This window comes from Corvus moneduloides, chromosome 23 (assembly GCF_009650955.1).
Source record: "Corvus moneduloides isolate bCorMon1 chromosome 23, bCorMon1.pri, whole genome shotgun sequence".
NCBI lineage: Eukaryota > Metazoa > Chordata > Aves > Passeriformes > Corvidae > Corvus > Corvus moneduloides.
In genome coordinates this window covers 3919603-4047218 of record NC_045498.1, presented here as the reverse complement: position 1 = coordinate 4047218, position 127616 = coordinate 3919603, and the positions used below count along the sequence as shown (strand labels likewise).

The 127616-nt window shown below is 56.1% G+C and overlaps 11 protein-coding genes across 22 annotated transcripts; 4 read left to right on the top strand and 7 right to left on the bottom strand.

The window, feature by feature from the left end:
* Positions 1-5946: 5946 nt before the first annotated feature.
* TRAPPC3 (trafficking protein particle complex 3) lies at positions 5947-11522 on the bottom strand. 2 transcript variants are annotated; one of them, XM_032132474.1, is made up of 6 exons: positions 11402-11503; positions 9834-9881; positions 8779-8876; positions 8458-8557; positions 8019-8201; positions 5947-7552 (listed from the first exon to the last, which is right to left on the bottom strand). In XM_032132474.1, exons 1-6 carry the CDS (start codon positions 11441-11443, stop codon positions 7433-7435), a joined length of 591 nt encoding a protein of 196 aa, XP_031988365.1. In that variant the 5' UTR covers positions 11444-11503; the 3' UTR covers positions 5947-7432. The 2 variants fall into 2 exon arrangements, with proteins under 2 accessions (XP_031988365.1, XP_031988366.1); XM_032132475.1 differs by lacking the exon at positions 9834-9881 and having other exon boundaries at positions 11402-11522.
* A 2047-nt stretch (positions 11523-13569) lies between these two features.
* On the top strand, positions 13570-17787 carry LOC116455126 (probable beta-D-xylosidase 2). 2 transcript variants are annotated; one of them, XM_032132595.1, is made up of 14 exons: positions 13570-14118; positions 14187-14347; positions 14452-14494; positions 14744-14914; positions 14995-15086; positions 15178-15335; positions 15420-15523; positions 15616-15840; positions 15949-16034; positions 16223-16359; positions 16519-16608; positions 16722-16930; positions 17064-17270; positions 17388-17787. In XM_032132595.1, the coding sequence occupies exons 1-14, from the start codon at positions 13585-13587 to the stop codon at positions 17673-17675; spliced, it is 2505 nt and encodes an 834-aa protein (XP_031988486.1). In that variant the 5' UTR covers positions 13570-13584; the 3' UTR covers positions 17676-17787. The 2 variants fall into 2 exon arrangements, with proteins under 2 accessions (XP_031988486.1, XP_031988485.1); XM_032132594.1 differs by having other exon boundaries at positions 14452-14611.
* A 3240-nt stretch (positions 17788-21027) lies between these two features.
* On the top strand, positions 21028-35715 carry MAP7D1 (MAP7 domain containing 1). Its single transcript, XM_032132528.1, has 18 exons — positions 21028-21143; positions 27004-27663; positions 27769-27837; positions 28492-28655; positions 29012-29126; positions 30830-30940; positions 32382-32504; positions 32634-32776; positions 32896-33029; positions 33122-33471; positions 33548-33722; positions 33788-33947; positions 34216-34320; positions 34444-34497; positions 34573-34657; positions 34742-34859; positions 34932-35122; positions 35196-35715. Exons 1-18 carry the CDS (start codon positions 21086-21088, stop codon positions 35204-35206), a joined length of 2826 nt encoding a protein of 941 aa, XP_031988419.1. The 5' UTR covers positions 21028-21085; the 3' UTR covers positions 35207-35715.
* A 594-nt stretch (positions 35716-36309) lies between these two features.
* THRAP3 (thyroid hormone receptor associated protein 3) lies at positions 36310-62679 on the top strand. Of its 5 annotated transcripts, none has more exons than XM_032132527.1 (13): positions 36310-36404; positions 41463-41521; positions 45558-45640; positions 49179-49339; positions 52258-53163; positions 54535-55275; positions 55828-56000; positions 56444-56555; positions 56801-56885; positions 59198-59382; positions 59984-60176; positions 60783-60929; positions 61191-62679. In XM_032132527.1, exons 4-13 carry the CDS (start codon positions 49203-49205, stop codon positions 61410-61412), a joined length of 2901 nt encoding a protein of 966 aa, XP_031988418.1. In that variant the 5' UTR covers positions 36310-36404; positions 41463-41521; positions 45558-45640; positions 49179-49202; the 3' UTR covers positions 61413-62679. The 5 variants fall into 5 exon arrangements, with proteins under 5 accessions (XP_031988418.1, XP_031988414.1, XP_031988415.1 ...); XM_032132523.1 differs by having other exon boundaries at positions 60780-60929; XM_032132524.1 differs by lacking the exon at positions 45558-45640 and having other exon boundaries at positions 60780-60929.
* Positions 62680-65040: 2361 nt separating this feature from the next.
* LOC116455094 (SH3 domain-containing kinase-binding protein 1-like) lies at positions 65041-66285 on the top strand. Of its 2 annotated transcripts, XM_032132530.1 has the most exons (5): positions 65041-65211; positions 65336-65397; positions 65484-65811; positions 65906-65969; positions 66043-66285. In XM_032132530.1, exons 1-5 carry the CDS (start codon positions 65060-65062, stop codon positions 66079-66081), a joined length of 645 nt encoding a protein of 214 aa, XP_031988421.1. In that variant the 5' UTR covers positions 65041-65059; the 3' UTR covers positions 66082-66285. The 2 variants fall into 2 exon arrangements, with proteins under 2 accessions (XP_031988421.1, XP_031988420.1); XM_032132529.1 differs by having other exon boundaries at positions 65906-66285.
* A 613-nt stretch (positions 66286-66898) lies between these two features.
* Positions 66899-69733, bottom strand: EVA1B (eva-1 homolog B). The gene is made up of 3 exons (XM_032132532.1): positions 69229-69733; positions 67816-67932; positions 66899-67723 (listed from the first exon to the last, which is right to left on the bottom strand). The coding sequence occupies exons 1-3, from the start codon at positions 69305-69307 to the stop codon at positions 67311-67313; spliced, it is 609 nt and encodes a 202-aa protein (XP_031988423.1). The 5' UTR covers positions 69308-69733; the 3' UTR covers positions 66899-67310.
* Positions 69734-71571: 1838 nt separating this feature from the next.
* STK40 (serine/threonine kinase 40) lies at positions 71572-91744 on the bottom strand. Of its 4 annotated transcripts, none has more exons than XM_032132421.1 (12): positions 91670-91744; positions 85406-85530; positions 83342-83461; positions 82274-82359; positions 81657-81800; positions 80260-80487; positions 79396-79448; positions 76376-76491; positions 73687-73831; positions 73281-73400; positions 72926-73010; positions 71572-72268 (listed from the first exon to the last, which is right to left on the bottom strand). In XM_032132421.1, exons 3-12 carry the CDS (start codon positions 83451-83453, stop codon positions 72050-72052), a joined length of 1308 nt encoding a protein of 435 aa, XP_031988312.1. In that variant the 5' UTR covers positions 83454-83461; positions 85406-85530; positions 91670-91744; the 3' UTR covers positions 71572-72049. The 4 variants fall into 4 exon arrangements, with proteins under 4 accessions (XP_031988312.1, XP_031988309.1, XP_031988311.1 ...); XM_032132418.1 differs by having other exon boundaries at positions 85418-85530; XM_032132420.1 differs by lacking the exon at positions 91670-91744 and adding an exon at positions 90887-90966 and having other exon boundaries at positions 85418-85530.
* A 1185-nt stretch (positions 91745-92929) lies between these two features.
* LSM10 (LSM10, U7 small nuclear RNA associated) lies at positions 92930-93515 on the bottom strand. Its single transcript, XM_032132610.1, is given in 3 exon segments — positions 92930-93236; positions 93239-93493; positions 93495-93515. Coding segments are annotated over 3 exon segments (372 nt in total). The 3' UTR covers positions 92930-93140.
* Positions 93516-94877: 1362 nt separating this feature from the next.
* On the bottom strand, positions 94878-105558 carry OSCP1 (organic solute carrier partner 1). The gene is given in 12 exon segments (XM_032132632.1): positions 94878-95076; positions 95390-95416; positions 95418-95455; positions 96014-96173; positions 96630-96699; positions 97233-97361; positions 97704-97807; positions 98374-98454; positions 98846-99013; positions 100166-100320; positions 103771-103800; positions 105365-105558. Coding segments are annotated over 12 exon segments (1191 nt in total). The 5' UTR covers positions 105477-105558; the 3' UTR covers positions 94878-94959.
* Positions 105559-107196: 1638 nt separating this feature from the next.
* Positions 107197-113613, bottom strand: MRPS15 (mitochondrial ribosomal protein S15). The gene is given in 9 exon segments (XM_032132637.1): positions 107197-107395; positions 108143-108208; positions 108210-108335; positions 109497-109555; positions 110487-110571; positions 111116-111164; positions 111890-111965; positions 112576-112638; positions 113507-113613. Coding segments are annotated over 9 exon segments (741 nt in total). The 5' UTR covers positions 113583-113613; the 3' UTR covers positions 107197-107254.
* A 455-nt stretch (positions 113614-114068) lies between these two features.
* On the bottom strand, positions 114069-120541 carry CSF3R (colony stimulating factor 3 receptor). Of its 2 annotated transcripts, XM_032132692.1 has the most exons (16): positions 120397-120541; positions 119464-119559; positions 118868-119167; positions 118660-118783; positions 118397-118566; positions 117531-117685; positions 117205-117364; positions 116995-117077; positions 116681-116894; positions 116315-116503; positions 115976-116077; positions 115562-115708; positions 115220-115360; positions 114993-115083; positions 114753-114834; positions 114069-114627 (listed from the first exon to the last, which is right to left on the bottom strand). In XM_032132692.1, exons 2-16 carry the CDS (start codon positions 119531-119533, stop codon positions 114244-114246), a joined length of 2412 nt encoding a protein of 803 aa, XP_031988583.1. In that variant the 5' UTR covers positions 119534-119559; positions 120397-120541; the 3' UTR covers positions 114069-114243. The 2 variants fall into 2 exon arrangements, with proteins under 2 accessions (XP_031988583.1, XP_031988584.1); XM_032132693.1 differs by lacking the exon at positions 114069-114627 and having other exon boundaries at positions 114782-114871.
* Between the last annotated feature and the right edge of the window lie 7075 nt (positions 120542-127616).

Sequence of the window (127616 nt, the reverse complement as noted above, 5' to 3'; positions counted from 1 at the left end):
TAAAATTGCTGTTGTTTCTTCCATTACTCAGCTTTCCTGAATTATGGGGTGTAATACTCAGGGAGTGGGAATAATTAGGGGAGAACAATGGCAGGCTTGAAGGCTTAACTACGCCTGTGTGGTACTGCCGGCCAGGCCAGCCTGCTGTCACATTTCTCTAGGCCTCCATTTTCCACAGCCTGTGCCAAGCCCTTTCCACTACGGTACCCGCTCCGGCTTCCTCATTCCTTGGGCTCCGCTCCCCGGCCCGGCTGTCCCGGTTAACGCTCCGCTCTCCGGCTCCCGGCCAGCCGGCACCCTCGGCATGGTGCTCCGTGCCCTGCCCGGCCGGGATGCGGGAGCCTGGGGGCTGCAGGAGTGTGGGACAGAGGGACGCTGAACCCTGGGGTAACGGGATGCGGGAGCTCAGGGGATGTGGGAGTGGGGGAGGCTGGAGTGATGCAGGAGCCCAGGACAGCCCCATTGCCTCTCTGTTCCCTCCAGGCTCCTCAGCGCTAGGCAAGCAGAGGTCCCACCGGGTCGTTTCAGTGTTCCATGCTCGAGGAAGCCGCTGGATTTCTCCCCTTGGCAGGGAACACCCTCCAGCTCCTCTGTGGCATCTTGCTCAAGCGCCTTCCCAGCAATGGCTCGGTGCTGAGGGGCCTGGGGAGCAGTGACAGCCCTGGCCAAGAGCTTGGGCAAGAGGCCACAATGCTGGTCCCAGCCCCGGGCAGTCGCTGGCTCCAGCCGGGGCACGCGGGCAGCTGTGGGGGGCTCTGTGCCTGCCATGGGACGGGGACAAGGAGCCACAGCCCAGGGCAGAGCCAGCCCAGTGCCTGGCAACTTCTCCCTGAGCTCTTGGATGTCAGCACTAGCACTAATTAAAATAAAATCAGTATTTTTTTGCTGTAAAAAGAGACATTGTTCTGGCGAGCACTTTCCCCGAGTCAGCTCCTGTGTCTGTGTGACAGGCAGGGAGAAGCCAACGGGATCCTGGGGCTTGCAAGGAACGTCTGGGGCTTCACTTCATTCAGGGAGGGGATTGGTTTTAAATTTTCAAATTGTTTTCTTGTCTCTCTATTAACTGAACTGTTTGGAAGTCTTGACTGCAGCCGTCCCTGGTCATCCAGGCGTCTGGTTCAGTCCTGCTTGTGGTGAGCCACTCGCCATGGCAGGGATGGGATCGGGGTTGGGGGACAGGATGGGATCGGGGACAGGATGAGATCAGGGACATCCTGGCTCATTAGGTCTCCACTTTAAGTAATGTTTTCTGGGCAGGTGGCTCCCCTTGAGCTTATCAGAAATCCACTCTGCTCCCACAATTCCTAGTCTCTCAGGAGCTTCTGTTTCCTCTTACAAACAGCCTCAAGGCTTTATTTTTCTGCCTGAAAAACATCCTGAGTGGAATCATATTTTAGTTACTGAGCACTTCGAGGAAAATTCCCATAGCTACCAACTGGGATTGTGGCTAAGATAGGAATTCACTGATGACTGAAGTCAATCGTCTCACAACCCTGTAACCAGTGGTCCTGAGTGACACCCTTTGAGCTCTCCTGGGCTGCAGCGGCTGCGCCAGGATCTCCCTCAGAGCAGAATTCCTCTTGGAGCTCATCCTGTTTGTGATACCCAGAGGACCAACGATGATGATGGAGCCTGGGCTGATATCCCCCACCCTGTGGGGTTCAACCCTTCACCATTGAGAAGATGCATCAATGTGAGTATTTTGCTGGACTCAAAGATAATTTCTCACAGGTCTATTTCTTTGTGCAGGCTCTTTATGTCTGTGCTTGTGCACGTTATGGATGTTGCTACTTTAGATGTATAATTCACTTAGAATTATGGTTATAGAAAATCCCATTTGAATAATTTTGTGTGAATTAAATTATTCAGTTGATCAAGTGCTGCTATTGCTGTGTTAATGAGGTATTGTTATGATTAAGTGTTGGTAAATCCTTTCGACTTAATCCACTGATCCAGTCTGAGGCTGAATTTAGTTAGGGGATCCTCTCTGCACCTGGTGACTCAGCTTGGGGAGTGTCCCTTACCTCCTTGCATACCTGACTTCTTCCTCCCTTCCTTTTTCTGTCCCCATTTCCACCTAAATCACTGGAGATTGTTTTTAATCCGATTTTCCTTGGTGTGATTTATCTACATCATAAGAAATAGAGTGACAAAATTATAGCAAACCTGCTTTTGCCAGCGATTCATGCCCAAACCTCTCATTCACGACAGGCTCAGGGATACAGCAACCACTCCAGAGGCTCCTTACTCAGAAGCCACAATTAAAATTATTTTAAAAGAAAACAAACATTTCTCATCAGAATTCCTGCCTGTTTCTGGCTCTCATTGTGGGCCAAGGCCGCTGAGCACCAGCAGCTTCCCAAGCTGCCTCTGGGCAAACCCACCATGCTGGGCTCTTGGAGTCCTGGCTGCAGCTGGGAAAATGGAATTTTCCTGTGGAAATTCGAGTAGGCTGGAGTGGCACTGCCCTGCTGCCCTGGGCTTCCTGGGGTCCAGTGAGCTCATGGATTCGGTGTTTGTGGTGCAAAGCTGGGGCCTGAGCTGTACCCATCCCACGGGCACTCCAGCACAGTTTTGGGTGGATCCCGGCTCCACAGGACGCTGTGTCCCTGTGCCACATCCTGCACCACCAGCAGCTGAGGGCGGCTTCCAGAGGGGAATGGAGGTGCTGCTGGTGGGACAGCGGTGCTGTGGTTTGAATTCCTGGGCTTTGGGTGTGTGGGGTAGAATGAGGGTCCAGGGCCTGGACTGTCCCACCACCGTCCTCACTGGGTGACGCCATGGGGTTGGGAATGGTGGCATGGCCCATGTCACCCTCCTTCCCTGCGACTGGATCATCTGTTCCCATTGCAGCTGGCACGAGCTGCCGCTGCCTGAATGGCCGCATAGAAGAACAAAGCACCACGGAGACCTGGGAGCACCGGCCTGACCAGGGACAGGGGAACACTGAGATGAGTCCCTGCTGCAGCCACTCGTCAGCTCTACACGTGCTTCTGGTGGCCTGTCTGTGCTGGAAGCAGGGACGATTCTCCCTGCATTTCCCTTTGCCTAGCGCTCAGCGGCCGCCTCCAGCGCAGCATTGGCTTTCACAGGGCTGGATCCGCTCCGCAGCCGGGCAGAGCGTGGGAGGAGGGTGCCGATCCCGCTTAGGAAACACAAAACAATAAAAGAGGAACAATGGAGCTTCCTTCCCATCACCCCCAATACCAAACGCCACCAGAATGTGGCTCAGCTCCGAGCAGCGCCGCCGGGGCTGCTCCTGTGTCCCCTGACCCGAGGGAGGAACTGCAGACACCTCCTCCTCTTCCTCGCCCTGGCAAGGGATGCTGCGGGAGGGCGTGTGCCAAGGAGCATCGCCAAAGGGCTGCCCTGACCCGGCGCTGCTGCCAGAGGCATTCCCAGCTTTGGAAACTGCGTTTGGGCCAGGGCAGGCGGGGGTGCAGCATGGCCGTGCCTGGGGAGAGGATTTTGTCAGCTGCCTGGGCTTCCGAGATAGCCAAACACATGTTGCAGCCGGCCCAGGGGCCCAGGAAGGATTATAAAAACATCCAGACACCCAAACTTCCCAGATCATTATCAGGCAGAGAACACATTCTCATGGATTTGGTGCCTGTGTGGTGCCAAGCATGGGGAGATGCTCAGCCAGGTTGGCCACAAATGGGCATCTGGGGCAAGTTGGATCCGCACCTGAGTGGTACCCACGCCCTGAGTATCCCGTACCTGCATGTGGTGGGTGCTTAGGGACACGGGGCCAGAGCCCCCCGAGGGGCTGGTATCCACCCGCCCCAGCTGGCACCACCCGCACCTTGGCTGCTTGGGGCAACCAGCACCGTTCCAGCCCTGCCAACAAACCCTGTCCCCAGTGCACGAGCCCTCATGGGTGAAACATCTTTTGCATGGCCCCAGGGAGTGCCCGGCACCCTGGCCAAGCACATCTGGCTGAAAGCTGTGGGAGCTACCCCAGCAATGAGGACACCAGCCCGGAAACGCTTCTTTCCCAGAGAGATTCTCTTGTCCCATCCAGGATCCCGGCACTATCCCTCTGCCCCTTCAGCAAGTGCTGGACTATGGGGCCTGGACAGTGCCCAGGGCTGTCACCCACCCCGGTTTGGGTGACAGGAGTAGGGATGGGAGCTCTGCTTCCTGTGGGAGAGTAGAGGAGGGACCACCTGGCTCTGGGCAAGCGGAAAAGTGGGGAGTGTGGCTGGGGCTTGCCACAGCCAAGAGCAGCAGCCAGGTTGTCCAGGTTTTCCAACACTGGCCAGGTTGTCCCCATGCTGGGGACATGAACTGGTTTAAACCCTCACCCTAGACCCTGTGAGTCCCGCACAGAACTACAACTCCTGCCAGTGTGCTCCATCAGGACACCAGCCAATGTCCCACTTTCCTGCAGGAGGGAACCATGCTGGAGGAGAACAAGGGCTGGAAAGCTCCTTCCGCCTCTGCAGGCGCTGCCGCAACCAAAGCTCCTGCATCCTGTTGCTGCGGGAGCCTAGGATGTGGTTGGGACACGGTGCTGTGGCCGATGCCATCACAGGGCACACGGGGCTGGATGAGGGGCTGGCCCCAGGCACCGGGGTCCCACAGCATCACTCTCCGGCACCGCTCCCGCCCCATGTTCTGCGTCGCCCCCTTGACCTGTTGCTATTGTCATCTCCAATATCACACAGGGATGTGAGAGGCTGGAAGTCGCCTCTTTTCCTGCCAGGTTAAATTGCTCACTAGGAATGTCTATTATTCCCACAAGTCAACTTTCCCCTCCGCGGTATGTGTCAGGGGTCAGGGCTGGCACCACATGAAAGCAACGGGTATTCAATAACCGAGAGCCGTGGAAAGGCTTCAGTCCAAGCCCAGCCACGTTGGGGTTTATTGATGCAGATGCCTTTCCCCATTTGTTTCCTATAAACAGCACATGGTAATATTTAGTAGGTTTCAAACAGAGCTTTTTGCATATTCTCCCTTGTCTGCAGTGAGCTGCTCAGTAGTAGACAGTTTTAATTTACTTAATGCAATTTCTGCTTTTTGTTCTTCCAGAAGGTCTGGGCTGGTTTTGACCCTGTCGTCCCAGCAAATTACTGTAATTCCCAAGGGAGCAGGAGTCTGGGATCCACTCTCTGCAGGGGTGAGGTCACGGGATCTCACTCCCCCCACATCCTCTGGGACACAGCCTCAGGAGCTGGGTGCGTGTTGGGGCTGTTTGGGGCTGCCCTGGCTGGTAAGGCCTGGCTCCTGCTCCTGGCCAGACAAAAAAAGCCACTTTATTGCAAAAGCTGCCACTTCCCCGTCCTCAGGGCTGGGAGAGGTCAGGGCAAAGCTCCGGGCGCTCAATGCCCAGGATGGCTCATGACCACAGGGTGACCCCTGGAGCAGGGAATGCCCATGAGCACGGAGCAGAGATCCCACCAGAGCAGGGCTCCTGGGGAGCACTTACACAAGAAAGGGAAGCAGGAACCCCTGCTCCTGGAGAGCAGCCTCTGCTGTTCCTTGTCTCCACACCCCTGGCAGCAGCACTACATAGCTGATACCAGCCATGGAGCAGCACCGAGCTGGCAGAGAGAGGAGGCACAGATGGCCCTCCAGGTGATTTTTTGCCACTGTAAATGCCCACGGAGTCCTCCCTCTGCAGCAGCTACTTGGGCTGGTGGCAACAAGTCCCAGACACTGAGTACACAGCAGCATTCACAGACCCCAAACCACCCACACTGAGTGTCTGCCCCCAGTGCCACCGCAGTCCCTCCGTGTGTGGAATACTGGGCAGGTTTGTCCAGGCAGCAGCTTCCAGGCGTGCTGGCAGCCAGGAATTCTTGGTGCAGTGCTGCCGTCACCCTGCCAGCCCTGGGCACCCTGTTACGACTATCACCTTGCCAGCCTCAGGCAGCGGGTGAGCCCCTGCTGCTGCTCTCCAGCAGCACCTGCCAACAGAACACAGGCACGAGGAGACCAAAGAATTGACACCGCGACTCTTTTAATGCAATTGCTTCTAAAATGCAGCTTTAAAGTGACTTGGAATGGTCAACAATGAGAAATAAGGGATGGTTTTGAGCTCTGCAACGTGACCATGTGGCACCTCTGCCCTCAACACCCACTGCCACTGCCAGGCCACCGCCAGGCCTCCGACTGCTCTTGCAGCCACCCACTGTCCCTTCATAGGGCACATGTCACACAGGGCATCCAAAGGGACTCTCTGGGGCCAATAAAGGGACAGTGTGAACCATCCAGTGCCAAATGACCCAACATGCCTCCAAAAAAGCCAAAAAAGAGCAGCACAAGTAGCGGGTTGCTCCCTCTCACCTCACACTCGGGCATCAACCGACACAGATTCTGGAGCTCCCAAAGACCTCATGGGGCTGTGCCTTCATGCTATGTAAAGTGATTTGGGAACCCAATGCCTGACTGCGTTCTCTGGCTCTGGGTGGCAGAGGAAGCTGATGTTCCAATCTCTTGCTTTTTGTTATCTATTGCTTATGTATTTATTTTTCAGAGCAGCAAGTGCCACAGGTCAAGTAACTGGGAAATTCTGCTGCAGCCTGAACACCAGTGAGAATGAACCCCGGCACCGCACTGGTCACACCACGCAGCCTTTACACCCCCCAACAGCAGAACAGTGCCTGGAATGCCTTTAACACTTCCCAGGCCTCAGCCTGAGTTTGGTTCTCACTCCCGTGACTCCCCATGCAGCCCTGGGCAGTGCCCACTGTGGAGCACTGATGCCATTCTATCCACTCTTTCTCCATGTAAAATAGTTCCTACTGCTCCACTGGAGTTTGACTCCCAAGAGGGGAGTGGTGAGGCTTCTGGGGGAGGGACACTGGAAAGGCATGGGACTCTCAGATTTCTGTGGTGCCATGGCCCCCTGAGCAGAGCGGCCCCCACCCTGGTGCCAGCACTCCAACAGCTCTCCCCAGTCACCCCTTTGGATCAAGCCTGCATTTGCCAGTGACTTCAGAATCAAGTGCAGGAAGCCAGTTTGCTCTACAGAAACACTACACACTTATCTCCAAACAGATTTTAAACACCTCATTTAAGGAAGGACAGGGTTTAGCAGGGAATTAGTGGGCTCTTGTAGCTTGGTCTCCAATTCTGGCCATCCGACACCGATCCAGATGTGAAGAGACGGGAGCTCTCCTGGAGTGTGAGCAGCTGTTCTCACACAACTCAGGTCACAATTGGAAACTGAGCGTAGGAAGCCCCCGGAGGGAAAGTAAAGGACATCACCTGATGAAAAAGCTTCAGAATGAACCTGGGAAATAAACACCGACCAGACAATCGTCTTCTACAGAGGATGGAAGTGAGAGTAGAAGAAAATAACACTTGAAACAGTCAGTGAGTCAGTCTGAGTGTGCAGGGGCAGGAGATCCCTATGGATCTGTGAGGAAAACTAATGGCCAAACCCAGCTGGTCCCTCCAGTCCCCAGGGAGATGGGGCCGTGGTTCACTCCTCCCCAGCTGGAAGGTTGTCTTCAATCCTCCTGATGAACTTCATCCGTATTTCTGTGACGCTGTCGCCCTTCAGGGTATCCTGGACAAACTTCACGTCGACAGCCATCTGCACCTAAGTGAGGGAAGAGGAGAGAGGAGCTGCTAACTCCCTCCTCACAGCAGCTTCTCCAGGGACTGGACGATCCTGGAGCACCAGCTTAAGGGCTCTGAGGGCATGATATGACATACAGGATTCTACATAGTCCTAAATTCGAGACACAGCTGTTCTCTTGTCCTGGCCAATTCCCAGCTTGGGCTCACAGCAGCTGCAGAGTGAGGATTTTGAAGCTTCATACAAACTCAGGGAGATACAAGTGCTTGAACTTGGGTCATGAACTGAAGAGGTTCAGGCACCACCTCTGGGCCTCAGCTGCCACACATGACTGCAGCCAAGTGCTCCTGCAGCCCAGCCCTTCTCCTGGGAATGCATCTCAAGTCCAAAGCAAACCCAGAAGTCACGAACATGGACCAGAATTGAAGTATCTGCTGACACCTGGCTATCCATACACCCATCCCAAGGGAAGAGAGAGGTGGCTCACCATTTCCAGGGCACCTCGCAGCACCCCACAGAGCAGGTTGGAGTAGATGAGGGTTGAGTGGTTGTCAGGGAGCTCCACAAAGTCCACCAAGGGGTTGTTTTCCAAAATCAGGGAGAACTCGTCGCCCCCAGGACTCCAGTTGGTGATGCTCGGAGTGATGCCCAGGTACATCTTAAATGCAATCTGTTGTGTCAAACAGGAAGAACAAGAACAGGTGAGGCAGCAGCACATCTTTGGTCTTTGTAAAATTACTCAAGGAGTTTGCAAACACCTCTCCTTTCTTCCAGTTCCCACCAGCAAGCAGTACTTCGGCTAAAGCTTTTTTTTAACTCCCCAAAATCTCCATCAGACTCTCAGAACAGTCCTGTGAATAGCAAATATTCCATCCTCACATGCAAAACCCCGAAAAAACCTGACAAAGCTGTGCTTGGACACTTACCTTTGCAATAACATCCGCAGTTTCACGGAAATCGTGGCATCTCCCAACATTGGAACGGGCCAGGAAGTCCTCGATGAGCCGGACACCGATGTTGTAACCCCTGTGAAGGGACCAGAGCAGCAGCTTTAGAAAGACAACAAATATTTATAAAATAAGACAGCAGAGAAGCAAAGCCTAATCTGAGAAACGTCAACGTTAAATAACTTCAGCCTGCCAGGACTTGGCTCCCGGAGCAGCACGTATGGATGTGGCTGTGATCCCTGCCGTGATCCCACACGGCTCCAGCACAGCACATCCCCTCCCATTTGTGCATCCACTCACATTTTGTCCAGCTGCTTGTTGACGTCGTCGTCGTTCTCGTAGTCCTTGCAGAGCTGGGTGACCAGGGCACCGTAGGTGAGCGTGAACAGCTCCGAGTTCTGCGCACAGGGAAAGAGATTCACACAACAGAACGCGCCCCAGCTCCGCTGCCTCCGTGTCCAGCGCCGCCACCCTCGGCACGCAGAGGGGAACAGGGACCTGCTGTCTCAAAGGAATCTGGTGCTTAATAAGGAGAGATCCCAGCTCCAATTCTGGCAACAACTTCATTCTCCTTGGAACAGGGCTTGGAGGAACCTGGTCTACTGGAAGGTTGTCCCTGCCCTTAGCAAGGGTGGAACTGGATGAGTTTTAAGATCCCTTCCAACCCAAACCATTCTGGGATTTTGGGAAAGAGACCAACACCTCCTGGATAGCTGGAGGTGCCATGCCAGGGCCCTGAATTTACCTCAACTACTGGCCTAGAGCTGAGATCTTACTCAAACTCTTCCCTCTGTTTTGTGAACATGCTACAAACGGGCAGTGCCTGTTAGGTTCCAGCTCTGGTCCTTCCAACAGGCCCAAAATGCTCCTCCAGTCAGGGATTTATGAAATTCTGTACCAAGAAAAAGGACTTGTCTGGTCCCTAGAAAGTTGTCCAGGCACAGAATTTGCTTCACAGATTGAAATCAGCTCCTCAGACCCAGAATAGGCTCAGGGAGGCCAAACCCAGGCCAGCTCAGCACACAGGTTCTGTGCACATCCACTGGGACTGGCCACAACCAAAGTCACTCATGTTTTCTTTGTACGATTGTCAGATTTGCAGAAAATTTGTGAAAAAAGGGAAAAGTTCTCCTCTCCCAGCCACCACCTTCGATCCTCACCCTTAAATGATGTCAAAGAGCATTTTTGGGGAGCCTTAAGTCAGACCAGTGATTAATGAGGTCATTACAGGCTGCAGAACAAAACTCTGCAAAAGGAAGTATTTTGGGGAACAAACAAACCCCCAGCACTGCTTTCTGCTGTCAGTTTTGGCATGCAGAGGGATCACAGGGGCTGACCTGGGATCTGTCACCTACCATGAGCTGCAGAGAGGCAGAAGGTGAAATGAATGGCAAATACCAATACTAGAGAATGAAAGCAGCAGCAGGCAGAGAGGGAAAAGAGACAAGATCAGAGTTAAGTGACAACACAGATCACCACAAGTTCACACAAAGCCACAACAAACACACAGAGGAAACACCCCCAAACAAACAGAAATTGGGTTTGTAGAGGACACAGGGAATTCCACCTTGTCTTGTTCCTGGATTAGGAAAAAATTCTTCCCTGTGAGAGTGGGCAGGCCCTGACACAGGGTGCCCAGAGCAGCTGTGGCTGCCCCTGGATCCCTGGCAGTGCCCAAGGCCAGGCTGGACAGTGGGGCTGGGAGCAGCCTGGGACAGTGTGAGGTGTCCCTGCCCATGGCAGGGGTGGGATGGGATGAGCTTTAAGGCCCCTTTCAATCCGTACCACTCTGTGATTCTGGGATTGCCATTCACAAGGACAACAGCAACCAAAAGGCTTCAGGTATGAAAACAACCAGTCAGGCTGCTTGGAGCTGTTGCCCCACTTTGGATCTAAAGAACTGAACACATTATTCAGGGGTTTTATTTAAAAACTTGCTCTCCTCTCAGAAAACTAAAGGTTGGGCAATTCGCATCACTGGAAGGACAAGGTGGAAGTTCCTTTGGCTCAGCTGGAGTCAGAGACTTGGCAGAGAATTTAACAGACACGCAGAAGAGGTTGTGTTGGTTTTAAGAGTTTCAGTCTTCTAGTAAAGACAGAGGTGAAGAGGGGATGGGGATGGATGGAGGGAATCCAGCTGTCCCCAGCCTGAGGTGCTGTCATGGTGTGAGGCCATGGAAGTGTCACCTGCCACCATCAGCCCCAACACACCCAGAGGTGATCTCAGTTATTGCTGAGACGTTGTTATTAAAGGCAATTTAAGCTGTTACAATAAGGCAAACTCCTACATTCAGATTTGGACAAATTTTTTTCATTTTCAGCCCATCTGATGCAATTAAAGTGCCCAAAACTTCTCCAGTATTTTTATTATTTGACACTGCAGAGCAGTGTACAGTCTCCACACGATGCATCTGTTCTATGGCTACGGAAGTGTCGGAACTCCAGTGAATTAACACCATTTTTTAAGCAATCGTTGCATTTAAGGAGCTGAATCCTTAGAAAAGAATTCCCTGGGTGTGGAGAGGCAGGAGGGGGCAGCTAAGCCTGACCCAGCACCTCCTCACGGCCAAAGAGGGAGAAAAAACCCCAGGTTTTATTTTTTATTACTCCTTTTGCATTAAAAATTAATGAATTCGACCTGGTTTGACCCAGAATCCGAGCTCAGCTCCGGAGCTTTGGGCTTCATCTCTCAGTTCCTGACTCAGCTGGGCTGATAACGCGGAATGAGTTGGAGAGGGGAAGCGAGACACGCCAGGGAAGCATTTTGGGTGTGAACTTCCCACAAACGAGAGCGCCCGGTGCCGCTGATGGCTGCCCGGCCCCACCGCACCGAGCGCTCCGGGCCGGGCCCGATCACCCCCGCCCCGGGCCGGTCCCCCGGGTGCCCCGCGCCCTGCGCTCGCCGCGCCGGCCCCTCCGTTACCATTTTCTTGCTCTCGGTGCCGCGCCCGCCCTGCCGCGACATCGTGTCCGCCCGGCCCGGCCCGGCCCGGCCCAGCCGCTCCGTCCGCCGCGGGGCACCAAGGGACCCCCGGGACACCGCAGGGCACCACGGGACACGCAGTCCCCGCCGCGCCGCCCTCCGCGCCCCGCCCGCACCGCTGGACTACAAGTCCCAGAGTGCACCGCGCGCACGCTGGGTTCATCTGCCCCGCGTCACGTGACTGGAGGACACCGACCAATCCCGGCACGTAGGGGAGGTCAGGTGACGGCCGCGGTCGCCGCCAGGGGGCGCTACTGCCCGCCGCCAGCGTGGTGCCGCCGCTGTCGAGGCCCCGTTGGGCCCGGCCGCTCCCGGGACCGCCGCTCCCGCTCCCCCGGCCTCACGTCCCGAGGTGTCCGCCGGGAGCGTGCGGCCCCTGCTCGGCCGGTGACGGGATGGTGGCCCTGGTGCTGCTCCCTGCGGTCGGTCCCGGCGCTGGCGGCCTGGTGCTGCCGGCTTCCTGCAGGCCTCCCCGCGGCCCCCCAGCCCCGGCTGACGTTGCTGGGTCAATAACTCCTCACGGGCCGTCGGCAGAGCAAGGGTCTCGCCATGGGAAAGGGACTTTTCCCGGTGCACCTGGGCTGGGCTCCTGCTCCCACCTTGGTCCCACACTGCCACCTTGGAATCGGAATAGAATCATGGAATATCCCGAGCTGGAATGGACCCACAAGGATCATCGAGTCCAACTCCTGGCCCTGCATGGGACACCCCAACAATCCCACCATATGTCTGGGAGCATTGTCCAAACGCTCCTTGAGCTCTGCCAGGGCCAGGCCCTGCGGAGCCTGTTTCTGTGCCTCCCTTGCCCAGCTCCAGGGGCTCAGCAGAGGCTGATTCCTGGGGAAAGGGCGACTGGTGTCCCTGGGTGGATGAAGTGAGGCCTGTGCTGGCAGGATTGGGCAGGCTCCAAGCCTCAGGCTGCGGCTCAGAACAGGAGCAGGTTTCCAGCCTGTGAGAACTGCAAATGGCCCCCAAGAACAGAGCAAAGGACAGGGTGTCACAGAAACCAGCCCGGCCTGGGGCTCCAGGAACTGCAGGGAATATTCCCTGGAACAACCCAGCTTCCCCTAACCCTCCTCAAGCCAGCATTGCCCCTAGAGCACCAGGTTCTGCTCCCAGACAGACTGTGCCTGCTGTTGTTACTTATTTATTTAATCTCCTGTTATTTATTTATTCCATTATGTCTCTGTCCCAGACCTGTCACTGAGCGAGTGCTGAGCCCTGACCCAGCTGGGTGGTGTGCCGGGGGCAGGACATGCTCTGGGCACAGGGGGTCTCCCCCCACTCCTGTGGGCTGCTCAGGAATTCAGCAGCTGGGAGCTGGCTCGCTGTCACCGCCGAGCAGGAGCGTGGGGACCGGCTGCAGTGACCCGCTGGCATTGCCTTACATGGCTGCATCCCTGGGACACTGCCGGCTGTGAGGTACCGGGCCTGGCACTGGAGTGTGGTGTGGTTGTCCCGGGCTGGGGAGCTGCCAGCGTCACCTCCATTGTGCCAGTGAGCTGATGAGATGTCTGTGCTCCCTGTCTCCAGCCCGGCAGTGCCAGGTCCCCTCCTGCTCCCAATCCCAAATGCCACCTTGTGCTCTCTGCCACAATGGCTCCACTGTGCTGGTGGCCACTGGAGATCATTGAATCCTAGAACACCCTGAGTTGGAAGGGACCCACAAGGACTATGGAGTTCAGCTCCTGGCCCTGCCCAGGACACCCCAACAATCCCACCATGTGCCTGAGAGCGTCGTCCAAACGCTCCTGGAGCTCTGGCAGCCTCCGGGCCGCGCCCATTCCCTGGGGAGCCTGGGCAGTGCCCAGCAACCTCTGGGGTAAGAACGTTTTCCTAACATTCAACTAAGAAGGCACCATGTCCCCGGTCACTGCAGAGGTCCCTGGCAGTGTCCCCCCATGCTGAGCTGGAGGGCATGAGGGGCACATAGGCCCGCGCTGGCATCTCATTCCGTGTCTGGCCAAAACGCCCGGTGAGCACATGGAGATCCTTCCCAGGTGGAGCCGTTACTGCTCCCCGGCCCCGGGCAGGGGCCGAGCCGGCCCCGCTGCAGCCGAGGGCACCGAGAACCGGTCTGACGGCGCCGGGCGGCTCTGCCGGTTCCCGCCCGCAGACGGGAGATGCTCCGGAAGACGGGTGGAACCGAACGCCGCGACCTGTCCCCGCGGCGGGGCCCGGCTGCGCGGAGCTCGGGGATACACATACAGACCCCGATGCACCGGGCGCATCTCGCAAATCGGCCCGGGGGGCGGCGGGGACCTGGCAGAGCCCCGTGCGCCCGACCCGTCCCGTCCCATCCCGCCGCGCTCCGCCCCGTCCGGTGGGCGCAGGACCGGCTGCAGCGCGCTCCGCCCCTCCGCGCCCATCGCCGGGGCCTCGGGGCGCGGGGGCCGGGCCGAGCCGTGCTGTGCAGATCCCGGGAACCGGGCCGGGCCATGCCGTGCGGATCGCGGGGGCCGAGCCGTGCCGTGCGGCGCGGGGCTCGCCCGGGAGCAGCGCTGGGGCTGCGGGTCCTGGTGCTGAGCGCGGCGCTGGGCGCGGGGGCGGTCCGGGCTCAGCCGCCTCCCTTCCCTTTCTGGGACCCCTCGCTGCCCTGGCACCGCCGCCTCGACGACCTGCTGGGCCGGCTGAGCCCCGCCGAGCTGGTGCTGCAGGTGAGGGGGCGGCGGGACCCCCCCCCGGACCCCCGCGGGATTCCCCGCTCAACGCCGCTGCCCCGCAGGTGGCGAGGGGCGGAGCGATGGGGAACGGCCCCGCGCCCCCCATCCCGCGCTTGGGCATCTCGCCCTACAACTGGAACACGGAGTGCCTGCGGGGCGACGCCGAGGCACCCGGATGGGCCACGGCCTTCCCGCAAGCGTTGGGGCTCGCCGCCGCCTTCAGGTACCGGCAGCGGGCACCGGGCACCCTGGGGTGTGGCATGTGGCCTTGTGAGACAGGTCCCCCCTTGCCTACGCCGCCCTGACACCCCTGTACTGTCCCCACAGCCCCGAGCTCATCTACCGTGTGGCTAACGCCACGGCCACCGAGGTGAGAGCCAAGCACAACAGCTTTGCTGCCGCTGGCCGCTACAGTGACCACACCGGGCTCAGCTGCTTCAGCCCTGTCCTGAACATCATGAGGCACCCACTGTGGGGGAGGAACCAGGTGCCAGCCTGGGAGGGTGTCCCCTGGCTGGGATTGGACCGTGGCTGACCAGCTGGACGTGGCCATGGCTTGCCAGGCTGTGGGGGTGTGGGGACGGGGCTCCCAGCGGTGACCTGCCTGTGCCTCGGACAGGAGACCTATGGGGAGGACCCGTTCCTGAGTGGGGAGCTGGCCCGCAGCTTCGTGCAGGGGCTGCAGGGGCAGCACCCCCGTTATGTCAAGGCCAGCGCTGGCTGCAAACACTTCAGTGTGCACGGAGGCCCTGAGAACATCCCCGTCTCCAGGCTCAGCTTCGACGCCAAGGTGAGCCCAGCAGGGCCAGGGGTGTTAGGAGGGCAGAGGACTCTCCAGGTGCTGACCCTGCTCTGCCGTGGCGCTTGCAGGTGCTGGAGCGGGACTGGCGCATGACCTTCCTGCCCCAGTTCCAGGCGTGTGTGCGTGCTGGCTCCTACAGCTTCATGTGCAGCTACAACAGGTGTGGAGCGTGGCAGGGGCCACGTGGGCTGGGCTGCCCTTGGCATGGCCAGTGCCCCGCTCTCCCGGCTGCCCCATCCCCTCTCCAACAGGATCAACGGCGTTCCTGCCTGTGCCAACAAGAAGCTGCTGACGGACATCCTGCGTGGCGAGTGGGGGTTTGATGGGTACGTGGTGAGCGACGAGGGGGCTGTGGAGCTCATCATGCTGGGGCACCACTACACGCGCACCTTCCTGGAGACAGCAGTTGGTGAGCTCGCGGGCTGGGCATGGGGTCAGTCCCCAGGCATTGCGCAGCCGTGATGGGAGTTCTCTCTTCTCCCTGGCACGGCAGCCTCAGTGAATGCTGGCTGCAACCTGGAGCTCTCCTATGGCATGAGGAACAACGTCTTCATGTGCATCCCTCAGGCTCTGGCCATGGGCAACATCACACTCCAGGTGAGTGAGGGGAGTGGGACCAGGGGCGTGGGCAGACAGCCTGGGCTGTTCCTACCGAGCACAACTGGGGCATTGGGTTGGGGTCCCCACAGATGCTGCGTGACCGGGTCCGGCCCCTCTTCTACACACGGATGCGGCTGGGCGAGTTTGACCCCCCAGCCATGAACCCCTACAGCTCCCTGGACCTGAGTGTGGTGCAGAGCCCTGAGCACCGCAACCTCTCGCTGGAAGCTGCTGTCAAGAGCTTTGTGCTGCTGAAGAATGTGCGGGGAACGCTGCCCCTGCGGGCCCAGGACCTGTCTGGCCAGCGCCTTGCGGTGAGCCCCTGCAAGGGGGTGGGCAGGGGGACGTGCTGGCTCCACACCCATGGCACACAGGTGTCACAGGGCTGCTGGTGCCCACCCTCACCCCTCTGCCCTCTGCAGGTTGTGGGTCCCTTTGCTGACAATCCCCGGGTACTGTTTGGGGACTATGCACCAGTGCCAGAGCCTCAGTACATCTACACTCCCCGGTGAGATAGCGTGGTGCCACCTCATGTCCCCCTCTCCTGGTCACTGTCCCTCTCTTCTGGGCACTGTCCAGGGCTGCTGCTGGAGCTGCTTGGCCCTTGGCTGGTGGCCAGGGCAAGGGGCGTGTCCCCATTGTGCCCCTACCCTGGGGCACAGCTGCCCCTGTGTCCTCTGCTCTTCCCTGGTACAGGAGGGGGCTGGAGATGCTGGGGGCCAATGTCAGCTTCACGGCGGGCTGCAGCGAGCCACGGTGCCAGCAGTACTCACGGGCAGAGCTGGTGAGGGTGGTGGGGGCGGCTGACGTGGTGCTGATCTGCCTGGGGACAGGTAGGTGGGAGCGGGAGGGCACTGAGTGGGCACTGCCAGGGGCAGGGGAGTGCTCTGGGAGAGGGGGGATGCCCATGAGCCCCTCTGAGGCGGTCAGTGCCCCTCTGCCCTGTCTGCCCAGAGGGGTGTAAGAGGCTGTCCTTGGCTGTCCCCACCTAGGGGTAGATGTGGAGACAGAGGCAAAAGACCGGAGTGACCTGTCTCTGCCGGGGCACCAGCTGGAGCTACTGCAGGATGCTGTTCAGGCGGGTAGGGCCTCTGTGGGACCTCAACCTGCCCAGGTGTTTCCCATCCATGGGACACCCCAGGGCCATCCCAGCAGTGCCAGTACAGGGCTCTCGGTGACGGCCACCTCCCTGCAGCCGCTGGGCGCCCCGTCATTCTGCTGCTGTTCAATGCGGGGCCCCTGGATGTGAGCTGGGCACAGGCACATGACAGCGTGGGAGCCATCCTGGCCTGCTTCTTCCCTGCCCAGGCCACTGGCTTGGCCATAGCCAGGGTCCTGCTGGGCGAGGCAGGGGCCAGCCCGGCTGGCCGGCTGCCGGCCACTTGGCCTGCAGGCATGCACCAGGTAAGGGCAGGGCTGCTGGTGGCACTCATAGCCTTTCCCTGCCTCGGTGGCTGGAGCAGCTGTGGGATGCAGGGCTGGTGCTTGCTTGTGCCTGCCCAGCCCTGCCCTGTTCCACTGGCCCCTTGTCCCACAGGTGCCGCCAATGGAGAACTACACTATGGAGGGACGGACATACCGGTACTATGGGCAGGAGGCTCCGCTCTACCCTTTTGGGTATGGGCTGTCCTACACCACCTTCCGCTATCGGGACCTGGTGCTGAGCCCCCCAGTGCTGCCCGTCTGTGCCAACCTCTCTGTGTCTGTGGTGCTGGTGAACACGGGGCTGCGGGACAGCGAGGAGGTGGGCACAGCTGCTCTGCACTGAGCCGGCTGTGCGGGGTACAGACGTGCCCAAGCTTCTCCCTGCAAGGGGGCTGCTGTGAGGTCCCATTGTGCTGACTGCCGTCCCTCCGTGCAGGTGGTGCAGCTGTACCTGCGCTGGGAGCAGTCATCCGTGCCGGTGCCCCGCTGGCAGCTGGTGGCTTTCCGCCGTGTGGCCGTGCTGGCCGGCCGGGAGACCAAGCTGTCCTTCCAGGTGCTGGCCGAGCAGCGCGCGGTCTGGGCGCAGGACTGGCGCCTGGAGCCCGGCACCTTCACCCTCTTTGCTGGTGGGCAGCAGCCGGGCCAGAAAACGCGGGCGCCGTCGGAGGTGCTGAGCGCGCGGTTCAGTGTCACCGGCACGGCCCGGCCCCTCCGTGGGTGTTAGCGGCGGCCGGTGGCCACGAGGTGCTGGCAGAGAGAAGGGACGCGAGGTACCCTGTGTGCCGCGGGCAGCGTGGTGGTTCTCTGCCCTGCAATAAAGTGCTGGTGCTCCGTGGCAGCTGTGGTGCCTCCCCTCCATCCTCCCGGCACGGCTCTGGGATCTCCCCGGAGCAGGACCGCACTGCTCTTGCCCTGCCCAGTGCTTTCACCCTTCTCCTGTCGCTGTCGCACCCCGAGGTGCTGCTGCAGCCCCACACCCTGTCCGTGCCCCACACCGGCCACGGGGCAGCGGCCGCCCGGACCCGCGTGTGCTGCGGCCACACGTGCCTGCGCCTCCCGCTCTATTTATAGCTGCCGGGCTGCTCCAGCGCATTCCCTGGGCCGAGGGAGCGGGTGATTGGCAGCCCTGGGAGGCTCGGGAGGGCAGGGCCTGACCCTTCTTCCGAGGTAGGATCTACTTCCCAGGCAGTATCCAGGGAACGGGCAGGATGCTGCAGGGAAGGGGGCAGAGATGCAGCTGTTGGAGCGACCGAGCCCTGCGCTGGTCTGAGGGACAGGTCCAACCCTGCAGCAGCTCGGGGGCTGTAGAACAGCGCTGGGATGTGATTCTGGCAGCAATGCTGGCGGGGAGCCGGAGCCAGGCAGGAACTCCTCCGGATGGTGTTGGAAGACTGTGATCTCCTCCAGCCCCGAGGCCGGAGGCCAAGGTGGGGGTGGCAGGGAGCGCCTGGGGCTGCCCAGGCCTGACCCCATGACATCAGGACACTAATTACAGATGCGGCTTGGGATAATTACAGAGCAGGCACGAGCTGTGGCAGGGCAGGGCACAGCCTGCTGTGGCTCAGCCCATTGCTGGCCCATTTGTCACTGATACCCAGAGGGGATTGTCCTGCAGCAGCCGGGATTTGCCATGGACAGTGGCGTAGCCCCATGGCAAAATGCTGGGGGTCTGGTTGTAGCCCTGAAATGCTGCTGGTGATGGGTTCCTATTGCATCCATCTGCCCCAGGACAGGACATAGGCACTGACACTCATCCCCAGGATCCTGTTGGGTCACTGCCCCATGGCTAGTGGGAATCAGCTGGAGTGTTTTGGGGACCAGGATTCAGATCAGCCCTTGTGGGCACCATGTCACAGAGCAGCAGGGTGGGAGCAGCCTGGGGCCAGTGCAAAGTCCTGGGGCTGAGGAGAGGTGGGAGCAGAGGGATGGGGAGCAGGTGGAACGGGTGGGATGGGGTGTCCCACATGGAACTTTGCTCAGAGGTGCAGGCAGGGTTTGTTTGCCCTCCTTATCCCTGTTTGCTCCCAGAGTCCCACAGCATCAGCTCATGCTGGCAGGGCTGAGCTGTGGCTGTAGTTGTCCTTTGACTTTGAGGTGCTGATCCCTTCGGGTCCCTACAATCAGTGTCAGGGCCAGGTGTTGGGCCTCGGGGTGCAGCCCCCTGCCCAGGCTGGCCTGAGGAAGCCACGGCAGTGTTGCATCCCACGCTGCAGGGCTGAGGAGCACAGGGAGTGCTGGGGCATGCAGCAGCTAGGGCTGGGTGCCGTGCTCATCATGAGCTCATCGGATTTTCCATCAGCTCAGGGAGGGCAGCTGTTCCCAGCACCACGGGAATGGGGGGGCTGGACCCAGGAACCCCAACACAGCAGGGCTCTGCCTGCAGCAGAGCAATTGATCAATCCCTGCTTGTATAAGCCCATCGACTTGAGCTGGTGTGGTGCTCACGAGCCCTCTCATGTTGCACTATTGGAGCACAGCCACAGGCCCTGTACACCCATGGTTGCCCCTTCCTCACCATGCCCCCTGCTCCAGACTGACCCCACAGTGGGGAGAAGGACCATGGACATGGCTGGACCCAGTGCCAGCCTGTCCCAGAGCCTTGAGATGCTCATCTGCTCTGGGTGATGCTGTGGGACCCACAGGCAAAGAGGCTTTGGAAGCCACACACAGACACCCTTGGAGGATGTCATGGAGTGGTTCCAGTCCTGCTCTGCCAGATCCCTTGTGTGCCATGGAAATATGGGGTGGTAGGGCCGCCGGAGCCCCTTGGAGGCTCAGCCATGCAACGGTGTGAGTGGGGCTGTTCCCCTTCCCTGTCCCAGGGCATATCCCAGCTTTGTGAGCTCACTGGGACTTTGCACTCCCTGCCATCCTCCTGGGGTACTCAGCTCCCAGAGCTGAGGCTTGGCCATGCAGCATTCCCTGGTGGGAAGTCAGCTGGCAGGTGAGGCTCTGGGAGTTTTGGGAAGCCTCTGCTCTGTCTGAGCCAGGTGAGAGGGTGCCGGCCTGGAGGCTGTAGGAGGGTGATGATTTTAGGGTGATTTGGGTGTAGGGCTACCCCTGCAGCATCACAGAGTGGGGCCACCCCATCCACTGAGGAACTCCCCATCTTTGAGTCAGGGGAATGCACTTCCAAAGGAAAGGGCTGGGATTTCGGTAAACCTGTTTGCCTGGTAGGTGAGGGAGAATGAGTGCCAGGGGATCTTCTGGCCTGTGGTGACATCATCCCCAAAACAGGCATCTGTGATGGGTGCTGCCCGCAGAAAACTAACTGCTCATATACACACCCAGAGCCGGGCACTCTGCGGGATGCCTGGAGCAGTCTGGCCCCGTGGTGGACAAGGACGTGTCCCTGGCTCCTGGTGCCCCTGAAGAGCCTGGAGCCGTGTTCCTCCCACTGCTGGTCCTGCCCACTAGTCCCCTACCCTGGCCGTGCCGCTACACTCCCGTCCTTGCAGGGCCGAGAGGGGTTTCAGCCCTGAGCCGGGCCGAGCCGGGGCAGCTGCTCCTGCCCGGGGAGAGGGAGAGGCCTCTGCTGTCTGCCGGTTACCGGGGCAGGGTGGGATGCGGTGGGGGAGCCCCGCGAGCGGGGGCGGCTGCTGGCGGTGACTAAGGCTCACGTGTGACGGGGAGTGGGGGAGAAGCAGCTCCAAGGCCTCTCGAACAGCTGAGGTGGGGCTCGGAAACGGGAAACCGGTGTCTTTTTGGGGTGCCTGAGGCTGGGGCAGCTGGTCCGGGTGGCGCTGGCTGTGCATCGAGGTGCTGCTCGGGGCGGGGCGTTTTTGCTGCGGAGCCAGCGCTTCGCGCGTGACTGGAGCATCGTAAAATGTGTGTGCGAGCCCCAAAATCTGGGAGAGCAGGGGCTGGAGGCGGGCGAGCGGCCGAGCAAAGCTGGGGGATGCTGAGCACTGCGGGGGCAGGCAGCGGGTGACGGACGCGGGGTCCCAGCCGCGGCTGCGGGAGGAGCGTTGCCGGGTCGGGGCTGCGGGGCCGCGTCTGGAGCCGGGGCGAGGCGGAGCATCCCCCGGCCGCTCCCCCCGGCCGGAGCCGCGGGGCCGGGGCGGGGAGCGCTGAGCGTCCTCCCCCGCGGGCCGGGGGGAGCGGGGCTGGGCCAGCCCCTGCGCCTGCCGCGCCATGGAGCGGAGCTGCGCCGGGCGGGAGCCGCAGCCCCGGCCCCAGCCCCAGCCCCTCGGTAAGGATCCGCGGCGGCACCGGGGCCGGTACCCGCTCCGGGGGGCGCCCGGGCCCCCTCCCTTGAGGCGGGGCCGCACGGAGTCGGGGTGCGGGATGCGGCCGAGGGGCTGCGGGATGGGGCCCGGGGGTGGGGGGTCTGCCGGGGGGTGCGGGATGCGGCCGGCGGTGCCGGCGGAGATGCGGCGGCCGGGTCCGCGGAATGCGGCGGAGCGGAGCGGGGCGGCGGCCCGGAGAGGCGGTGGAGGAGCCGGGGGGGGAGGGGGGGGCAAACGCGCTGCCGGGGCCGGGGCGGCTTCCCGGGAGGGACAAAGCCCGGGCACGGCCCTTCCATCTTGGGGAGGGCCGTAGCGGCCCCGGCCCCGCCGCCGTGGGGGGTGCAAGGAGACTGCCCTTGGGGAGCCCCGAGGGTGGCGGCGCCGGCGCTGCCCCGGCTCGTCCCCGCCGGCCGGTGGGCGATGCCCCCTGTGGGAGGCACCCGCTGCCCCCCACCCGGGGCCGCCCCCGCCCCGCCGCGTGGACTCGCGGCTCGTCCCGGCAGGGCCGGTCCCGCTGCCCCGGGATGAACCGGGGAGGGCGGCGGCGGCGGGGCCGTGCTCGGGGCCGGGGCCGGGGTTGGCGCTGCCTCCCGGGGCTCCAGCGCAGTGCTCGCTGTGACTAAGCAGAGCTCCGCGGCGAAGCCGCTTCCCACCGCGGGAGGAAGAGGAGAGGCGGCTCCCCTCCCCCTCGGCCCCAGTGCTCCATCGCCCACGGCCCGGGCCCGCGGAGAGGGAGGGATGGCTGCGGCTCCCGGCGGTGCTGAAAACCGGTGGCTCCTGCACCAACCGGCCGCGGGTCCTGGCATCACTGCCCGAACGACGCGTCCTGCGCCAGACATGTTGTCTGAGTCCCGCTCTCTGCCTGCGCCGCCTTCCCGCCCGCCGTGGCCTGCCCACTCGATGCTGTCGCTGCCCGGGGACCAGGGCTGGCTGCTCCCGGCTACCCTGGGCTCCGCGCACACCTGGGTGGGTCATTGGCTGCTCTACTGTGAGCACAGAATGGTGATGAAGGAGCGCGGGCAGCTTTGCACCATGTCCTCCTTCAGGGTCCATCCCTGACCTGTCCCATGTAGGTGACCTGCATGACCGGGCAGCGTGGGCTGCTCCCTGTCTTGCTGCCTAGAGCGGGTTGGATCCACCAGCAGGGATGGGATTTCAGTCTAGGGGCCAGGACCCACCATGGTGTGGGGCAGCCAGTGGCACTGGAGGCCAGAAACTCGTGAAGGGCAGCCAGGGCAGGGTGTGACCTGGGGAGCTGCCCAGGTGGGCAGAGGGATGCAGTGGACAGAGGGACAAGGGCCAAGGCAGGGAGCAGGTAGAGGTCTGTTTGTATCCAGGTTTCTCCCAGCTTCTCCAGCCCTTCTACCTTGGCACGGCGGAGAGGGAGGGTGAGCTGGTTGTCCGCCAGTGCCTGTGTTTGGGAGCAGCAGCTCGGGAGTTCTCCCAGCGCGGGAGCTGCTGCTGTGAAACCGTCAGAGCAATGTGATGCGACGTGCAGAGTGGTGATGTGACAGTCCCGTGGTGCCATGTCCAAAATAGTTAGCACAGCTCTCTCTCCTTGGAGGGCTCTGGGCAGGGTTGGGCAGCCCCACAGGCAGCCTGCTGGGAATGGACCTGGATCCTGCATGGCCCCAGCCCTGGTAGGTGCCACATCCATGTTGTGAGGCACAGGACCTGTTTTTTGGGGATACTGACCTGCTCCCCAAGGGGCTGGATGCTGGCAGGTGCAGAGCCCCATGCCCTGCCTTCCAGCCAGGTTTCTGTTTCCCAGCATGATGCTAGCAGACAGGTTTTCAGGAGCGTGGCTGGGCTGGCTGCCCTGGGCACTGGTGGACCGCCACATGGGTCGCCCCAAGGACAAGGGCACCTCCTGTCGCCACTGCCAGCGTGCCAGATGGATGGTGGGCAGGTGTTCCTGCCCCTGCCCTCGGGCTGTTTGGGGTTGCGCTGTGACCACAGCCACAGTTTGCTGTGGGGGTGCTGGGGCCAGCAGCAGCTCCAGCTCTTTCCTCTGCCTGTGTTTTAAACCCTGGAAACCCCCTGGCTCTGGCCTCACTCTCACCACGAGATCCCAAGTTCCCCTTGTTGCTCTCCAGCTCGGCATGTAACTGCTGGCTCGGAAGTGCTGCGGGAGCTCAATGATCTCTGCCCTGGCCCAGGGGCTGGTGCAGTTCCCCCATGGCTGCCCCCCATATGCCTATCCCAGAGCCTTGGCAGGACACGAGCCCTGGGAAAGAGGGCTGGATATGCCTCTTTCTCCTGCCTGGCACCTGGTTATGTCCTCCCAGGGGCCCTGCTGCCTGCCCCCTCCTGCCTGCTCCAGCCTGTCCCCGGAGGCCTGTCCCCCAAAGCGGGGCTGTGGGCAGTGGTGGGGCACCGTGGGCTGAAGCCCAGCCAGCTGCCAGCTGTGTTTCACTGGCTCCAAGCTGGCGGGGAGAGGAGCCAGCCATGGGTGACAGTGCCCGTGTGCCTGGGGACAGGCTGCAGGTGGCTGTCCCCATTCTAGGCAGGGTGTCATTGCTGATGGCGGCTGCCAGGGTGGCACTGGCCACCCCCGAGGTGGGGGCTGCTGGCATTGCCCATGGCTCCCTGCCCAGGCATGTGAGCTGTCACTGAGGGTGCGTGTCAGTGCTGTGCCTGCAGACAGGACACAGTGGGGACGTGTTGGGAATGTGCTGTGGACGTGCCAGGGATGTGTCAGGAGCGCTTGCTCACTGTCCCTGTCATCCAGGTGTGAGTGTTGCTGCAGCACAGGGGAATCCCAGGAGCTGGGTGGGACAGGGCAGGGCTGAGCCCCAAGGCACATCTGAATGTTGAGGCGGGGGTGGGATCAGGGGCAGCACTGGGGCTTGGAGCACCCCCAGGGCTTGAAGCATCCCGGTGCATCCCACAGTGCTCTGGTGGCCTCAGAGTGGCCACCAGCACCCACAGAGCAATCCCTGCCCTGGAGCCACGGCTGATTTCCTGCTCTGCACCAGGACCTGCTGGGACAAGAGACCCAGGGACTCATTCCCGTGGGGCTGCTGTCAAGGCGGGGGAGGCAGCTGGGCACAACTGCACCAGGAAGGGCCCAAGGGTGTATTGTGCACATGGATGTCCCCACGGGCTGTGGGGAGCAGCCCTGCAGGGCCAGCAGTGGCTCTTGGGGCTGGCCTCAAGGTCTTGTCCTTGGCACAGCAGGGACTGGTGCAATGGCCAGGGTGGCTGGGCGCTGTGACACCAGCACCTTTGGGTGTCACAGCGGGTGGTTTAGTAGTGGTCACCGATGACCTCCACTGCACCACCAGCCCTGCTCTCCTGGCCCTTGGGGCAGGGGTGGGCCCTGGCTGATGACCCCTGCCCCGCTGGGCGCTGCACGAGGAGCTGTGGAGCGGGAACACAAGGATACGGAGCTGGGGGGAGCTGAGGTGACATCAGGAGGGTGCCCCCCCGATCTTATGGGCAGTGCCCTGCAGGGGTGTACGGCGGACAGTTAATGAGGGCCGCTGGTCCGAGCAGTGCCCGTGGGCCTCGATGTGCTCTCGCTTCACGGCACCGGGGATCTGCCTCCGCCTGGCTGAGCATCCCTTGCCGTGTGCTGGTCAAGGAACCGTGCTGTGCCGGGCACTGCCGGGCCGGAGGTGCCGCTGGTGCTCGGTGGCATAGGCACCAGTGCCAAAGGGACCCATGGGAGGAGCAGGATGAGCTGGGTGATGCGGCGTTGAGGGCAGCACCTCGCCCTGTGCTGGGCACGGCACCGTCCCGGTGGCAGCAGTGGGGCCGGTGCCATGCAGGCTCGCCCGGGCTGGGTGCTGCGGGGCAGCCGTGCCTGTGTGTCTGGGGGGACCAGAGCTAATCCTTGTGGAATGCCCTGGCTGGGGGAGAGGGGACGCCCGCGCCGCTTGGGCGCAGGCAGCGTTGGGTTTCAGGGCAGCTGCCGTGCTGGAGCAGCGACAGGGACAGATGGTGGCAGGGCTGGCCCTGCCCCACGCTGGGGGTCTTGGCTGGGCCTGGAGGTCTTGGCCGTGCCCACAGCCCTGCCCTGGCCACAGGTGTTGTTGTCTCTCTGGCCAGTGGGGCAGGGCAGATCCCGCCCAGGGCTCTGTGCCTGGCTGTGTGGGGTGGCAGGAGGCACCCACTGTCCCCTGCCAGTGCTCCCCACATGTCCAGGGCTCTCTGAGGTATTTCCATCTGCTCAGGGGATCAGCCTGGCCTTGATGCTTTCGCTCAGCCCTCTGGGCAGCACTTGGCTGTGCTACCACAGTGGTCCCAGGGTCACCCCTCCCAACTGGCACACACGTGGTGACACTGCAGGTGCCATCCTGGGACCTGGCACCTGGGAGCTGCCAAGCCCTGCTGCCTATGGATGCCCATCTGGGGCAGCCCTGGGGGGACAGAGCAGGGGACCCCCCAGTCCCAGCCCCTCATCAGACCGCTGGCCGCCTTGCAGGGTGCAGCGTTGGGGACGTGGGATGTGCAGGATCAGGGCCAGGGGATGGGCCGGCTTCCTGCGGCAGAAAATACCCGGAAGGTCGGCGGGGCGGCCAGGGCTGGCTGTGTCCCGGGCTGGCTGTGTCCTCACAGAGTCCAGGGTGGAGGAACCCTGTTAACACAGTCCTGGCCTGGGGGGCTGCAGCAGCACCCCCAGCCCCTCTCTGGGGACCAGGGGACCTGGGGTGTGCCCATGCTGTCAGTGCAGGGGGCTGGCAATGCCTCTCTGGGTAGCCTGGGCTGACCCTGGCTTGGAGTGCTCCAGCATGGGATGGGTAAGAAGCCATGGGGTGGGTGAGAAGCCATGGGGTGGGTGAGGAGCGGCGCCGGCTGTGTTTGCAGAGCCCACACTTTGCCCCTCGCTGAGGGTTGTGGAGAGCTCTGCAAACACGGCTGAGCCGGCGCGTGACATCAGCTGGTGGTGGGTGCTGCTCGCTGGGGTTCTGCCATCCCCCCTGCAGCTGGGGGCTCGCTCTGCAGTGGTGCCCAGTGGGCTGGAGCGGTGTGTGCTGGGATGGCTCTGGCATCATTCCGGCCAGGAGTGTTGGTGCCGCCGCTGCGTGGGGGTTGGAGTTGGGATCCTGGCAAGTACTGAAGGGTTTGTTTGCAAAGGGCTGATAATGGGGGCCGGGGGAGTCACCACCACTGTTGTCACTGCAGACACTTCCGTCACCACTTCTACAGAGGGCACGTGCTGTGGCATTGCCAGGCGCTGGCACCGTGTTGGGGTGTGCTCAGGGCTCCCTCGGGTTGCCTGGGGGGCATCCAGAACGGGGGTGATCCCCCGGGCTGCCCCACGGCCGGCCCCACGCGGGAAGGGGGCTCTGTCTGGCGGCCTCGTGTGCATTCCTGGGCCATGAGTTCATGGCTGCGGGTCCGTGGCTCGATGGGGGCCGTAGGCTGTCACGGTGACGCCACGGCCCGCGCCCATCCTGCCTCCGGCTGAGCTGTCTGTGCCGCGGAAGCGCTCGACGTCCTCGTCCCCCCGGGGAGAGCTGCAGGGGAATGTGGGGTCCCTGTGCCCATGGGGGGGTCTCTGGCCCCGTGTCCCCCCACGGCAGGGCCAGGCGGCAGCTGCCAGGGGATGAAGGGCAGCTTTGTGGTGGCAGTGCCTGGCGGAGCCCGGCTGTCCCTCTGTGCATTGTGTGCCCAGCGCCTGGCACCCGCCGCGGGTGCCCCCCAGGATCGGGGCAGCAGCAGCAGGGCTGAGGTGGGATCCCACTGCCCTCCCCGGCCTTGCTCCTGAGGGCTGTGTTTGGGGGGGACAGGGCTGTGCCCCTCTGAGGGCTGTGTTTTGGGGGGATGGGGCTGCCCAGTTTAGTGACCGCGTGTTCTGCTCTGCTCCTCTTGCAGGGAAGCCACCATCCCCGATGGGAGACAGCATCCCCCCACCCTCTGCACCACCCCCTTCACCTGGGGATGCCCTGCAGGGAGACCGCAGCCCCCCTCAGCGTGACCGACCCGGCCCTCCAGATGTCATCCCCTCGGAAAAGACCGTCCCACCCATCCCTGCAGCCATCCCCCCCTCTGAAAAGATTGTCTCGCCTGTCCCTGCAGCCATGCCCCCCTCGCGGCGGCCCGGCTGCCCCCCGGCTGTGATGCCCCCCTCTGAGAGCAGCCCCCCTCAGCGTGACCGACCCAGCCCTCCAACTGCAGCACTGTCAGGACAGCCTGTATCTCCCAGCCCTGCAACTCTGGTTCCCTCAGCACAGAGTGTCCCCCCCCAGTGCGACTGGTCCCCCCCCGGGCCCCCCAAGCCCCCTGGGACAGAGCACCCCAAAGAAGAGGCACTGCCCCATGCCACTGGCCAGCCTGTCCCCGTCCACGCTGCCGCCCCTTGCTCGGCAGAGACACCGCCCCACGGGAGCCAGCCCCCAGCCCCAGCTGCCGCTGAAGGGGCTCCTCCTGATGCCAGGAGCTCCCTGGGTGCTGCAGCCGGGCCCTCGAAAGATGTGACCCCCTGCAGCAACCGCCCCTCACCGTCTCCTGCTGCCAGCCCCCGACCCAAGCAAGGTGGGTGCCAGGAGGTTGTGGTGCTCCAGTGATGCTGCACCCTGTGAGCACCACTGGATGCCTGGTGGAGCTGGGTGCTACCCTGACGGTGTTTCCCCTCTGCAGATGCCCAGAAAGCCCAGGCAAGGCACAAGCAGGCAAAAGAGCGGCGTGAGGAACGGGCCAAGTACCTGGGTATGGGGCTGGGAGGGAAAGTGGATGGGGGGGAGGCAGGGGCTAAGGAGCTTTGCTGGGTCATGGGCAATCCCATTAGCTGTGATGAGCTGAGCCCAGGCGGACACGGTGGTGCTGGCAGCTTTGCCCACCAAGCACACCACTGATTCCCCAGCACACTGCTGACCCCTGGGCACACCACTGACCCCCCGGCACACCACTGACCCCCAGGCAGGCCACTGACCCACCAACACACTGTTGCTCCCTGCTCTGGATATTCCCCGGGTCTGTGCAGGTGCCACCAGCCTGGTGCCCAGCTCTGTCATGTGCAGGCAGCCCCAGGCAGCCCCACAGTGGCTGGGGGCAGCGGGCGAGTGGGGCCCCTGCGTCGCGCATGGGGCCTCCTTGTCCCTGCGCTCTTTCCACCCTCATTCCCCCATTGTTCACCGCGCGGCTCGGCGGGCTCCTGACGGGCTCCCGGCCTCCCTTTTGTCCTGGCCCAAACCCCTCCCTCGCCGGCCGGCCAGCCGGCCGTGATGCTGCCTGCCCCGCAAGCCCGGCCGCGTGTCCTGGCTGCAGCCAGCCTGTGGCCCCACACCACCGGCATGGGCATGCGGTCCCATCACGGGGCTGCCCAGGGCTGTGCCTCCGGTGCGATCCCACTGCCCCCCACAGCTGCCAAGCGGGTGCTATGGCTGGAGAAGGAGGAGAAGGCCCGGCTGCTGCGGGAGAAGCAGCTGGAGGAGCGGCGCAAGCGGCTGGAGGAGCAGCGGCTGCGAGCGGAGAAGCGCCGGGCGGTCCTGGAGGAGCGGCAGAGGCAGAAGCTGGAGAAGAATAAGGTGGGGATGGGGATGGGTATCATGGGTGCAGTGGACAGAGGGCTGGGGCAGCACATGGATTGCAGTCCCTGAGGAGTCCTCATGGCTCCATCAGTCCTTTCAGGAGATGCTTCATGAGCCCTTTGGGAGCTGCCCACTGTGCCCATCCTCTGCTGCCCCTCCTTCATGGTGCAGAGCTTGCACCGTGCCCAGCTCCTTGGCACGTGTGCCCTGGCCAGGGCAGGCATCACCGTCCTGTCTCCCTCCAAGCACCAAGCATCCCCATTGCTGCAATGGCCTCATGCTGGGAGGCTCTGGCTGGCCCCAGCCCCACTCCTGCAGCCACCGGGCTCAGCCTGTCCCTCTCCCTCGGGCAGGAGCGCTATGAGGCAGCAATCCAGCGGTCGGTCAAGAAGACGTGGGCAGAGATCCGGCAGCAGCGGTGGTCCTGGGCTGGGGCCCTGCACCACGGCTCCCCTGCGCACAAGGACGGTGAGTGCCGGGCGGGGCACAGGCACCTGGGACCCTGTGGCTCTGATGGCAGTGAGGGCAGCTGGGCATCTCTCTGCCAGCCCTCAAACCCAGCTCAGCCCCACTTGGTGGGGTCATGCTGCCATCACTCTGGACTGTGCTGGGGACTGATGGGGTGCTGTGGCTGTTCCCTGCTCCTGTGGGGCTATGTGTAAGCTGGAGGCTGTGTGTCACAGTCCCTGTTCCTCTCAGGGACCTGCGTGGGGACAGCCCTGGCTGCCTCAGCATGCCATGGCCATGCTGCCAGGTCTCCAGCAGCCATGAAGAGCCCCTGGCCCCAGGGGCTGTGGAGCTCCATAAGGCCTCTGCGAGCTCTGGTTGGGGTCTGTGCTGCGGCGTGTCCCCTTGTTCCCCAGCTGGGTGGGGGCAGTGTTTGGCCCCTCCAGGTCCAGTGTGGGGGTGACCGTGGCTGTATATGTGGCTGCAGAAGCTGGTCCTGCTCCTTGGGGGCTTCTCAGGGACACCCTGCACGATTCAGCACTTGGACATGTCTCCACTGTCCCCTGACTGCTGTGCTGTGCTGTGCTGGCAGGTGCTAGCACTCTCTGGTATGGATGGTGACATAGAGGGGAGCGCTGTGTATTTGGGAACTGTCTGGCCTTCATGTGCCATGGGGCAGCTGTTGTGGCCCCGGCTGTAGCTGGCCAGACTGTGTACAGGTGTTGTGTTCCTGGCTGTACCTGACCGGGCTGTGTACAGGTGTTGTGTGCCAGGTTGCGCGTACTGGCACGGTGTGCCCAGTGCCATGTGTGTACAGGTGTTGCGTGCCCGGCTGTACCTGGCTGGGCTGTGCGTACAGGCTCCATGTTCTGAGTACACCTGTCTCGGTGCTGTGTGTGCCACTGTGGCTCATGGCACACTCGGGGGCAGCCCCTTGTGTCTGTGGTGCAGCACCTGGCAGGGTCTGGCAAGGGGACACCTTCCCCTGCCACCTCCCATTGGGATGTGCCGCTGGAGCTGCTGCCAGCTGTCACTCACCATCTCCCGCCTCCACCGCCCCTGAGCTTCCCTGACTGTTTTGTCCAGAGGAGCCCGGCCAGGGTGGGGAGATCCCAGCTACTTGTGGAGGTGCTGCCAGCCACCAGCACTGTCCTGGCAGTGCCGTAGTGACCCAGCACTGGTATGATGTTGTCTCGTGTCTGTCTGGACCTGCTGCCCTCACCCTGCTCCCCCAGGGTGGATGCTCGCCTGGTGCTGCCGAGGTCCCCGGCCACCCACTCCCGATTCCCAGGACTGTGTTTGGGAAGACTGTTGTAGCGGGGCCTGGGAGCCGCCCTGGCTCTCTGAGGATGAGATCCCTGCATGACCCCAGCATGACCCTGCAGGGTTCAGACACTGCCATACTGAATGCCAGTGCTGTGTGTTGTGTCCCCAGATGGCAGTATCTCCTCTGACCCCACTCTCTGCTGTGTCCCAGAGTCCAGCATCTCCTGCCCCAGTCTGTGCCATGTCACTGGATTCCAGCATCTCCTGCCCCAGTCTGTGCCATATCCCTGGATTCTAGCATCTCCTACCCCATTCTATGCTGTGTCCCCGGACTCCAGCATCTCCCCTGGTCCTTCCACTTCCGCCCCAGTGCCCTGGCACGGCCGTGCATGCTGCATGTGGGGGGCCTGGCCCCGGCCCCGGGACCTTAATGCCCTTGTGTCTTTTCCCTCCTCCAGGTGCGAGCCGGTGCTCGGTGTCCGCTGTAAACCTCCCCAAACACGTCGACTCTATAATCAACAAGCGGCTCTCCAAATCCTCCGCCACCCTCTGGAACTCTCCCAGTAGAAGTAAGAGCCCTTTGCGTTTGCCCCAGCGCAGGGGGCACAGCCCGGCCCCCGCCCAGCGCTGGGGACCCCCGAGGCCAGGGTCCCCCATCACCAGGTGTCCGCGGAGAGAGGAGAAGCCGTTTGCTGTTTGCGGGAGGAGGCTGGAACCGGCCGGTGGCTCCTTGAGGCTGTGTGGGCTGGGAGGAGAAGAAAGAAGAGGAGGAGGAATGGCTGGGTGGTGGCAGCCCCGTGGGGCGCCAGGATGGGGATGGGAGCCTGGCTCCCTGCCTCAGGGCAGCTCCAGTGGGTGCCGGTGCACCCACAGAGGGGCTGCCTGTCACTGGCCCTGCTGGGGCTGGGCACAGTGCCGGTGTCCCCACAGGCTCCTGGGGCTGGGTGCCACAGAGCTCTGTGGCCATGGTGCTGCAAGGTCGTCCTGGCCCTGGGAGTGCTGCCCAGGGCTGCAGCCATGCCGGAGGGATGTGTCCAACAGAGGGATGTGTCCAGTGCCGGGGCTGCTGTTGTGTTTCGGGGTTGCCTGGCGATGGGCGCCTTCCCGGATGGGTATAAATAGCCAGAGCAGCTGACGCCGGTGGCTGCGGTGACGCAGGCAGCTCCCACCGCCCTGTGCTGGGGCTCAGCCCAGGGACAGGCACCTGGGGGCTGTCAGCAGTGCCCGGGTGGGAGCAGCATCTCCCTGGGCCGGTGCCAGACCTGCCATCCTGTCCCCCCGCAGCACCCATGGCTTTGTGCTCTCCCCTCCCGGCAGCCGGTGCTGCCCCTGGCATGATGCCCAGTGGAGAGGGGCAGAGGGGCCCTGTCTCCATGGGTGCTTCCCATGCGCCGTGGGGTGTTTGGTGACACATGCTGCAGGGCAGCCGGTGGCAGCCCTGTGCCCATCTGAGCCAGCTGTGTGGTCGGGCATCGCCGTTCCGTGAGTGCTGTGAGCCTGGTCTGGCTCCTGGGGCATGCTTGGTGATTCAGCACAGCTCCCGCGGGATGAGGGCACACTGTGGGGCAGCTGGCACGTGCCAGAGCCTTGGTCACACAGGGTAGGAGCACAGAGGGATGCCATTGCTGGGCACAAGGAGAGGGCAGAGTGGAAGGGCTGCTGTCATCAGCGTGGCACCCAGCACCACTGGTACACGGTGACTGTGGTGTCCACAGGACACAGGGATCCCACTGTCATCATGCCACAGCGCCGTCCCACAGGTGCCCAGCCGCCCGCGCATGCTTGGGCCCGCATGACCCTTCATCCTGCTCAGCTGTGTGAGGCAGTGGGGACCCTTCCAGCTGCCTGGGGTCGTGGGGACCCCCTCCCCAGCACGTCCAAGCTCTGGGCATTCCTGAAACTGTGCATGCGCCATGGTACTGCTGCAGACACATGGCTGCTCCCTCCCAGCGGTGGCAGGACTGGGGTCTGAAGGTTTGTGGCGCACTAATGGCCCCTGTTCCTCCCCAGACCGGAGCCTGCAGCTGAGCCCGTGGGAGAGCAGCATCGTGGACCGGCTGATGACGCCCACCCTGTCCTTCCTTGCGCGCAGCCGGAGCGCTGTGACGCTGGCTGGGAATGGCAAGGAGCAGGGTGAGCCCCCGGGGCTCAGGGACACCCGGGTCCTGGCACAGGCAGGGAACCGGGATGAGGGAGTCTGTAGTCAGTGGGGAGCTGGAATTGGTGCTGGCTCTGTCCTGACCATGGTCACTCCTCTCCCAGTGCCTGTGTGTCCCCGCTCAGCCTCTGCCAGCCCCCTCAGCCCCTGCCACAACCACCGCCTGCCACACCGCTGCTGGGAGCGCCGGAAGGCGGCCGCTGCCAGCCCTGATGTGACGCCACGCCGCAGGACCGAGCCCTCGCCCGTGAGTGCCACCTCCCACGGGACGCTGGGTGCCAGGGCAGCTGTGGGACACAGCGTGGCTTCCGGCCGAGCCCAGCACCCAGCGCTGACACCATTTCTGTCTGTCCTTGGCCGGGGCAGAAGAAGAAGGAGAAGAAGGAGAAGGATCGGGACAATGCCAAGGAGCGCAGTGCCCTGTCCCGTGAGCGCAGCCTCAAGAAGCGGCAGGCACTGCCGGCAGCACAGCCCCGGCTCCTGCCTGCGGCTGACAGCAGGTCAGGACCTCCTACCCCGAGGCTTCCCAGCCCCTGACCCCACCCGGGGGCTGCCCCAGCCCCACTAACACGGTCTGTTGCTCTGTTTGCAGCCCTGGCCCCAAGAACCGTCCCTCATCCCCTGCCGTTCCCAAGAACCGTCCCTCGTCCCCTGCCACCCCCAAGAACCGTCCCTCATCCCCTGCCACCCCCAAGAACCGTCCCTCGTCCCCTGCCACCCCCAAGGCCCGGCCGGCGTCCCCCAGCCCGGCCTTCAGCTCTCCCCACAAGCCACCCCTGCCTCGAAGTGCCCATTCCTCCCCCAAGGTGCGGGCCAGGGCCCGGGAGGAGCGGGGGGAGCAGGAGAGCCAGGCGAAGGTGCGGGAGAGGATGGAGGAGGAGCGGGGTCTGGCACCCCCGGCCCTTCCTGAGCCCCCCAAGGTGTCCGCAGAGCCGACAGCAGGTGGGTACAGTGTGGCCAGGGAAGCCGTGAGGCTGGGAGAAGCCAGAGCAGCCCTGACGCTGCCTGCCTCCCCCAGCACACCCAGTCCCTACGGCCCCCGGCCCTGTGCCGGCCAGCCCCCCAGCCAGACCCTCCGCCGGCACCACGGACCGGGAGGAGGCTGCCCGGCTGTTGGCAGAGAAGCGACGCCAGGCCCGGGAGCAGCGGGAGCGGGAGGAACGGGAGCGCCGGGAGCAGGAGGAGCAGGAGAGGTGGGTGTTATCCCCCTAGCCCCCAGCCCTGGCCTCCTGCCGTGCTAAGGGCTCCCTCCCCGCAGGCGGGCGCAGGAGGAGCGGGCGCAGCGGGCGGCCGAGGAGCAGAGCCGGCGGGAGGCCCTGGCACGGCAATGGGAGGAGGAGCGGCGGCTGCAGGAGGAACGAGAGGCCCAGGAGAGAGCCCGAGCCGAGCGAGAGGAGATGGAGCGGCTGCAGAGACAGGTTGGGGTGACAGGGTGTGGGGGAAAGGGGCTGCAGGGGATGGGGGGACAAAGGCAGGGATGGAGGGGGAAGGCAGGGATGTTCTTCTGGGGGATGAATGGGTGAGAACCAGCCCAGCGCCTCAAGGCCCAGGGTGGCAGGAGAGAACATGGGGCAGGGCTGTGCTGAGCTGTCCAGGCAGCACATCCCATCAGTCCCTGCTCTGGTCCTTGCCCCATCCCATCCCTCCCTGTCGCATCTCATCCATTCCCCCTCTGCTGTGACACAGAAGGAAGAGGCCGAGGCCAGGGCACGCGAAGAGGCTGAGCGGCAGCGCCTGGAGCGGGAGAAGCACTTCCAGCGTGAGGAGCAGGAGCGGCTGGAGAGGAAGAAGGTGAGGGTGGGGGGCTCCTCCAGGCAGGGGCACAGCAGGTTTTTCCCTGGAAGGGATCCTGCCTGGCACCAGGGGCAGATCTGGGTGGCCAGGGCCCCTCTGTGAGCCCCTCTGTGACTGCAGCGCCTGGAGGAGATCATGAAGAGGACGCGCAAGTCGGATGCAGCAGACACCAAGGTGGGAGCCTGTCGTCTGTCCCGGGGCACAGGGAACTTGGGGCACTCTACAGAGCCCTCCTGCCCCTGCCCGCAGACCCTCACAGCTCTCCTGTCCCTGCAGAAGAAGGAGGACAAGAAGGTGGTGAATGGGAAAGCAGCTGAACAGGAAGATGTCCCAGGTGTGTGGGCACCCCAGGATCCTACTTCCCCCAGCCATGGTCTGGTCTGGGCCATGGCTGAGCCAGGTTCTGCCATGTCCTCAGGCCGCGAGAAGCACCTGGGGCCAATCCCAAAGGCAGAGGAGCTCCCGGAGACAGAGACCCCAAGCGCAGGGACACCAGGGGGAACGAAGGCCTTGGTGGGCGAGGGGCTGCAGCCAAGGTGAGCACGGGGACACTGGGGGTGCCGGGGGGCAGCGGGGCTGGGGCTGAGCCCAGCCCTCCCATCCCGCAGCTCCAAGGAGGCAGCGGCCCTGGTGAATGGCGTGCAGCCCAGCAAGCACGAGAACGGCTTCTCGGGCACCGAGGGCTCCAAGGAGCTGCGGGATCTCTCCCACAACGGTGGTAGCCCCGGCAGCATCATCCCCTTCGGCGACAAGGAGCCTTTCCTCAAGCAGGCCGTGGTGAAGCCCCCGCAGGTGACAGGTGAGCAGCGGGAGGAGTGTGGGGGGACGGCGCTGTGCGTACCTCAGGCTCACACTGCTCTCCCCACCCGCAGAGGTGCTGTGAGGGCCTGGCCGATGTTCCCAGGGGCCACTGCCCGTGCCGTGACCCCGGCGGCGGCCCATGCAGACCCGTAGCTGTCATCAGAACACGACCCTTGCTGCTCCTCCCGGGCGCCCGGGGGCTGTGGGACCCCGGCAAGGACGCCTGGCTCCTCTCTTTGTTCTCGTTTTTATTTCGTTTTGTTGGGTTTTTTATTTTAAATATGCACCTTATCAGACTGACAGCCCACCCTCGCAGCCTGCCGGAGCCGCCCCAGACGTGTGGTGTAATGATGTAGTTATTTAACTCGCTGGGTACAACGTCTGTGAATACTGTAAATAGAGCCGGCCGGGCGTGGGGATGCTCTGGGGGGCTCGGGGAGGTGGGGGTCACAGCTCCTTGTCCCCACATTCCCCCGCATGTCCCTGTGTCCGGTGTCCCCGGGCCCGGCCGGCACCACGCTGCTCTGTGCCCTTGTGACAGTGTTATGCATCCAGACAACCTTTGACAACAATTAAAAGTGGACAATGCCCTCGGCGTGCCTCTCTGAGTCCGGGGAGGGGACTGGGCGGGTCCGTGCCCGCGCCTCGGTGTTGGGCAGGGCAGGGCAGGACAGGGCTGGGCGCTCTGCCGGCCCCCACAGCAGCGGGGCAGCTTCGCCCCCGCGCCCGGCCGAGCCCCCAGCGCTGCCCACTCCATCAGCTCCGTCCCGGCGATGGGTGTGAGGGGCCTCATCCCTGCGGTCCCACCTGCAAGCAGGGCCCTGTCCGAGGGCTGCCCCTCCCCTCCCGGGCCCTCAGGAGCCGCACGTGGGACAAACCGGGAGCCCGCACCGTTAGGGCTGGACGAGAGAGGCCCCGCAAGGCCCCTTCGGCGAGGAACCGCGCCGCGCCCGCCCACACGGCGGAGGACGCCAGGCCAGGCCGGCCCGGGCCGGGCCCCGTCACCACCCCCTCCGCCATTTCCCGCCCGCGGTCCCGCTCCCCGCCGGAAGGGCTGCGCGCATCGCCGCGCCATGGGCGGAGGCGGAAGTGACGGAACGGCGTGCGCGAAGCCCGCCGGGAGCTATAGTGCGGCGGAGCAGCCGGGCGGGGAGCGCGCAGAGTGGGCCGGACTACAGCTCCCGGCGGCCCCCGCGGATGGGCAGAGCGCGCGCGCGGGCCGGAAGTGCGTGAGGCGGAGGGGGCGCCTGGTGCGGAGGGGCCGCGGCGAAGCGGCGCCGGTGAGTGCAGGGACATCGGGGAGTCCGCGGGGTCCCTGCCCCGCCCCGCGCGCTGCCACCGGGAGCTTTCCTTACCCCCGTCCCCCTCCCCGAGCCATCAGCAGCCGCCTCGCCCCGCCTCTGCCCACTCCCCCCTCCCGCCCCTCCTGGGCCTCACCGCGGCGCTGCATTCCCCCCCCCCCCCTTCCCCGGTGTCGTGGCCCCGCATGTCCCCGGGCGAGGCTCGTTCGCTGCTCCCGCGACCGCTCTGGCCCGGCCCCAGCGGCGCCTCGTGGTGGGCCTGGGCCCGGCCAGGCCTTGGCGCCTCCTCGCGGCCCCGGCGCCGGTTGGGCCCGCCCGGGCCTTTCCCGAGGCCGCTCGTGTTCCGCTGGGCTCTTCGCAGACTGTTCCTCTGTCCCATTCCCGGGGATCCCTGTCCTCCGCCTCTGGGCCGCGCCACCGGAGTTTCCTCCCTGCGTCGGTCTGTCCCGGAGGTCCCATCCCGATGTCCGGGGCTCCGCGTGCTGCCGGCGGCTCGGGAGGCGGGCGGGGCCGGGGCTGCGGGAGCGGCAGCTCGGGGAGGCCGCAGCCGTGACCTCGCGTCCCAGCCCCAGTTGGTGTGTGGCTCCCGCACCGGCGCTCGGCACCGCCCGTTTCCCGGTGCAGCAGGAGGGATGTGTGCTCTTACGCTGCCTGCTCTGCGTCTTGCTTTAACGTGAAGTTCGGCTGAACTTCAGGCGATGTGGCAGAAGGGGCGTTGCAGTGGCTCAGACACACATGTGGAGCCTGAGTCTTGATTTTACTTGGGCCGATAAAGGCTTTTTCTGCTAGTTCATGTTGTTTTGGGGAAATGAACGTGTTTGAGGTTTCTGCAAATGCATTTCAAAGCCAACCCAAGGTGATTGTAATTGTCCTCTTGGTTTCTGGGTGTTTGTGTAGAAAGTGACGTGATAAGTCTGGAATAAGCCGTGCTGCATAGAATCACAGAATCATGGAATGGTTTGGGTTGGAAGAGACCATAAAACTCATCCAGTGCCACCCCCTGCCATGGTTCCCAGGTTGCTCCAAGACCTGTCCAACCTGGCCTTGCGCATTTCCAGGGATGGGGCAGCCACAGCTTCTCTGGGCAGCCTGTGCCAGGGCCTCACCACCCTCACAGGGAAGAATTTCTCCCTAATCTTTGATCCAAACCCACTTTCAGTGTGAAGCCATTCCCTATGCCCTGCCTTGGGAGGAGCAGGTGAACTCGTGTGTGTGGTGTGTATGCAACAGCATCCTCTCAGGACCTGTCAGAGGTGGGGGACTCCTTGATTTTTATGTGTACAGTGATGTGCCAGGTGCTGTGGCACAAGAACAGGTTTGTTCCTTGAAATAAGCAATTAAAAACCATTTGGAAGATGTTCTGGGTTGTCTTGTAGTGGGTGGTGGAAGAGAAGAGCCTTATTGCTTCAGCAGTGCAGAGGCTGCAGGGTCACGTCAGCAAATGGACGTTTTCAGGCTGCTTTCCCTGAGAGCACAATTAAATCATCCAGTTACTCTCTGGAGGGACTCCTGACAATTCCCTCTCGTGGGGAGCTAAGGCAGATGCTGTGTCAGTGTGATTTACTGTGCCTTTGGTGGGTGCTGGGCTGGGAGAGATGCTCCCAGCGATTGGGTGTCATAACCTTGGCTCCACTCACTCAAAAGGTGTTTCAAAGCTTTGCTTCTCAGGTTTCCTCAAAGGGAGTCAGCTGCAAGCACAGGAAAGCAAGTGCTAGGACACAGCAGTGCCTTCTCGTGGAGTCTTCCATGGTTCCTCTGTGTCCTGCTCTGGAACTTCACAGGTGCCCAGCACAGAGCGAGGAAATGGCTGGCTTTGTGACCTCTCTTGTGAGTTGCACAATCTCACAGCAGATAAGAGGACAAAATAAGACAGTTGCTGTAGAGAGCTTTTGCAAATATACTTTTTTGTGTCCTAGGATCCTCTGGAGGGTCTAGGGCATTGTGATTTTTGTCTATCATTTCTTTGGGTGCTGCTGCATATTTTTGATTTGCATCCTTCCTTCTGGGAATATTGTCCCTACTTCAGCAGGAACAGGGAGGGCAAGTAAGAACTCAGTTTGAGCAGTTACCTCCAATGTCCTTAGGAAGCTGAAGGTTGGGAATATGCTGCTTCTGAGGCAGTGCTCCAGTGGATGGGCCTTGGTATCTGTTCCTCGTGAGTGATTTGGAAATGCTACAATCTGGTCACAGGGGTTTGCAGAGTTCTGGGGTCTGAACCCTTCCCCTCCAGTTGGGGGTCCTGTCCCTGGGATGAGGGAGGCCCAGGGCAGCTGAGGGCTTGCTGCCCCTTATCTCATTTTCACATGCTTTTTGTTCAGAGATCCAAAGAGGAAACCTTTTCCCTGTCAGGTTATTGCAAAGGGTGGTCAGGCATTGGAAGGGGCTGCCCAGGGCGGTTTGGAGTCCCCATCCCTGCAAGTGTCCAAGGAACACCTGGACGTGGCACTCAGTGCTCTGGGCTGGATGGCAAGGTGGGGATTGGTCACAGGCTGGGCTCGATGATCTTGGCAGTCTTTTCCAGCCTAAATGAATCTATAAAGAAATGACCTGGCCCTGGGAAGGAGATGCCTTTCCAAGGTACTGTAAAGCCTGGGAGCAGCAGCAGCTCTGGCTGCAGCCGAGTGTCCGCCCAGACTGTGTTGGCAGCAGCAGGTGCGAGCAACAATGGATCCCTGCCCGTGTTCTTTGTCTGCAGGAGTCCTGTCTGTGTTTCTGCTGAGTTACACCCTGGTGACTTCCTGCTGTTTTCCATCCTTCCTAATTCCCTGCCTCTCCATGAGTTCTGGAAGACATAGTTCTGCTGTCAGTGCTTCAGCAAATGCTGTCTGGGAAGAGGCTTCCCTGGACACTGGGGTTTTGGAGCAGCCATGTGCCCTGACCTTCACTTCTAGTTCTTTTTCATGGAAGCAAGGCTTTATGTGTATTGTAAATAAAATGGGTATTCTGCTGTTGGGGTTATGATAATATAACTTAGCTGTCTGCTGCTCTCTCCAGCTCGTTTAAGTCAAGGAGTGTGTAAAGTATTAAAGAAAACAATCATTTGGGTCAGGCCAGGCATGTGGGCTCACTGTGAGATGTTTGAGGCTGCAGGAAAGCTGGTGAACACTGGCATGGGTGTTGCTATTAGAAAACAAAAAAGATACAGTTATAAAACTCCAGGATGTGACAATCTATGCACATCAGCTGATCTAAATGTGGTTTACCTGTTCCCACTTTCTCTGCTGTCAAAGAAATGTTGCTTTGGGAGGCCTAGGGAGGGCTGAGCCACACTGGATAAGCCTGAGGATGCTTTTCGTTGTAAGGCCGTGGTGTTCCATAGTTGTATCCCTGAAGGAATAGAGTGGTTTTGCCAGAAGTTTGAGTATTTTTCAGCTCACTTGGCTTTGTCTTTGGGAAATGACAGTTTGTCGTGTTGCAACTCGTTAATTGTTTGAGCAGCCACGGAGCCCTTGAACTTTTTCTCCATTTCTGGAAAAGTTTACAGTATCCTGAGCTGTGTTTGATGGCTGCACGTGGCAGGGCAGGAACATGGGGTTTGGGTCGTGTGGTTTCCTCAGAATTATGGCGGTACAGGGAGTTCTTTGGTGATGCGGGAATTTCAGGGTATTTAGCCACACAGTTCAGGCCATAGGCATTGGAAGAGAGAGGAATGGTGGTGGTGGTTGCAGAAGCTGTTCTGGCTCCCCGGGGAGCTTGTGCCAGGTGATGGTGCCAAGCTGTGTGACAGCTGCCAGTGGCAGTGGGGCTGTGGCAGTGCCCCTTGAGCTGCCTCTGTTCCTGGACACGGTGGTGCCTGTGCTGGATGGGCCTGGGAACAAGGCTTAAACTGCTCTGTGGGGTTCTGTAGTGGGTCCTAAGATGAGGAAGTTGTTAAATTTGGCCCTAGCAACTCAGTTTTTGTTCCCACTGGTGCCAGGCCGAATTGGTGCCTGGGAAGGAGCCGGTGCCATTTTGTTTCCGGATGACAGGCTGGGTGTGTGGGTCTGGAGTCTCCTACCGTAAAGGAAACATCCTTCCCCTCCTCACAGGGAAACTGTGTTAGCAGAGCCTGAGCGTGGGGGTAGTCACTGCTGGGAGCTTGGAGAAGTTAAGAGTTCCTGCTTAATTTAGCTTTATCATGTCAGAGCTATGAATAGTGAAATCACGGGATCGCATTTCGTGCCAGCTGGGAATGGTGTTTGCGCTGCCTCACTCCATGGTAACCGGAAGCTGCCGGGCCATAAAAAAAAAAGTGAAGCTAATAGCACACAGAGGTGGCAGCCGGCTGCACTGGGGGTTGTTTCCTACCCAAGGAGGGCTTTTCTCTTCATGTTCTTGCTCCTGTCACACATGAACACAGCTAGTACCTCTGCGGTGTCCGAGAGTGAGGCCTATGCACAGCCCTGCTCGCGGCTCCAGTGATCCCAGAGCAAGTGCCCTGCTCACAATTTCACCTCCACATTCGTCACCCGGCCATTTTTAGCCTGCCATGATTTACAGGGTGAGGTGGGTGCGCACACCCCAAAGAGCCCCTGCTGGGACCACAGGGTGTGGAGCTGGCTCGGCCGGCCACTGCTCCCGCTGCTGCCTTGGGTCGCTCCTGCCTTTGGCTGAGTGAGAGCAGCAGAGGAAACCGGGGCAAGGAGCCCTCCTGGAGTGTCTGCTCTGGGAGCACTAAAGGTGATGGGGGAGTGTGGCGTGTCAGGCTGGAATTCTGTGCTCCAGGGACTGAGGCTCAGCATTAAGGATGTTAACTAACCTGTGCCTTAACAGGGGGCTGGACATGTGATACCAGGTGGCATCGTGTACGTTGTAATTTACACCTGAAATAATTACAGTAATTGCTCCTGTGGGGCTGTGGGTGAGGTTGGTTTCCCGAGTTAAGACCTGTGTATGCACTGTCTGATTAGATGATGTTATTTTGGTGGCCTTTTTTTACTGGGAATCGGTGCTGGGATGAATGGCTACAATCAGAATCCTTTCCTGTGCTGCTAAAATAGGAGGATTTGCCAGTGTCTGGTTTAGTTTAAATTTGATTTTCCTTTTTTTTTTACTTAGGTCAATTGCTTCTAAGAAAGCAGCGTTTAGAACCAGATTTGATGGGACACTTGCACAAGGTACGTGAGCACAGCACGGAAAGTTGTTCAAATAAGTTTATTCCATATGTACAGGATTCCTGTGGACAGGCATTTCCCTCTGTTTCGAAGCCTGGCGGAGTGTAGAGATGGCCTGGTCTGGTGCCTTGTGCTTACAATAATGCCACAATTAAAAAAAAAAATTTAAGAACTTTAAATGTTATACCAGGTCATGGAAATCCTTTTCCTTGTTTACCCCCTAAGGTAGCGGGATTCCAGTTAAGGTAGAGATAAGTGAAGTGCTTGCTTGAGAATATGGGAGTAGTTTTGCTTTTTTCAGCTTATAAATGAAATTTGCTGGAGTTGGTATTTTCATAGGTTAAATGTGTGGAGAGTTGTAATCCCTCAGGAGAGTCTGTTTTGGCTGTAACTGTACTGTGTGTTGCAGAAGAAATTCCAAAGAATCCCCAATCAAACAGTTTTTCTGTTACTTGCTGTTTATTTGGAAGCAGAACTTCCACGTTTTTTAAGTGTGTGTGGAGCCTGCTGGGCTCCAGCTGGCAGACACCTGAGAGGATGGAAATGTTCATCCTCCCTTTGCTGAGAACTTCACTTACACACAAGTTTGAATTGTTTGAGTTAACTGATTTGTGAACACTTTTCTTAAGAAAAGTAAATTGGACCACTTCTTGCTTCTTGTGAGGGTTCCAAAACTCCAGGCACAGATTCCCAGCCCCTCAGCAGTGTTGTCAGAGCTTCAGTTCGCCTCCAAAGCTGCTCCGAACAGTAGGGCTATGCTGTGAGAAAGCTGTCAGTTTGGGGAAAGACCTGATCTTTCTGCTTTTCCCAAGCTGTGTAAATTTGGAAGGAAGAAGCTGATGAATATAGGTTTTTCCCTTTTTTTAAAAATTAAGGATGTTTTGTTCTGTGTTTAACAGAAATTCCAGCTGCCCAGCTTCTGTAACAAAACCACCCAGATTTCTAATCAGCTTTTTCTTGGATTGTTTCCTTGAGCTCCCTGTCACTAAACTGTCTGAATAACAGCATATGACTTTTTAAGCTCAAATATTTATAAAATAGTTTCTCTCAGGTAGCCAGTTTCGGAAAAGTGACTGACTGGGGTTTGTAGCTGGTCAAATTATTTGGAAAGGGATTGTTCAGCACTGCAGTCTGCAGAATCAGTCCTTTCCAGAAGAACCTGTAAATACTCTTCCAACCATTCCATAGAACCTGCTTCTAATTATCTGAACCCAGGAGCTCAGGGTTAAACTTCTTCAGGGATTAGTTTAATGGTGTGAAAACCCAAATGTGCTTGAAGGAAAATCTTAGTTTTGAAAGCACATAGACTAGAGAGAAAGTGAAACTGCTGCTGACAAATTTGTGTTTCTCTTGCTGTGGCAAAATAATTCTGGATGTTTTCCCCCAAGTGTGTTTGGCAAATGTTAGAGTAGAACACTCTGTTTTGTGGTTGGGTTTTTGGTCATTTCTTTTAGCAGTTGTCTGGACATCTTTTGGTGAGGAGGTCGGTAGGTGTAGCTGTAGCTTTAGTTAATGTGCATCATAAATCTTCCGAAAACATACACTGAATCTGGGAATAGAAGTCTTTCTGCTTTTTGTTCCCCCAATGAGATTTGATTAGAAATAACATTTTAATTTGCTCTTCCCTGGCTGGCTGTAGGAGCTGTGCAGGTGGTTCTTCCCTTCCCCTCAAGCTGATATCAAGAACATACTTGAGGTTAGCTTGAAGAGGAAGAATCCAGTAGAAAGTGAGGTGTTAAGCGTTGGGTTCTGAGCTAACAAAGATGAGTCTGCTCTCTGTACTTGCTGCTGCACTTCAGGGACATGGAGAGAGCTGCAGCTCTTTATGAGCTTATTTTTGCAGTGATTGTTGTTGCCTCATTGCACAGAGTGCACTTTGTAGGGTGTTTTGTGGCATTATTCCTTTTTTTTGGAATGAACTAATCTTGTTTGGGTTTTGGGGCTTGGGATTAGGAATTGTAGAGCTGGCAGAAGGAGAATTAATTTTTTTTCTTCCCCGATAATGGAGGGTGTTCAGCAAATGAAGGAGCAGTTCAGCTGTTCCTCCTGAGCTGAATGTCTGTGCTGGTGACACCAAATGGATGCCAAGAGGCTCGGGCAGAAATGTGCTCTCTAATGAGGTGCCACCTCATTTACTTTGGGCCTCACAGCAAAATAAACCACAACAGCTTCACTCAAATGCTGGCCAGAAGAAAGCAAATTTTTGTTTACCTACCACGCTTCTATAGAGCTTTCTACAAATGCTTTTACAAGACATTTAATATTTATGAGCTGAGTGTTTGCAAACACCATGCGATAAATGGAAACCACTGTAAGGAATTTCACCACACTGTGCTCGTGTCTGAGGTATGTACACAAGCCATGTCGCTTGTTTCCAGGTGTTTGGGGGTTTATGCTCAGATATGAACACATACAGCTGCCTTGGCAGGGAGGTGTGTGCTGTGTTTCCCTCTCCAAGCTGGCCAACAGCCGTGGTGCTCCGTGTGCAGGATCCTCACTGACACCTTGGGGTGGAGTGGGCTCAGCTGGAGCTTGTGCCAGCTGGCTGCTCTGGGCAGGGCTGTTCTGCAGCAGCTGGGGAAGGGCTGAAATCCTGACATGTGCTGCCTGAAAGACCTTGAACAAAGGAGTGGAAGATGGAAAGAGTCATAAAGTAATACAGGCCAGTTGGAAACAGGGAACAAATTCCTGGAAAAAGGCTTTTTGACAACCAGCAATGTTCTTCATTTGACCCATGACTTGGCACATGGAAATGTTCTGTACAGTGTTCTGGAATAAGAAACTCCTGGACTATGATTTCTACTTCAGCAGAGAGCGTTGAGCACGTTTCCCAATTTCCTTTCCCTATCTGGAAGAAAGGTTTGCTACTCCTGCCTGTTGTGTGTTGACTTGGTTCCTTTTCCTGTAGTAGTGCTCTAAACACAAGAACAGTATTTTCCTCCAAAGGAGAATCCAGGTTTTGCTCTGTGTGTGGGATTGTACCGAAACTTGGTGGTAACAGTGGTGTTTGGGATATAGGAAAAAAAACCCCAAAGCCCAAATGTTCTGTTACAAAGCAAGAAATAATGGGTATGGCAAACTCTTTCTGCCACTGTGAAAGGCTGGAAGTCAAAGGTGTTTGTAAGATATAAGGTGAGATTTCTTTTTATGGACATTTAGACAGATGGACAAGATAACAGTAAAAATAATAAAAAAAGGTCTGTGGCATGCTGTTCTTTGTGGCTTTTTCCCATGATTGGTAAGCAGCATTTAAAAATCACTAACTACACTTTGCAACACTGCCTTCCCTCTTAAGTGAGAACAGGACTTAATCACCAGTTCAGAAAAAGGTTTAAAAGCTACTTGAAAATTGTGCTTTTTCAGTGAAGTAAGAACAAAAAATTAATAGCTTTAAACAAGTCTATTTTATGGCTCAACAGAGAGTAAGTGACAGTCTTGCTGTTAGATCAGAGGTTTAATAACATGGAGTAATTTCTGAGGTTGTGTTTAATGTTGTTTTCTCTTCTAAAACCTCCACCCCTCTAGCAGTGCATGGAAGGATTCTGAAATGTAACTGTAGACCTGTCAGAAAAGCTCCCAGTGGACTGGTGGCTCCCTTGGATGATGGTGATATACTGATGGATGATTTGTCAGGAAAACAATTGTTTCTGTTGGCTTGTGGATTCCTTTAACAATATGGGAAAATCCTTAGTCCTGAGCCCAGTAAGACCATTCAAATGGGCTGAGAGAAATGGCTCCAGCACGGCTGTACAGGTGCACTGACAGATGTGTGTCACAGGAGGTGGGATGGGGCAGGGGAGGGTGGAGCAAGGAAGGAAGAGCACTTAGAATTTTGAAAGCATGAACAATCATTTTAAAAGCTACATTTTTCCATAGAAGTCCATGAAAAAAATTCCTGGTCAACTGCAGTGTATGTGCTCTCTGAAACACTGGGGATCTGATGAACATTTTGGGTGCAGCAGGAGCTTAGGGCAGCCAGTTCATCTCTGGTGGCAGTACAGCAATGCATGTACAAAGGTGTATTTTCTTCTCATTTCAGATTTTCTTCCTGATTTCATAAGTGACAAAGCTGAGACAGTGAAATCTGACAGAAGGGTGCAAGGTGTGAGCCTGCTCAAGCAGGTAGGCAAAGGAAATAAAATCTTCACAAGAGGTAAAACTGCCTGTCTTGGGATTTGGAATAGATCTTCTTATATATCCCTTCTCTTCTGGGCACACTGCAAGTTAAACTGATGGTAGAATTCTGCTTTCATTGATAATGTTGCTGTGCAGAAAATAAGGAGCAGGTTTAGAAGAAAAAACTCAGCCTTGTGTCTTGGAATGTTTGGGCTTGTCTTCCCAAGTAACTGCAAAATATAAGGGTAAAGTAGAACAATTCAGTGAAATAATCTTGGCTGTCCTGGAAGAAGTATTACCTCTTTCTGTTTTTTTAATGCTATATTTACTAATCTTTGGATTTACACCCTGGTCATTTTTGGGAGAAGAGCACTGCTTCTCCAGATACCTTAACTGACCAGATTATTAAACATCACACTGATCTAAGTGTTAAATCCCATATTCTGCCATGTGCCCTCCTCCAGCTTTTGTTCTTTGCTTGAGCATTGCAGTGATTCCAGCAGTGACCTTAAAAGTTTTCCTTAACTATTGTGAACATTTAAATTCCAAGGCTGTGGAAGCTCATGGAAGTGCATAGCAGTGAGAGACTCTCAATGGTGACTCTTTTTCATTGCTTTGGAGCAGAGTTGAGCTTCTCTTTTGAGCTTGTCAGGAGGTAAAACATTAACTTTCCTGCCGCTGCTTACTGACAATAGTTTGCCTTCCGGGTAAAGTCCACCTGGCGCTTTAGTGGGAGCATTTGGTCCTCTATTGTTTCCATGAGTGGTGTGCTGGATTGCCCTGAGAATTAGGGAATGGAGAAGGCAAAGTTTGCTCTATACAGTGTGGTTTTATGACAGATGAACAAGCTGTCAGGTGTCTGTTTCCCAGGGTGTGATGCCTTACCAGAACTTTTAAACTCAGCACACAGATCACATCCAAAACCAGCGAATGTTTTTGGATGGGAGACTCCACTCCTTGGGAAGATCTGCTGGACAGCTTAGAACTGGGCCTGCAGAAGAAACAAATGGAAAAACAAAAGTAGAAAATCCCTGGCAATGCTTCCAGCAGGACATGCCCTCCAGATGTGTGTAGTCACGCTTGTCTGCTGGGAGAGGAGATGTGGATCAGGCAGCCGGATCAACCTTGTCCCTTCCCAGGTGCAGGTGGAGCTGGTGTTGGGGGGTTCTGTAGCTGTAGGAAGGAAATGGGACTCTGGCAGGGCAGATTGTTAAGGACAAGTCCCCATAGCACTGTGCAAGTGCTGCTGCTTGCAGTCTCTGCTCAGGGCCAGACACAGCATTTCTAGGAGCTGTGTGCTCTGGGCACAGCTCTGTGGGCAGGGGAAAAATGGGAATGGGAGGTCAGCAGCCGCTGCTGTTCTCAGTTTGCCTTTGCTTCACTTACGGGCACCTCTTTATTTAAAAAATATAAAATCCTTTTTATGTATAAGAACAGATGCTTTCAGAGCAGGGTATTTTGCTGAACATATTTTATATATTTCAGTCATTCTTAAAACTAAATGTGTATCACAGTAAGTTTACAACTGCAGTTAACTCAGGGGAGCTGACATGACTCCAATGTGCAGTTTGTTTAACCTTTTGAGTGCTGATGGGGCGTAGCAACTTTGTTTCTATCCTAGTAGGAGTCACCTCATGTGTTAGGAATGAATCAACTTTAAAATGTTGGCAAAGATAAAGAATCCTTCCAAGACGTGAGCGTTTGGCACACATTGCACACACCAGGGTGATGTTTGGCTGGGAAGTGCTGTGGATCAAAGTGAAAGACAAAAACTCTTAAACAGATCAAAGTGATACTTTTAAAATCTATTTTGGGGTCTTCTTGGGATATCCTGAGAGTTAGTGCCACATCTTCTGTATATTGGAGTAGTTCCTGTTACCATTGCTTTCTTCTGCTCCTCTTCCGTGTTTTGCTTTCCAGTGCTCAGCGTTGGATTTTTTGGCCAACGGAGTAGGAAGTGTTGCTGGTTCAACAGACATACTCAGTAAATTAAAAGGAAATACTTAAAAATTATCCTTTCACACGTTCTTTCCCTGAAAAATGACCAAGCACAAGAACAAACTTTGGTTCTTAGTGGCAGTGTATTTTGATTTTCATCCCTGGGGCAACAGGGATTAAAACAGCTATTGTTTCCTAATAGAACAGGAAGCATTAATTTTACTATTTTTTCTGCATGCTTTGTGATGTGGAATATATTGGAATATTTCAGTTGAATTGATCTAACATCTTTAATATAGTGAAAGGGAAGAACAGGAACACGTAATGTGATTTTTTAAAATAAAAGCCAACTTCCCATTTCTAGAAGGTCCCAGCTCTGGTGATGAACCACCACCCACTCTCCCAGCAGCTGCTCCAGTGCTGGGCATTGCGTTCTTCCTGGAAGTGCCTTGGCAGAAGTTGGAGCCTTTGGTAACCATATATGTAATTTTGGAGAGCGACTGGAAGTGAAGGCATTGCAAGTCAGTCCTCTGGAATTTCCTTAAAATGGATATAACAGCAGCAGCACTTGATCAGTTGTGTTTATGTACCTGAATGTCTCTATTTTTAATCAGTGGGTAAAAAGAAGATGAAGTTTGTACTAACATAGTTCATTTTTATTTCTGGCTCTTTCCCATTAGTCATTTTAGCTGGGAAGTTTGTTGATAACTTATCGAATGCGCAGTTAATGCAAATTTCACTCGTAGGTATAAGAGAACAGATCAGGGAGGGTGTAACTGAAAGATTTGTGTGGTCAAACTATGCCCTGAATCATCTTCTAAGTGACTCTCTAACCTTTACCTGGATACATGCCTGAAAATAGCCCAGGTAATTCATAATTATGGCTATTTTGAGTCATTTAGTGCTACAGTGTAATCTCTTCTGTCTCTGAATATTTGGAAGGACATCTGATTTATTTTGGCTGCAACAGAACTCCTGGCTGGGTGATCCATGCTGGTGACTGATCACAGCAACTGCGGGAACTGCACAAGCAGAGAGGACAGGATTGAACCTGAGCAGAGCTGTGCGAACAGGGTCACATTCCTGGGTCTTGGAGTATGAACTCTTTTTTTATTTCTTCTGAAAGTTTAGATAAAAGTTTATGGGTGGGTTTTTTTGATGGTAAGCTTTTTTATTTCTTCCATGTCCTTTAAAGCAGTGGCAGCTGGCTGCACAGACAGGGATGTGGCTGCAATTACATGGAATTTTCACTTCCATGGGCTAGTTTGCCTCTAGAGGTGGCCTTGTCTCAGCCAGCAGCGTGGCCCTGCCTCTTCCCAGGTTTGTATTAACTTGGTGCTTTCAGCCGTCATGCTCTCATTTGTGATTACTCTGGGTTTAGAGCCTTTTATTCTTTTTGCAGTTTTCCTCCTTAGACTGAAATAAACCTTCTATTCTAAGCCCAGAACCATTCATCTGTTCCTAGCAGGCACTTCAAACGTTCCTATTTCCAGCCTTATCAAGCTCCGTGTCCCTGGAATCTGTCAGCCTGCCAGGTGCTGCCTGTTGTCTCCTATCAACCACATGCTTCATTTCTCAAATACTTCTATTTCCCTCTTTCCCTCAGGTGCACTGACAAGTGCTTGCAAAGATGTCTAAAACTAACAAATCCAAGTCTGGATCCCGTTCCTCCCGCTCGAGGTCTGGATCGAGGTCCCGCTCCCGTTCCTTCTCCAAATCCCGCTCCCGTTCCCGCTCTATCTCACGGTCAAGGAAGCGCAGACTGAGGTGAGTATGTGCAGCCCTGGAGCCAAAGGGTGGAACAGGGCTTTTCCTCCCTTGCAGGTGGTTTGTCACTTAACTCTTTTCCAGGGAAAGACTTTGATTAGATCCCAGGACAGATAATGTCCTGTGTCTCAGGCTGTTTCCTGCCAACCTCTGCTGTTTGGGTGTTTTCAATGACTTAAGAGAATAAATTGTGAATAAATAAATAAGTTAGGAGAGAGAGATGTTTGTCAGCACAGTCAAGATCTTTCTTTTGAGACTTTGGCTTTTTTGAGGCTTTAATGTAATTGATCTCAGACTCAAGGGGCCTTTGCAGACGTTGTGTGCTTTTCCCCTCTTGAGAAGTGAATTCAAGCAAGTTTTAATATCAATTTTAGACACTGCTGTGAAAGGTGGGGACAATTCTTGATATTCCTTTGCCCCTCCCCTCCACATGCAGGAGCCAGGTAACAGGAAAGATCCTTCTGGAGGGATAAAGTGGATAAAGATAATTTTGCTGCAGTTAATTTTAAGAAATTATTAATGTATTTAATAGTTGTTCCTGTCTCCCTGAATTGCTTCTGAGCAGGCCAGTTACAGGCTTGTGTCTTCCATGGATATCTGTTTTTTCCTTTTCTCTTGGCTAAGCATTCTGCATCTGGCAAAGCCATTCCAGTTGGATGGGGTATGATGGTGTTCTCCTGCCTTTTCACTCAGATGAATAGCACGTATTCTGAGAACTGCTGGGCTGTGAACGCATGCAAGTGTTACCAGTTAGAGATTCTTAAAGTACAGAGGTTCTAATGAATGTACAGTTGGAGAAAGAAGGACATGACAAAACTAAATTAGAGGCGGAGACTTGAGTCCAACCGGAGCCCTTTGCAGAAGGAAGCTGGAATGCTGGAAGATCAGTGCTCATTTGGGAATATCTCCTAGCTGTGAAGGAACTTTGGCAGTTGGGAAAAAGGCACTCTGTGCAAACATGATTGTTTCCTCTGTGCTGCTGCTGAAGCTACTCTTGCTTTATAAATAACTCTTTTAAAAAAAAAAAAAAAAGTCCAAATGGAGCGAGTCAGCCCAGCCCAGCCCCCCTGCCTGGCCTTGGGATGTTCTCCGAGGTAGGTCTGGTGGGATCTTGGCATAAAAGGCCATTGCTGTGTACTTCAAGATGCACCACAAATTGTTTTATTCTTCCTTTGGTAGGTTTGCTGTTTCTTCTAAGTTACAGTGCTGTGTTGGAGTCTGCCTGATATCTCCTGCTTTCTTTATTACTTTGTTTCTCACTTCTTGTAAATGCTGGGGATTTAGCCCTGGAGCAGTGCAGTGCCAATAGTTCTGGGGGCTGGCAGAGTTGGGGGAATTATCACTTTTGGTGTTTCTTTTACTGTATAACTTTTACTGTATTTTTATAAAAAGATTTCTGGTAAATAGCGTCTGCAACTTTTGGAGTGAAATCTTCCTGCTGCAACCTCTCTAAAAGCACTAGAACAGATTTTGGAAGCATCATACAGGTCCTTGCTGATAATTGATCACAGATGCAGCACTTGTCTGAAAATTGAGCGTCTGTGTTCCTCATGCCTTGGACTAGAGTTTGTTATAACTGGTGCTTGCCTCCTGCCTCTCTGCTTTTCCTTCTGGTTGCTGTTGTTTGAATGAAGAAGTGTCTCAGAGAAGTTTTTTGGTTGTTTGAAGGATTGAAAAATCTGTTAAAATGATTGTTAAGCTGTTTGTTAGCAATGATCGGAGTATGAACAAGATTTTCCTGCTAAACTGTGACCTGTTTGGTAGGAGGAAGACATTAAAACAGAACTGAAGTTCATCTCTTGACTGCACATGTGTGCTAAGTGTGCAGGAATTCCGACAGCAGGTTGTTCTCCCTTGGTTCTGGGGGTTGGGGTGTGAGAGGTGAGGGGCAGCACTGAGATCTGTGTGAGGACGTTCATGTCCATTGGAGTATAACCAATGTGTGTGTCAGAGCCAGAGCTCGGAAAGCGAGAAAGGGCTGTGGAAACTGTTCCAGTGAGTGTTATTTACTAAAATTCCATTCGGAAAAATCTCTTTTCTGTTTCAACTTCCTACTTTGGCCAGTCCTTCGTGTAGCTCTGGCATCTGAGCTCCAGTGGGACCTTTAAGCAAGGTTACACAACGGCAGCAGTTTAATGGGGGAGGCTGTTGGGACGGTCAGCCCCTGGAATCTGCGTTTTTCCAGGGTTCGTGCGTTCCTGGGTGCGGGCGGGGGCGCCCACAGCGCCGCCTGGCGCCTCCCGGCGGAGGTGTCGCAGCGCGCTCCCTTCCCGGGAGCTCCGTGGGACTGTGCTGTGGGATGCGCCTTTGGGAGCTTAACACCATAGGGCAGCGTGCCCTTCGCCCCGCTGCTGCCCTTCTGCTGTGGAGGTGTAGCCATTTGTTTAACTTGCGTGACAGAGAAGCGAGGTTTCATCTGGATTATCAGAATTTTAAAGTATGTGTGAAGTTGAGGCATGAGAGGAAGATTTGGGATCTGTTCCAGTAACAGTAGCATGATTTGCATGAAAAAATACTTCTTTGTGGATGAGTTATAACCATGACCTTGAGCTGTTAAGGGCTGGGTGCTTGAGATCTGTCACTTTTTCTGAAGCTGGATAGCAGCCATTTTCATCCCAGCAAAATGGAGAGCAGTGTGTGCTTCTCATGGTCTCTGCAATGATCCTGAAATCAAATATTTGACAGTATCACAGGTACAAATTATTTCCACTGCAGTTTATTCACGGCAGAGTATAATACCTCAATCAGATAAGGGTAAACCAAAGAAATTTCTTTTAAAAGCTTAGAAGTGAGTTTTTCAAATTCTTTTTTTAATAAGTCTTCAAATAAAAAGTTGTGGCAGAAGAATAAACTACAAAAATAAATCATAAAAAGAAACTATAATATAAAATATTTGTGAAATTTTTTTCTTTTATCAGTTCTAGGTCTCGTTCAAGATCCTATTCTCCATCTCATAACAGAGAAAGGAACCATCCGAGAGTCTATCAGAACCGGGATTTCAGAGGCCATAACAGAGGATACCGGAGACCGTATTATTTCCGTGGCCGAAACCGAGGGTTTTATCCCTGGGGCCAGTACAACCGAGGAGGATATGGGAATTACAGGTCCAACTGGCAAAACTACCGCCAGGCCTACAGCCCTCGCAGGGGGAGGTCACGCTCCCGCTCGCCCAAGAGAAGGTCTCCTTCCCCACGGTCCAGAAGTCATTCCAGGAATTCTGATAAGTCATCTTCCGACCGGTCAAGGAGGTCTTCCTCTTCCCGCTCATCCTCGAATCACAGTCGAGTTGAGTCTTCTAAGCGTAAATCTGGAAAGGAGAAGAAATCATCCTCCAAGGATGCCCGGGCATCCCAGGCCGCAGGAGATAACCAAGGAGACGAGTCTAAGGAGCAGCAGTTTTCAGGAGCTGGGGCTCAAGATGCCAAGGCATCCGAGGGATCAAAGCCGTGGCAAGATGTGAGCAGTTATGGCACAGGCTCCACGTCCAGAGGGTCGGTGTCGGAGCTGAGCCCCCGGGAGCGCAGCCCTGCCCTCAAGAGCCCGCTGCAGTCGGTCGTGGTGCGCCGGCGCTCTCCCCGGCCCAGCCCCGTGCAGAAGCCGAGCCCGCCGCGCTCCAGCCCGTCCCCGATGGGCTCTGCCGCCCAGAGCGGCTCCACCTCCTTCCAGGGGGGCTCCCACCAGAGCCCCTTCGAGCACGGCTCGGCAGGAATGAGCCCCACGAGGAAGAGCCCGGTGTGCAAAAGCCCCACACCTGTCAGTTCGCTGTATGGTGCCACTCCGAAGGAGGAGGGCACAGCTCCCGGGGGAGGAGCCTTCTCCAAGAGGCAAGTGATGCGTTTTGTGGTGCTGGGTTATTTTTTGGGATATTTTGGAGGAGCCAGCTGCACATGTGGATGCTCCCCATGTGCAGGGCGAGGGGCTGGGGCAGAGTCCAGCTGGGAAGTTGTGCCAGTGCGCAGCTCTGGGCCTGTCTGAATTAGGGAAAAAATACAGACAGCCCGGAGTTGTAGGAAGTTGGAACTGGTTTTCCAGCTTGGATAGTTCTAAAGATTGTATATGTTCCCTGCAAAAATGTTCATAGGCCATGAACACTTGAAGATTGCCCAAGGAGATGGAAGCTCACATTTCCTGGTTATTTACGTGTTGGTTGTAGACATTCTTAGTGTTGCCTTCTGGAATTGTGTTAGGTAATGTAAATTGAAAGGAATTAATTAAATCCTACTGCATATCCTGCTGCAAGCAGCCCGAGGCAGGTGCAGCTGCAGTGCTTGTGCCTGTGTATGTGGATAGGATGAGAAACTAAAGCACCAAGTTCATCTCTAGAATGAAGACAGCCTTCCATGCAGAAGGCATCTGCTTCCATCATTCTCTTGGTTAGTCCACTGCAGATTGTGCCCAAAGGTGACACTTTGTTTTAAAAGATACAGCACCATTCATAAGTGGTTTCAAGTCTTTATTATTTTTAAAGATGTTTTGATCTGATTCTGTATCAAGGATGTCTGAAATTTCAAAAGAGAAGGGAAAAAACTCCTGTGACTCTTTGGGCCTTCCAAAGCACTGAGCTGGTGTCTGTGGGCTTTCCTGCTGTCCCACAGAGACAGGGTTTTGATTTGTGGATGCTTTAAAACTGTTCAGATGCTATAAACCAGCTGAATTGTTCTCACCAGAAGTGTTTTATCTTTCCCAGCAGCATATTCTCCTCTGTTAACCTGTTTGCTTTTATTTGTATTTGCAGTCTGTCATGAAATATTTAGCTTACCTATGAAACTTGCATCCCAAATTTGAAGTAGCTTTTGAGGCTTTTATTTCCAGTGTGTTGTTTAAAGCAGGACAGCCAATTTGAAAGGTTTGATGTGTTGTTCTCCTGAACCAGGTTTGTAAGTAAATAAACGGAGTGGGTAAGATGTTCCTCTTTTCCTTCCAATGCATCTGTGGGTCAGCTGGGTTTGTTTTGTTCTCGAGCCTCATTCCATCAGTTCTGCATATCCATCTCCTTGTACATTTGCTGAATTTAGTGATAACAAAAGTCTGAATTCAGGCTGAGTAATCTGCTTGACATTTTAATTATTTTAGGGCCTAGAGGCAGCTTTCTGGACATGAATAGCTTGGTGTTCTCTGAAGTTTGACTCTGAACTGAACTATTGACCTTGTTGATCTCTAATAAGAAACCTCCTGTAATGTCTGTTTATGACCAGGTATCTGGAAGAACAGAAGACTGAGAATGGAAAAGACAAAGACCAGAAAGTAACAAATGCTGAGAAAGAAAAAAGTAAAGAAAAAGGGAATTTCTCTGAGTTGGGATCAACAGATGGAAAGGCAAAGTCTGACTCATACGGATCAAAAGCTGACTCGGAGAAGGGATACCGCGGCAGCCAGTCGCCCAAGCGCTACAAGTTCAGGGATGACTTTGACAAGCTCAAGGTCCCGGAGTTCCACAAGGAAGGTCATTATGGGAAAGATGAAACAGATGAGCAGGACAAGAAAGACAAGGCAAAGGGCCGGAAAGATTCGGAATTTGATGATGAGCCCAAATTTATGTCTAAAGTCGTAGCCACTTCAGGTAAAAGTCAAGAAGAGGATAGGTCAGGAAAATGGGAAGGTGTGGTGTTCCTGCCACCTGGAAAAGAGAAGCAAAGGAAACCTGATGAAATGGATGAGGAAAGCTATTCTGAAAGATCCAAAAAAGAAGAGAGACCAGGATCCAAGAGAGCTGAACCTGGTCACAGGGGTTTTGTACCTGAAAAGAATTTTAGAGTGACCACTTACAAGTCAAGCCAGGAAAAAAGCTCTTCCCCTCCACCAAGGAAGGCTTCTGAGGTGAAGGAGAAGCCAAGCACCAAAGTAGAGGGGCTAACTCCTGGCAAATCCTCCTTTTCCATTACTCGTGAGGCCCAGGTCAATATTCGAATGGATTCCTTCGATGAGGATCTTGCACGGTAAGGATCTGCCAGCTTTTGAGCAGTCTCAGTAGTGATGTTTTTTCCTGTTTGTCTTCCTGAGATCCCCATGTGCTTGCCAAGTGTGAGGAAGGCTAAGCAATATTGCATCACAGTTTGTGGTTTGGGGAGCTGGAGATTTAACTTTTTCCTAACCTTTGCTATGACTGGATGTAAGATTAGTTTAGGATGCACCAGGCTCTGAGAAGAGTCCCAGATGGAGTGAGGTACTCAGTGGCTTTTGGCTGAGGGAAGCTGAGTTGTGCAGGGGAGTTACTGTGCTGCTTAAATCCATTTGATTCTCTGCCATGTGTTTTACTATGCTTATTCTCCATGCAGCAGTAGAACAGTGACCTGAATTATCACAGTAACCTGGAGCAGTGTGTTTAGGAATGTTTAAAGGAGCTCCTTGCTCATGCTTTTGAGTGTTCGTGGCTGCCTCCCTAATAACAACATAAACCATCACTGGGCTCCCAGCTTCTGCAGAATTAAACACCTTAAACTGCTCCCCTTCACCCCATTCTTTTATTTCATGGGCTCTTCTTTTTCCAGTCCCAGTGGCATATTGGCTCAGGAGCGCAAGCTCTGCCGGGATCTCGTGCACAGCAACAAGAAAGAGCAGGAATTCCGTTCCATTTTCCATCATATCCAGTCGGCTCAGTCGCAGCGAAGCCCTTCTGAACTGTTTGCTCAGCACATAGTGACTATAGTCCATCATGTAAGAGGTGGGTCAGGAGTCCGTGTGTCCTCGGGGAAGGTTCACTCTTCCCTTGACCAAATAAGTGGGGTTTGTCCACTCGAAATGCCTGGAGTTGTTTTCCAGCAGATATTCCAGAGATGAGACCAGCAGCATGATCATGATCATCTTTATTTACATAAATACTGTTCTGTACAGGCAGAAGGTGTTCCTGCTTTTACCTGAGAAATATTCAGAGTCTGGGACTTAGAATTGTATGTTCTGATGAATTTGTGACTCACTCGAAGAAATTGTTCATTTCACTGAAACACCAAAAATTGAAACTGGAATTTGTCAGCAGCGTTAGAGCTCATCCCCACGGTGCTTCACTGTCCTGCACCTGGGTTTTAACAAGCTGTGCGATGGGTGGGCTTTGACTTTTTACAAAACTGGCACTAATATTTTGGCATTGTTTGTTTGAACCCCTGGCAGAGCATCACTTTGGATCCTCAGCAATGACACTGAATGAACGCTTTACCAAATATCTAAAGAAAGGAATGGAACAAGATGCAGCTAAAAACAAAAAGAGCCCTGAAATCCACAGGTCGGTGCTGTTAGACACTGTCTTAATATTGCAGAGGTATTCCAGATTTCATGTCTTAAACTCTGGAATAATTCCACAGTAATTCAAGTATATAACTAACTTCAGCCAAAAAACAAAAAAAGGAAAAAGACAGGGAATTTTAAGTACATTTGGAAATACTGGTTTGCTTTGAATGACATTTTATCTAAAATCTTCAGATTCTTCTTATGAGCAAGGTTATATCTGTGTATTTTTTTTTTCTTTAGGAGGATAGATATATCTCCCAGTACTTTTAGAAAACATGGATTCTCTCAAGAGGAATCGAAAAGCTCCAGAGATCCTGGCTTCAAGGTGAACTGTTACTCTGATTAGTTTAATTCAACAAAATGAGTGCATTGGGCATGAACTTAACAGTGATGTTTTTGTTTAAATTACTCTCTACTTAAGTTTGTGTTTTTCTTTTAAGGATGGGCATAATTCTAAAAATGAACTACAAAGGGTTAATTTTTATTAAAAATGTATCAACAACCTTTGTGAAGTGGTTAGACTATGGTAAATGACCCCAAAGTCAATTGAGGTGAGCTTGAGAAAAAAGAGAGGATTTTTGGAACAAGTGCCCATGATGAGAGAAGAGACTTTTTGTGATATTTTTCTGCTTGTAAGTATGATTAACTCCATTGTTACGTGCAATATTGCCAACCATGTTTTCAAAGACATGCATGTCAAAAAGAGGAAAGTAAAACTAAATGCTGAGCTAAAGCAGATACACTATTAAGCAGATGATAAATTTTGTTCTAACAACTGACTGTGCCATTTCTGTTGATTGCTGTTACTTTAACATTCAGCACTTGTCTTAGATCCAGAGCATTTGGGATTGAGTGTTTTAGCTTTGCTGAGTAGATGAATGTTAAGCCATTGCACTCACTGTAAACAATCATAAAAAAGGCTTAACGTAAAATGTTTGAGATTTTAACCTTTGTTTATTCACCTTCATACATATTTACATTGAAGAGATTTTAACCAGTCCTGCTGAAACCTTACTTGTTTCATATTTGTTTTCGATTTTTTCCAAACACACTTGTGGCTTGACATGGACGATGGTGAGATGGATTTGATGGGCCTGAACTCTGAGCATCAGCTTGGCAGAGTGTGTTATAAACGTGGTTTCCAAACAGCTCGCCAGCCTTCCGTGAAACAGACGTGCCCTCCCAAACCCAAATAGGTGTTTGCTGTGCCACATAAGGGAGCTGCTGCCGATTTTGTCACTTATCTGTCATCCATCGTGTTGGGAGCAGTTTTATTCTCAGAGTAGAAATTAAAGCTCTTTGCCTGGGGAAAGTAGAAGAGCAAAATACCAAAACAAAATGCCTGCTCTCACTCCTGCGTTATTTGACATATTTATTTAAACAAAAAAGTGGTTAGAAACTCATGTAAGTAAAAAATTTAACAGCTAGAGAATTACTAATCCTTTTGTATTTAATTGAAGATGATTAATTTGATGTATGTTGCATATCAAGTCATACAGTTCCCAGGATGAGTGTTGTGTAAATGCAGTAGCAATGGCTGAGGCTGGGTGTTGGTACCAACATGGTGTAAGGCTTCCTGCAGCCCTCCTGCTGCCCAGTTACCTGTTTGTCAAACCACAGCCACTGTCACTTCAGGCAGGCAGCAGAATCACACCCAGGTGCCACAGGGCTCAAAGGAGGCGCAGGGAAAACAACTACTCCTTTCCCAAAGAAGCTCCTAATCCCTTCTTGAAGTACCAATTTAAATACAGCTCAAAGCAAGCATTACCAGGTGTCTTTTATGATTGTTTTTAATTAGCAGTGTAAATTCAGTTTTAATGTTTCATGCAGCTGGTGGGTTTTTGCTCTGTGAGACACCAGCTTGCTGTAGCAGACTTGGCAGGACTGTGGGAGACCCACAGTGTGTCTGTGGGGCTTTGTGGCACCTGTCACACAGTGCCCTCCGGCCCAGGGGAAGGAGCTGTAGGTGGCATCTGCATCGAGTAAATCTTCCTGACAGACGTAGTAATGCCTCCCTATCCATGGGATGTTGCCCTTCTCCCAGACCCCTTGGATGCTGCCTTTCATCTGGTTTTCTCCTGCCCCTTGGATCACTAATCTTGGGTATCTCCAAGCAGCAAAGAGCTTTTGCTTCTCCCAGAGTGTCACTTCTAGACCTGGGATTAAAATCCCTCTGGCCCCTGCCAGGTGAGGCTGTCAGCAGGACCTCAGGTGCTGCTGGGCGGGACCAAGCGCCCACAGGCTGTCAGACAGCTCTGCCACACTGTACTTGTGATCCATAATCAGCTGGATGGGATTCCCAAGTTGTTCACATCCTCACTGGCTGTGGTGTACAATAAGTGTCAGCTTCCATGTCTCCCTCCCCTCTTCCAGACTGTTTATTTTAATGCTGTTTAAAGAGGAGATTAAAAATTTAAAAAGCAGTGATTTTAAGAGTAGGAAAATTGAATTCTGACAAAAGCAAACTTAATTTAATAGTGCATTATTTGACATCTTAAAGTGGAATATTGATTAGTGCTCAGTTAAAACTCCAGTTCTCCAGAAGTCTGTGCAGTCAGTAGCAAAGTAAATGGTGCTGAGCTGGGGCACTGCAGACCTTGTGTTCAACTCTGCCCTCCCTCTCCCCTGCGTTTGTAGGCTGAAGGGAAATATAAGGACGACCCTGTTGATCTGCGCCTTGATATTGAACGCCGTAAAAAACATAAGGAAAGAGATCTTAAACGCGATAAATCCAGGGAGTCGGTGGACTCAAGAGATTCAAGTCACTCAAGGGAAAGATCAGCTGAGAAAACGGAGAAAAGTCACAAAGGCTCAAAGAAAAAGTATGTAGGAAACCCAGTAGCCATTTCCTTGTGCTTCTCGTGTCTCTGCTGCTCAGGTTGGAGATGACATCGTGTACAACAGTTGTACACACAGTTGTGCACCTGTGACATAACTCCTCCAATGGCCTGAGCTACCCCCTCTGCGTGTCGTCTCGCTATCATTGTATCTCTCAGAAACACTAAATAATTGTAAAAGGTAGATGGGAAGGCTCCATGTGTCAGGATGGGTGAGTCACTTTTCCTTCTTGTTCCTGTTGTGTCAGAGAGAAACAGCCATGTTTAAATGAGTTGGCTTTGATGTTCATTTAATCCTTTTCTATTAGCTTAATTTTCCATTTGATTAAAAACTCCATGGATGCATGCTAAGCTGAGAGCAGATGGTGTAAACACCTTAGGAAGGAGCAACAAGTTCCTTCTGGAAAGATCTTGGGCCCTGTGTTAGAGCCTGAGCTCTTACTATGGCTTTTCCTCTTGTAGTAGGAAAAGGAGAGCGTGGCATTGATAAGGGAGTGATAATGAAGTGGTTTTGTATCAGATGGGTCACAGCTGAGTTCCTAATGCTGTTGTGTCCCCCTCCCCTCCATTCCCATCACTGAAACAGGAAACACCGACGGGTGCGTGAGAGGTCCAGATCCAGCTCATCGTCTTCATGGTCCTCTCACTCAGTCAAAGCAGAGGAGTATCCTGAGGAGACTGAGGAGAGGGAGGAGAGCTCCACAGGCTTTGACAAGTCCCGGCTTGGAACTAAGGAATTCACTGGTCCAAATGAGAGAGGAAGAGCAAGAGGAACCTTTGTAAGTGTTCTCCACACCTGCCCCAAATGTTCTCCACGCCTGTCCCAAGGGCTGATTCCCAAAGTGGGCAGGAATGGCTGTTTTGTTGTTGCTCCTTCAGTTAAAGCTGCCCGGGAGGAGAAGCCCCGAGGCAGTGGCTGGTTGTGGGTGATGAGCCCTAGCTGGATCACTCCATATCTGAGGCATGAACCAGGCTGCTGGGGATGTGCTGTGGGTGGCAAACTCCAGATGGGAGGAGCAGCACAAAGCCTGGAAGCTTCTTTGTGTTAGTGATGCTGAGCAGCCCGATGGGCACACGCCGTGCTTCTGTTGGGGCTTGGCCACACTCATGTTTGCAGTCCATGTACAGAGGGGTCTCACCTGCTTGAGCTTGCCCTGGAAATGCCTCTACCTGATCTTCAGCAGCTTTATAGGGACTGTGATGTGCTGTGTGATCAGATGAACTAAAAACCCAAAAACGTGCTGTCCTGTTGCTTTAGTGATAGGTTTTAAAGATGTTTTGGACGGTCAGGGAAGGGAAGTTGGACCTCTGGAAGCTGGCTGGGGTGCGAGGGTGCTGCCTCTGCAGCCGTTCTATTTTTCTCCCCTGTGTTGCTGTTGCAGCAGTTCAGAGCTCGAGGGAGAGGATGGGGCAGAGGCAACTTTTCAGGCAACAACAACAGCAACAGCGGCGGCAACAATGACTTCCAGAAGCGGAGCAGGGAGGAGGAGTGGGATCCCGAGTACACGCCTAAGAGCAAGAAGTACTACTTGGTACGTACCTGGGTGCTGAGACACCCGCGTGCTCCAGGCGTGCCCGGTCTCAGGTGCTTTGGGGGCACCAGCTGTCACCGACACACCAGGTAGGGCTTCGGGTGGTGCTTCACAGGAAGCTGCTGGCTCCTGCCTAAAGAGAGCTTGTTCCTGCTCCCTGTAGAGTGGTTCCCATTAAGTGGATCCCAAAGGGCGGTTGCAGAGGCGCGGTGCAGGGCGGTGCCAGCCTGTCTCACCTGCTGTCCTTGGCTTCCTGTGCAGCACGACGACCGCGAGGGCGAGGGCACGGACAAATGGGTGAACAGGGGCCGCGGCCGCGGCGCCTTCCCCCGGGGAAGAGGCCGCTTCATGTTCCGCAAGTCCAGCACCAGCCCCAAGTGGGCTCATGACAAGTTCAGTGGGGAAGAGGGAGAAATCGAAGACGACGAAAGCGGAACGGAAAACCGGGAGGAAAAGGACGCCCTGCAGACGACGGCCGAGTAGCCGCGGGGTCTGCGCGGTTCTGGGAGCCCTGGCAGGAGGGGAGGGGTCAGGCTGGTGCTGGGGTGTCAGGGTGATCCCCACGTGCTGAGCAGAGCCCTGGAGAGCAGCTCGGAAACCATCCCGACGTTATTTAACTGCATTTCCAGAGTTCAGCCTCCCCAAGCACGGACTGGGACTGATCCATCATTTACGCTCGGATCCACTCCTGGAGTTTCTCTTCCCAAAGACTTCCCTTCTGGACTGGATACGGTCAAGCGCTGGGTGAGACCCCAGATTTTTCCTTCTTTGTGACCTTATGGATGGTCGGTTATTTTTTGGTAACAGGCTTTGAGGACGATGTGGTTTCAATTTGTGCTCACCTGACCCCACCAGTCCTGACATTTTGTTTCTCTTTTATAATTTGACCCAGTGACAGTCGGGGTTCACTCGCCTGCTCAAATTTTCCTCCCCTATTGTATATTCAGTTTTCTAAATTCTGCTTATTTTAGGCCTTTACATACGTAGCAACATCAATTCAGAGATAATTTTGGAAACTATTTTTGGTTCTTATAAATAAGAAAACAATGAAGCATGTGAGTAAACATCTAAACGTTCACTTGTTGGGACCAAACTGCTATGACCTTTTTTTTTTTTTTTTTAAACTTTTTTTTTATGTAACAGTTGAGTTTAGGGCCTTTTAAAAATGATTGTTTTCCTTTTCTGTTGGAAATTAACAAAATTAGCATGGTTTAAAAGAGAAAAAAAAATTACACCCTACTTCTGGCCACTGTTTGTGTTCACTATTAGGCCTGGTGTGTGCTGGACCCCAAACTGCTTGTAGCATTTGTGTCTCCTCCCTGCAGCTGGTTGTGACCCGAGTGCCCTTTCCAAGGTGACACAGTTTTCTAAGGAACTTCCGAATTCTTCTTGGGGAAAAATATAAACAGAGATGAGAATTTTTCAATATTTTTTATTAATCTTTTTATAAAACCGAAAGGCAGATTCCTCCTGAGCTGGTTGAGGATGGCCCTTAGGATGCATTTCTTTTTATCTTGTACTTAAAAGATATTCTGGAGCAGTTTGTGGAGGGTTCCCGGCCAGGTCGTGAGCCTGGGCGGGGAGTCACAGTCGTGCCCGTGCTCCCCCTGTCCCTCTCCCCAGGATTGCTGTGCTGTTCCCCACACACCAGCTAGAGTTTGGTTTGTTTTGACTTGAACAGTTCCTGTTTAGCAAAGCCCCGAAGTTTGTTTATGCAAATAAAATACAATAAAATAAGTCGTAGGTGTAACTCTGCTTGGTTTGTGTCCTGAGTCGCCGGGGGAGTCAGGGGCACAACTCCCTGTTGGGTTTTATGCATTAAAAGATCTTTCAGCCCCTGTTCTGGCAGTAATTGCCTGGGGCCAGGGGTGACACAGCCATGGGCCCTTCCCCAGGCCGAGGCCAGCAGGGATTGTGTCACCCGTGCACAGGACCGGCTCCCTCCTTCCCACACCCGGGCTTCTCCCAGGAGGAGCACTGTCCCTGTGTAGCTGCAGCCCCGTGTGCTGTCCTCACTGGTGCCCAGCAACAGCTGCTTTTCCATCGCTGCCCTGGCACGGGAGGCTGCTGTAGGGGCTCCTGGGTGTGCGGCCTCCCGTGGGAGTTCAGGGGGTGCCCACAGGCGGAGCAGCTTTCCTGGCTGCTGTGGGGTAACGGTGTTGGCCAAGAGCTGTTGGGACAGTGCCGTGGGTTAACGGCTGGTGCTTTCCTTCACACTCAACCTTGAGCCAGCCTGAGGAAACCGGTGCCCAGTGTTCCCAGCTCCTTGGCCTGAGTGGCCACACGTGGGTAGCACAGCCTCCTGGTCTGCAATGCAACCTCTGTTCTGCCATCCTCTGCCCCAGGGCTGATTCCCAGCCCCACTCCCTGCTCCCAGTTCGGTATTGCTGGGTCAGTTGCCTTTGGCCAAAAGGAACATCCGTGCTGTCTCCTGGACCAGGCACAGGCCGGGACCAGCCAGGATCCCTGTATCACACTGACCCTTCAGGCCCTGCAGAGGGACAGCAGCAGCGTGGCCGCACCACCCCATGCACTCGCGGTCTGTGGGTTTCAGCCCTTCTGTGGTTGGGGTTTCACTTCCCCTCCGTGACAGAACCTCTGTGAGAGCCGGGTGAGTGTGAGCTGTCACCCCGAGCCGGCTGCGGTCCTGCCCTGGCGCCTCGCTCCGCACTGCGCTGGCCCCGGCTCCTCCCGCAGCCCTGGCGTGCAGGGCCAGCACCGAGACGCCGCGGGTGGCACAGATGGCCCAGCCCTGCCCAGGGCCGGAGAAGGTGGGTGGGGGCACCAGGTTGGGGGTGTCCAGGGGAGACACAGGGCTCTGTGGGGCTCTGCTGTGCCTGCGGTCCCAGTGCTCGGTGCCCTCCAGTCCCACCCTCACCCAAACCCTCTCCCGCAGCTGAAGCCGGCAATGCTATCCCAGCACACAGAGTCCAGTGAGTCCAGCCCTGGTGTCCATCCGGGGCCGGGAGCCTCGGTGTCCCGCCAGGATGGCCGGGCAGTCCCGCGGACGGGCGCGAGGTGGGTTCGGGGAGGCGGCTGGGCCGGGGAGCCGGAGTCCCCGGTGAGGCACAGGGATGTGGGGTGGACCAGCACCGAGGTGCTCTCTGCTTCAACTTCCTTCCCAGCGCCGAGCCGATTTCCTCCGGCATCACGTGTGCGGTGTGGGCCCGGGGGAGCCTGGCACAGCACGGCACCGCTCGGCCTCGGGGGCAGCCCCACAGCGGCAGGTAAGAGGAAGCAGCCGCAGCTCCGAGGGTGCGGCGCACGGGGATCATCCCAACGGCAGCACCTGCGTGTGATCGCGCTGCTCCAGGGCTGTGCCGTGCCCTGGGAGGGCTGCCAGTGAGGGGCTGGCAGGATGCTGGGCACTTCTGGGCACCATCATCCTTGCGCCACTGGGAGCGAAGGAGCACTGGGGCCTTGGATAGGGGTGTCCTCATCCCCGCAGCCCTCGGGGCTTCAGCCGTATCTTTGGGTGGGTAATACCAGCACCGTTTTTGGTGTCTGCGAGGCCTCTGTGACAGGGGCTGTGCTGGTGGCAGCAGCAGGGACCAGGCAGCAGCAGGGCTGCTGGCCCACCCTAGGGACATGGTGACCCACCACAGTGACAGCGTGGCCAACCATGGGGGCAGAGGGGCCTGCCATGGGGATGGGGCGCCTGCCAGGAGAACAGGGTGGTCCATGGGCACATGCCCGTGGCCTGATGTCCTGTATCCCACCATGCCAGTGGGCTTGTCCTGGTGTGACCCCAGGGTTCAGTGGTACAGGGATGCTGCTGTGCTGTGGATAGTGGCGGGATGACATCCTGCCCGTGCCGCAGTGCTGGTGCTCAGGGGAGCTTTGCAGCCGCCTGCTCCACCACACACAGAGGAAGCGCCAACCACAGTGGGGCTGGTGCGGGGCTGATGTGGGGCGGGGAGAGGCTGTAACAAGGGTCCTTCCCCGAGCCCCTTCGCTCCTCAGCAGCTGCAACCACAGCGAAGGACAAGGAGGGTGAGGACAGGGAGCCCCCTGGGTGAGCCCTGGGCTGGAGGAGAGGGAAGGACAGGGATGTGCCTGGGACAGGCCCCCTGGGCCAGGGCATGTCCCCAGCAGGAAGCGCTTCCTGCCCCACTCTCGTCTGACAGTGTATGTCCCAGCCCCAGCCCTGCTCCTGCCTCCTCTCCCCAGAGCTCCCAGCACCGGCGAGGATGGAGCCGACCAAGCTCCCACTCACCAAGAGGATGGCTCCTGCTCCCCCCGTTCCTGCCAAGACCAAACCAGCCCCCATGCTGGCCACCAAGTAAGAAACACGTGGCTGTGCTGGGCTGTCCAGGGCCACTGTGATGTCCCAGTGCCAGGGCCATGTTTGTGGCCATGGCTGGCAGCTCCCTGGCTGTGCCACTTCACACCTCTGCTGTCCCCAGGCCCAGTGACTCCCAGCCCAGCACCTCAGCTGACATGGAGCGGGGCAGAGCTGGTGACCCAGGTAGGAACCAGGGGCCACGCAGGGGGCTGCAGGGTGGCCAGGCCCTGCCTAGCACCAGATGCTGATTCCTGTTCTTTCTTTGGCAGATGCCAATGTCTTCAACATGGTGTCAGTTACCACAGCCAGGCTGAGCCACCCCACAGCCACACGGCCACGAGTACCTGGCCAGCGGCCACCCAGCATCGCCCTGGGGATTGGGGGGAGTCCCTGTGGCGGGGAGCAGCCCCGGGGGCTGCCACATGCTGGGCTCTGTGCCCCTGTTGCCAGCATGGGGCAGGCACCTGTCCTGCCATGGAGCATGGAAGGGCTGGAGGTGTCAGAGGGATCGGAGGGGAGGTCACTGGCCCTGGAGGACCTGAAGGCCGAAGTCCGGACCCTGCACATCCTTGTGGACCTGATGCGAGTCCAGCACCTGTGAGTGGGGATGGGGGTGCCAGGGGGTCCCCAGTGGCTCCTGGCTGTTTGCTGCTTGTTCTGGCCCCAGCTGAGCCATCCTGGCATGTTGCAGGCGGGACCTGCTGGACCTGCGGCAGGAGCTGTGCCAGGAGCGGGCCCAGCGCCAGGCACTGCAGGTGAGTCCCTGGCAGGGGTTGCCCCGTGCTGGGGTCCCCTGTGCCCCCCAACAACCACAGCCTCTCCCCACAGGTGGAGATCGAGCGGGTGAGGAAGGGGCTGCCCTGTTAGTGTGGGGGGGCTGTGGTGCCCACCCATGGCACGGGGCAGGTGGGTGGCACATGGTGCCCTGTGCCCCCCCGACCTTGCTGTGCCCAGCCTGGTTCTGCACCCATCGGGTACAAATGCTCACCCCACACCCAGGTACTGCTCCTTGAGGCATAACAGCCCCTGGACCTACAGAAATTGTTTAAAATAAACTATTTTGGGTACAGAGTGCTGTGTGGGGGCTGCTCAGGGCTCTGCTGTTGGCTGCCATGTCCCTGGAGGGCTGGGCTGGTCCTGCCGGGCACAAAGGGTCCCACCATGGCACCAGGAGTCCCACCAGGGCCCGCGGCGGGGCTGGGACAGGGCCTCCTCCTCCCCTTCCTCCCCCTCCACCCCCGCACAGTTTCCCAGGCCAAATACAGTCCCAGCCCCAGCCCCGGCACATCCTGGCCTCCAGCCACTGCAGAACATCTGGAAAACATCTGGATGCTGCTGGCGCTGGCGGCGGCGGGGAACCAGCCTGGGAAGGAGCTATTTTTATAAAGCTGCCGGGGAGGGGGCAGCGGGGGCCCGCACCCCGCGGGGCTGGGCTGGGCTGGGAGGGGGGCAGGATGCGGCTCAGCCCGGCGGGAGCTGCAGCATCCCTGGGGAGCAGCGGCCGGCCCAGAGTCCAGCGGGAACATCCGCCCTGGTCCGGCCGGAGGGCGCTGGGTCACGGCGGGCGGTGCCGGAAAAGACCCGGCTAATTTTAGTGGGGCCGGGAAGGGAATTGGCGCGGGGAGGGGCCGAGGTCGCCCCTGTGTCCAGGGCCCCCCAAAACGCCAGACCCGCCACGCTGGGCTCTAGTTCGTGTACAACAGCACCATGTTTGTGGGGCAGGAGCCCACTGCTCACACGGACGTACAGCCCGGCCCTGCCCCACGGGGTGAACCCCCCGCCAGATCCCGGCTGAGCCGGGCAGCAAGGGCTGCCCTGTCCTTGTCCCTGTCCCCGCGTGTCCCGGGGCTGCTCGGCTGGTGCCAGCCGTCGTACCAATGGCTCAAAGTGCATCGTGTCCCACAGCGGCGGGGGCGAGTCCACACCCCGGGGGTGCCCGTGACACCGGGGTCTGGCTCTCCGTGGTGCAGGGACAGTCCAGGGCAGCTCTGCCAGCTCAGGGGCAGTGAGCAGCCCCCCTGTCCTCCTGGTCCCTCCTGGCACGGTGTGGGATCAGCTGTGGGGGAGCAGACACCGTGCCAGGGCAGCTGCCGGGCTCAGTAGTAGTGGACGCGGCCCAGGGTGCCGATGGTGCCGGAGCCCAGGATGTCGGGCTGCCCGTTGCGCCAGATCTCGCGGATGATGCGCTCACGCTCCTCCAGCCGCTGCGCCCGCTCCAGCTCCTCGGCCGACGCGAACACATTCACGGCCAGCGCCCCGTCCCCGGGGCCGTGGCTCTCCAGCGGGATCTCGGTCACCGGCAGCAGCGACTCAGACGCTGCGCGGTCGACGGTGTCCTCTTCGTCCTCGTCCTCCTCGTCGTCCTCCTCGTCCTCGCTGAGGTCGCCGGGGCGCGCCGGGGGCCGCGGGGAGGGCCGGCAGGACAAGCGCAGCACCAGCAGGCACAGCGTGAGCACCAGCCCGAAGCAGACGCCCAGCACGAAGTAGAGCCCGAAGCTCTCGGGGTTGGCTGCGGGGGGAACAGAGGGGGTGAGGGACCTGCCCGCGCCTGCCGGGGGCCCGCGATGGCCCCGGGGGCCCTCCAGAAGCCTCCTGGCTCACCTCGGATGTGGGCGTACGCGGCCATGCTGTTGCTGAGCAGCTCCATGTCCCTCCGGCGACTCTCCATCCTGCGCCTGGCGGTTCTCAGCGGCTCCAAGGACGGCACATGCTTGGCATCTGCGGGACACGGGCTGAGCACGGCTCTACAGAGGACTGGGACCCTCCCCCCCAGTCTCCTGTCCCTTTCAAGGCCGCGCACCCAGGGGCTCCTCGCTGAGCTCCAGCCGAGCAAGGGGTTCGTGCCTGGGCTGGGCTGCTCCATCCAGGGCTGGAACCCCACAGATGCAGAGCAGGAGCCGCCCCACTCCCGCCGCCCTCCGTCCTTCCTGAGGGAGCGGGACGGAACGGCTCCTCCTGGACACGGCATCGGGTGGATCTGTGGCACCGGGCCAGGCTTTCTGTCCCCTGCCCGGCCATGGTCACGGGGCAGAGCAGGGTCCCAGCACCAGGCTGCCGGTGCTGCCAGGAGCCGGAGCTGCCCGTGCTCATGTGCACACACGTGCTCCACACACGCTCTTGGGGCAGCGTCCCTGTCCCAGTCCCTGTCCCCCACACTGCTCCGGCCCAGCTCCAGCCTTGGCCTTTTGCCGTGGGGCCCTGCAGTGCAGGGACAAGGCCAGGCACAGTGCAATGGCCACCAGGACAAGACAGCGGTCAGGATGAGAGGCAGGACAGCGGGAAGGATGGGAGGCAGGACAGCGGGCAGGGCAGGGCGGGAGGAAATTCGGCCCTGGCAGGGGACGAGCTCATTCCCAGAAACGGCTCCAGGGAGGGAGGAATGAGGAAAGCAATGCAGAAAATGTGACACATCAGCAAAACCATCCCGGATAGTCCAGAGCTGAGGGGCCGCGGCACGACCCGGGGCTGGGCAGCCTCCCTAGTGGGACACCCCAAAACAAGGCCACCAGGGTCCCTTGGAGGGGCGGGTGCCCTTCCCGTGGAGCAGCTGCACGGCCAGCCCCTGCCCCGGCAAGGGGCTGCTGTGGGGCTGGAGGGGCACAGCCCCACCATGGGACCCCAGGGAGCCCCCGCCGGTGGCAGGGTGCTGATGAGGGCTAGGCTGGCTGTAGGGCCTTGCGGGTCCCCAAGCGTCCCCAAGAGCCGAGCCCCGAGTCGCTCAGTGCTGCGTCCCCGAGCACTACACCGTGTCCCCAAGCCGCCTGCTCCGCATCCTCAACCGCTACGTCCCCACAGCCCGAGCTGTGTGTCACCGAGCCCTGCGCCCTCAGCCCCCGTGTCCCCGCACTGCGCCCGCGTCCACCAGCCCCGCGTCCCCCAACGCCAGAGCACCTGAGCCGGGACGGGACCGAGCCACGACAGCCGCGGTGGCCGTCGGGGCTGGGTGGCCGCGGGTTGAGGTCCCTCAGGGTGCCCTGTGCTGCGCCCCACGCGGTACCCGGGGCTGCTACTCACCGGGGTGGGAAGGCGGCGGCGGCAGAGCCGCTGCACTTTGGCTGGAGCGAGGGAAGAGAGAGCAAGGTCTGTTTAGCATTAACGCTGCAGCAACAGGAAATAGTTCGGAGGCGGCTGGCGGTCAGCGCTCCTGCCGGAGCCAATGGCAGCTCCGGCCGGTGCTGAGCGGGGCGCGGGGCCGGGGCTCGTCCCGCTCCCCCGGGACGCCACGCTCGGCCCTTCAGTGGAACCGCCCCGGAGCGGGGCCACAGGCAGCTCCAGGCCCTGTCCCAGCCTTGTCCAGCGCCCATCCAGCCACGCCAGGCCTAGGCTGGGCTGGCGGTGCCGGACCTAAGGCAAGCCCCCCGGGCTGGGGAGGCTCGGCCTCAGCTCAGGCCCGGCAGTCGCGATGGGTTTGAGGAGGCTGCCGGGGTTGGTGCCAGCCCCACGAAGGTGGGGGACATGCAGGGTCCTGCCCTGATGGCCCCGAAGCAGCTGTGGCCACGGGCAGTGCCTGGTCCTGGCCGAGGTGTAGGACATGCCAGGGCTGGTGGGGCCAGACCTCGGGGACACGAGGCTCCACATCCCACCAGTCCCCAGTGGCCACTCCAGGCTGGACTGGGCGGGACAGGCTCAGGGGCTGACTCAGGGCACTGGGCCTTGGGGCAGGACAGGGTTTGGCGTCCCATGGGGCCACTCAGGGCCGCTGCTCCGTGGGCCTGGCCCCTCCCACTCCTGTACATCTCCCAGAGCACATCAGCACCCCAAAATCCCCCATCCCACCCATCCCTTCCCTGGGGGGTCGCTGGGCTGTCATATGAAGTTTTATTGCCGACATGCAGGAGTAGTTCCGATGTAGTACAAAAATAACGTCTTTATACAAATTTTTTTCCTCTTTTTTTTTTTTTCTTTTCTTTTTTTCCTTACAACAGGCTCTGTCCCGCCACGGCCCTGTGGCCCCCCCGTGCCCCCTGCACCACCCCCTTCCAGTTTGCCTTAGCACAAGTGGATTGACCAGTGCTGCCACTGCAGGATCCTGGTGTGATACAGCCTCAGGGAGTCCCAGAATATTGCTTTTTGCTTTAACATTGGGGAAAAACAGTAAAAATAAAGAGGTGGGGACAAGGCAGGAGAGAACCAGAAGGAGAGAGCAGGGCCCTAGTGGGGTGCTCAGGGGATCCCTGCCCTGCTGCTGGTGGCACAGGGGGTGATGGGTCCACATCAGAGGGTGCCGGGACAGACCCACCATCTTCAAAATAAATAAGGCAAAAGAGTTGGGGCTACTGGCTCAGCTGGGGCGGTGCAGGGAGCTGGTCTGTGTTAGTGTTCACGAGGCCCTGCCTGGCCACAGGGCCTTGGCGAGGCGCAGGCAGGACGTAATGCCCGACGTGGCCAGGGAGGTTCAGGTCTAGCCCCCTGTCCCCACAAAGCCACCGCTGGGGTGGCCCAGCTTAGACCCTGTCCCCTTCCCCAGCCCGGGGCAAGAGAAGGCAACAACACGCTACAAACATCTGCTACTCGCTCCCTGCCCATGCCCAGTGTGCTGCAAGAGCTGGGCCCAGAGAGCAGTGCAGCCCCAAAAAGCAGCCCCCAGCTCCAACCCTCCCTGCTCACAGGCTGGGCAGGAGGGTGATGCCAGGGCTGGGAACAGCCAGGAGCAGGGAAAGAGGCAGCTGAAGAAGCTGCTGCCTTGAGCAGGAGCCCTGGCCAGGGCACTGGGAGCCCTGGGAGCTCTGTGTGAGAACAGTTCATCTGGCAAGACAGGCATCCAGTTCATAAATGAGGCTCAGAAACAATCGTTCCTGTTCTCAGCACAGGCCAAAGCTCTTCCAGTGGCACCAGATGACAAACCAGGATGTCCTTTTCCCCTGCCTTGGCATGAAGGCAGAGGCAGCCCCAGGTTTGGGCTGGGATGGCAAGAAAAGCTGGGAACAAATACAGTAGAGACTTCAGCCAGCCCCCTCCTACCTCTAGGCAGATTATTTTGGGAAGCTTTTCACATTAAAACTCATATATTACATCTGTACCACAACTGAGAGGGGGAAATGCTAAATCAGAATTAATGCAACTGTAACTGCACCTGGGATATGCTACTGAAAAATAAGATTAAATCATAGATCCTTATAAACTAAAGGGATCAGTGAGAGGTGGGAAAGAGGGCAGGGGCCCTGGCAGGCCAAGTCCTGTGAAACCTTTGAACTGGGGACAGGATCCGATCCCTGCAGGTGGCACTGCCCAGACGACTCCTCAGCTCCTGCCTGAGGCGGTGGCCGGGCTCTCCGGTCACAATGGTGGCCACACAGGACTGGCCAGCATGGCCAGACCAGGTGGCATTTAAGGACAGAAACAGATTTGATGCAGATGAAGGGAAGTGGGAGGTTTCAAGAAATTCTTCCTTTCGAGAAACCCTGGTAAATCCAAGCTTATTCAAACCACACGGAGCAGGCGCCACGGGCCGGCTCCGCGCTGCACGGCCGTGGCTCTGTGCCAGCAGCTTCACCCTTGGAAGTCTCCTCCTTTCCCACGGGCTTTGCTCGATCCAGAGAACAGCATGGTTAAAAAGACAAGAGAGGTAGATTACAGTCATGATTAAAAGCAGATTAGTCATCTAGGCTTCGATTTTAAAAAACAGATTCCAGAAGATGCCAAGAAGTTGCTGCTTCCAAAACTAGCTTTTCCAAAAGTCTTCTCCCTCCGGAGTGGGTGTGAGTGTGTGTCCCTGGACAGAGCTTGGGATTGCTACATTATTCCCCGTCGTGGGACACCGGTATTGCTGTAGGCTGGAGCAGGCGAGGTGAGGGCAGGCTGCAGGGTGGTGCTCGTGCTCTCGGGGCGTGGGAAGCTACTTCCGGAGGTACCTCTGGGCCAGGATGGCCGCGTCCAAAGGGTTCATGGGCTGCGCGTCATGGCCCAGGCGCCGCACCGGCGGGATGTTCCCGAACTGCCGCTTCTGCAGAAAGCTCTTGGCCTCATGCAAGGTGTTCTTCTCCTCAGCCAAGAGCAGCTGCTGTCTCATGTAGTTCTCGAACTCGTACTGGGAGCACTCCTCCGTCACCTTCACCTGCAGAGACCGACCTGTCAGAGCCATACCCGGCAGCCCCATGGCTACCACGGGATAACCGGGGTCCTAATGCAGGGATGGGACCTGCTTCTGGGCACGCAGGCAGGACTCCTTGTGAGCCAGCAGTGCCACCAGGATACAGCTCTGGCCACCACAGTAGCTCTGTCCTGACATGGCTCATCCCAACCCTGCCAGCATTGAGGCTGCAGCTGCCTGACCCCTGTCCCTATGGCACCGCCACAGATCCTGCACGGCTGTCCCCGGGCAGCCAGGCCACGGCCGGCACTTCCAGCATGAAACATGCCGGCAGGAAAACAGGATGTTTGCTCCCACGGCAGAACTCACTGGGAGCCAGAGCCAACACTGCTGCCTCCTCCCAGCATTCCCAGCTGTGTGTGAGGGAGTGAGCGCTGCTGGGAGCGGAGTGAGCTGCTCTCATCAGCTCTGGGGCCGAGCTCACTTCCTGGCAGCTCAGCCAGCTGGATGTGCCTCCTGGTCCCAGCAGCATCGGCCTTTCCTTCCGTCGCACAACATGAGGGACTCAGCTGCATCCTCCCCGCCCTCCCCTTCCCAGCTTAGGGACACAATGGGTGCCATCCATTCCCATTACAGACAGCGGCACGGAAAAGCAGTTCCGTGGAAAGCAGGGAAACCTACCTCCTGGGGGTTTTCGGGATTAGCCACTTGGTCATCTATGTCCGGCACCACTTGCAAAGGGCCGCTCAGTGAGGACATGGACTGCCTGGAGGAGAGCACAGCACTGGGATCCAGAGCATGGCACTGGCTCACCCACCCTCACCCAGCCCCAGGGTGATCCCACTGGCATGGCCATGGCTGCCATAAGCACTTGCACAGCCTCTCCAGCTGTATCCATCAGCACACAGTGGTGGACACATGGGATTTAAAGGCTTAGTGCAGTTCCCAGACCCTCTGGTGAGCTGAGCCAGCCACAGCTGGAACAACACAGCCTGTGGCCAGAGACAGCGTGTCCTGTCTCTCCCCTTGCACATACCAGGACGCTATGATGGAGCTGAGGGAATCCAGCACTTCAGAAGCCGTCAGCCGCTGCTGCGGATCCAGGACCAGCAGTTTCCGGATCAAGCACACAGTGTTTTCCGAGACCCGGCCATCCCTGGGAGAGACAACACGTGGTGAGCCTGGGGTGGGCAGAGTGGCAGCAGGATGACATGCTGGGAACACAGCCCAGGAGTTACAGGAGCCACCACTGCTCTGACCCTGCCTCACCTTCCCACACGCTGTGCCAGCCCTGCTCCTGCTTCCTGGCGTCTACTGCACACAGCCTGTTGTGAGTACTGCTGTGACCCTTGGGGTGCTGAGGGGAGCCCCTCCAGTTCCAGCTGGCCCAGTAAGGCCAAGTAAGCCCCCCCAGCCAGGCAGGAAGGGCAGGCTGTACTCACTCGGGGATGGTGTACTCGGCAGCCTTGATTTTGCGGAAGAGCTCCTGAGGTATGCTGTCGTAGAAGGGGAACTGGCCGTAGAGCATGGTGAAGAGCACCACCCCCAATGCCCACATGTCGCTGGGCTTCCCACGGTATGGCCGGCCTGCAGGGAGAGGGCACACACAGCCTGAAAATCCTGGAAAGCACAGCCTTGGCAACCCCCTTCACCTCCCACAGCAGAGACACATGAGACCCTTTTTCTAAGCATTAACCAAGACATTTGAGGCTTCCCCTAACATGACCAAAACTCCCTCCAAGGCTCATCCTCTGTGAATGAGCAAATTGTCCATCGCCACATAAGTGTCCTCCTGTTCCCTATGGAGCAGGAATATCCCTGCTGTGAACTAAGGGCATCAGGTAGCTGGAACTGCTGTGCTGGAGTTCCCGGGTCAGTGTCCCTTGCCATCCCATAGAGCCACCAGGCTGCAAGTCTGGGCCAGGGCAGAGGGAATTCAAGGGCCAGGGAGCACAGGGCTGGGGGAGGCAGGAGAGAAGCCCAGGAAAGGTAAGACTGAGCCCATGGAGATGGGACTCTGACTGGGCGATGGAGCTAGCACACAGCCTCTGAAGCCAGATGTAAAGCCATGGAGTGTGCAGGAAGGTGCTTTCCTGCACAAAGACGTTCCTAAGGCTGCTGCAGCCCCAGGATTCACCTGATGGAAATGCTGCTTCTAAGCCCCTTTGGTCACAATAATCAGCACACAGCAGCATGGACAGGGTCACAAAACTAAACCCCAGTGCTATAGCACAGCACAGGATCCAGGGAGAGACTTCCTCTGACTCATACAGTGAGTCACTGCTGCAGCATTTGGTATTTGTACTAATTATTCTTTGCTTTATATGCTCAGAAAAAGGCACCTCTTCCTACTCCTCCAACTTTTCCTTCTGTGACATTTCAGCAGCCATCCCTCAGCAGAGACAGCTTCTCCTGGAGACCCATAACAATGATTAATTCCTCAGGCGTTCCAGCTTCCTCCTGCATAGGAGCACCAGCAACACAGAGGGATGCTCCAAGCCTGAAGGTGGTGGTGATGCCTGGAATGCCCTCAAGTAACTTGTCCCCTGATACTTGGAGGGTAACTGCAGGCTGAGCAATTTTGGGAGAGTGTTTTGGAGAGCACAGGATGGGCCCCATGGGAAGGGCTGTTGGCAGACACCGGAGCTGGGGTGCAGCACAATGGCAGCGAGAGCCAGGCTGGGCAGAGTAGGATGAGTCCTGAGCTAAGGATGAGCCTTGCAGGATCTCAAGCAGCCTCAGCTGTCAGAGATCAGCCAAGACAGCCTGTTCAGTGCCCTGTGACCAGTTACACTGCAAGAGAGCCCTTAGAAGAAACATGAGAAGGTAGTTGGAGGCCTGGACAGATCAGCACCCTGGAGCAGGAAGGAGCAGCTCCCTCTAGCCTCCTCCAGCCACTCGAGCCACAACTGCGCCAAGCTCCCGCAGAGCAGTTGACTTCTATCATCCATCTGGTCACAAAGGCCTCAGGATATCCTGCAGAACAGGAAAGGCTTGCAAAAACCCCAGGATCCACCTCCTCGCCTGCCTCTGCTCCCTTCCTGGCTGGGAGGGAAGCGCCTCAAACCTGCCTGGCAGATCACGACAGAAGAGCTCGGCTGCATTTACTGCTGCTGCCTGCAAACCTGACAAAAAACCTCCTGAGGGGAGTCCACTGGGTCTGGATGTTCCAGGATGGGCTCCCTCTGAGGGCATTTCTGCAACACAGTTGCTTGGGATACCAGGAACAAGTAACTCATGTGTTAATGCCCAACACCTGGATCTACGAGAGGCTTTGTGTGCACAGTTGCACCTGCACAACACGGGCCCTTCAACACTAGTCCAGCTCACCTGTGTGAGAGGAAAAACGCCCCAAAATGATGCCTGGGTCACTACACTGACAACCAGGACCACCACTGCCTGCTCAAAGGCTGGTACAATAGCAGAGATGAGAGCTCATGGAGAGAAACCTACTGAAGCAACTGGACAGAAGCCACAGCTGTTCCCGATGGTCCCATGCACTGGGAACAGTTAAAGGCAGGAGGACACCAGGGAAAGCTGCTCTGTGCTAGAGCCAGATGCTGCTCAAAGCCTCTGCTGGAGACAATGCACAGGCCAGGCTGCTGGAGAGGGGATCCAGCCCAGACTGCTCTGGCCTGCTCTCATAATTCCTTTATTTTTAAGTAACTCCTCTCTGTTGGTCCAGAAGCTGCCCAGAGGGTCACTAGCTCCCTCCTGGAAGTGAGCAGCAACTGGAGGAACCGCTCCTCTTAGTGCACAGCTGGAATACACTGACATCCTGGTGGGATCTGGACTGGCTGCCCCTCAGGCCCAGGGAATTATCTGCAGCTTATGGGAAGCCTCAGAACTGAATTCTGACACTGGAAACAGAAAATGTCTGCAGTCAGACTCATCCGGCAACAGCCAGATTTGAATTAGTTTTGAAGTTCAGACAAGCCTTAAGAAAAAAGTCAGGCTTGCTCCTTCCCTCCAGCTTTCCCAGCTGGAAAAGCAGACCAAGTCTCTAACTGGACCTTAATTAAGAGGCTCTCATGAAGGTTCATACGGGAACACAACAGGTGGTTTTATTTATTGTCAGGAGGCACAAAAGAGTGAAATGTGTGTTGAGGTGGGGCTGAGGGGAATTCCTACCGCTGAGCACGTCTGGGCTGATGTAGGCAGGGCTCCCGCGCTGGTCCTTCAGCAAGTCATCCTCGCTCACCAGGTGCTTCCCCAGGCAGAAGTTGGTGATGGTGATCCGGTGAGTCCTGGGCAGAAAGAAGCACAAGGTGTCAGGGAACACAGGGGCCATCCTGCACAGGCCACGCAGAACAGCCAAGAAGTTGACTCCAGAACAGGGACTGTGCCTGTGGGGCTTTCTGGGGAGCTTGAAGTGCTGGGAGAAGACACACAGAGACACAGAGAAGACACACAATCCATCCCAAAGGGGAGGGATTCCATGCCTGCCAGCAAGGCTTGCAAAGCACTCACAGGGGCAGTAAGAGGGTCTGTGACAGCTGTGACAATGTCTGGGTGGCCTGTGTCGGCACGGCTGCAAGCACAGGGTGTACCTGGCTCATCTTGCAGCCACACAGGTACCACAATGGATCACAATCTCCCAGGAGCATCCCAGCCTGCAGCACCAGAGCTGCGGGATCTGCCCCAGGAGGTGCCTGAGCACTGCAGGGCATGAGTGTCAACAAAGCTGAGGTTTATTTTAGCTGCTGATTCTGCCCTGCGCTTCCCCGCTGCCATCTTCTCCACACAGCATTTTCTGGGAGCCAAGGGAAAACACCCTGTGGAAGCTGCCCCGTGCCTAGCTCCTGAGCACTGTGTGTTTGCAGTCACCAGAGGAGCTGCAGGAGTTGTGATCAGACTCTGCACAACCACTTCTGTGTCACTCAAGAGTCTCACACAGGAGCCTGGTGGCAGTTCCACCTGATCCAGAGGACTGCTCTCCACACACAGGTGAGCAGAACACAAAGCCTGATCGACACCCAAAAACCTCCCACAGAAAAGGGAGAGCTGCAGGTACACAAAATTTCTTTATTAATTCATCCCTACTTCCCTATGGTACTGCCAACTCACATTAATGATTTTTTCCAGTGAAAGTGAGCTAATTACAAAACTATTGTTCCATTAATCTTCTCTGTCATTCAGATAATTTGGATTTTAACTTATAATGTAAAGGTGTGAGTACAAAAACACTGTCTGGAACATTTCTTGAAAAGTATTTCACAACTAGAGCCTGAGAGAATGGATTAAGTCAGTCACAATAACCAAGAAACATTTCCAGCCAGTCTCACAGACAAATGAAATAGAACCAAGTGTGGGTTGGCCATGGAGAGCTGGTTATTAAAACAGACAGATTTGTGTTTAAGAAGTGTTAGCTTCAACTGTCAGGAGACTTCCCTGGCTGAATAACAAGCTGCAGGATTTGTTAAGGATTTAAAAGACTAAGTGTTCTATAGGACACTAAAATGTTCAGGATTGCTTGGTTCTATTTACTCCCTGAAATTTGATCTAATCTGTAATCACCCAACTCCTGCACTGGCTAATGGGGAAACCTGAGAGGCTTTAATGTCTGTGGGGGACAAGGTCTGAGGGAGCCCCAGGTGGGACATGCCTGCCAGGCCCTTGCAGTGCCACATTGTTACCTTCATTCCCTGCCGTGAGAAGGGACCTGGCTCTTTGTGAGCATGGCTGGAGCAGAACAAACGGTTCTGCTCAGCCCTACGGGCTGCTCCTCTCCATGGAGATTGTTCTTACGCCTCTCCCACCCTTCCCCGTGACTCACAGGCTGCAGCTTTCCCTCACCAACGCTGACGGGCTTGTTAGTAAAAAGCAAAAGCAGAGATGTAACACAAAGAGTGACTCTGGCAAGTGTGTTCAAAGCTTCAAATACCTCCCCCTGCTAGTGGGGCCCTGGGTGCAGCCCCATTTGCGGGGTGCTCCCCTGCACTCAGTGCCCAGAAAAGAAGGGAAGTTCAGCATGGATCCTTTAAAGCACAAACCTTTGTCTGCCTCTTCCAGCAAGGAGGAGAATCAAAGCAGCAAGCAGAAGAGATTTATCTTACAGCAGCTCTACAGAAACAACTTGAAACAACTTCGAGGTGGCCCTGAGAAGCAGCAGCTGCTGCGTGTGTGTGTGGGGGGAACCAAGAAGTTCAAGCTCTGTAGATAAAACCCATTTCCTTTCAGTGTTAGGGAGGAGAAAGCAGCAAGCTGTGAGCCCAGCAAACCTGCAAGCTTTGTAGACTCAAAGCCTGCAAACTCCAGCCTTCCCGCTTTTTATTCATTCCACAGAAACCCAGACAGTGTGAAAAGGATGAATTCCACTCATTCTTCAAGTTAGTGCAAAATATTTAGTCAGTAATGTAATCCTGGAGGAGAGAGCAGAGGATCTGAGCTGAACTAGGCTGCCAGCTAAATAACACAGATCCCAAGGCACTGAGCAGCTCCAAGGAGCCACCAAGCAGAGCCAGGCCCCCACCCCCTGCCCTGAGCTCCTGCTGAGCTCCTGCCCCTCTTCTCTGGGCTGGTCCCTCTGGGTCTGCACCAGCATCCAGCACCTGCCAGGCTCCAGAGGCTCCCGACAAACCAGCAAATGGAACAAGGGAGCCATTGCATACACAAATACACACTGGACAGAAGTGCTTTTGTTTAGATAAGTCAATATTTCACTGCTAGCAAAAACACAGCAGTGCAGCAGTCAGATCTAACACTGCTGGGATTGTAGCACAGCCGGCAGGGCTGGGAATGCCTTCAGCACGATGGACGGTGAATGATGGGAACAGAACCAACCACCACGCTTTCCTGTTTGTTTTTTTTAGTATATATAAAATCAGTACTTCTCTTGCAGGTTACTAAATGACTATAAAATTCACTTTTCAGCAGTTAGAATCCAAAAAAACATCCTGACAAGGGGCCACTAAGCTGGGTGGGAAAAGTGAACTATCTAGGTGGGGCTAAATTCATTTTTGGAGATTAATTTATATAACTTTGAGCTGGATTTGTATTTTTGTACCGCCTGTTTCCCTTTCCCTCACCCTCCTTGAGGGCTGAGTGCACAAGGGAACTCAAGTGCTGCCTTTGGCTGTGCTTGTATTAGAAAACTGCTTCAGGGGAGAAAAAAGACTACTGCCAGGCCAGCAGCTCTCCAGCAGACTTACCTTTTGTTTAGCACCATGTTTCCTAGTTTCAAGTCTCTGTGCACAATATTTTTCTGCAAAAAATATAAGAATATTACATGAGCAAAAGCCTATTTCTTGTAGAAGTATAAATTTCATACTTGGACACTAAAAAGAGCACTAAAAACAAAACATGGCATCTGCACTCTCAGAAATAAGCGAGGTCAAGGTCCACCCTGGGTACTTTATGCCTTTCACTTTTGATTGTGATGAGGAAGAACAAACAAATTTGCTACTTTGAACACAAAGACAGACTTAGTGTACCTAAGAGACCTGAAACTGAAGTGTCCAGGCTTGGTTAGAGCAATGTGACGAGCATTTCTTTAACAGACCCATGCTGCACTGCCCTGCCAAGGCAGGACAAGTGCCCTGTGTCACAGGGAACAAGTCAAACATCAGCAGAATCCATTTTTATTACAATAGTTTCTAGTTTATTGATCTCAAAACTTGTACTTGGAGGTTCTGATCTCAAATCAATTCTTACACTGTGATTTATCTTGCTTCACAAGGAAACAGTTTCTGTTTCCTGTGTTTGATCAGGCTCTGCTCTCATCTTTGACTGCCCCTGTCTGAGGTTACCACACTGTGGTTCACCCGACCTGCCCTCAGCCCAGCTGGCCCCTCTCCACAGCCCACAAACACCACATTATCATCCAGAAACGTGAGGAGCAGGGAGGGAAAGGAATGCTCTTTAAGGCTTGGGGCACGAGGTGTTACACAGAACACTGTTAACACCCATGCCCTGTAACCTGGCCACTGCCCGCCCCAGGAAGTTTTGGAGCATCTACTGTTCTAAAGTGGGAAAACTCTGCCTCCCAGCACTGGAAGGGAGAACCAAGCCCTCACCTTGTGTAATGCTTCTACCACTCGTACCACATCATAAAATATCACCACGGTCTCCCGCTCGCTGAGTCTCTTCTCTTTAATGACATAATGCTGCAGATTGATCAGATCTGCTGTTTTGTCACTGAAATCGTGAGCACAGAGACAGTCCAACACCAGGCAAATGCGCTTCTTCATCTTTCTGACCATCCTGTTGGCTTCGAGATCTTCTATGATTTCACAAGCTCGGTCCTGTGGGGAGGCAAACACAGGAGCAACCCCTCAGGGAAGCTCCAGGGCACATGCACAGAGCCTGGCAGAATAAGTAACTGGGTAACTGGGGGGTGATCCCAAAATAAGCAAATCCAATCACAGCGCTTGGTCTTTGCCCCAAGGTAGGATTTGAAAAAGATATAGGAGCTCTATTTAATGAATCACAGAATCCCAGACTGGTTTGGGTTGGAGGGAACTTAAAGTTCATCTCATTCCATCCCCTGCCATGGGCAGGGACACCTTTCACTATCCCAGATTGTTTCGAGCCCTGTCCAACCTGGCCTTGGACACTTCCAGGGATCCAGGGGCAGCCACAGCTGCTCTGGGCAGCCTGTGCCAGGGCCTCCCGACCCTCACTGGGAAGAAATTTTCCTAGGAGGAGGAGAGCAGAAGGCAGAGGAAGTCTCTGCTATGTGGCTCTGTGTGCACATCAGCACTGATGCTCTTTATGCACACAGACACCTTGAGCTGAACCCAGGACAGCCCTGCAGTGGAGCAGCCTCTGGGAACAGTAGGGATCCAACACACCATTCATGAGAAGAACAGAAATCTCAAGGCACAATTAGCAGCTCTTCCATGACATTAAACAAGACACAGCTGAGCTGGACTATTGGCTTATTTAACATTTAGTACAGATGGTCTCAAGTGAAAAGTGTGTCGACAAAATGTAACCAGCAAGTCAGGCAATACCAACACCCAAAGCAGTAATTGCTATCAGCCCCTCACATCAGTGAACAGCCCTCAAGGCACCAACAGCAACACAATTCACTCACACAAAAACTGATCAGCACACTGACTAGTTTAACTTGCTGAAACAATTTCTTGGCTATTTGTTCCCTCTTACAAGTTATAAGCAACACCAAAAAGCAGAAATTTAAAAGGTGCTAATTAATTTGCCAGTGAAACAGCTGTTGTCCTGTTTGAAGGGGGAGTGCTGAGTGCTTGTTCCATCCGCAAATGTTCTCACATTTCCCAAAATCCCCCTGTACTCTCCAGAGCTCCTGTTTGAAGCAGAAGTGGTTAACCTCAGAGTGCTGGAACTTGGACACACAAGTGCAGGGTCAGCACGAACTGTACATTAAACAAAAGCAGCTCAATCCATCAGCAATTCCTGGCATTGCCCCAGCCTGGATGGTGACCAAGTGTACCTGGAAGAGCCCGTGATGATGGACCACTCCTTCCTGGTTGTGGAGCAGGGAGAGAAGAGAATACTCCGTGTGCAGCAGCATCTTGCCCTGTCGCTCCTCCTGGGTTTCTATTCCTTTATCACCCCTTTCTTCTAAGGTGAGAATCTTCAGGAAAAGGGAAAAAGCCTTTACAGTTGCCAGAGACACCCAAATGCCCCCAGCCCTCTCTCATTTTTGGCATTCCCATGTGTTTAACAGCTGGTGTAATTGCTCTGATGGTTGTGTCCTTGCCACAGGCCTGTCTGAACTCAGCACCGTTCATGCAGAATGCACAGCAGCAGCTTCATTAACATGGAAAGGTGGCTGTTTGCAAATATCCCAGGTGCTTTTTTCCTCCTGGAGCTGCCCCATTCAGGTACAGATCCAAGGGCTCTGGGAAAGCAGCACAGCAGCAGAGGCCTTGTCTCAGGGCTGATATGGACACAGATCTGTGCCTGGCAGCACTGCCCTGCCAAGGGGAAGCTGCAGCAGCCGTGTCCGACTGCACTGCTTCAGCCCACACCACCCACTCATTGCCCAAGTGCTTCTGCACAAGAGCTGGAGAGCCCTGAAGGTCTGGGAGCCTGCAGTTTGCTTACCTTCAGCTGATAAAAGTCATCTGTCCCGTCCTTTCTTGCCAAACACTGAACAATACTTGGCACAGGGGAGTTACCTAAACGTGGACCTACAGCACAAAGCAGAAACAGACATGTTTTCCCTCCAGCAGCAGTGACTAACCCGGGTTACATCAGCTGTCACCAGCTATGTTTGCCGGCACCAAGTTCCCGTTTCTGCAGGAGCTGAGTGCACTTTCACAAATCTAAAGCCAAAAAAAAAAAAAAAAAAGGGTCTTGAACTCTGAAACCTTTTGGGACAATGTTTCAATTGTTCCCTAGAGAAACATTTATCAAAGCCCACACATGGCCCAGCTGTTTGCAGAAATCCTAATTTCTGCATGCCTGAACCACACAGCTCTTACATTCACAGCAACACCCATGGCAACTGTTACTGCCACACCTGGGAACACAGCTGCCACCTCTGCAGGGATGGCCCAGGGGTGTCCAAATTACCCCAGCTTTCAAGTTAACATACAGTCTCCACTCCTCACTTTAAATTAGTTAGCTCCAATTGATTACCCATTGGTTTCCAATGTAAAGTCTATGATTTCTGACAGTTTATATAACCAGTTCTGAACCAACAACTATTCTAGAAACTCTCCAGAGCTGGCAGAGTGGCCTTGCCTTGACACATACCACTTTGAGTGACCACTAGTGAATTAATAAGCTGTACCCACACTGATCTGACAATACATTCCAGATCAGCAGATTTAATGAAAAAGCCCCCCAATGAATTTGGTCTTTAACAAAGTTTAAGAACAGAGTTTAAAAAATAAAAAAAACTAACCAAAAAACCCCAAGGGGGTAAAATCAAGATCTCATATTTCTCTCCCAAGCCCTGCCTGCCTTGCTGCATTGGCAACCCATGTCTCCTCAGCTCGGCCAGCTGGCAGGAGCTCTCAGGCTGCTGCTCTACACATCCAGTGACCCGCACTCTCAGGTAAGACACTGAGTTACACACCTGCTTTCCTCTCATTCCACAGTGCCTTTCGTTTCAGTTTTGCCACCAGCAAGCCACCTTGCCAACTGCAGAGCCCCCTCCCTGCTTACCCAGGATGAAAGGACCTGCTCTCTTGGCGTTATTCCCGGAAATCCCGGCGCACAGAGCCTTTGCCTTAGTGGATGTTTCCCCGGCTCCTCTGTCCGATGCTCGCCGCTTCATCCTCGGCTCTTGAAAGAGAAGAGAGATCCATCTGATGAGCCACCGAGTTATATTCTCCTGCTATCCCCAATTTGTACTGGAAGGCTCTCACCTACGGATGCACTGGTGGCTCTGCCTACTTGTGTATCTACACACAGCCCTGGCTCCCTGCTGACAGACCAGGGGTGGGCTGCAGGCTCAGAGCAGTTCTCAAGGCATAAATCAGCCTCGTTATTCAGGGCAACATTTCCTACAACAGTTGTTTGAGAGACATAGTGGGAACAAGTCAAGATAATTAAAGCTTGTTTTACAGCAAAAACAAGTTTGCAAATTAACATATTCCAAAAGCTCTGAAAGAAGATGCCCAAGTTAGCCCTGTGTATGGGTGTCTGCTGCTGGAGCCCGGGGGATTTTGGGGGTTCCTCCACAGAGGATCCACACGAGGCATCGCAGCCACCCATTGAGTCCCTCAGAGGCTCAAGTCTGTTACTCAAACAGCCAAGAATGCACAAAACTGACCACAAAAATTATCTTTCACCTTTCCCAACAAGGGCATAGAAAACAAGCACAATAGTTATTGTGAGATTCAGCTCAGTTCACAACAATTTTTCAAAAATGTATTTTTAGCCTTGAAAAAAGTCCCCTCTCTCCTTGTAGCTTGTTAGGCTCTGACTTTATTACATCTCCATCTATCTACATCTCGTGCAGCTGGAATTTGGAGTCCAGCACATAAAACCCTGTCACCTAAGCTTCCATGTGCAGGAATCAATGCTGTGTTCAGAACTAAAACACTATTAAATGCTCCAATGGACATCCCAGTGAAAGGCAACACTGGTGACAACACGTGTGTTTTCCTGCACAACCACTATGGGCAAAGAACCATTTGATCTATTGAATGTGAATCTCATGGTTTGCATCCAGGAATTTATTCAAGGTCTACACATCACCACTATTCAACATCAACAACTGAAAACTCAACTACCACCTCCTTACTCAGGTAGTGCAGAAAGTCTGATTCCAACATGCATTTTCTGCTGCTCAGAAATCTAAAGAGAATTTGGGTCAGAATTACACAACCAAGACCTAAAGGGCCAAATAGATTCAAGGTTTATGACTAAAACACTTCCTTCTCTAAAGAAAAGTCTTGTTTCAGTGTAGCTGGAAAAGCACCTGTCAGGTGAGCTGCTGGGCTGCCCCCAGTGTGCTGTGAGCTCTCCACATCCATCAGCTCCAGCCAATGGAAGCTTTGCTCCCAGTACACCTCCTCTTCACCTAGCTTTTGGAAAATAGCTTCAAAGACTTTTACAAACATCTACACATTCAATGTCTGTGCTGTCACTTTTTAAAGAGACTTTGAGGCGTAGGTGAGAAGAGAAACCAAGCACAGCTCCATTTCCTTACTCAAACTCAATCCTGGAAAAAATCTTCCCTAAGAGGTTACTACAACAGACAGGGGAAAATATTTTTTGGGTTGTACATATTTGTTTCAGAAGAGCCCTGGTGTTTCACCACGTAAGAGACTGATAAATCATCTCCCTCTGAGTGAAGTTCACCCTCAGGCAGTCCCGCCCTTTCTGTGGACACAGGCTGATCTCACTGCGTTGATTCATCCAGCAGCACTTGACCAGAATCAGCAACAGCCAGGAGATGAAGGGAGGAGTCTTGCAGCAGACTTTGCATCCTTGCACTCCCAACTGCCAGCACCTTCACACCTCCACAGAGCAGTGTCACCATCCCAGTGAGCTGAACAGGTTCTGAACCCCATGTTCTCCTTGCTCCGTTCATTCCGCATCCCTGACCCAACACCCTTAGAAACTCCTCCACCCCTTGTACATCACCACCTCTGCTGGAAACATGTGAGTAACATTTCCACTGGAGAAACCCCCTGCACAGGAACTCTGGGATTAACCCATTGTGCCATCCGGGCTGGACAGGCCTGCTGGTGCAAATGGTGTTCTAGTAAACAAAACAACCTGAGGACTCACGTAGTTCAGCATCAACTGTATCGTTACTCTTCTTCCAAACTAGGTTTTCCAACGTCTCAGGAGACAGGAGTCATCACCTTGGAGAAGGCTGGATGGGCAAAAGGTCGAGGACTCTGTAATGTGAAATGAGACACACTTGATGCTGTGGTTCTGGATTACTCTGATTATGATAACACAGGATGCACTGAACCTATATGGCCCCAAACATCTGTGTGTGTTTGGGCTTGGAAAAGGATTGAAGCCCCTGGCATCATGTGAGAGAATAAAAGGGCTCTGGAAGTTCAGTCCCTGCACTGCAGGACAAACTCCCACGTCACCAATCTCCAAAGTGGCACAGGACAGACCTTCGGAGCAGGGACAAACACAGGGACAAACACAGGCTCCACTTCAACCCCCACCATGCAGCACCTGCCTGGGCTTAACAGCATTTCAAACACACCCGAGTGAGCACCAAGACACTCCTCGCCACCACCAGCAGTTTTGTATCATGCTAGGAGTTAACAGAGTTCAGGTCAGATCAGTATCTGGTATCACTGTCCCTGGGATGGAGTGTTTTAAACATGGGTTTATCCTGGTTCCTTGCAGAGATGTAGGAGGCTCTCTCTCAAGACTTACCCTGCTGATGTTAAAATGATTTTTTTTCTTTTCAGTCTCAAGAACTGGAAAGTCCCAGCTGTCTGTGGACAGAGTCATCCCCTCCCCCCAAATCCAAACTGAATCAAACCACCCTCTTCCCTTGTCCTGCCATCAGAACAAAAACAGTCCCTCACACAGACAAAGTTACAAGTCCAGCACAGAAATTCATACTTAGTTGAGATGTCACACACTGGATGTATCGAACATCTCACTGGAGAAGTGTCCAGAGCCTCTCACTGTGCTAGCTATGGCTTTAATAGAATTATGAATCAATTCATTTGGAGACCTAAACGTAATGTCTTTTAATTATGTAGCTTAAGGAAATTGTCTAATTCCTGAATTACTGCATGTCCCGGTGCCCAGTGTAACAACAAAAAACATCAGATGAGGAAACTGCCCTTTTCATCCCAGAACAAGGAACAATCAGGTCCTGCAGTCCAGCAGCCACACCTCAGAGCTGGAGCTGGAAAAGGTACCTTTGGGGCATGAGCAGGATTACTCAGCAGCACAGAAACCACTCACGGCTCCAGATCCAGCACCCACCTCACTTTCGGGAGGTTCACCTTGCACCAAGGGCACAACACAAGCTCAGTGGTGGCGACACTTCTAGTGTGAGGACTGGGAACCCCAAAAGTGCTCGACCCCGCTGCTGTGATGAGCTGATCATGGTGAATAAGGCAGTGGATGAGCTGGGAACCAGCAGCACGTGACAGAGCCCAAGTGCACCTGCTGGAAGTTCAGGACTGCTGAGAAGAAGCTCCTTCAAGGAGCTCACACCATTCCAGGGACCTGTCTCTGGTGCCCACAGATGGGAGACATCCCGCCACCCAACGCAGCGGCATTCCTGTCCAGCGTTCTCTCCTGAAGCCAAAAGCTGTAGCATTTGGGATGAAGCTGGAGACCTGCTCCACAGGTTTTTGTCCCTCTCTGTGCAGCCTTCATGTTTGCAAAAATGAAGCTAAAAAAGGGAATCACATGAGCAGCATCAGGCTGCACCTTTTGCAACCCAAATACCACAGTGGGCAGTATTTATCAATGAGGGTTAATCCAAGTTCACATTTAAGCCTGGCTCACGGGAAGCTGTGTTGGACATGACCTAAAAAACCTTCATGAACAAAATATTAAATGGGTAAACGCTGGACCACGGCCCAGCTTCCCACATGGAACACCAGCAGGTCGGTGTCACTGCAAGGAGTGACGATCCCAGTGTTGCCTCACTCCTTCCCGGGCAAACCCGGCCAGGAACAGCTCAAACCCGAGTCATCAGCACTCCCAGGGCCAGAGCCTCGGTTCTCATTGGAAAAGCTTCCCTGAGAACAGGTGGAGTTTGGATCAGGCAGGCCTGCGGAGGAGTCACTGACTGGGGGATTAAAGGGAGTGTTCACGGGCAGATCCCAAGGAAAGCAGGCTGCTGCATTAAGTGTATGAAATTTGGTCAAAAACACACCCCTTCTGTCCCAGCTGGTCCTCAGAGACCAGGAGCACACCAAGAAGGCATCATCCCACCCTGGGAGCAGGGAGAGGAGAGTTGTCCACCCAGTGCCTCCAAGGGTTTTATAGCTTTTCCTCCTCACCAGGTGAAATTTCTGCCCCCCTAATCTAACAGTCCACCCTTATCCTCTTCCTCCCACATCACACACAGCATGATCTAGGGGGGATATTGAGCGATAAAGTCATGTGTGGCAGCATGTACTTCACTAGGCTTATGTGCATTTTAATATTTAAATGACCCTTAATCAGGCAAAAGTTACTTTCTGGACATAGTGTCCTTCAAAGTTTCAGTCACAGGACTTTTGTTTCGGTCTTCAGTGTCAAATCAGGCCCATTCTGTCTGTGCTGTCCCTCCTCCAGCAGCCAGCTCAGCCTTCCTGACATCAGCCAGGCACAATTTCATCCCCAAAGATAATGTGGAATGCACAGGGGAAGCCTCAGCCCTTCCCTGGCTCCTTGTTCATCATCCCACATGGGCATGTGGGGAGGAGGAGCGGGGGCATCAGGGTGGGCTCCACTCCCCTCCCTCTGCACAGCATGGGGGAGATTTCCTATGCAGGAATGTTAACATTACTGAAGGCTCTGGAAGCTGAACCGTTCTCTAAGAGAAGTAATAATATATATATATAAAAAAAGCCCATTGGATGAGTCAGTACTGCCTGTGTTCCGCTGCTCTGCCCTTCCGGGAAGGGAAGCCTGCTCCCGAAACGGAGCCCTGACTCACAGGGTTCTTGGAACTGAGCAGAGACTCATTCAACTTCTTCCCTAAGCAAGAAGTTCGCTCAAAACAGGGCACAGCGTTTCTCTGCCCAGAGAAATAGGAAGAATCCTGGGGCACTGGTGCAGCATGAGGGGCTGGGACAGCCCTGTGCTGCCAGAAGGTACCCAGAAAAGTATGGACTTGCTGAGCTCTACAAGCTGGGAGACAGAAACACCTCCAGCAGCCTCTGCTGAACCCCACCACTGGAGAACCTCCTTCCTCAGCCCAACCTGCGGATCAGCTGAATCCCAGGCACATGAACAAGGCACAGCCAGCACCTGGGAGCCCGTATGGGAGCCCAGCACACCTTACCTCCACCCACATCCAGCTGTGGTCAGTCTCCAGCTCCTCAGGGACAAAAAAGGCTTCCACAGGCCAAGTCACACATCAGGGAAAGCAAATTCCATCCTGCCCTCCCACCCCCCCACCACCGGCAGCCGGGGAAACTCTGAAGCACAGGGTTCCAGTGCGTAATTACGGTGCAAGCAACAAGCCAGGCTTTCTTCAAGCCCTTCTGATGCATCAACACATGAGATAGCCAAGGACTCATCGCTGGGAGTTCCCTCTTTGGTTACATAAACACCAGCCTCAGCTTAACCCTTTCGTGCTGAAGCACAGGCCACATCCACCAGGAAAAATCCCCATTCCAGCCCAACACCCTCACAGCAGAAGCCTGGAAATACAGCTGCAGCACTTGAGGCTGCACTGCTGCCCAAGCACACAAGTCCCTGACCCGGTCTGTGCCGGTGGTCAGGCCGTGCTCACCTTCCAAACCCCACCAGAGGTGAAGGGTGGGTTGTATTAGGAGGTTTTATTTCTCATTTATTGCTTATGACACTATCAATATGCCACAACCCCCTGCAGCAGGACCTCTGTGTGCACAGAGCGCAGCGTGACCCGCACACGTGCTGACACTTCCCAGCCAGGTGTGGCTGCAGTTTCTCACAGCGGTGACTCACCTGGCCCTACCTGGAGACAAAGGTGTTGAAGTTACCTGCACACACTGCCAGGCCTATGCTACTGGGGGTTGCAGCATGACAACACGCTGACAGGAACTGCACACTCACCAAAAAGTATTAACCAAAAAAGCCCGTTTCACACAGAAAATGACCACGGACACACAGAGCCTACTCTGTCCAGCAAGAGCTCCCAGCTGGAGCTCCCAGGCAGGAAGGAGACACACACTGTACCTGCCCGGAGCACCTTCACAGGTAACACCCCCCTGAGCTCAGTGGGCAGCTCAGGCACAATCCCCAGGGCTGTTCTTATTCATAGTCACAGACTGGTTTGGGTTGGGAGGTACCTTAAGGACCCTTCCAGCCCTCTGCCATGGGCAAAGAGACTTTTCACTATGCCAGGTTGCTCCAAGCCCCGTCCTACCTGGCCTGGAACACTTCCACAGATGGGACAGCCACAGCTTCTCTGGGCAACCTGTGCCAGGGCCTCACCATCCTCACAGGGAGGAGTTTCTCCCTAACATCCCATCTAACCCTGCCCTCTGTCAGTGTAAAGCCATTCCCCCTTGTCCTGTCACTTGAGGTTCTTGTAAATAGCCTCTGCCCATCTTTCTTGTAGCCCATTCAGGTACTGGAAGGGGCAGTTACGTCACCCTGAAGGCTTTCTTCTCCAGGATGAACAACCCCAATTCTCTCATAGCAGAAGTGCTCCAGCTCTCTGATCAACTTGGTGCCTCCTCTGGACTCACTCTTAACAGGTCAATGTCCTTTCTGTGCTGAATCATAGCACAGCTCGGTGCCTATGAGGCTTCCCTTGCCTGTTCCAAGTTCTGTAACATCCTGAGGGTCACAACCCAGCTGAACTTTGCTTTTAAGGAACACAATTATGTGATCAAACCCTCAGCATGGATACCACAGAGAAACAATCAAAGGACGCAGCACAAGCCCTCCAGCAATGAGGAAGTATGTCCTGAACCCTGACTGCTGCCGGCCTGGGGCTCCATGGCAGCAGATGAGTGCTCCCATGCTGTCACTCAGGTCACGCCTCACCTGGGTGACAGGCACCTCACCTGTGCCCCATTGTGTCCCTGCTGCCTCAGAGGAGCCGGCTGTCCTGCAGCACAGGGCAGAGCAGTGGTGGCTCAGCCTCACCACACCAGGGCCATGGCCTCTGCTCTGACTTCTCCAGCTCCCTCTGGACATGGGATTGCAGCCCGAGACCCCCAGCACACCTGTTCATACCAGTATATGTTAAGCCCATACATTAAGGCTCTAAGCTAGCAAAGAGCTGAATCCCCAACACCAGTGCAGCACATTCCAGCACAGCCTGGGCAGGAGGGAGCAGCTGGATGGGCACAGGAGGAACCCCAAACCCCCTGTGTCGGGGGGTGGAGATGCCATCCCATGAGGTTCCCGACAGCAGTGAGACCTTTCACACCCTCAGTACTGCACAGGCAGCAGGGCTCCCAAAGGCCACGACCAGAGAAGGACAGCACCCGGCTCTGGGTTGAGGTCCCCATCCCCCTCAACCCCTCGGGTGAGCTCCCACGGGAGTGCAGGGCAGTCCGTCCCTGGCTCCGACACCTGCTAATGTTACTCACCCTCACTCAGAGGCACAGCCCTCACCTACTCACTGCTGAGGCACACGAGGCTCCTCCTCGGCACAGAGGTCCCAAAAGCCTAAATTCAGAGGTTCCTGCCCAGACTGGAGGCAAAACCAGCCCCAAATCACGGGTTGTGCTTTCCCTCGGCCCCCTGGACCTGTCCCACGTGCTGGCAGCAGCGCCCCAGCCCCCCGAGCTCCTGCCAGGCAGAAAGGGACAAACGAGCGATTTACCAAGGGGCCTTTTCAAACCCAGCCCCGCACCCATCCTGGAGAGCACCGGGGCACCGGCAGCACCGAGCCGAGCCGGGCGGCCGGGGTCCCCTCGAGCCGCCGGCAGCTGGGGGCTCGCCCGGCTCGGTCCCGGCGGACGATCGGTAACACCGGCGCGTCTCCCCGCAGCGCCCGGCCCAGCCCATCGCGGGGCTGCGGTGGCGCCTCCAGGACACGGTGCCCGACCGCCCCTCGCACAGTGGGACCGGGACGGTGACGGGTCCCGGGGCTCAACCCCGATCCCGGTTTCCCCCCTCATTCACCGACGGCCCCAGTTCCCTCGTCTCTCACCCATGGCCGCGGCCCCGATCCCGCTTCCCCCCCCCCCATCCTCCTCACTCAGCCACAGCCCCAGCCCCGGTACCGGATCCCCCCGCTCTCTCTCATCCCTCACTCACCCATGGCCCAGTTCCGGCTCCCCCCGCTCTCTCTGAGCTCTCACTCACCCACGGTTTGAGCCCGGTTCCCCCCCGCTCTCTCTCACCCCTCGGCTAGGCCCCGGTTCCCCGTGCTCTCGCTGACCCCTCACTCACCCATGGCCCCGGGCCCGGCCCGGCCCGGCACTCGCTCCGCTCCGGCGGCCGCCTGGCACCGGAAGTGACGCGCCGCACCGCCCCCCCGCCGCCAGCCCGCCCCCTGCCGGCCGCCGCCGGGCCGGGGAAGCGGCGGCGCTGATTGGGCGAGGGCGACAGCGCGGGCGGTGATTGGAGGAGAGCGTGGGGGCCGGACCGGGTTTTGCGGCGGGCTCTGATAGGCTGAGGAGCGCGGCGGAGAGGCCGGCAAGCAGCGAAGGCTGATTGGCTGAGGTGGGATAAACCCGTCGCTGATTGGCTCGGGCCGGGGCCAGGAGCCCGGAGGATTGGTGAGCACGCGGGAGATTCGAACGCGCCTGTGATTGGTGGAGGGGCGGGGCCAGCTGGACAGGCCCCGCCCGCAGAGGCCCGCGGGCCCCGCCCGGCGGCACCGGGACCCTCGGGCCGGGATCCCCGGGCTGGGACACCTGGACTGGGACACCCCGGGCTGGGACACCCCGGACTGGACACCCCGGGCTGGGACACCCCTGGCTTGGGGACCCCGGACTGGACACCCTGGGCTGGGACACCCCTGGCTTGGGGCCCCCGGGCTGGGACACCCCGGGCTGGGACACCCCGGACTGGAAAGTGCTGGGTGTGGACCCCCGCCACAGAACCCCCACGCTCTGATGGGACCAGCTGGGTTGGAACCCTCCGGGCTCGGCCCACCAGTCTGCCCTGCCCTGCTGCCCAGCCCCAGGCCCTGCAAACAAGCATCCCCAGGGCAGAACCCTCAGCTCTGCTCGAAGAGGCCACACGGCTCCATGTCCCACGGGGTCCCTGTGGGAACAGGTTACAGTGGGCTGCACACTTTGGTAGTACCACAGATTTTGCGGTGACAGAGGGGCAGGAAGCAGAGGAGCCAGCAGTACCAGCATTCCCTGTGTCCTGGGTGAAGCATGTTCCTGCTTTCTGAGGCAGACAGTGCTGCCCCTTCCCCTGCACATTCACTCCCCTTGATCTCGCTCTCTTCTCACTGAACACTTCCAGAACAGTGGCTCAGCAGGGAGCTGAGCACAGACCAGAACCAGCCCCTGCCCAGCTCAGCAGCAGCAGCTCCCACTCCCAGGGAAGCCACACTGGTGACAGCAGGTCCTGTGCTCTGTGGGCAGGGAAAGGTTGAGCCGGGGGCAGTGGGATGGCAGCTGGGGTCCTTTGGCCACTTGAGGAGGGACATGAGTAGCTGCCAATGAAACAGGAAATGAGCGGAGAGACCACAGAGCCTTTTAAATGGTGTTATTCCTTACAAAAACCAGCCCTGCTCCTCCGCAGGCACTGGCGAGGGGAACAGCAGAGCCCCAAGTCCCTGGGCGAAAATGTCCTGGGGGGATGTCCTTTGCGTGGGATGTCCGGCGTGGCGGGGGCTGGCAGTCCATCAAAGGGGCATGCCCATCCCAGGTCCACCCTGGCTGTTGTGGGCAGCACCAGGTGCTCACTTGTGCTTGGCATCAAGGAACTCCCTGCGGCCCTTGTCACGGCCCCCAAAGCACCGCACCCTGTGGATGGCCTGGAGCTGCCTCCTCAATGGTGGGCCTGGATGTCCACCTCGTCGGGGATGTGCACGTAGCGGATGTTCCTGCCAGTCACAAAGAGCTCATCCAGGTGGGACACGGTGCCCTGCCTGTCCGTGAAGGTCACCTCAGCCAGGCGCACGTTCATGAAGGCGTCCACGCTGGTGACGCGCCCCGCGGCCGCGCTCTCATCACGCAGCTCCACGGTGGTTACGTGGCGCGCAGGCCACTGCAGCAGGATGACCAGGCTGTTCTCGGAGATGGTGCGCTCCTTCAACCGAGTGGCTCACCTCCATGGCGGCTGCGGCGGGACAGGGCACGCAGGGCTGGGGACACTCGCCCGCTGTGCCTCACACGGACCAGTCCCTTCCATGGCCAACCCCTGCACAGTCCACCTGCCCACAGATCAACCCTGCACGCGGAGCAACCCCCGCACACACACCTGCACACGGAGCAACTCCTGCACAAACACCTGCACACAGAGCAACTCCTGCACACACACCTGCACACGGAGCAACTCCTGCACAAACACCTGCACATGGAGCAACTCCTGCACACACACCTGCACATGGAGCAACTCCTGCACAAACACCTGCACACAGAGCAACTCCTGCACCCGGAGCAACTCCTGCACAAACACCTGCACACAGAGCAACTCCTGCACACGGAGCAACTCCTGCACAAACACCTGCCCACAGATCAACTCCCGCACACACACCTCCACATGGAGCAACCCCTGCACACGGAGCAACTCCCGCACACACACCTGTGCACGGAGCGACCCCACACACGCACCTGCACATGGACCAACTCCTGCACGCCCACCTGCACATGGAGCAGCTCTTGAACACTCCCCTGCACACGGACCAAGCCCTGCACACACACCAAACCTCACACACTCGCCTGCACACACACATCACCCCTTGCACGCTCACCTGCACATGTATCACCTGTCACACGCCCACCTGCACACGTACTACCCCTTTCACACTTACCCGCACGTTCATCTGCACTCATACCACTCCTTGCACTCCCCTACACACTCCTACCACCCCTCACACACCCACCGCACGCCGCCCCTCTCCCCAGTCTCTCCCATTCTCCTCGCCCACCCCCCTGGCACACCGCCCCCGGCCCCCTGCACGCTGGGGCGCTTCGTGTCCCCTCGCACTCTCCCTGCCCCCTCCCCCCCCCCCACTCGCTGTCCCTCTCCCAGCTCCCCCCATTGTCCCCGCGTCCCCTCCCCTCCGCACACCAGGGCCCCCCCCAGCGCGCGCGCCCCCCCGCGCACTCACACGCCGGCGCCTTCCCGCGCGCCCGCTCGCACCGCCCCGCCCCCCGCGCACGCGCGGCCCCGCCCCCCGCCCCGCCCGCGGCTGGAAGAGGCGGGGCGGCCCCGCGCGATGTCCCCATGTCCCCGTGTCCGCGTGTCCCGCTGTCCGGCTGTCCCCGTGTCCGTGTGTCCCGCTGTCCGGCTGTCCCCATGTCCCCGTGTCCGCGTGTCCCGCTGTCCGGCTGTCCCGATGTCCCCATGTTCCGATGTCCGCGTGTCCCGATAACCCCATGTCCCGGTGTTCCCGTGTCCCGCTGTCCCCGCGTCCCGGTGTCCCGCTGTCCCGGTGTCCCCGTGTCCCGCTGTCCCCGTGTCCCGGTGTCCCGCTGTCCCCGTGTCCCGCTGTCCCCGTGTCCCGGTGTCCCGCTGTCCCCGTGTCCCCGTGTCCCGCTGTCCCCGTGTCCCGCTCAGAGCCCGTCCATCAGCGCCAGCAAGTCCTCGCCCTTCTCGGCGCTGCCCGGGCGCGGCTCCGCCACCTCCAGCTCCCCCAGGATGCGGGACAGCTCCGCCCGCCGCCCCGGCTCCTGCGGGACAGACACCGCGCTCAGCCACCGCCGGTGTCCCCACGGTGCTACCGCGGCCGGGACTGGGCTGGACTGGGACGTGCCCCTTCTACACCCAAGTCGGCTAAACACTTGCTCTGGTATTTGTCAGGATTCAAGTTTTCTTAGTAAATAATCACCAATTCCACTGTCTTGGCAGAAAGTTGGCCATTACTTAGTTATGAGCTTAAGTGAAATGGGAAAAAATGTATTTTTAAGTCCCTGCTCTGGGTGAAACACAGTCCTTAGCAAGGCAGGGATGGTGAGAACCAGTGATGTGAAACATGTAACATACCTGCGTGGCTTCAATGTTGATAACCTTTGTAGGACAACTCCTCTGGTCTGGTCTGTGCCGCCGTGTCTTGATGTAAAAACATGAAAAGAGTGGTTAATCCCATGAAGATGTACAAGGAAGTGATAAAAATCAGACTTCATGAAGCTCCTGTAGGCACAAATGATGCTCAGAGGATGCTCATAGGGCCAGACTGGATGGGGCTTGAAGCAACCTGGTCTAGTGAAAGGCGTCCCTTCCCATGGCAGGGTGGAATCAGAGGACCCTTAAGGTCCCTTCCAACCCAAACCATTCTGTAATTCTATGAAGTCTGAACAATGCCGCTCTTCCTACTTGGCAAATTAATGTGTTCACCCCAGTTTGGAGGCTTCTCCCCATCCTAAATTTTTTTGTTAAGTGTAGAAGAGCAGGAATATTTCTGTAGCTGAGATTAAAAGCAGGTAAAAACTAAAAGGGCTGAAGGTATGTTTCTGTCCCTCCAGACAGATCCCAGCCAGCGGCATTTGGAGCAAGGCTGCATCACAGGAGACATCTGGAGCAGGATAACAACCTGCTGGTCTGACCCTAAAGCTGTTGAGGGCCAGCTTTGGTCTCCAGGGCTCCCCACAGGGCACCCCAAACCCAAACCAAGAAGGACTCCAGCATACTCTTCCTCCTCGTCAGTCGTGAACAAGTTCAGCCGAAATCCCGTCTCACCACCAGCGGGTTTCTGGATGTCCAAACCTCCCAGCAGCCGGGCCAGAAAGTTCAGCTCTTCTTTAGCAAGAGGGTTGGGGACTATGTTCTCCTGCAGGAAACAGCAAGGGGCCCGCTGGGCAATTACCTGGGAGATGGGGCTGCAAGGAGCTTTGATATTCCATACATGTCCTTCAGAGGGATATAAACACATTTCCCTGTTGTTCCTGGGACAGATTGTGCAGATAACCAGTAATCACCAGCTCGATATTGGAAATGGTTGCTTGGATTTATAGACTCAGCACAAGATGCTTTTCCAGCTAAATTGGACAAATGAGAAATCTGTAAAGCAAACTTTCTGTTTTCTGAGATTAAAATGGAAGGAAGCACATCCTTGCACAAGCGTGTGGATTCTTTGGGAAAATGTGCCCTTCCCCTGGCTTCAAAGGACTGGGGAGGATTGCATGAGGCTCTGAAAACAACAGAAAAGCTTCCCTGAACTTATCCCGTATCTAGAGACTAAGAATTTGGCCAGTTTAAGCAGTGATAGGTACAGGATGACACTGACCTTCGCCTGGGATGCCAGCTTTTTGGATGATCCCGACATATGTGTCTCCACTGGCCGGGTCACACTGTACCTAGAGGGGAAAACACATGGGGAAGAACAGCCTGTTACTGGGACGAGGTACAGGAACCAGAGGGAGCAGCACAGGATGCAGGATTTTAGGATATTTTTCTGAAGACTGAACAATGGCAATGAGAAGTTACAGCTCAGTGTGGTGCCACAGTGAGGCATTAAGGCGTGTGAGGGACAAAGCTGCAAGAAGAAACATGGGTCTCTTTGGATGGAACATCTACATTAAGGCAAACGTGGAGAACAGAGAGGATTTCTTGACTCTGGTTACATTAAATCCTATTTCACATAAAATGTGGCACCACGTGAGAACATTCTTTCCTCAGCTCCACTGCGGACATAAATCAAAGTTTTACTGTTTTCCACAGCTCTTTAGACACTGTCCACACATGTCCTGGTGCAGGGCAGCACCTTGTAACAAAGTCAACCTGATAATTAATAGCAAAAGAGGCCAAAACCACACCAGGCTGAAGATGTGCTTCAGAACAATCCATCAGCATTTGGTTCAGGTTTCTACATATAACAAAAATTACTTACATATTTGTTCCAAGTTTGAGGACTCTGTCTCCATAAAGCTCAAAAGATCCTTCCCTTTGTGGAGTAACGTAATTCCCAGCAGTGGTGAACTCAGCCCTTCTAACTTCCACTCCTTTGTGATTGAATATCCTTAAAAACAAGGCATTATTGAAACATTTAGTAGGTTTAGTCCTGATTTTCAGTACCTAGTTCCTCTGCTTCCTGCACAAGGGGAATAAAACTCTATTCTGTACATTGGTAAATGCCTGTTACAGGATAAGTTACTAACAGCTAATTTACTGGGATAGAAAACTCCAGAAGCAGCTCAGCATTTCACTGCTGGGTGACTTAGTCCCAAATCCTGCCCTTTAAATAGTGTTTACTGGAGGTTCAGCTATCCATGCAACAGGAATGGCAGTTTGAGCTGAATTCCTGAGCCCTCTGGAATGAAATGCTCCTCCCTGAGCAGCCCCACACATGGCACCAGCTCACCTGATGAGCCCTGGGACCTCCGTGCCCCACGGGACAGGCCCTGAGATTGGCAGCACAAAGCGACCGTTCGAGTTTTGCACTTTATCCTTCAGAAAGATGGAGACCTGCAAAAGGACATCACAACATCACACCTTGGGGAAAACCTCTGCGGACCTTCCCATCCAAATTCCCTGAAATCTGAGCTTGAGCCTCTCTGCCCACACTGGAGAAGGTTTCCTAGAGCTCTTGATGTGTGTAAAGGGATGTATTTACAAAGCCAGTGATGCGGAATTGTGGTCCAGAGGATGGGCACACTGATCTAACATTAAAAAAACTGTATTAAAAACTACATCCTGTTTGTGCATGTGAGTGTGATCAATTTATTTAGAGAATATCAAGACTTCACGCTCAGGTTTCATATCAAGTTTCTTCTAAAAGGAAAAATGGATTTATCAATCAGCAAATCATACTAGTAGAGATTCCCTTTTTCATAGTATTGTGGAATTATTCAGCATTATTGTAGTAGATGTGCTCAATTTGTGAAATTTGAGTGTAATTACAAGCACATCAAGATGACTGAAAAGCACAATTAACAAACCCAAACCTGCAGTGTTTATAAGCAGATCCCCTTTGTACTCCAGCCCCAAACTCCCCTGTCATTCTCCCTGCCTAGCTGTATTTGGGCTCTTACCCTGATGTGCATATCCTGGAAGAAAATGAGGAGTGTTTGCCTGATGAGCTGGAATTCACCATCAGAGAGACAGTTGTAGGTCTGGAAAAGGAAAATCATCATGCAAGGGTTTACAGGTGTTCCATGTCCCACCCACGAAAAGGGGGAACAAGAATATCTGACTATTCTGATCCACAGTATATACAGCATATTCTGATCCACTTGCAGGGGGAGCAGAGATGCTCTAAGAGGGCTGCTGGTCATTATCAGTAATTACTGTCACTAAAACTCTGATTTAATTTCTGCTGAAATCAGTGGAGACTTAAATCAGGCTGAATAAGCAATATATTGATTTAAACTGGACCAGTAGAAAAATAGCACTTGACTCACAGCCCTCCCCAATGTAGTAATTCATCTCTAAGATGATGAAAGAGGTAAAAACCCCATAAAATCAAACCACAGTGTGTCCCACCCTTTTTCTGAGGATTCTTACTTCTATCAGCTGCCGGAAGGTCTCATCCACCTGGTTCAGAATGCCAGGGGAGTCGGAGATGAAATCCTGATGGCATCCCAGGTGGTTGAATGTGACCAGCAGAATGTCCCTGGGCCGAGGGCACAGCAGCACTTGGTATTTGAAGGCCATAGTCATGAGGTCGTACAGCTGCAAAGGAACACGGGAACATTGGTCCTGTCACACAGGAAACTTCCCGGGAATGGAGAGAGGGATTCAAGCACTCAGGCCAGCACCTGCCTGTGGCACAAGGAACCATTTTAGCTCCGTTTCCTAAAAAGAACAAGACCTCTGCAGTCCCATCCCCAGCCTTCTTGCTGGGTCTCCAAAGTCACCAATGCTCAGGTGAGGTCACACCTCGAGTGCTGGGTCCAGTTCTTGGCCCCTCAGGGCAAGAGAGATACTGAGGGGCTGGAGCGTGTCCAGAGAAAGGAGTGGAGCTGGGGAAGGGGCTGGAGCACCTGAAGCGACTGAGGAAGCTGGGGGGGCTCAGCCTGGAGAAAAGGAGGCTCAGGGGGACCTTCGGGGTCTGCACAACTCCCTGGCAGGAGGGGGCAGCCGGACGGGTCGGGCTCTGCTGGCAGGGAACAGGGACAGGAGGAGAGGGAAACGGCCATCAGGCTGGGCCAGGGAGAGTCAGGGTGGACATCAGGAAAATTTCTCCATGAAAATGTTTATTAAACATTGGAAGGGGCTGCCCAGGGAGGTGGTGTGAAGTCCCCATCCCTGGAAGTATCCAAGGAATGACTGGATGTGGCACTCATTGCTCTGGGCTGGGTGACAAGGTGGGGATTGGTCACAGGTTGGACTCGATGCTCTTGGAGAGCTTTTCCAACCTCAGCGATTCCATGAATTTCAGCAGCACTGACACCTGGGGGGAGGGCTCTCTGGTAATCCCATTCCTACCATTTTTTTCAGAATTGGCTGCGGATACACTGCTTGCAGGCAATAACTCTAACACCTGTGCCTGCAAGACAGTGGGTGTCAGTACAGAAATACAGATGTTTATCCACACCCACAGAAGTGTATATTTTTAATATATATGAAAACATCTGATAAACTTAAGGAATGCTTAGTGAACTTGTTCAAATCAAAGATTTAGCTGTTCAGGCAGAAATACTCAGTTCTGAGGTAGCTGATGCCACCATGGATTTTCTTGGCTGAGAACATTTTCACAAGGAAAGCTGTTCCAAAATGCTTCAACATGGTAAAGCCCAAAAGGTTAATTATTGCAAACAGAAACTGCTGGAGCGCAGCTGGGAAGTGCCAGCAGAGCCAGGCCAGGTGGCAGTCTGTGGTTACCTTGTCCATGCTGGCCTGGTTCAGTCTCATGATGGAGGTGTGAGCCAGCCGGTCGTACACAGTGCGCAGGGCTTTCTTGGAATAGAGATCCTGGGGTTTGAATAGCTCCTCCATGAAATTTTTCTTGAACATGGCAGAGATGATGTCGTTCATAACTGCAAAGACAAAGAGGCTCTGTGGTTTGCTGCAGAACAGCGCGCTCCTGGTCCACCCCAGCTGCAAGGTTCACACCAGGGTTACCTGTGCAGAGCAGGGACAGAGCACAACAGGAGAGGGGGAACAGCACCTCCGGATCCAGCACTTCCCCAGTCCCACCTGGGCTAAACCAGCTGATGTCCCCCAGGGCACAAATGCCACGTGAGCTGAAGGCAGCAGTCCCTGTTTCCCAGTGGGAGTAAGGCTGGCTTTGTTGTTCTGGTTTTACAGCTATGCCTGGCACTTTTCACTTTTAAATAATGCTGCTCTGATGTGCTGTTATCTAAAAAAGCTGCAGTTCTTCTTCCCAAGGAGACTGTTTTGCACTGTGGTAGATCTCTGCAGATTGCAGCTACATGGCTGTGCCTGTTCCTCGACACGCTCTGACACTATCAGTCTATTTTTTAACTTCTCAACGGAAGCTCCTGCAGGGCTCTCTGTAATCTTTATTCAAATGGATTAACACTGGCAGGTATTTAATAAAGCATTTATATCCCTGAGATCTCTATCAACCCATTTATGGCTCTCACAGCTGAAACTTCTGCAGGCCCTAGAGTTTCAAATGCAGAACTCCAAACTTCCTGACTTGTGGTTCATTTTTTTCTGTGTAAATTTAGCCATGGAACTGTTGTGTGACTTACTGAAGAGTTCTTAGAGCTCAGGAGTGCTGAGGGTGAGAGCTGTGCTCTGGTTATTGAGCTCTTAATACAAACAAGATGGAAAACACAGTGCAGTGGTTCAAGCAGATGCAGCATCTGAGCTTTTGTGCTGGATCTGCTCCTTTTATTATCTCCCTGATACTCTAGAGTTATCATCAACAAACATTTATTTCTCTAACAAAAAAAAAAAAAAGGTAAATTAATATGTCAGGTCACAGACTACTGTACAAGTGTGGATTTTCCTAAGCAAATGACTGTTATGAAGCCTACAATGCCAGACAATTCTTGTGGATTTGAAAAATCTCAGAATAAATAATTAAAAAAAAAAAGGAAAAGGAGAAAAAGTGAACATACAGAGAGTGGTAGTGACCAGTGCTTTGAATTATTGCCCCAGTGATTCCCTGGGGGGTCAGACACCTGGCTTTCCACACCTGTCCTACACCAACAGACAAAGGTAATTTCCCTGTCATTTCACCTCTTCCTAGAGGATTAACTCCCTGGGCACTGCTGGGAGCCTGGGCAGGGAGAGCTGTGTTCCAAGGGTAAGAGCCTCCTGAGGTGATTCTCTCTCCTCCCTAAACCTGCTGGTTACAGGTTCCTCATGCACTGGTCACACACAGCTCAGCAGCCCCTGCGCTGAACCTGACGGGGCTCCCTAGTCCTGGTTTAAACACCCCAAAACCACAGACAGATCTCAGCTCCTGAGCAGTTTGGATCATGAATACACCTAATTGCAAACAGGAAAAAAATTCCTCCTTCCTCCCTTCCTTTCAAATAAACTGGCCATAAAACAATCCCTACTTGCAATCCCAGGCAGAAATCCCCTATTTTTTTGTGGAGAAAATAAAATATATTAGTAGTAGTAGATATTAGTATTTAGTTAATTTTGCAGGGAGTCAATTAGGACAAAAATAAGAACTTCTGCTTTATACTGCTATCAAGGAAAATATTTTTCAGCTGCTCGTGTGTGCTGCCCACACAAAGACTTCTCCTGTCTTTGGAGAGTCACAAAGAACTCAAGCCACCAGGAGACAGACATGTCCCAGTACACTGATTTCTCAACAGAATTGAAGGTCTGTGTGAACCATGGGCATAAATTATCTTCTTAAATTAAAACCTCTTGTGTGGGCTATAAAAAGAGCTGAGAAAGACATTAAAAAATCACACTAAAGGGCAAATTTATAATAAATCTCTCACATGTTTGATAATGAAACAGCAAAGGTCTCAGGGGGGCCCTGGGGAGCTGCTGCTCACACCAGTGTGGCCATGGCAGGTGACACAGGAGCACTGGCCCAGGGACATGGCACAAGCAACACAGAAAAAGCAACTGAGCAGACGGGGGGGGGGTCATCAGCTGGGATGAGAGGAGGGACACCAGTATAGCCAGTGTGATGGACAGGACTGAAGCTGGGGGTGACGGTGCCTTTGGCCTCCCCACGCCAAGTCACTGGTGACAGGCAGCACGTGTCACCTGCTTGGCTGGGATGCATGGCACGAGACTGGAGCTACGCCTGGGTGATGCTGGTGCTTCCCAGAGGATGCTTGGGGCAGCAGAAGGAACATTCCGAGTTGTGGACAGTCACAGCCTGTGTGCCACAGGCTCGTGGCTCCTAAAGGAACCATGTCACGGCACCATCAGTGACAGCCCCAGGAGGTGACTCCAGGACCCTCCCGAGATCCTCCGGAGCACTGAGAACAGGCAAAGTGTTCTCTCTCACAGGAGAAGTGATGGATCAGCCTGGGACATGCCCCTGAGCCACCCCTGTCTCGCTACGTCACGGCTCTGGGCGGCTCCTCGTTGTTTTGGATGGGATGGAATCTGTTCCTAGACTTCTGAGATGTTAAAGGCTGGGAAAAGGGTGTGCTTGGAAACAGGATGTAATGGTAGGAAAAAAGCTGGGGCAAGCTCCAGGACACCAGTGTTTACCTTCAACAAATATCAAAACCTATCCATGATGCTTATTTTGCAAAACTTCAATCACAACCTTGATCTCTCTTAAAAAAGGGCTGGTCAGAAGGACCCTGTAAATTCTGCTCGTGCTCACAGAGCAAAAACCTGAGATTCAAGAGATTCATTTCTTCATTCCTTAGCACAGCCCTTGCTGGAGGCTCCTGTTCCAGGGCAGATTCCAGAGGGAAACGCGTTCACACCTCGGCTGCTCCCCTGCAACACCCGAGGGCTCAATCCCTCCCAGGATCACTCCAGTCAGGGTGAGCTTGGCTGAGGTGTGGGCATCTGCTCCTTGGGGATCACTCTGCCAGGTGACCACCAGCACAGGTGGGTAAAGCAGCTGGGATGGGAATGCCTTTGATCATCCCTGGAGTTCACCTGTCCAAACCTTGAGCAATGAATTAGACAAAACCTTAGAAAAATGGAATATACCCCATATTCCTGCATTTAAGCAGAAAAACGACCTGCACGATGCTCACACAATTACATGCTTGCATGAAAACGGCAGTAAAGAAATACAGATACCATTTTTGCAGGCAAGACCACCAGGATAAAAAGTTTTGATCCATTTATAGTCTTGGTTAAATTAACAGCTGATTTTTGAGGCCATACGATTTTAAGATATGGTCTGTTTTTTCACTGATTTACGGTCAAAAGCGCATTTAAGGACCAGGTGAGCATTACTGTTCATTTGTGACACTGACTGAAGGCTGCAGGAACAGCCTCAGGTGTTCAGGCACGATGAGCCCCAGGTGTGCACGTGGGGTTGGACTGGTGCATGCAGCCAGCAGTTACTGTACCTCGTTTCCTGTCCACATCTGTCCATTCATCTACACGAAGCATATAAAACAAAACAGCAGTTCAAGATGTAAGAACAAGAGTTGTAAGGAGAAGAAAAGAAATAAACTAAAAAAAAACAAAGAAAAGAAAAAATAAGCTAACTAATGGATTTTGTCACTTCTCATCAGCATTCAGCACTGAGCATTCAGCACTGAGCATTCAGAATGAGAACCTCACCCTCCCCTTGGATAAAATCCTGCTGCTTCAGTGCACATCAAATTTTACCCTTTGCACTGAGCTTGGGTAGTTTTCAGCTGTATTTTGCCTTACAAGTAACCAGTATTTGAGAGAACAGCTTTAAGCATCAACAAACACCTCAGTGTGGATGAACCACATCTCGGTGAAATTAACACAACAGTTTTTTGGAAGAAAAAACAATCCATGTGTGGACAAACTAAAACAGTCCAATTCTCCTGCTGAGATGCTCCAAGATTTAATTTAGCTAAAATCCTAAACTTGTCCCTGTATGAACAGCAGTAATCTTCTCTCAGATCATTCCCTCATCAGGACACACATGAATAATTACAAGTGCCCCCTCACAAACAATACAATAATTACACTGTGAACCCTTTATTGTTTAGCACTTCATAAAGGACAGGCAGAAGGGATAACAATACCAAGCTCATATCAAGTTGATTCTTTATTAAAACATCCCAGAGCTTCCCGAGGCACATTCCCCATCCCCTGACAGAGAGATGCAAGGACTTGTAAAGTAAAGCTGTGGTAATTTGCAATGGTAAATACAGAGGTGCTTGGCTGTGAGCTGGAGTTTCGTGCCCCATGTGAAGGCACGAGGCTGTCTGTACAAGGATTTTGGCCAAATGGGATTGTATAAAAGCCAGACAAGGGTTTCAGGAGCCGTATTGGTATTTTAATTTCACACAACTGCATGTGCTGTGTCTGCACAAGGTTTACAAATTTATTCCTGGAAACTCCTTCCCACTGCAAAGCAACCTGGTCTGCCCAAAAACAGTCCAGGACCTCGGCTGACAACCAAATCCTGAGTTATTTTGAGTCCAAAAGTCATTTCTGAAGCTTTAACTCCCGAATTTAGCACAGAAACACCGACACGGACTCCAGTTTCTTCTTCTGTGTCAGAAACTCCCAAACCAGCGTCAGCAACACCTTCGGGCTGTTCTTACCACAGGAACTTCACCGAGCCGATCAACGCAACGGGCTGCGCTTCCAAGTGGAGACCACAAACCACTGAGGGCTGATTACTGTGATAATTACCGTGGTAATTACTGCGATGGAGCCCTGAAATCGGGGTAAGGAAACTCCTGCCCCGGACCGGCACTGACGCCGTTAGCTCGCAGCATCCTCCGCTGACAGCACCGAGTGTCCCTGCGTGTCCCGGGGCGGCACCCCGGGAACCGGCACCGCCGGGCGGAGCAGCCCGAGCCGCTACCGGGGAGGCGGGAGCGGGGGCAAAGCCCTGCCCGGGGGCACGGGCAGTGCCGCCAGCCCGACACCGCCAGCGGCTCCCCGGCGCGCCGCTGGCACCGGGACACCGGGAGCGGAGGGACCCATGACCGGCCCGCGCCCGCCGCTCACCTTTGCGCGCCTTCTCTCCGGGGATGCTCTGGGCGCGCAGCCGCTGGTCCAGGATGTAGAGCATCTCCCCGCCCAGGTTCAGGAACAGCAGCGGCAGCGTCCGCGTCGACATGGCCCCGGCACGGCCCCGGCACGGCCCCGGCACGGCCCCGCACCCGGAGCGCCGCCGCCGTTGCCCGGCAGCCGCGGGGCCAATCGGGGCGCGCCGTCTTGGCCGGCCGGGGCGCGCGTGCGCATCGTCCGCGGTGCGTGTTCCCGTCAGCCCGGCCTGAGTGTGCGCAGCATCCCCGGTGTGTGTTCCCGTCAGCCCGGCCTGAGTGTGCGCAGCATCCCCGGTGTGTGTTCCCGTCATCCCGGCCTGAGTGTGCGCAGCATCCCCGGTGTGTGTTCCCGTCAGCCCGGCCTGAGTGTGCGCAGCATCCCCGGTGTGTGTTCCCGTCAGCCCGGCCTGAGTGTGCGCAGCATCCCGGTGTGTGTTCCCGTCAGCCCGGCCTGAGTGTGCGCAGCATCCCCGGTGTGTGTTCCCGTCAGCCCGGCCTGAGTGTGTGCAGCATCCCCGGTTTGTGTTCCCGTCAGCCCGGCCTGAGTGTGCGCAGCATCCCCGGTGTGTGTTCCCGTCAGCCCGGCCTGAGTGTGCGCAGCATCCCCGGTGTGTGTTCCCGTCAGCCCGGCCTGAGTGTGCGCAGCATCCCCGGTGTGTGTTCCCGTCAGCCCGGCCTGAGTGTGCGCAGCATCCCCGGTGTGTGTTCCCGTCATCCCGGCCTGAGTGTGCGCAGCATCCCCGGTGTGTGTTCCCGTCAGCCCGGCCTGAGTGTGCGCAGCATCCCCGGTGTGTGTTCCCGTCAGCCCGGCCTGAGTGTGCGCAGCATCCCCGGTGTGTGTTCCCGTCAGCCCGGCCTGAGTGTGCGCAGCATCCTCGGCGTGTGTTCCTGTCAGCCCGGCCTGAGTGTGCGCAGCATCCCCGGCGTGTGTTCCCGTCATCCCGGCCTGAGTGTGCGCAGCATCCCAGTCCGTGTGCGCACCGTCCGCGGTGCGTGTTCCCATTATCCCAGTCTGAGTGTGCACAGCATCCCAGTCCGTGTACGCACCGTCCCCGGTGCGTGTTCCCATTATCCCAGTCTGAGTGTGCGCAGCATCCCAGTCCGTGTGCACACCGTCCGCGGTGCGTGTTCCCGTCATCCTGGTCTGAGTGTTCCCATCACCCCAGTCCCTGCACGCATCGTCCCGGTCCCTGTGTGCATCGTCCCTGGTCCGCATGTGCATCCTCCCCGTCTGTGTGGGCATCATCCCCACTGCGTGTGCAGAGCATCCCGATCCATGTGCACATTGTCCCAGACTATGTGTGGATCATCCTGGCACACAAGCACGGCCCCTGTGCATGTACAGAATGATTTGGGTTGGAAGGGACATTAAAGCCCATCCAGTGCCACCCCTGCCATGGGCAGGGACACCTTCCACTGTCCCAGGTTGCTCCAAGCCCCAATGTCCAGCCTGGCCTTGGGCACTTCCACGGATAGGGCAGCCACAGCTTCTCTGGGCAGCCTGTGCTAGGGCCTCTCCACCCTCACAGGGAAAGATTTATTCATAATGTCCAATCTAAATGTCTTAAGCTTCAGTTTATAAATATCTAAGAAAATGTGACAGCACAAACTTCTGGGCTGGCTATGCTGACAGGACACAGGCAGCCCTTGAACTCTTCCCACTGACAGACCTGCCTCACAGAGTGACCTACCCAGCACCTGGCCTGAAATTAAACTTCTAAACCACTTAAACCACCCGCTACCCTTCCCAGGTGCTCAGAACGGCGCAGACCACATCACATGAGCAGAGGCTTGAGGTCTTTGGGCAAGTGTTTATTGTCAGCCTGTCTGTGCCAGCCTGGCTGTGCCACTACACAGGAGTCCCCTCCTGTGCCTGCTTCTCTTGCACCTGCTTCTCCTGCCGTGCCTGTGCTGCCCTTGCTCTCACCTGCCACTCTCTCCTCTGCTTCAGCCTCTCTGCTGCTTTCAGCTTCTGCTTCTCCTGGAATACCTGTGGAAGCAGAAAGGAGAGATAGAGCTGCCTGCAGAGCTGCTCCCCAGGCTGTCTGCTGCAGGCAGAGCGGTTCCAGCAGGAGCCAGATCAAATCCTCCCTCTGTGCCTTCCTTGCTCCAGAGAACCATCTGGGATTACTCTGTTACAGCCACCCAGTCACAGAATCACTGAATCATTCAGGTTGGAAAAGACCTCTGAGACCAGAGTCCAACCTGTGACCGATCCCCACTTTGTCAACCAGACCAGAGCACTGAGTGCCATATCTAGTCATTCCTTGGACACCTTTGGTCCAGTCCTTTGGTTGTAATTTCATTGGACTGAAATTTAGCATTTACAAACCAAAGGCACGTCCAGCTTTTGGTTCTGCTCAGTTACACCAAGATCTACTGCACGCAGCAGTTACACCCATATATTCTGAGCAAATCAGGGCAGACAGTGGGTGCACCCACGCTTCTGTTCCAAACTGCCATCAAATTATCTCATATATCAGTTCCCATACCAGCATTTGAGAAAAAAGCTGGTTTGAATAAAACATTTTTGAGCAAACCAGTAGCCCATCCCAAAGTGCCTGAGTACAGCATGTGTCAGTGCCCATGACATAAATGTCCCCCATGGAGCTCTTGGCTGAGCTCAGGCAGTTCTCCAGAGACAGGATCAAAGTCAAAGCCTGGCTTAGGAGGACTCAGCTATCAGTCACTTCTAACTTCTACAGAGGGGTTCTTCCCTGTCCAGCCTGCTCTGTACCTTGATGCAGAGAGCCTTCTTGACCAGCCAGCGCTTGGTGACACGGCGGATGTAGGGCTGGGGGGGGGCTGTACTGGATGTCCAGCTGTTTGCAGGTGCTCTCGAAGGTGCTGTAGTTCACCCGGCGCAGATACCCCAGCATCTTCCTCCGCCGGTCCACATCCATCAGCATGCACCGACGGTTACTTTTGTCCTGCAAAGCACCCAACGTTCACTCCACTGCAGACAGACTGTCCTGCCACTCCAATAAATTACTGAGAACAGACCACATTTTGGCTGAAAGGGAACGATCAGGTTAACGACAGAGTCTTAGAACAATTTCTGTTGGCAGATGCTGCGAGTACATCAGGTCAGCACAAGATGATCCAAGGAGATATCATTTACTTTGCACTGGAATTGCTTTCTCTGTTTCATGGCTCCACTTTCCCTGAAGACTGTTTTCAGCTTGTGTACAGTTTGTGCCAAAGCTGCAGGGAAGGTCTTCTGGCTAAAACCTACTTCCCCTGAAGTGTGCTGCTTCAGAATAACACAGAAGCATTTACCTTTGTTTCGCCAGAAATTAAATATGAAAATAATCTGTGACTTGGCTCTGACTGTCTGGTTGTTCTCTGGAAGGGCACAAGTGTAGCCTGAGCCACACCAGTCCGGGCAGGTCATGGGAGACGTCTCCCTGTCCTATACGAGTGATTTGTGTAAAGAACGGGCTTCAGCCAAGGAATTACAAAAGGTCTCTTTGCTGCAACTCCTGGTACAGCTTCTGGCTTGTCATAGAAAGCTTAATTCTATTCCCCTGTACCCTTCAAGTTTTCATGAGTAACAATTATGCACTTCTTTCAGATGCAGTTATCAATCCATTTCCCACCTTTTGCCCTGCATAAAGAATCTGTAATATCTCTTGTTCATAAATTCAGTCGAGATGTCTCAAATTTGGGCCTGAACCCAGGCTGCTGCAGGCAGGGAAGTGGCACATTCACACAGCGTTGTCCACCAAACATTTCCATGAGCAGAACAAGCACAGACTTTGCTCTTTGCTTATTACTGCAGCTGCCTTCATTAATTAGTGAAAACTAAGTTGTGAAGCCACATCTGCAGTGATGAGAAACGGAGCTCAACTCTGCCCAAAGGAATTTGCTCAGCCATTTCCTCCACTACAGTAACAAACCAGAACACGGAGTCGGCGAAAATCCAGCTGTGCCTGAGCCTGCAGCTCCCCAAACTGGCACCATGGAACAGCTGTAACTATTTTATAAACCTCCTTAGGAATGCCATAATCCCCAGCATTAAAATCCTTTTGTTATAAACTGAGAAAACCACCTGAGCAGCTGCTGTGTGTGGACTCAGATCCACGAGTTACCTTGGGATGCCTCTGGAGGTGCTCCTCGAGCGTGCGTATCCTGGCAGTCAAAATAGCAACTGTAAAAGAACAGAGAGAGAGAGAAGCTGTGTGAGAGCAGCAGCTTTCCCAGCTGATCCACGTTCATCTGCCTTGCCTCAAGCTGCCAGCTGAGCACTGTTGCTCCTGCAGGTACCCACAGCAGCACAGCAGGGACTGCCCACGGCAGAACAGTGCCCACAGGAAACACTGTCCCCAACAAGCACTGCCCACACCAGCCACTCCCCACTGCCCACTGGACAGAGCACAACAACCCACAACACACAACCTGCAGAGCTGTGACTGTTATGAGGCTGCTTAATGAGAGGGTAAGATTTTAGCAACACATCATATAAATTTATCTGTGAATTTGTTCCTCTTGCACTCATTCAATTCCCAGTGATTTGACATCCATTTCACCTCACAGGATTTAAGCTCTGGGGAAGCAGACAGCACTAAAGGTTTTTTTTTCCAAGGGCAGCAGCCATGTCCCTCTGGAGGGAGGGGTTGGTGGCATCCTGCAGAACCAAAGGGCTTTACTGATGACAAAGGGGTGGTCAGTGTTGGTCAGTGCAACATGGCCTTTGTCCCTGCACTGTCCCCACTGTGCTTCAGTCACAGCTCTCCGATGCAGAGAAAAATCTGGGTTCCATGGCTGAATTTGGCTCATTTTGGTAACAGTTGCAGCTCAGTGCTTCATGTCACAGAAGCACTCCAAGCAGAATAATGCACACTCTGCCTTTGGAGGGTGGATGTGGAGCAGGAATTTGGAAGTACCCCAGCAGCCTCTGCAAGTCTTCCAGACCTAGAGCAGTCCTGCAGGGCATCCTGCAGGCTCCCTGCCTCCCAGGGGCTCTCCTGGAGGAGATTCTCCTGAATTATACAGCAAACTGGAAGTGCTGGGGTGGGAACAGCTGAACAGAAGCAGAGATGTTTCATCTGCCAACAACATCCTTCCCTTTTCAAACTTGCCTTGCACCTCAAAGGAGCCACTGTCATTGGGAGACCTCCTGACCTTCTCCACCAGCTGCTGTGTCTTTACCTTCATCTTCTCCTTCTGTGGGTCACAGAAAAGAGGTTGTCACTGTCTCAGGAACAGCAGAGGTCAGAGGCACTCAGCTCTCTTCCCAAACACCCAGATAAAGGCTTTGTAATTCAGACCTTTACTCAGTACTTTTGCATCTCTTCAAGCTCAAGTGGCAAGCATAGAAGAATGGTGAGATCTTTGTGCCACTTTCATACCTGTTTAATTTGTTTTCTGGGCATATGGAAAGTAAAAATAACTTGATGAGCATCTGCTGTCCCATGCAGTGGTTTCTAGAACAGAGGGGGTCGGCCACGAGCAGCTACAGAACAGCTCATTGCCCTGTCACCCCTGAGTACTTTCTTCTCTCATTTTCATATGCAATTGTTACCATAAAGAAGACTGTGTGATAAATTTTAAGAGCAAACCAGACTTATCACTGTAATGTATTTCATCACCCCAGATTTACAGTCACTTAAAAATACAGTAAGTGAAAGACATTTAACAACATAGACAAGTCTCACATAAAGGTGTTCATTAAATCTATTTATTTTCAAGCAAGCAGAATGACACTGACCTGGCTTGCCATTTCCAGGGACAACAGCCGTTTCACTACATCATCCACACTGCAAGGAGATGGCAAATTAGCTTATAAACTAGAAACAAGTCTATTTAACAACAGAAATGAGCTCAGGTTCTCAGAACATACTCACTTTTCTCAGCTTTAATTTACTCTACAAATTTACAGGGACTCTCCTCCCCTCCCAAACCTGGCAGCCATAAACTGGTGCTCACACTCCTAAGCAAAATCATGGCTCAGATTACAGGAGTATAGAGCAGTTTTGCTGCAAAAATATTTCATTTTAAGACTGGCTCCTTCAGAGATCAGTGAAAGTCACAGTCGGGCCACTGGGGGCCCTCCCTGCACCACACAGGAGCAGCTCTGCATCAGAGCACAACAGTGCTGAGCCCCAGATCCCAAATTCAGCAGCAGCTGAGTTCATGTTGAGTTGTTTAATGACACTCTCCATCACCTGAGTTCAAGACAGGCACAGATTATTTGCAAGATGACTATTTCCAGTATTTCAAGATTATTTCCTTTTTTTTCCCCATGGACTACAAAGCCCACAGAGCATGTGGGCAACCAGCATTCGAGCTCACACGGAGTAAACAATCAAGCCCTGACCACAGACTGTGTCTGTAAATTTGACTTTCCAACTGACTTTGCAATTTTTGTGCCCACAGAGCATTAACAATTAATTAGTGAGCAGGTGACAACTTCCACATACCATGGTTATATGTAAGATACAAACAACTGCAGTGAGCAGCCATTCCCTCTCCCTGTTCATACCTGTTCATTATCGGGAGATTGGCATAATCCTTCTTCAGCAAGGTGGGAGGGAGGTCATCCAGATGGCTGGGGATGTCTACAAAGAGAGAAACATTTGAGGAAGAGCAGGACAAAATCAGAGCTCTGACCTTGCAAATCAGATTAGAGGAAACATGTTCTGAAGGAAACTGACTGTGTGCTCCAAATAAGAACTGAGCAGATTCAGCCAAGATGGCAGGAACTGAGTGAAAAAAATAGGTTCAGTCTCTTCCCTTCAGCACTCTGGACTTACAATATGGTGTACATGTATTTACAACAATCCACCGAGCTCAGAGGCCACAGAATACCATAACAGTTTGTGCTGGAAGGGACATTAAAGCCCATCTGATTCCACCCCCTGCCATGGGCAGGGACACCTTCCACTATCCCAGGTTGCTCCAAGCCCCAATGTCCAGCCTGGCCTTGGACACTTGCAGGGATCCAGGGGCAGCCACAGCTTCTCTGGGCACCCTGTGCCAGGGCCTCCTGACCCTCACAGATCTCCTGCTACTGACAATCATTCATCTCCCCACATTCAGGAGGAGAGGAATCTTCTGAGTAACTTCTGAGCTTGCAAGGAACTATTTCTGGAATGATTTCTGTGCCATGAGGATACAACTCTGAGCATGTCAACAGTAAAACATTTGGTCCTGTGGATCTTGACGTACCTTTCCTCTTCCTTGTCACACGTCTGGCATAACCCCTGGCTGCCTGGAGCACAGGACTGCAGACTGGGTGGGAGAAACAGAGAGACATCAGCCTTGCGTGCACTTCTCCAGCTCTGTACGTGTCAGATGCTGCTCAGTCTGTCTGAGGTCAGAGCACTGAGCCTCTGAGGTGATCAGTGACCAGACACATCTTTAGTCCCAGAGCAGTGTGGGATAGTTCAGAGTGGCTCTCACAAGGTGCTAAAACAAACCAAGCTGTGCCGCTTGAGAGTGAGCAAATGCTGAGGCCGGAGCGGCACAACAGACTGCACACACTGAGAGCTGTGAGGGCTCCCTGTGCAAATGTGCTCATTTAGAGGGTTTAAACTGCTCAATTAACTGCTCAATTAATTCAGTCTCATGAGCGACGTGGAGGGGCTGCTCTGGACCACCCCAGTGTCAGACCTCAGGGGCAGAGACACCTGGGGAAAGCCCGGGGACAACCTTTGTCTGACACAGCTCGGTACAGACGGGAATATCATCACCAGCCAGGACTTCCTCATTCTTTGACCTTTCAAGAACAAACTCTTCCAGCTGCTCTTCCAGGGCCCTGCTGCTGGAATCAGGACCTGCTTCTGGCCATTCACCTGTGCCCGGCTCGGCCACCGCCGCTCCAAGGGCGCTCCAAGGGACCGCCGGGACCCTGCCCGCACCCCGGGTACCCCCAAGGTCACCCGGTCCCCTGTCTCGTTTCAGCGGGGACAGACCACGGGGCCGGTGTGTGGTCCCCTGAGTGACCCCCGGCCACCCCCGACCCCGCGACCGCCCCTTTCCCCGCATCCTCAGCTCCCATCCCGGCCCCGACCCGGCTGCTCCCCAATTCCTCCAGCGGGTCTCGCTTTCCTTTCCACCCTCCCTCCCAGCGGCCTCCCGAGCCCCCCGCGCCCCTCACCGGGCTCTGCCCTGCCCAGCACGGCGGCCCCGGCACGGGCCGGCCCCGCCAGGCCGCGGCCCAGCAGCGCCAGCATGGCCCGCGCTCACCGGCACGCCGCCATGGGCGCCGCCATCTTGCCCAGGCGCGACTGGCGAGTGCCGAGACAGGGCGGAGGGAGCGAGCGCCGAGCGCGTCGATGGCTGTCCCGGATTCCGGTCCCCTCCCCGTCTTCGTCCCGGTCCCGGACCCCTCCCTGTCCCCGTCTTTGTCCCAGTCCCTGTCCTGTCCCCGTTCCCGTTCCCGTCCCGGTCCCGTCTCCATCTCATCTCCATCTCCATCTCCATCTCCCATCTCCCATCTCCATCATCTCCATCTCCATCTCCGTTCCCGTCCCCGTCTCGGTTTCGTCCCCTACCTGTCCCCGTCCTCGTCCCGGTCCCGATACTCGTTCTGTCCCCGTCCCGGTTCCGGTCCCGTCCCAATCCCTATCTGTATCCCTGTCTCGGTCTCGTCCCGGTCCCGTTCCCGTCCCCGATCGCGTCCCCATCCCCATCCCCGGGCTCCCGCAGAGGCGCCCGGGTTGTTCGCAGCACGTCTCCGTTTATTTCGGAGGGAAAGAGTCGGGAGGGGGCACACACACAGAGCGGGGTGGAGCCGGGCAGCGCCCCGGGGTGCGGCTGGAACCCCGCGAGTGGTCTCCGCATCCCGGGGCTCCCTCTGGAGGACCCGGTGTCGCTGCCCGGCTCCATCCCGCGCTAGTCCGCCCGGCACTCGTGCAGCTCCTCGGCCCCGCCGATGCGGAGCCCCTGCAGCAGCGGGAAGGTGGCGGGGGGCTCCTCGGGGAACCCCCAGTCCCCCGCGCCGCCGCCGTCCCCGCGGCCCCGCAGGTTCTCGTAGAATCGAGGACCAGGCTCGGGGAGCAGCGGCTGCCCCCGGTACCCCGCGCCCCCCACCCGCGCATACTGCACGGGCTCCCCGGGACCTTCCTGCCGCACGTAGGGCCGGGTCACCGCCGAGAGGGCGACGAGCAGGGCGGGGGGTTCCTTCCCCGGCTGCTTCCCCGGTTCCCCTTCCAGCACGGTGACCGTGGAGATGGCGGCCGGGCCGGGCTCCCTCGCGGCGGGGACCTGGATCGGCTCCTGGGGACCAGATGGAGGTCACAGCCGGTGCCATCTGCCCCTGCTGTCCCTCACCGTGGCCTCGCGCCCCGGGGCCATGTGCAGGGTGGGGACTGGGGGGCCAGGGAGCAGCCGGCCGGTCTCACCTGCGGCGCCGCTGCCGGCACCCACTTGCCCAGGCTGCTGTTGGCAGGGTCGGGGACACTGGGCCAGAGCTGCTCCTTCATCCTGGGGACCACGGGATGAGAGGACTCAGCGAGGCGGGCTGGAATGGGTGGCCTCAGTGCTGGACTGGCTCCCGCCAGGCTCCTGGAGGGATGTCAGCACTCCCGCAGACCACCCTGTCCCACCGGCAGCCCAGCCTGGGGCGGGGCTCTGCTACTCACCGCTCGTTCTTCTGGAAGCAGATGAGCAACACCATGAACAGGACAAAGATCAGCCCCAGGGTCAGGAAGAGGAACTGGATCTCAGTGTCATCTGGGAAGTGGGACAGGGTCACAGGGAACTGCAGTGGGCACTGCCAGCTGTGCTGTGCCATGAGGCCAGGGCAGGACCAGGGTCTGCGGGTCCCCTCCCATCTTCCCCCCCCGCCCCGAGTGGCTGCACCCCTCACCCAGCACTGTGGTCACCAGGGTCAGGCTGGTGCCATTGGTGCCGCCGGCAGCCGTGGATGCCATGATGTGCACCTTGTACAGGGTCGATGGCTTCAGCCCCCGGATGACAAAGGAGCTGAGGGAAGGATTCACGGTGGCACCTGGGGACACACGGGGCTGTTGGTGTGGTGGAATCCCCTCACCTGCACAGCCCCTTGGATCTCTGCTGGCCAGGGCCCTGTGAGACACCCATACAACTCCCTGACCCTCTCTGAGAAGGACACAGGGTCTGCTGATATCCCCACCCAACATGTCAACGTGGGACAGAGGGGAAGGTCACTGGTGCTGCAGGCAAAACTCACTGGCCACATCAGCAATGCTGTTGGCCCAGAAGATGGTGTAGCTGGTGATGAAGCCGTTCTGCATATCCACTGGCAGTGGCTCCCAGCACAGCTCGGCCTCTGACTTGCTGATCCTCCTGAGGTGAAGCTTTGGGGCATAGGATGGTGCTGGAAAGAGCAGGACAAGGGGGACCAGGTGCTGAGCAGAGCCACTGCCTCGGGTGGGAACTGGTGGGGGGGTCCCACTCCCGAGGTGTGGGCATCAGGACCTGCCCACGCTGTGGGGGAGCTGAGAGCACCTTCAGAGACGAGACAGATCCAGCCCCTCAAGCTGAGCTCTTTGGCACAGCTCCTGGATTAGGGGTACATGGGGGAGGGAGTGTTCCTCCTTTTGGAAGGGCAAAGTCTTGGTGGTGGGGCACCCTTCCCACGTACCCTTCTGCAGCGAGTAGGCTGTGGTGTGGATGGGCACCCCGACAGTGTCCTCATAGAGGGGGTACAGTGAGATGTTGTACAGCTGGAAAGGCTTGATGCCATCTACAACAGAGAGCAGAGGGGGCTGGGAGTTTGGGGCACTGGCTGCTGAGACCCCTCAGCTGCCCCTGCCTGTGCCCCACAGCACCAGCCCACCTACCCTGGGGGTGGATCCAGAGGAAGGAGGGAGGGTGGGAGGTGGGCTGGGGCCAGGGCTTGGTCCTGGTTTGGTCAGGATGGGTGCCAGCCCCCTGGGACAGATGACCAGGGGGTCAGGGTCCCCTGGCAGCCCCCGCTTACCCTGGATAAGGGCTGTGGTGGCTGCCCCATCACGCTCCATCTGCCAGCACGCGCTGCAGTGCCCAGGCTCTGCTGTCACCCGCTGCCATTCCAGGACGTAGGCGATCACTGGGGCCAGCGGTGCCTCCCAGTGCACCCAGAGGCTGTGCTCGTCCCCGGGCACGGCCCGGAGCCCGGACAGGGGCTGACCTGCATGGAACAAGCAGCCGGGATGATGGGAGAGGGGAGCACCTCTCCCACATCACCCCCTGTGCGCCCCGGGTTGGAATCTGCCCTCTCCTTGCCCTGGCTGTGCAGCCCACGGCAGCCTGCTCGAGGGAAGCACAGCCCCGGGGGACACGCGGAGGTTTCGGGCACTGCCCTCACCTTTCCTCTGTAGGAGGACGACCTCGGTCGGTGCCGATTCGCCGGCGGCGTTGTAGGCTGAGAGATAGACCCTCCTGGTCCTCGCGGGCACCGAGAAGTTGCACTGGGTGTGGGTGGTGTTGCAGATGGTGGAGGGGTCCCTGCCCCTCCTCCGGGGGCTCAGGGTGACGCGGTACCCCAGCACTCTCCCGTTGGCCTCCCGCTGCCGTGGGGCCTGGGTGGGGCAGGGGGTGCGGATGTCAGTCCCTGCGGGGATCTCAGGCCCCAGGGCAATGCCCCGGCAGCTCCCGCGCCCCTCGCCCGCCCCTGCTCACCTTCCAGCGCAGCTGCACCTCCAGCGGCTCCCCTGCCCCGGCCGGCTGAGCCTCCCACCACGCGTCCAGCTTTCCTGTGGGGGCTGCAACGGGGGGGGATGGCAGAAGCTGAGGGGCCAGCGTGGCTGTGCCCCCAGCGCTGTGCCGCCTGCCCTCAGTGCTGTGCCGCTTGCTCGGGCAGAGGGGACCCCCTGGGTGACTCACACGCACCTTTCTCGTGGGTGGTGTAGTTCCTGCCCGGGCTCCACTCGCTCCAGTAGGCCAGTGCCGACGCTGAGCTCCGCCGGCACCGCATCTGGAAGTGGTACTGTGTGCCAAAGAGGAAGCCGCAGCGCTGCGCGGTGCCGGCCCGGCCGATGATGCCGGTGACCTGGTGGCAGCCAGAACGAGGGCTGTGCTGGCTCCTGCCTCGGGCAGGGGCTCTTGTGGGCGCGGGGGGACACTTTGCCGTCCCACTCCCACATGGCGCTCCCACTGCTTGGAGCAGAGGGAGGGTCCCGGCTGCTGCCCGGTCCCACTGCCCCAGCGGCACTCACCAGGACCCAGGCAGGGTCCTCGGGTGCCCGGTAGCGCAGCTCACATTGCAGCTCCATGTGCTCTGTGCCCCGCGCCACGTCCCAGGCCAGGGCGATGCAGTCGGTCTGGAAGGGGATGGACTGGATGCTCTGCAGGGTTGGGGGGTCCAGCTTGGCTGTAGGAAGAGCAGGGGAGAGCTGGAGACGTGTGTGGTGGGCAGTGCCCAGAGCCACGTCCTCACATGTGCCTGTTGTTAATGCCAGGAGCTGCAGCCAGGGTGCTGCAGCAATAAATGGGGGGAAACCACCCCAAAACATTTAGGAGAATGGCTGGTGGCAAGGGACAGGAGCTGGCATGTGCCACTGCTTGGGAATGGGTAATGGTAGTGAGTGCAATGCTGGCACTGCTCTGCATTAACAGCTGTGCAGAGAAAACAGATTCCATGGGGCCTGGTGTCTGGAACACCCTACATTTGGGTCTGCTCGGGGGTGAGAGCGTGGCACAGCCATGGGAGGGCTCAGCTGGTTCCTGGGCAGTCTTTCCCCAGCCTCAGATCAGGGAGGATAAGTCTCTGCATCTGGGAAGGCTCCCTTTATAAATAGTTTATAGGCACTGGATCCATTATTAATAGACCTCCTGAATAAATGGGTAATCAATTGCTGGAGGAGCTGTGGAGTGCAGCAGGTCAACTGGCAGCTCGTAACCCGCTGCACGCGCTGCTCTGTCTGTAACGCAGCGCTGGCACCGATTCATCCCGGCAGGACATTCATCATGGAACCTGCCCGTAAAATGTGACCTCAAAGCCCGACGTGCTTTAATGGTGCTTTAATACCCCTGTCACCGGTGATGAGCTTCCCTGGCCCCTGACCTCTGCACCGTCACTCACCCACGTCCATGGGGTCGATGCGGAGATGCTCTGACTCGGCTGTGCCCAGGGCGTTGGTGGCAGACACCCAGATCTCCATTTGCCGGTACAGCTGGAGCAGCCGGCGTGGCACCGTGCAGTGGCTGTGCCCTCCTTGCGGGGTGCAGCCCGTCACCACCTGGGCTCTGCTCCTGCGGCAGCCAGAGCAGTGGGCTCGGGGTCCCTCTGGCAGAGGACGAGGCTTGCTATGGGGTTTAGCAGGGGACCGTGGTCCCGGGACTTACCCGGCGCACTTCAGCACGATGCTGGTGGGGAGGTGGCTGTCGGTTCCCTGCTCCCACCGGCACGTCAGCCCGTAGTCACTGAGGTTCAGGATACAGCTGAGGTTGAGGGGCTTTGCAGGAGGGTCTGGGGGAGAACAGCAGGAAAGAGCCTGAGCAAGTGCCCGTCCCTTCTGGGGAGGAGGGTGACCCATGCTGGCAGCAGACTTACAGCCCGCCCTGATCTCGGCCATGCCAATGCGCTGCTTGGTCCCATTCCACTCCACACAGCACCACAGCCTGGCCTGTGTGTGGTTGAACCGGGGCAGGGTGAGGTTGGACACCTCCGTGCCCCCTGGACCTTGGTGCTGGCTCCCGGCCACAAGCTTGTTGTCCAGCATCCAGATGATCCGGACCTTCCCCTGCTCCAAGCCACGGCAGAGCTCTCTCTGGATGGTGCAGGACGCCGTGACAGCCGAGCCCAGGGGCACAATGGGCGAGCCCACAGCCACCGAGGCGCAGCCCAGTGTCCCTGCAGGCAAGAAAAGCGTGTCACATCCTGGGCACAGCTGTGACAAAGCCATCTCAGCTCCTCAGTGCCCAGGCGGGACACAGGGAGGAGCCTCTTCCCTTAGATGGGCCCCCCCAGCCCTGGAGAGGAAGAGCCGAGCGTTGGGCAAGCCACCGGCACATGCCAGGCCCCATCCTGCCCGTGCCTGCTGCGCTGCCGCCGCTCCTGCCTGCCCCGTGGCCCCGGCCAGCCCGGCTGGGGCGCAGGGTGCCGGGGATGGCGTGGCTGTGGGACAGGACAGGATGGACCGCACTCACCGCCCAGGTGGAGGAGCAGAAGCAGGGAGAGCTGCAACAGGAAGGGTGTCCCAGCACCGCGTCTGGCCATGGTCTCCTCCGTGGCTTTGGCATCACCTGGAGCGGAGAAAGCGGCTTGTTCTGGGGGTCGGCAAGGGCTGGGGACGAGGTGGGCTGAAGAAGCCGGGCTCCATTGTCACCGGCGCTTCCTGGAGCAGAATGTCCTTTCGCTGTCAGCGTCAGCCCGGCCCCGCAGCCCTTCTGACACCTCCGCCCCCGGCTCGGCGCCCGCGCTGCCACAGCCGCCGGCGTGGGAAGCGCAGCGGAGAGACCCCGCAACGCGGGTCCCTCCACACCGCCGTCACCGTCCCGGCCCCGCACGCCATCCCGGGCACAGCACCCTGTGCCCGGCCGCAGGCACGGGCTGATTTTATCTCCACTATCTCCAGCCGCTGCCGGGCAGAGATTTGCGGTTTGAGGGCGGGTGAGCGCTGGGACGGCGGAGGGCGATAAGCTGGGAGAGGGAAGTGAGTGACCGACAGCAGCAGAGCGAGACTGGCCGGAGCTGCGGGGTCCTGCCCACGCCCGCCACGGCTGCCCCCGTCGGCTGCATCCCCTGCCTGCTGTTGGGAACGGCCCTAGGAGCGGTGGCTGCCTCTGCCCCTGCCCGGCCGCCTCTGCCCGCATCCTCTGCCCCGGGTGGGTCCCAGACACAGTTCGGAGGGGCTGCCCAAACTGTGCCCAGTTCCTGGTGCCCACAGCTCCTCACTCTCCAAGCCAACATCCAGAGGGAGACAAAGCACTCGAGTGTGGGAAGTGGGACAGCGGCAACCCCTGAGCACTCGGCATGTGCGCCTGTCCCAGGCAGGGACTGGGGAGAGCAGCCACAGACAAGGTGCTGCTCAGTGGGACCTCAGCACCACGCACCCACCCCTACCTCACCTCCATCCCTACCTCGCCTCCATTCCTGCCTCTCCTCCGTGTCCGGTGCGTCCGGCTGCCGCTCACCGCCGGCTCCGAGCGCGGGGCTCCGGCTGCCGGCGGCTGGCCGTGCTCAGCCTGTTTGCTAACATGCTGCTTTCCCCGTTAGTTCCTCAAAACCAGGGCCGTTAGTTGCTGTGACGCTCTGAAGAAGGTGATTGCAAAACACTTCCCTGAAGTCTGCGACCCCCTCGCTCGCCGCAAGCAGGAAAGCCCAGGGGACGCAGACACCCCGAGCAGCGCCCGGCCTCCACCCTGCCCGCTCCAGCGGCCGGACCTGGCACAGCCGGGATGTGGCACAGACAGTTCCTTACTGCAACTGCCGTGGGGCCACCGGCCTGGGCTGGGGGACACGGCAGAGGAGCGTGGATGTGGCAGGAGGCCACTGGCCAGGGAGTGAGCAACTCAAGGGGCAGGAGGCAAACCCAGCCGTGGCTGCCAGCACGGTGTGATGCCACCTGCGAGCAGCTCACATCCCCAAGCCTGTGTCTGTGTCCACATCCACGTAGTCCAGCTTGCTCCAGGGTGAGCAGTGCGCAAGATGCCCAAGGGCAGCCCACGACATGATGTTCCCACCAGTATATCCCAGTACTGACCATTAACCCGTGTTATTTAAACAGCTCCTTGCCCGGGGCCGTGTCGAGCTGCTGTGCCCACCCGTGTCAGGCTGGAGCACAGCCCCGGTGGGGAATCCCGTGTCTGGTGGGATGGGGCTGGCACGGGGGGTAAACAGAGGGTTGCTCAACCCTCCTCAGACTCACAACCTCTCGCAACCACGGCGGCTGTTGTGCAAAGAGCTGTTTACTCTGGGGTCGGGGCGGTGTTTCATCTCCACGGAACGCTTCAGTGCTCCCACAGCCCCACGCTGCCAGAGCAGCCCCCCTGGGAGCAGGGTGTCTTGGTGTGGTGGGAGACCATCCTGGGGACATCTAGCATCGCCTCCTGCAGAGCCGGGCGCTGGCCGGAGGGGATGGCCTGGGGCTCTCACCACCGACCTCACAGCCCCGACAGTGCAAGCGAAGGCACTTTCCTCCAAATCTGCCCTGCTTGTAACGGGTCTGGCTGCTGGCAGGGGTGGAGTGGGGGCTCAGCACCTCGGGCTGGGGCACGGGGCCGATGCCCGCTGTCTGGAGGAGCTGCCCTCGCAACATTTCCCCGGGGTGTAGCAACCTCCAGTACTTCGGGACGGAAGCTGGTGCCGTGCGGGCTGTTTACCAGCCGAGCAGGAATGTCCATGGGTAGCCATGGCGACGTGGGCATCTCCGTGGGAACCGAGGGCGTAGCGCTGCAAACACCCAGCTGGACACCGACAAGAGCCCGCCGCCGATGGGGCCCCGCCACAGGGTGGGATCCGGTGTGGGGAGGGGACCTTGCATCCCACACCAGCGAACGGCTGCCCTCGGGTAGGGAAAGGGCTTGTCTCAGGAGGCTTCGAGTGCGCCAATCTGCCGGGCCAGCCTCCTGCGAGCGGGGATGGAGCAGACGTGCATCCTGACAGCGCTCTCGGTTCCCCTTCGGCTCTGAGTCACGCTCACACGCTCACAGATCCCGTCCCTGGGATGGGACAGGAATACGAGGCAGGCTGCAGGGTGCCACCCCTGAGCCGTAGGTCCCAGCCAGCCTGGCAGAGGGGCTGGGCCAGGAGGATGCGTAGGGCACGGGGCCGACCCTCTTGCTGGGGTGCAAGAGCCAGCTGGGTGGCAGAGGGTCCCACGGTGCAGAGGCAGGTGGTGACACAGGCCTTGGTGCAGGACAGCAAGGGGAGCACAGTTTGGAGGGAGGGTGGATGCTCAGGAAGCAGGTTTTGGGGTGAGTGGTGGGGCAGTGGCTCCCAGATGTAAGAGCCTCCCAAGCCTGAGGCCATCAGGCAAGGGGGAAGGTGGAAAGGAGAAGCAGCTGCGGGGTTTTCCTGGTTGCAGGGTGTCGGATGGGGACCGATGGCACTGGGCAGCAGCCCATGGGCATGGCCAGACCCTGAGGGCAGCTCTGGTCTCAGTCCACAGGCAGCACCCCACATTCAGTGCCTGGGAGCTCTCAGCTACCTCTGTGTTCCCAGTGCCTCTGTTTCCATCCCTGCCGGGTGGATCATTGCTGTTAAGCAGAATAAAGTACATTCCTGGTGTGTGTCAGCTCCGCAGACAGCAAAACCCGGCTCCTCTAAAGGGATTTTCCCTTTCTTCTTTTCATTCCTTAAAAGAAGAGAATATTGCCAATCATGTAAGATGCAAAATCTAAGTGCAAAAGCTTCTGCAGTCTCTAATGGGCGAGGAGAGCTGGTTAATTGGTGCCCAACGCAGTTAATTCGAACAACCCCTTCGCTCAGCCATTAGCAATGAGGAAGGAGCAGAGGGCTCCCCATCAAGTCACTCTGTGGGGGGCAGAGGTGGTCAGGAGAGGACCCTTGGCTCGGGACGGCATCACCAGGGGACAGGGGGACATGGGCAGCCTGCCAGCATGGAGCCACTCCTGGGACAGAAGCCCATCCAGGACCCTCCTGTGTCTGTGGGCTCTGGTCACCCAAACACCAGAGATGTCCCCGGTGCTTGTCCCTGCTGTGCCACTGGCGGCTCCTCCCCAGCAAGGCAGCTGCAAATTGGAGAGGATTGATGGCAGGGGTCCTAGAGGCTGACCTTGAACAGCTCCCGACACATTCCTGCAATTAATGAGGCAGGAGGATTAATTTCTGTGTGGCAGATCCGGGGAGGCCCTGATGGGCATGGGGAGGGGGAGGAGGGACGGGATGTGCTGCCATTATTCATCTCTACTCTGTGAGGTGCCAGAGTGGTGCCAAGGGGATGCAGCTCCAGCTCGGCAGAGTGGTTCAACAGGATGGATGGGTGAGAGGGAGAGATCTTCCATTGGACCACCTAGAACTTGCTTTCTCCTAAATTCCTGCCTCTGTTGCACAGGTGTCTGTGGCAGGGGAACCTCCCCATGTTCTTTGGCTGAGCCCTGTACCAGCCTCTCACCCCTCATATTCCTGGAAATTCCTGCTCTTTTCTGCTGAGTCACTCCGGAACTCGGACTTGTGGAGCATCTTCCCCCTCTGCCACTGCTGAAAAGAAATTTCCCTTTGAGATTTCCCCCATCAAACCGCCAGGGCAGGGGCTTTTCACCCCCCACCACACCCCCTCACCCTGCTGTGCCCGTGGTGCCAGGCAACACATCTGAGTTTGATCCCAGCTGCCGGGGCTGCATGGCCACTCATGAAACTTCCTGGCAATCAGGCTGCAAGCAAAGCACTATTATTTTCTGCTCTAATAAACACCTCTGACAATAATAGAAAAAACCCAGCTTCTATCAGGAGAAAAGGATACCTGGGAATTATTTACTCAGAGTCAATAGTTGCAGGTAGGGGCTGCCAGCCCAGGCAGGCACTGACAGCTGCTCGTAGCTGGAGTGGCCAGAGCATTGCATGGAAAAGGGGCAAAGCTCTCCCAGCTGCTCCCCCCTTGCTCCTGGCATATGAACCCCCCATCTTGGCTGTGCTGCCCAGGAACACCCCCTTCATTCCCTGTCCGTGTCACTCCGGGACACGCTGCCAGTGCCAGGCCCCTGGAAGGCACAGCGGGGCTCCAGGTGCTCGAGCTGTGGGGTGGGAATGTGACTTGGAGTAGGCACTTCTCTTCCAAGGGCTCAGGTCAAAAAATCCACGGTCAATTGAGCTAATCACAGAGGCAATGAAATGTCTTTGTGAGGTTATAAACATCCCCACTTAAACCCAGTGACACAGGGAAATAGGAATCCAACCAAGCAGCCTCCAAAAGTGCTTTATTCCCCATTATTTTCATTAGCTGCCTTGTAATTTGATTTGTCCCTCTCCTGCTGCTGGCTTTTTCCATGGCCAAAAGAAGTGACAAATGAAACACCCACAAATGAGTCTGACAGTGTCCAGGGGGGTCAGCAGTGACGCAGCTCCCCTGGCTCCTGGAAAACGGCTGTGTCTGTGCCCTGCGAGATGGGACTGAAGATTGGGGTGCCTGGACCACCCTGACGACCCTGACACTGCCCAAATCTCCTGGCCAAGACTCCCTGAGGCTCAGGCTGTGGTTCCCAGTGCCATCGGTGCCCTGCCTGGGGGGCACAGGGCAAGGGCCCCAGGGCTGGCACTGTGACAGCACCACCACCTGTCTCCAGGTGATCCTGTGCCCCCTGCTCCACACTGACATCCTGTCCCCATTATCTGCAATTTCCTTGAAAGCTGTCAGGCATCGATGGGGCCCCTTTGCAAATGAAGAGAGGAGGAAACAACCAGGTCTGCATTTATCCCACGAGAAATTAATCCCCCCTTCTTATTTAAAGGTATCAGTGAATGAGGCCAAGTTGTTAAGTGACAAAAGAAAAATGATTCTTGCCTTCCAGGGTTATTAAAATCATGTTCTACAATTTTAGCAGCCACAAGGAAGTCCAGATAATGACAGATGATGATAATCCATCTCCAGCACAGCCTGGTCTATAATGATACTGCCCATATCTCTTGTATTACCACCAATTACTCAGTGTATAATGAAATTGTACATCCATTCTGGGGAGCTGCATTTGCTGCCTCTGAATCCAATTTCTCCCTCTCCTTCCCCCAGTTCTCTCCTGCTACAGCTGGAGCCCCCACCATGCCTGGCTCTGGGATCTGGCTTAAGGGATCCAGCCTGTCCTTGGCGTGGATTGGTGCCTGCGAGGGCTGTGAGTGCCCCTCACCTTGGCCTCGAGCTCGGCGGCTCCACAAGGCCTGTCTGGGGACACAGGTAGGACAGGAGAGGCTTTGAAATGAAAATTGCAGGAGGAACCCAAGGAGATACAAAGCAAAGTGAATCCTCTCTGCTGGCCAGAAGCACAGACAGGAGCGCTGGATGCTGCTCCCATGGGCTCCAGGCAGCCTGGGCCACCTCCATGAGCTCCTGGCAGCTGCCCGTGCTGCCAAAATCCAGGTGAAAGTGCCTGTCCAAATGCTGAGATGGCATAATCCTGCTCAGCACAGCAACATCCAGCTGGGCACAGCATCATCTTGCTCAGCACAGCATAATCCTACCCAGCCCCACATCATCCCACTGGACAGAATGTAATCTTGCTGGGCACAGCATGATCCTGCTGGGCACAGCATCACCCTGCTCAGCACAGCATGGCCCCCCTGGGCACAGCACCATTCTGCCCAGCCAGCAGCAGCTGCATGGCCCAGCCTGGAGCAGAGCTTCCTTGACAACCCCATTGTCACCTTCTGATGTCTGGAGGTGACGGAGTCACACACCTCCCCTGCCATGGACATGTCTCAGGGAAAATGCACCTCCGAGCTTTTCCACACTCTCCCTGGAAGAAGCTGTGCTTCCTGCACCGGGACCAGCTGCATCTCACAGCAGCTCTTAATCCTGTTAAATCAGAGTGGGAATCACTCAGACCCAGGTGGGCATCTGATTGCCACTGGATCCACTCCTGCTGCAGCGCCTGGAAGCGGCACGAGGCTGTGTAAGATTAATGTAGATATATATTTCATCTGGATTCTATTATCTTTCACTTTATTCAGGTCAAAAAGCAGGAGACAACATCTTTTAAGATGAAAACATAATCTTTTGGAAAATTGAAAATATAGATCATTGTTTGGGGAGCAGTCTGCGTGCGTGCTGCCACTGGGGCCTCCAGTGCCGCTCCAGAGACCCTCAGCCCACGTGGGGGGCAGCTGCATGGGGTCCCTGGAGCAAAGGAGCATCTTGTGCTCATGGAGAGGGGCTGGCACTGGGAAAGCTCCCAAAAAACTTTGTGTGTGTGTATGCACACCATATGTGCACGGCTGGCACGGGGGTGGCCCTGCCTGCCCTTCCCAACACCCACCCTGCTGAGCACCAAATCTCCCACATAAAGAAAGACCTCACCACAACAGGGCCAGGCCCCCTGTAAATGTTTTTCCTTGGAGCAGAGCTCCACAGCCAGTTGCCTCGTTAACACAGCTCTCCAGGTAGCAGAACTTGCCTCATTTTCTCTTAAATTAAATGCTTTTATTTTTTCATAACTTTGTGTAATAAATCTGTGTGTGTTTAATACATAATTAAGGGCTCCTCCTGCTCTGAGCTGCTCTGAGCAGAATGCCTGGTACCGCCTTCCCCAGCACAACTTTACATGAGTTATTAAAGAACAGAGGTGCATCTATTAATTATTTCATAAATATTAACAAGCCCTTAATGGCTGGAATCCTGGAATAACAAGTTCCCAGGGAGCTAAATTTTAAAAAGATCATTAACTACAGTGACCGCTGGGCTCTGGGAGCCCACAGGACCCCACGCTGTGGGCAATGGCAGCAGGACCAATGCCAGCACCTACCAGTGCCAGCTGCTGTGCTTGGATCCCTTGGCAAGCTAGCCCTGAACTGAGGACGGAGCTGGGGTCACCTGAAACATGGCTTTAAACTGAAGGAGACTAGGTTTAGACTAGACATTGGGAAAAAATTCTTTCCTGTGAGGGTGGTGAGGCCCTGGCACAGGTTGCCCAGAGAAGCTGTGGCTGCCCCGTCGCCCAAGGCCAGGTTGGACAGGGCTTGGAGCAACCTGGGATAGTGGAAGGTGTCCCTGCCCACAGCAGAGGGTGGAATGAGATGGTCTGTAAGGTCCCTTCCAACCCAAACCAGTCTGTGGTTCTACAGGCAATGCTTCAGGTGGGTGTCAGCTGCCATGCGAACGAAGCGCGTCCAGGCTCCCTCACCCTGCAGGTTGGCACCTTTCAGAGATCTCAGCTCAGAGCAGCCCCTGCACAGCTTCTTAAACCACCCTGAGCCTGTTCTCACTCGTTACCACCCTGCTGCAGCAGCAGCAAAGTTATGGAATGGTTATCCCACATTAGCCACGTGCCCCGCAGCCGGCAATGCTGGTGGTGCATCTGCGGCTCCCCAGGCCCTGCTCCTCCTGCGTTTTCCTTCCTGGAGATCCAGAGATCCTGCTCTTGGGTCCAGGAGAAGTTATGGGGGCAAAGTGGGCAGCCAGGGCTGGCCCTGCACAGGACTGGGGCTGCACTCGCAGAGGTGGGAGCTGGGAGGAGGATCCACAACCGCCTGTTTGGCAACACTTTTGGAAACACATCCCCAGCGCAGGCTGCCAACAGGGCTGATGTGCAGTGGGTGGAATGGTGATGTCTTGGAAGCCTGGGATGATAATGATTCATTGGGGCAATTAAAGCTCTTTCCGGCCTTTTCTCAGTGGCATTTTGGCATTTGA

Excerpts from the sequence above, each read along its gene's own strand:
- TRAPPC3 (XM_032132474.1), bottom strand. The coding sequence starts at position 11,443 with ATGTCGCGGCAGGGCGGGCGCGGCACCGAGAGCAAGAAAATG. Across the intron at positions 9,882-11,401 it reads GCACCGAGAGCAAGAAAATG|TATTGGTATTTGCCATTCAT; the intron begins GTAACGGAGGGG and ends TTCATTCTCTAG. Across the intron at positions 7,553-8,018 it reads TGCGAGGTGCCCTGGAAATG|GTGCAGATGGCTGTCGACGT; the intron begins GTGAGCCACCTC and ends TCCCTCACTTAG.
- LOC116455126 (XM_032132594.1), top strand. The coding sequence starts at position 13,585 with ATGCTCCGGAAGACGGGTGGAACCGAACGCCGCGACCTGTCCCCGCGG. Across the intron at positions 14,612-14,743 it reads CACTGTGGGGGAGGAACCAG|GAGACCTATGGGGAGGACCC; the intron begins GTGCCAGCCTGG and ends TGCCTCGGACAG. Across the intron at positions 15,841-15,948 it reads TGTCTGGCCAGCGCCTTGCG|GTTGTGGGTCCCTTTGCTGA; the intron begins GTGAGCCCCTGC and ends TGCCCTCTGCAG.
- MAP7D1 (XM_032132528.1), top strand. The coding sequence starts at position 21,086 with ATGGAGCGGAGCTGCGCCGGGCGGGAGCCGCAGCCCCGGCCCCAGCCC. Across the intron at positions 33,723-33,787 it reads GAGCAGGAGGAGCAGGAGAG|GCGGGCGCAGGAGGAGCGGG; the intron begins GTGGGTGTTATC and ends CCCTCCCCGCAG. Across the intron at positions 34,860-34,931 it reads GGCGAGGGGCTGCAGCCAAG|CTCCAAGGAGGCAGCGGCCC; the intron begins GTGAGCACGGGG and ends CCCATCCCGCAG.
- THRAP3 (XM_032132524.1), top strand. The coding sequence starts at position 49,203 with ATGTCTAAAACTAACAAATCCAAGTCTGGATCCCGTTCCTCCCGCTCG. Across the intron at positions 56,556-56,800 it reads AAGAGCCCTGAAATCCACAG|GAGGATAGATATATCTCCCA; the intron begins GTCGGTGCTGTT and ends TTTTTTCTTTAG. Across the intron at positions 59,383-59,983 it reads CACAAAGGCTCAAAGAAAAA|GAAACACCGACGGGTGCGTG; the intron begins GTATGTAGGAAA and ends TCACTGAAACAG.
- LOC116455094 (XM_032132529.1), top strand. The coding sequence starts at position 65,060 with ATGTCCCAGCCCCAGCCCTGCTCCTGCCTCCTCTCCCCAGAGCTCCCA. Across the intron at positions 65,212-65,335 it reads GCCCCCATGCTGGCCACCAA|GCCCAGTGACTCCCAGCCCA; the intron begins GTAAGAAACACG and ends TGCTGTCCCCAG. Across the intron at positions 65,812-65,905 it reads CTGATGCGAGTCCAGCACCT|GCGGGACCTGCTGGACCTGC; the intron begins GTGAGTGGGGAT and ends GGCATGTTGCAG.
- EVA1B (XM_032132532.1), bottom strand. The coding sequence starts at position 69,307 with ATGCTAAACAGACCTTGCTCTCTCTTCCCTCGCTCCAGCCAAAGTGCA. Across the intron at positions 67,933-69,228 it reads GCCGCCGCCTTCCCACCCCG|ATGCCAAGCATGTGCCGTCC; the intron begins GTGAGTAGCAGC and ends CGTGTCCCGCAG. Across the intron at positions 67,724-67,815 it reads CGCGTACGCCCACATCCGAG|CCAACCCCGAGAGCTTCGGG; the intron begins GTGAGCCAGGAG and ends TTCCCCCCGCAG.
- STK40 (XM_032132421.1), bottom strand. The coding sequence starts at position 83,453 with ATGAAGCGGCGAGCATCGGACAGAGGAGCCGGGGAAACATCCACTAAG. Across the intron at positions 79,449-80,259 it reads TGGTAGAAGCATTACACAAG|AAAAATATTGTGCACAGAGA; the intron begins GTGAGGGCTTGG and ends TATTTTTTGCAG. Across the intron at positions 72,269-72,925 it reads ATCCCGAAAACCCCCAGGAG|GTGAAGGTGACGGAGGAGTG; the intron begins GTAGGTTTCCCT and ends CGGTCTCTGCAG.
- CSF3R (XM_032132692.1), bottom strand. The coding sequence starts at position 119,533 with ATGGCCAGACGCGGTGCTGGGACACCCTTCCTGTTGCAGCTCTCCCTG. Across the intron at positions 115,709-115,975 it reads AGCCTACTCGCTGCAGAAGG|CACCATCCTATGCCCCAAAG; the intron begins GTACGTGGGAAG and ends TGCTCTTTCCAG. Across the intron at positions 115,361-115,561 it reads CAGCATTGCTGATGTGGCCA|GTGCCACCGTGAATCCTTCC; the intron begins GTGAGTTTTGCC and ends GTGTGTCCCCAG.